The sequence below is a fragment of the Mustela erminea genome, chromosome 13, assembly GCF_009829155.1.
Source record: "Mustela erminea isolate mMusErm1 chromosome 13, mMusErm1.Pri, whole genome shotgun sequence".
NCBI lineage: Eukaryota > Metazoa > Chordata > Mammalia > Carnivora > Mustelidae > Mustela > Mustela erminea.
This window is the reverse complement of record NC_045626.1, coordinates 92,357,382-92,465,232: the sequence shown is the minus strand read 5'-3', so window position 1 is coordinate 92,465,232 and position 107,851 is coordinate 92,357,382. Positions and strand designations below refer to the sequence as shown.

The 107,851-nt window shown below is 54.9% G+C and overlaps 5 protein-coding genes across 14 annotated transcripts; 2 read left to right on the top strand and 3 right to left on the bottom strand.

Annotated features, from left to right (window-relative positions):
• Window positions 1–3,945: 3,945 nt before the first annotated feature.
• ANKLE2 (ankyrin repeat and LEM domain containing 2) lies at window positions 3,946–27,716 on the top strand. Of its 5 annotated transcripts, XM_032310125.1 has the most exons (14): window positions 3,946–4,170; window positions 7,965–8,129; window positions 11,162–11,635; window positions 13,103–13,309; window positions 14,477–14,670; window positions 14,751–14,939; window positions 18,123–18,245; window positions 20,081–20,147; window positions 20,871–21,043; window positions 22,609–22,715; window positions 23,551–23,741; window positions 24,168–24,813; window positions 25,490–25,621; window positions 26,036–27,716. In XM_032310125.1, exons 1-14 carry the CDS (start codon window positions 3,984–3,986, stop codon window positions 26,238–26,240), a joined length of 3,060 nt encoding a protein of 1,019 aa, XP_032166016.1. In that variant the 5' UTR covers window positions 3,946–3,983; the 3' UTR covers window positions 26,241–27,716. The 5 variants fall into 5 exon arrangements, with proteins under 5 accessions (XP_032166016.1, XP_032166017.1, XP_032166019.1 ...); XM_032310126.1 differs by lacking the exon at window positions 7,965–8,129; XM_032310128.1 differs by lacking the exons at window positions 3,946–4,170; window positions 7,965–8,129 and adding an exon at window positions 4,625–5,083.
• Window positions 27,717–30,110: 2,394 nt separating this feature from the next.
• On the bottom strand, window positions 30,111–38,312 carry PGAM5 (PGAM family member 5, mitochondrial serine/threonine protein phosphatase). Of its 2 annotated transcripts, none has more exons than XM_032310448.1 (6): window positions 38,047–38,312; window positions 34,859–35,037; window positions 33,376–33,501; window positions 33,179–33,267; window positions 32,924–33,057; window positions 30,111–31,078 (listed from the first exon to the last, which is right to left on the bottom strand). In XM_032310448.1, the coding sequence occupies exons 1-6, from the start codon at window positions 38,235–38,237 to the stop codon at window positions 30,928–30,930; spliced, it is 870 nt and encodes a 289-aa protein (XP_032166339.1). In that variant the 5' UTR covers window positions 38,238–38,312; the 3' UTR covers window positions 30,111–30,927. The 2 variants fall into 2 exon arrangements, with proteins under 2 accessions (XP_032166339.1, XP_032166338.1); XM_032310447.1 differs by having other exon boundaries at window positions 32,924–33,054; window positions 38,047–38,311.
• Window positions 38,313–41,589: 3,277 nt separating this feature from the next.
• On the bottom strand, window positions 41,590–51,289 carry PXMP2 (peroxisomal membrane protein 2). The gene is made up of 5 exons (XM_032310892.1): window positions 51,003–51,289; window positions 49,550–49,666; window positions 47,347–47,509; window positions 44,493–44,612; window positions 41,590–41,937 (listed from the first exon to the last, which is right to left on the bottom strand). The coding sequence occupies exons 1-5, from the start codon at window positions 51,122–51,124 to the stop codon at window positions 41,869–41,871; spliced, it is 591 nt and encodes a 196-aa protein (XP_032166783.1). The 5' UTR covers window positions 51,125–51,289; the 3' UTR covers window positions 41,590–41,868.
• Window positions 51,290–51,422: 133 nt separating this feature from the next.
• On the top strand, window positions 51,423–97,657 carry POLE (DNA polymerase epsilon, catalytic subunit). 3 transcript variants are annotated; one of them, XM_032310264.1, is made up of 49 exons: window positions 51,423–51,523; window positions 53,914–54,055; window positions 54,429–54,509; window positions 54,875–54,919; window positions 55,073–55,165; window positions 55,464–55,618; window positions 56,826–56,967; window positions 57,110–57,190; window positions 58,141–58,248; window positions 58,558–58,668; window positions 59,121–59,206; window positions 59,494–59,613; window positions 60,915–61,047; window positions 61,139–61,252; window positions 61,365–61,577; window positions 61,836–61,943; window positions 65,045–65,173; window positions 65,249–65,351; window positions 65,451–65,597; window positions 65,984–66,129; window positions 69,230–69,378; window positions 70,530–70,622; window positions 70,835–70,979; window positions 73,419–73,576; window positions 73,905–74,100; window positions 75,137–75,351; window positions 76,929–77,031; window positions 77,446–77,526; window positions 77,634–77,756; window positions 79,232–79,444; window positions 79,731–79,940; window positions 80,109–80,252; window positions 81,445–81,585; window positions 81,771–81,924; window positions 82,002–82,108; window positions 82,215–82,391; window positions 82,475–82,698; window positions 82,797–83,017; window positions 83,325–83,529; window positions 83,963–84,136; window positions 85,016–85,141; window positions 86,280–86,412; window positions 87,653–87,830; window positions 88,192–88,320; window positions 88,425–88,618; window positions 94,839–95,039; window positions 95,297–95,422; window positions 96,032–96,121; window positions 96,242–97,657. In XM_032310264.1, exons 1-49 carry the CDS (start codon window positions 51,462–51,464, stop codon window positions 96,353–96,355), a joined length of 6,843 nt encoding a protein of 2,280 aa, XP_032166155.1. In that variant the 5' UTR covers window positions 51,423–51,461; the 3' UTR covers window positions 96,356–97,657. The 3 variants fall into 3 exon arrangements, with proteins under 3 accessions (XP_032166155.1, XP_032166154.1, XP_032166156.1); XM_032310263.1 differs by having other exon boundaries at window positions 87,650–87,830; XM_032310265.1 differs by lacking the exons at window positions 94,839–95,039; window positions 95,297–95,422; window positions 96,032–96,121; window positions 96,242–97,657 and adding an exon at window positions 94,396–94,575 and having other exon boundaries at window positions 87,650–87,830.
• Window positions 97,658–99,135: 1,478 nt separating this feature from the next.
• On the bottom strand, window positions 99,136–102,371 carry P2RX2 (purinergic receptor P2X 2). Of its 3 annotated transcripts, XM_032310267.1 has the most exons (12): window positions 102,159–102,371; window positions 101,916–102,051; window positions 101,752–101,823; window positions 101,577–101,652; window positions 101,410–101,506; window positions 101,177–101,257; window positions 100,932–101,070; window positions 100,413–100,543; window positions 100,146–100,236; window positions 99,942–100,007; window positions 99,775–99,852; window positions 99,136–99,606 (listed from the first exon to the last, which is right to left on the bottom strand). In XM_032310267.1, the coding sequence occupies exons 1-12, from the start codon at window positions 102,332–102,334 to the stop codon at window positions 99,502–99,504; spliced, it is 1,248 nt and encodes a 415-aa protein (XP_032166158.1). In that variant the 5' UTR covers window positions 102,335–102,371; the 3' UTR covers window positions 99,136–99,501. The 3 variants fall into 3 exon arrangements, with proteins under 3 accessions (XP_032166158.1, XP_032166157.1, XP_032166159.1); XM_032310266.1 differs by having other exon boundaries at window positions 99,136–99,852; XM_032310268.1 differs by lacking the exons at window positions 101,577–101,652; window positions 101,752–101,823 and having other exon boundaries at window positions 99,136–99,852; window positions 102,227–102,371.
• Window positions 102,372–107,851: the final 5,480 nt, after the last annotated feature.

The window sequence follows — 107,851 nt, the reverse complement described above, 5'->3', positions numbered from 1 at the left end:
CGGGCTCCTTGCTCAGCGGGGAGCCTGCTTCTCCCTCTGCCTCTGCCTGTGCTCATTCTCTCTGACAAAAAAATAAATAAAATCTTTAAAAAAAAAAAAATAAAAGAAAAGAAATACCAGTTGGATTTTTTTCCTTGCTAATTTGGTATAGAAATGGTGGCAGGACACATCAAACAGTATATTTATGAACTAGGGATAAATGCCCTTTATTAAAGACCTCTGGAAATTCAGAAAGATTGCGACAGCCTTGTGTAGAATAACGTTTTTGCTAATCTGCATGTGGAACTGCCCTGCTCCCTTGCCAGCAAGGCTTCCTTTTGGGCTCCGCTGTGCCCTCTGCCAACGGTCCCAGCTGCTGCCCGCTGTGGCTGTCCCTTGTTACTCGCAGACTACCTGGCATGGGCTGCTTCCCTGGCTAGACCCCCACCACAAGTAACATCACATGTGGCTGGACGTGCACATGCTTTCCCTTCCCTTGATGAAGGATACTCACGACGTGAAAACGAGACTTTTTCACTCAGTCGTTGACGGGTGCCATCCCTGGCCCTCTCGTGATCTGGGATTGGAAACGGAGTTCGGGATTAGGATATTAGGATAGGCGTTAGACTACCAGTAGGAATTCGATCAAACCTGTTCCTCTCAGAAAAGACGATCAGTTCTTCCTGGTTTATTCACCGGAAACCCACGTCTGCCTGCACGGGTTTCATCTCAACTTCTCTCACTTCCAGCTCAGCGCCCAGTGGTGGTCAGTAGCAGGACTGGCTTCCTGACATCGGAATTACATCCCCATGACCGTCCCACTCTTACTTTAAGTGTAGTCCGAGTCAGATGGTGCTGAGGAGGATCCTGCCGTCGTAGGACTCCTCTTGTTTGCTGGAGTCCCAGAAGATCCTGGTATCAACATACTGGTTAGGCAGGTAAGATGCTGTAAGAGACTCCAAAGTTCAGTGGCTTAAACAAGGGAAGTTTCTCTTTCACACAACAGCCCAAGAGTAGAAATGGGACCCATGGTGGCAGTTTCGTGGTGCCGTCTAGCTCACATGATCTGTGACTTCCTCCTGTGGCCCAGGACAGCAGCTCCAGGCCCCAGCTTCCCGTCTTCCGGTCCCACGGGGACAGGAGAGCCCCTGGGAGGCATGTTCTGTTCCCTCATTTCAAGGGCGCGGCTCACCAATTCCGCAGACCATGGTCCGTTTTGCCTCCCCGTAGTCCCTGGGACGCAGGATGTGAGTTTTAGCTAGACAGCCATATGTAGTGACAGGGGCGAGTTTCTGTCATTAAAAAGCGGAGGATTCCTGCTGCTGCCCACAGCCTCTCCTCTCCAGACTACTGGGATTCGTGGTAACTATCGCAAAACCCCTATGATAGGGGAGGACCCTGCTACCTCGGGGAGGCATGGACGGATAACTTAGGCTTCGTGAACAATGGAAGCAGTAATAGCTAACAGTTACCAAGCCCTGACCATATATGGTGGCTCTAGCAAGGACTGGCGTGTGTTAATCCGCGCCCCTGAGACGGGTGATGCTCACCCTCCATTTTACCACTGAGGAGAATGAAGCACAGGGCAATTAAGTAACTCCCCCCAAGCTACCCAGCAGGTCGGGGGCAGACAGGGCAGCAGCCCAGGCCGTGTGGCCTGGAGCCGGGTGCTCTCGCCCATGCCATGGCGCACAGCTGTAAAAAGGTCACGGGGCCCTGGGTGACTGTTGGTTGAGCGTCGGGCTCTTGATTTCACCTCAGCTTATGATTTCAGGGTTGTGAGATCCAGCCCCGTGTGGAGTCTGCTTGGGATTCTCTCTCCCTCTTCCTCTGCCCTAGCCCCATCATGCCTGATCTCTTAAATAACATTTTTTTTTTTTTAAAGATTTTGTTTCACAGAGATCACAAGCAGGCAGAGAGGCAGGTGGAGAGGAAGGGAAGCAGGCTCCCCGCTGAGCAGAGAGCCCGAAGCGGGACTCGATCCCAGGACCCTGAGATCATAACTCCAGCCGAAAGTAGAGGCTTTAACCCACTGAGCCACCCAGACGCACTTTCCTTTTTAAGTACACACGAAATTTATACTAAAAGATTTTCAGTGTCTGGTTTGGTGAGTTCTGGTAACTATGCACCAGTGTGTACGGAAGCAAGACATGGAGCTTTCCTTCATGGTACCGGTTCTCTCATGCTAACCACCCCACTCCGAGGGGGCCCTTGCTCTGAATTTTTTTCTTTTTGGATCTTGCTCTGATTTCTGTCACCACAAGCTTTGGCTGTTCTTGAGACTCTTACAAATGGAACTGTACAGGGCACACTTTTGTGGGGGGGCGGTCCTTGAGCTTAGTATGGTTCTCTGATTAATCCGTGCTGCTACTGAATATAGTAGGCACCACAGGAATTTTTTTTTTTTAATTTTATTTATTGGAAAGAGACAGAGCACAAGAGGGGAGAAGGTCAGAGAGAGAAGCAGACTCCGCATGGAGCTGGGAGCCTGATGCAGAACTCCATCCTGGTCTCCAGGATCATGACCTGAGCCGAAGGCACTTGCCCAACCGAGCCACCCAAGCGCCCTAACATCATAATTTCAAGTGAGAGTTCCACAGTTTGGCGTTTATCCAAGCACCTGGGCAGTTCCTGTTTGGGACTGCCACAAACATGGTGTGGACGTCCACCTTCCCACCTAGGACTGCACTGCTGAGCCACAGAGCAGCGGAGGTCCAACTTTGGGAGAAACTGCCTCGCTGTTCTCCAAAGTGCTTCACTCCCCGACTCCTGCCGGCACTCTGTGAGAATGCCGCGATTACTCCACATTCTCACCAAAATTAACAATTCTGGTGGGTGAAAAGCAGTGTTTCGTTGTGGCTTTAGTTTGCATTCCACTCACCTTCAAATTTACTGACCCTTCCTTTGTGCCCAACACGCTGTCGGTACTACCCCATTAAATGTTTTTACCAAGGATGTCACATTTCTTCAGGGTTTTTCCCCCATTAAAAGAAATGTATGAGGGAGGTTCACCCATTTGATGCCCAGGAGTTCTGACAACCCTATAGAGCGCTTCCCTCGGCCCCTGCAGCGCCCCCGCTACTCTGTAGGACTGCGCCCGAGTGGGACGCATGGGATCCCGCAGCCTGGAGCCTGGCCAGACCCCTCCGGCACAGCCGCTCGCCCCCACTCCTTCCTGAACCCTCCGCGCCCGAGGACTGCGGCCGGGGGAGGCCAGTGGCACGGTTACCGTCTCCGAGCACAGGCCGCAGCTACCCAGCCTCCTGCTTACTTAGGCTGCGGAACCTGGTTCTAAAAGCGCGCGGTCCCGGGAGAACCCACGAAACCCCGACTCTCGCCTGCAGCCCCCGCGAGCAGCCCTTCCCCCTGGGGCCGGGCAGAGCTGGGGCGCTCTGGGCGGCACCGTCCGGCAGCCCGCAGAGCCCCCGGCCGCCCCGAGCCCCGCCCCCCAGCCTCCCGGACCCCGGACCCCGCCCCCGCCTCCGAACCCCGCCCCCCTCTCCCCGGCCGCGTCCTCCGGCCCCCGCCCCCGGATCTCCGCGAGACCCTCGTACCTCGCCTCCGAACCCTGCCCCGCCTCCCCGTCCGCTCCCCGGACTCCCGGCCCCCACCGTCCGACCCCAGCCCTCAAGACCCCCACCCGGCCTTCGAGCCCCGCCCTCCGGCCTCCCCTCCGGCCGGCGCGTTCCGGGAGCCCCAGTTCGCAGCGCGCCGCGGCCGCGGGACCGCCCGTCTCAAGACCCCGCGGCCCGAGCTGCCCGCGCCCCTGCCTGAAGGCGCCCTCGGCCGCCCCGCATCGTCAGGGACTGCGCCCCCGGCCGCGCTCCCTGGCCGGGCCACCGGGCACGGGGACGAGCGCCCCGGCCCGCGCGTTCGGTCTCGGCCCCGCAGCGGCCACCGCGGAGCGCGGCGCCGTCAGGCAGTGGCGCGGGCAGCTCGGGCCGCGGGGTCCTCGGGCGGGCGGCCTCGTCCACGGCGGCGGCGGCGGCGGCCGGGCGGTGGCGATGCTGTGGCCGCGGCTGGCGGCGGCGGAGTGGGCGCCGCTGGTCTGGGAGCTGCTGGGCGCGTCGGTGCTGCTGCTCGCGGTGCGCTGGCTGGTGCGGCGGCTGGAGAAGCGGCCGCGGGGCCCGGGGCGGAGCGGACCCCCAGCGCCGCCGCCCGGCGCGCCCACGGACTCGGCCTCAGACCCCGGTGAGGCCTGCGCGCCGCTGCGCCCGCGCCCTCCGGTCTCCGCCCCGGGCCCCCACCCTTCCCGGGGCCCTGCCCTCCCCTCCCCTCCCCGGGCCTCGGCCCCCTCCGGTCTCCGCCCCGGGCCCCCACCCTTCCCGGGGCCCTGCCCTCCCCTCCCCTCCCCGGGCCTCGGCCCCCTCCGGTCTCCGCCCCGGGTCCCCACCCTTCCCGGGGCCCTGCCCTCCCCTCCCCTCCCCGGGCCTCGGCCCCCTCCGGTCTCCGCCCCGGGTCCCCACCCTTCCCGGGGCCCTGCCCGCCCCTCCCCTCCCCGGGCCTCGGCCCCCTCCGGTCTCCGCCCCGGGTCCCCACCCGTCCCGGGGCCCTGCCCTCCCCTCCCCTCCCCGGGCCTCGGCCCCCTCCGGTCTCCGCCCCGGGTCCCCACCCTTCCCGGGGCCCTGCCCTCCCCTCCTCTCCCCGGGCCTCGGCCCCCTCCCTCGCCGGCCCGGATCGGGGGTTCCGGGACAAGACCTGGCCTGAAAGTCGGGCGTCCTGAGCGTTCGGACGGGGGGAACGCTGGGAGCTGCGGCGGCGTCGGTGCGCCTGGGCCGGGCGGGCCCTTCTGCGAGGTCCTGCGGCCGGTGCTCGGCTCCTGCGGCCGCGCTGTCCTGCGTGCGCCGCGGCCGCGGGCGCTCCGGATGCTGCGCGCGCTGCGGGCCTCCGGGACCCTGTCCCGCTGGGTTGGCTGCCCTGCGCCAAGGTCTGGGTTCCTTCCGACTCCGAGAGGAGGGGAGGTTCTCGGAGCAGACAGCGAGGCCGAAGCGCCCACCGTGGATGCCCGGGCGAACGCGGCCCGCAGGGGTGACTTCTGTCTCTCGTCCCGGTTTGCCGCTGAGGGGACCGGCCCAGGAAGGCCCGGCCTTGGCTGAGAACGCAGGTGGGGGCAGAGACAGCTGGGAAGGCGGGCCTGGGACCCCGGGTCCCGCGGACCCCCTCCCGTTGGCTGCTGCTGGCTTTGCCTTCTCTCATCCCCTTAAGACAGTTTTCGCGGGATTTTTTTATTTTGGAGATTTTATTTATTTACTTGTCAGACAGAGCGAGAGCACAAGCAGGGGGGCGGCAGGCAGGGGAGAAGCAGACTCCACGCTGAGCAGGGCGCCCGATTGGACTGGGCGTCCCGGGACCCTGAGATCCTGACCCGAGCCGAAGGCAGAGGCTGAGCGGACTGAGCCACCCAGGCGCGCCCGTAGCTGGCATCTTGAGTAAAGAGCCGATTGTCCGGCCGCAGTCAGCCCCGCACCACGGCCAGATTCCCCAGACGCTAGAGCTGAATGATGTGCGTCTACTAGGGCGTGGGACTCAGAGATGAGGGTTTGGGGTGTCTTTTTAAAAATTATTTTTATTAACATATAATGTATTATTTGCCCCAGGGGTACAGTCTGTGAATCATCAGGACTATCTTTTTTTTTTTTTTTTAAAGATTTATTTATTTGACAGAGGTCACAAGTAGGCAGAGAGACAGGCAGAGAGAGAGGAGGAAGCAGGTTCCCCGCTGAGCAGAGAGCCCGATGCGGGACTCGATCCCAGGACCCTGAGATCATGACCCAAGCCGAAGGCAGAGATTTAACCCACTGAGCCACCCAGGCACCTCTGGAGTATCTGTGTGTGTGTGTGTAAAACTTTCTTTTTAATTTTTAATTTTCTGTTTTGAAGTCATTTTAGATTTCTAAAAAATTGCAAAAAGAGTATGACAGAAATGCACATGTGAAAAGAAGCTCAACTTTTCCAGCTAATAGTGAAATACAAATTAAACCGGAAATGAGATATTACACCCGTTAAAATGGCTAAAATAAAAATACCACAAATGCTGGTGGAACTGCTGAGAAAACTGGGTGTCTCATTTACTGCTGGTAGAAATAATAAAGCTTCGGCCAGCCCAAAATCAGTCTGGCAGTTGCTCAAAAATGTTAACTGTGCACTGCTTTTATCTTAGAGAAATTTTATCTTAGAGGGCATTTATCTTAGAGAAATGAAAACTTATTTCTACGCAAAGACCCATATATGAGTACTTGTAATTATAGTTTCCAAACACTGGAAGCAGCCCAAATGTCTCCCGAGGGCTGGATGGCTAAAGGGACTGTGGCACATTCATACCTTGGAGCGCTACTCAGCGGTGAAGAGGAAGGCGGTGCTGGTTTCTAGGGCGTTATGCTGGTGAAAACAGCCAGTGTGAGATGTGTATTGTGTGATTCCATTTATAATGAACATTCTTGAAAATTTACAGCGATAGAGAATAAATGAGTGCTTGTCAAGGTTTGGGGACAGGGGCGGAGGTTGGTGTGACTGTAAGGGGCGGCAGGAGATCTTCAATATGGTGGAACCGTCGAGTCATTATCAATTTATTCATTTAGATTATTTTATTTTTTTTTAAAGATTTTATGTATTTATTTGACAGATCACAAGTAGGCAGAGAGGCAGGCGGGGGGGGGGGGAGCAGGCTCTCTGCTGAGCGGAGAGCCCGATGCGGGGCTTGATCCCAGGACCCTGAGATCATGACCTGAGCTGAAGGCAGAGGATTAACCCACTGAGCCACCCAGGTGCCCCCGATTATGAATTTAGACGGTCATGGGATTCCGCGCAAAGACAGCAGAGTGATGCAGGCCGTGGCAAAGCTTGGCCCCTGTCAGCTTCCTGATGCCCTGCTGTGTGTAAGTTGTCACCTGTGGGGCCGCCAGGAACCATCCATACTGGTCTTCAACTTGAGTTTATTGGTTTTTCCAGATAAAAAGTTAGATCCAGGGAAGTGTTCCCTCAGACCCGGACGTTAGTATCTTACATCAGCACTGTAAGCGGGACGGCCTGGAAGCGGCCCGTATTCACTGTGCGCACCCGACTGGGTTTTCACATTGTCATCTTTGTGCTCGGTCAGTCAGGGTTGGGCAGATACTTGGGATTCTAGACCACGGGGCAGCAAACCGCATCCTGGCAGCCAAACCCAGCCTCTCCTGTTTCTGTAGAGTCTTACTGGATCCACGGCTGTCGTGAGTGTTGGAGAGAGCTTCAGCCCCAGTCTGCAGCCCTTTACGGAGGTTTGCTGACCCTTGTTCTGGCCTCCGCCTCCCCTTGCTTGTAGCTGCCTTCTGCTGGCGAGGGAATCCCAGATCCAAATCCTGGCTTTTCCTCAGCCATTCTCCATCAGGCTGCCTGCTGGTTCCTAGAGTAGGCAGAGGGGGCTGCAGAGTGCGGCCTGTAGCATGCGTGGCCACATAGTGCTTTTCATCTACTAGGTCAGTTCTCTCCCACCTGTTCGTTTCTAACTTGCAGTGCAGCGGAGCTCACTTGTTCTGGTTTGTGTTCCACTGGGGGGCCTTCCCCCATCTTTTTTAAAGCGGTTTTTTAGTATGTGAAGCAAACATGTTCCTAAAAGTCAGAACAAATGAAGTCACAGTGTTGCCCTCTCCTGGGCTGGCCCTCAGGACAGTTCCTCTTGTCAGTTTCCACCCTCCACCCCCAACAGTTTCCCAAGCTCATTAGTTTCTGCTTTATTCTTCCTTTTGTACAGTTTTGTATATTGTATTCCTAATATTAATGACAGTGTGTTAAAACCGTGTCTTTGTTTTTACTCAGATTGACTTTGAGCGGATTCTCTGTTGTGCTAGATTAATAAGCCTGTGTTAGTTGATGACTTAGTAACCAGAACTGACTGTTAAGCGTAATTTGTCAGTGTCAAACACAGCAGCACAGGTTTGACGGGTATTATTTTACCTAATTTTCATTGCCGCCTAAGAAGTAGAGCTGTTATTGTGTCCGTTTTATAGGTGAGGAAACGGGCTTGGAGTTTGTGCAACGTGTCCAAGGTCACATGGTTACTGCTGTGACGTGCCCTACTCGTTCGGCCTGGTGCTGGCTTGGCTGCAAGGACAGAACCCCCTTCAGACTAGCCCAGGTTAGAAAGGTAGATGCGGTGCACAGACATGGGAACGGTATGAAAACTGCTCTCGGAGGAACGGATGCGGCCCCTGTTTATTCGGGGCATCCGCACCACTTGTCCTGACCCCTTGCGTGTGGCTTCTCCCTACCCTGTGCCTTTTACATCAGTTTCCTGTCCCTGAGCTACCTCCGTTGCTCCTGTGTCCAGGTGCTGCGGGAATCTGCTTAGGTGCGCTCCCTGGGTAGAGTCCTGGGCCAGTAGGCAACCCCCTTCAAGTTCTTTGGCAGCTTTTTGGGGCTGTGCAGCACATTCATTGTTTAAAAAGCTAATATCGGGGCGCCTGGGTGGCTCGGTGGGTTTAAAGCCTCTGCCTTCGGCTCAGGTCATGATCTCAGGGTCCTGGGATTGAGCCCCGCATCGGGCTCTCCTCAGTTGGGAGCCTGCTCCCCCCACCCCCCGCCTGCTTCTCTGCCTACTTGTGATCTCTGTCAAATAAATAAATAAAATCTTTAAAAAATAAAATAAAAATAAAAAGCTAATATCCCTTTTGCAAATAAGGAACAGCCATTTTTGAGACCTTGGACTTGGGTGGGGGAAGGTGGCATTAAAATCTGTGAAAAACAGTGTACGGGGCTCCTGGAAGGCTCGGTCGGTTGAGCTCTGGCTCTTGGTCTCAGGGTCTTGAGTTCAGGCCCTGTGTTGAATTCCATGCTGGGTGTGGAGCCTACTTAAAATAAATAATAAAGAAATAAATAATAAATCCATAGAAATAGAGTAATATAATGAATTCCTGGTTTGTAGTCATCATCTAGCTACAATAGATATTAATATTTTATGAATCTTATTTTATCTGTCATTTATCTGCCCTCCCTTTAGTTCTCCTGCTAGAGTAATTTATTTTAATTTTTTAAAAGATTTATTTATTAACTTTAGAGGGAGAGCAACTCAGGCAGACTCCCACTGACCACAGAGCCCCCACATGGGGCTCGATCTCACAACTCCAAGATCATAACCTGAGCCGAGGTCAAGAGCCAGACCATTAAAAATAAATAAATAAATACATACATACATAACTAAGTCAGACCATCAGGGCACCTGGGTGGCTCAGTGGGTTAAAGCCTCTGCCATCAGTTCAGGTTATGATCTCAGGGTCCTAGGGTCAAGTCCCGCATCGGGCTCTCTGCTCAGCGGGGAGCCTGCTTCCTCTCTCTCTCTCTTCCTGCTTCTCTGCTGACTTGTGATCTCCGTCTGTCAAATAAATAAATAAAAATATATATTATAAAAAAAGGTCAGACCATTAACCAACTGAGCCTCCCAGGCATCCCTAGAGTAATTTATTTATTTAAAAAATACTTTATTATTTTTATTTTTAAATCGGAAAGAAAGTGAGCACAAGCAGGGGCAGCGGCAGGCAGAGGGAGCAGCAGGCGGGGGAAGCAGGCTCCCCGCTGAGCAGGGAGGCTGATGTGGGACTCCATCCCTGAACCTTGAGATCACGACCAAAGTCAAAGGCAGCCACTTAACCAGCTGAGCCACCCAGGCATCCCACCCCTAGAGTAATTTAAAGTTAATCTTGAATGTTCCATCATTTCATCTGACAGTACCTCTTAGAACTGTATACTCCTTGTTTTCATTGATACATTGTGCAATTCTTTCTTCATCCCTTTTAGGAGTTTCTCTTTTTCTTTCCTGTGGTTTAATCCTTTGTATTTATTCCTTGTTATTCCTGGTGTATTATTGGTATTAGAATCACCGTCCACATGCTCATGGCTCGCAGGTGTTTTACCCACTCTGAACTTGTAAAGCTTGGACTTCAAAATTGAAATGCCCTGTTGGTGGCCGTAAGGTGTTTCTGACGCTATAATGCCTAAGTCTCCATCTGTCTATGTCTAGGATTCTCTGTCTCAGGAGTCACTCCTAGGCATCCGGACTGGAGATTTGGGTGTTATTCTAGACTGACTGCAGTTCCTCAAAACCCTCCCTGTGGCATCTGATACATCCACCCTTAAAAACCTCCAGTTTTTCTAATCTGAGCCCTTGTTTCCAGCCTGTTACGGTAGCACTAGTCTGTGCCCCCTGATTTCTTACCTTCTTCCCAGTTGTTGCTGACCATGCTTAAACCGTGCTTAAACCTGTAATCCCCAGGCTTAACTACTCTTTCTCCAAAGGTATGGATTAAAGCTCTTGCTGTAGCTCAAACCCACTTGCTGGCTAGCTGTGTAACTTGAATAAGTTACTTAGTGTCTCTGTGATCGAGGTTCTTCATCTGTAAAATGGGGGTGCATAGTAATTATAACCTGCCACACGGAAAAATCGTAGTGTCTTGGGGCGCCTGGGTGGCTCAGTGGGTTAAGCCGCTGCCTTCGGCTCAGGTCATGATCTCAGGGTCCTGGGATCGAGTCCCGCATCGGGCTCTCTGCTCAGCGGGGAGCCTGCTTCCTCCTCTCTCTCTCTCTGCCTGCCTCTCAGTATACTTGTAATTTCTCTCTGTCAAATAAATAAATAAAATCTTTAAAAAAAAAAAAATCGTAGTGTCTTTATACGAGAGCCAGGCTCTTGGAAAGACCCAAAACATAAAACATTAGCCACTTGTTATTAGTATTAGCAGAATGACTCCAAGAGTTATCTTTGTGGCTCCCCTGGCTAAATCTCTGGATAGATCCCCTTTATCTATGGAATAAAGTACAAAATATCTGCAGACTGTATTTCTGGAGTTGGCGTTTTAATGGGGTTTTTCGCTCACTGTGTTCCACATTATCCTTTAGCAACAAGTGAGCCTGCCTGTTTCCCCAGTATGCTTACTTTCCTAGAATATTAGTGTGATTGTATCATGGAATAGTACCAGTTCCAACGTCCTTATCCAGAAATTGCTTATTCTAATTTTGTTTAGATTATTATCAATTTGGAAACCAAAAACTTCAGAAAGTTCTCTTAGAGGGCGTATAGGCTAAAAAAATCTGGAGAAACACCGAATTGAAATGAAACTGAAGCCAGCTTTTTTGCTACTGCTGTGTTGTTTTGTTTTTTTAATAAGAAAAGATGTACTTATAGCCATCACCTTGATTTTTGTTGTCTTGGGCCCAGGCGAAATGACAATGGATGCCATCTTGGCGCGACTGAAACTCCTGAATCCTGATGACCTTAGAGAAGAAATTGTGAAAGCCGGATTGAAATGTGGACCCATTACCTCGACCACAAGGTTCATTTTTGAGAAAAAATTGGCTCAGGCTTTATTAGAGCGCGGAAGAACGCTGCCTTCACATCCTCCTGGCTGCGACACCTCAAGTGCCACTGCTCTGAGCCAAGATGCACAGAAGATGTCGAAGTCTGCTGTAGAGAGTCAGGCTGAGCAGGTCGGCTTGTCTGAAGACAGAGATTTTGGTTACAGCGTGGGCTTGAATCCTCCAGAGGAAGATGTCGTGACATCTAAGACCTGTTCCGTGCCCTTCAGTGCTGCCACTGGGGTCAGTGGCCACAAAGCTGTGACAAGGGCGTCTGCGGAGCCGCCTCTGTACTACGGGGTGTGCCCGGCGTATGAGGACACGCCAGCGAGAAATGGTAGCGTAACAGGCACCTGGTGTCTCTTCTGCAGGTGGTTTGTGGGTGGCAGGGGCCGGGGGTTGTGAAAATCTCAAACCCCAGAGAAGAAAAGAATTTAATCACCATAATCTCACCCACCCCAAGTGAACCATTGTTAGTGTTTTTAGGTAGAACTCTGCTGAATTACTTATAAATGTATATCTGAATTTTTAAAAATGAAGAAAAGTGGTTTCTGTAAGACATGCTTCACCTTACAAATGGTTTTGGCTAGCTATCATTTGATTAGTTCCCTCCTTTTTTTAAAAGATTTTATTTACTCATTTGACAGAGAATGAGAGAGGGAACACAAGCAGGGGGAGTGGGAAAGAGAGAAGCAGGCTCCCCGCTGAGCAGGGAGCCCGATGCAGGGCTTGATCCCAGGACCCTGAGATCAGGACCTGAGCCAAAGGCAGACACTTAATGACTGAGCCACCCAGGTGTCCCCTCCCTCTTTTATTTTTTTTATTCAACAGAATCTGAACACATTTTGTGTTAATATAAATGGCTTGTGCAGGTGTAAGTAGTTTTCAGCATCAAAGAATTGTAGTTTTTAAAACAAATTTTTTTTTTAAGATTTTATTTATTTATTTGACAGAAATCACAAGTAGACAGAGAGACAGGCAGGGGTCGGGGAGCAGGCTCCCCGCTGAGCAGAGAGCCCGATGTAGGGCTCGATCCCAGGACCCTGAGATCATGACCTGAGCTGAAGGCAAAGACTTAACCCACTGAGCCACCCAGGTGCCCCATAGTCATCATTTTTAACTTGCTTTTATTATTTTTTTTATTTAGAGCATTAATTCAGGAATTTTATTTTTCAGTATGAAATAGTATTCTTAGATATAAAGTTAAATGTGTACAAAATAACTTATTTTTATATACATGTCCACACATATGATCAAGTTTATTAATCATGTTTTTTCACTAGCTAAGGCACTTTTTCTTCAAGATTAAAAATCTGAAATATTGGGGCACCTGGTTATCTCAAGTCAGTGGAATGTACAACTCTTGATCTCGGGTTTGTGAGTTTGAGACCCATGTTGGGTGTAGAGCTTACTTAAAAATAAAATCTTTGGGTGCCTGGGTGGCTCAGTGGGTTAAAGCCTGTGCCTTCGGCTTAGGTCATGATCCCAAGGTTCTGGGATCGAGCCCTGCAGTGGGTTCTCTGCTCAGTGGGGAGTCTGCTTCTCCCTCTCTCTGCCTGCCTCTCCCTCTGCTTGTGATCTCTCTCTGTCAAATCAATAAAATCTTAAAAGAGAAAATAAAAGATTAAAAAAATGGAAAGGCAGATGTTTAGGCCACTGAGCCACCCAGGTGCCCCTAAGAAATAATTAATATGAGAGAAAAATCAGACAACTTTGTTTATTACAAAGCCCATGGTCTTCAGGCGTGAACTAAGTGACGGTGTCTCTGGTTACTCCTAATTTTCCTGTTACTTTTCCCATGCAGAAAGGATTCATGTTTATGAAGATAGAAAGGAAGCATTGCAAGCTGTCAAAATGATCAAAGGATCTCGATTTAAAGCTTTTTCGAGTAGAGAAGATGCCGAGAAGTTCGCTAGAGGAAGTTGTGATTATTTCCCTTCTCCAAGCAAAGCCTCTTCACCCCTTTCTCCTGTGAAAATAACCTCGGTCTTCAGCAGCGGTGCAGTGAAAGGTAAGTGATGTGGCGGCTCATTTCTGGGTGTTACTGTCCTTGGGGCCCAGGTGTTCTGTGCTGTCTTCCCCATGGACTATAACTGGTTTTCTCCTTTGAGAGAAGTCTGATTTGCACGGGAGTAGAGAGCCAAGGCCCAGGCCGTGGAGGATGGGTCAGTTGCCTGGTCTGAGAAGGACCCTGAGAAGGACCCTGCGGAGAGAGGCAGCGGGGCACCGAGCGGGCCAGGCGTCTGCTCCAGTGCCTAAAGCTGGCAAGGCCAAGGGAGAAGCATCAGAAGGATCACGGTTGGTCCTTTTGTTGGGCTCCTTTTGTTCCGTCTCTCCTTGCTGCCTGTGGGACTTGGGCTTTGCTAGATGCCGAGACAGCCATTTCCCCGCTGAAGCTCCACCTGCTTCCAGGGCTGGGCCGCCTGCTCTGACCCAGACCTGCTCTGACCCAGTCTGCAGAAGTCGAGCTCACCTGCACGACCTGTCTAGTCAGATCTGACCTTACCCACTCCGGCTGCAAACCAGGGTCTGTGAGAGGCCTTTTCCGTCAGCAGCCTCTGACTTGCGCCTAGTGTCCATCTTGTCCCCTGCGGGAGCTCACAGGTGTCCTGTTTCCCAGGCCGCCTGGGACTCCCGGGGAAGGCACCTTCTCCCTGTGGACGCGGCTCCCTCGAAGGCCCCGTCTGCTGCTTCCCCTCCTCCCAACTTGGCCCGACACAGGTGCCGCTCAGAGGGAACCGGGCTGACTTGGCACAGTTGGTGGTCTGTGCAGACACCCCTCCGGAGACTGTTTCAGACACTCCCAGGGGGTTGTAATCAAACAACAACAAAAATCACTTCGGCTCGCTCTGCCTCTGGGGGCGCGTTCTGTGTGCTCGGAAGTTCTTGCGTGGGTGCGGCCGCTGTGCCCTTATCCGTCCTCACGAAGCCTTGTGCAGCTAGAGTCCAGTCGGGTCCTTCCGAGCTTAGGCTCATGCTGTAGTGACGTTTGTGCCATGTTGCTGGCGGGGACGTGTGCCCTTCGGCTCTTCTTGCGAACTGGTTCGCTCTTGTTACCCCCAACTAGGTTTTAAGCTTCCGTGGGAGAGATTTTCGTGGCCCTCAGTGTAGCACACAGTGGGCGATGAGAAAATGTTTGTGAAATTCAACGTTCTTAAATTCTGTCTCTTAATGACAGATGCCGTGTACTCCTCAGAGTCAGAAACTATCAACAGAGAACGAGCAAACAGTTACAAAACCCCTCGTACTCAAGATCTCACTGCCAGACTCCGAAAAGCTGTGGAGATGGGAGAAGAAGACCTCTTTTTGGATCTGACCTGGAGTAACCCCCGGTACCTGATCGGCTCCGGCGACAATCCGACCATCGTGCAGGTAAGCCTGCTCCAAGGGCTCTCGAGTCGACCAGCCGCGGCTGACGGAAACGAGGCTCAGCACGCGCACTTTTCTTTCAGGAAGGGTGTAGGTACAACGTCCTGCATGTCGCTGCCAAAGAGAACCAGGCTTCTATCTGCCAGCTGACTCTGGAGACCCTGGAGAACCCCGAGTTTATGCGGCTCATGTACCCCGATGACGAGCCACACATGCTGCAGCAGCGCATCTGCTACATCGTGGACCTGTACCTGAACACGCCGGACAAAGCGGTGAGCGGGCCCCGCCGACGTCCTCGCCCGTCGCGGCTGTCCCCGTGAGCGTCCACTGCGTCCCGCGGCGTGTGGACGGGAGGTGCGCGGCGACGGAGCTCGGCCAGCTTAGGAAGGGGTGGGCGACAGCCAGTCACACGCGAGAGTCCTTCCCTCCCGCTCACCCCCCACCGGGCAGGGCAGCCGGAGTCCCAGCTTGTGCGAGGACAGGTCCCTCCTGGCCTTCCAGAGCGGCCTGAGCTGGGCTTTGATGGGAGGATGAGCCAGTGTTGGAACTTAAAGAAAGAGAATTGAAGGGGTTTTAGTACTTTTTATTCTAGGTATCTACATATTACCTTTTTTTTTTTTCACTTAATAATAGGAATATTTCCTATAGAAAGGGTTTTTAATGGTGCACACGCTTATGTAAAAATTTCTCAACAGAAGCATTTTACGTATTTAAGACATTTTATGTATTATAAGACAGAATCCAGTGATAGCTTAGAGCCAAGGATTATAAGCTCTGAGCAAGCCTAGGAGTTTGAAAAACTGGTTGGCAGGAGAGAGAGTAGCAGAAGCATGTTGGAGTGGGGCACCACTGTTTCATGACAACATGTTGAATGTGACACATTGAACTCCAGAATTGCAAAGCAAGACTAACTTATGTATTTATTTATCTGACAGAGACACAGCGAGAGAGGGAACACAAGCAGGGGGAGTGGGAGAGGGAGAAGCAGGCTTCCCGCTGAGCAGGGAGCGCAATGTGGGGTTCGATCCCAGGACCCCGGGATCATGACCTGAGCTGAAGGCAGACGCTTAAGGACTGAGCCACCTGGGCTCCCAACAAGGATAGCTGTTTAAAAAAATTTTTTAAGGATTTTATTTATTTATTTGACAGAGATCACAAGCAGGCAGAGAGGCAGGCAGAGAGAGAGGAGGAAGCAGGCTCCCCGCGGAGCAGAGAGCCCAATGCAGGGCTCGATCCCAGGACTCTGAGATCATGACCTGAGCCGAAGGCAGAGGTCTTAACCCACTGAGCCACCCCCTCCCAAGATAACTTTTAAATCAACAAGAGAGAAAAGGGGGAATAAAGATAAATTTGGCCAAGATAGCAGAATTATAGAAGGAAGTAAAAGAAAACAATGATTATATGAAAGCAACATAAGTGTAAAGACAAAGGAGCGAAATCAGAGTTACGTCCGTTAAAACGAAGGGTGAATGGACTCAGGAAAGGTTCCTGACTGGATCAGTACAATCAGGAAGTGTGATTTGGAAAATATGAGAGAGAAACACAGTTTTCCCTGACGTCTGTGCAGTATTCACAGAAAATGCGCAGATGCACGTGCATGGGGACCACTTAATACCTTCCTGGGCGTTACAAGCCGTCTTTGACCATAACTCACCAATAGTCGGAGTAAGTTCAGTTGTTGGCCACAAACGTGTCAGAAGTCACGGGCACCGCAGACCAGCACGGTGAGAAGCAGGGCTGTGCCAGCCGGCAGCATTGGAAGAACCCAGACCCGGCTGTGTGTGCGGGAGCAGCAGTTTCCGGCAGGGGTGAGGAGAGAGGTTGCGGTCAGGTGTGCACATTTGGAAGCAGGTTAGAGATGGGCGTTCTGTGGCGTGAAAAAGAGCCGTGGCTGGAAGGAGCAGTGGTGTCGAGGTCCCTTTGGATGCTCTGAATGAGTGAGAACACTGTCCCCGATCTGCAGTGACCATTGTCCTCCCGCTGCCACAGGCCTGGCAGGGGAGGTCAGGCTTCTAGAGCTTGGGCCACAGACCTGGAGTTGTCTCAGCTACACTGTGAGTCAAAGTCATAACTTGGAGAAGGCACCAGGGCAGGTCTAGCAAAGGACAGCCTGTTTTTGTAAATAAAGCTTTATTGGAACACAGCTATGCTCATTCTAAATGTTCGGTTTCTGGCCCTCAGTTGAGAAGATTTGCCAAGCTGGACAAGAGGGCGGGATGCAGTTAGAGCTGCTGTAGGCAGGCACCTAGCGGTGGGATGCAGTTAGAGAGGGCTGCTGTAGGCAGGCACCTAGACGTTTCCAGGTTCATGGGGGCAGTGGATGTGAATGATGAGATGGTCCTAGAGGCTGTGGAGCAGGGGATGGGTGCTGCCTTGAGGTTACTTGCTCATACAAGATCGGTCGGGTCACCTAGAAGGAGGACGGACAAGCTGGCAGTTTGAGTGCTTTTAAGTAAGGTCCATGAGGAGTCTTGGCAGCCTGGACGAGAAACTAAGGGGATGGCAGGCGTACGTAGCATGTGGAGGGCAGAGACACCTCCCAGGGACTTCAGAGCTGGGATCTGCCGTGCTTGGTAATCACAGGTGGACTGCATGGCCGTGTCCCCGCTCTGGTAGACGTGAATGGGTTCTGTTTTGGCTGTGCTGCATTTGAGCCTGTGGTCATTCAAGTGAGGGGACCCAGAAGTCATTTGCTCTATAGCTGTCGGTCACAGGATGCTGTTACACTAAGGCGCACGGATCTTAAGGCCTTAGTTGAAGGTATCTGGGGAGGGGTGCCACTAAGGGCAAGTGAGAGCATTGACAAGCATCCCGGGGTCAGGAGTGGAGAGTTTCGTTTACTAGATATTAGCCGCTAGAGAGAGTTTTTTGGGTACAGACTGCGTTCATGGGTGTTGCCTCTACTTGTTTATCTCACCTTTTTTCTTTTTTAAGATTATTTTTATTTATTTAGAAACAGCACAAGTGGGGGAAGGGCAGAGAGAGAGGGAGAGAGACACTCCAGCAGACTCTGTGCTGAGCGCCGAGTCTGACGTGGGCTTAGTCTGACAGCTCTGAGATCATGCTCCGAACGGAAATCACGAGTCACAGGTGCCCCTGCTCATTTCCTCTTTTGAGCATCAATTACATAACACTGTACTGGGCCTGAGTCGTTAAAGTGCTGTTTACTGAGCAGGTGTCTTGCCCTTGTTCATTTATAAACTCCCCCTGGGCCTGGGCCCCCCCCCCCACGCTGGCAACAGTAACTGGGGTGCCGGCCTGGCCTCCAGCCCTGGCTTAGAGAGGGCACGTGCTGATGCGCCGGTCAGTCCTCAGAGAGAGTAACAGCGTCTTTTTATGGTCTTCGGATTTTGAGGGTTTTTGTTTGTTCTGCTAAATACCTACTTTTATCATAAACAACCTTATGAAACAAACATTTTTAAATAAGAAATACTCTTTCTCTGCATCTTTCTCAGGGTTATGACACGCCGTTGCACTTTGCTTGTAAGTTTGGGAATGCAGATGTGGTCAACGTGCTTTCTTCACACCCTTTGATTGTAAAAAATCCAAGGAATAAGTATGATAAAACTCCTGAAGACGTAAGTATCTATTAAAATGCTGTTCCTCTAGTGTTAGGCATGAAAATATGTGAACTCGTAGTCTTGTTCATAGCTACTGTACAGTCCCAGTACTGACTGTGTGAACGTGTTTGCCTCGTGGGCGCACCTTAGAGCCAAGATTACTGAGTAAGACGCACCGTGAAGAAGAAGACGGTTCTGTAGAATCAGGAGGGAGTAAACTGCCCATGTTGGCTGATTTTATTTTCCTGAAACTGGTGGTCATTCGTTCTCAGCACCTCATGGGTTGTTTTTTTTTTTTAAGATTTTATTTATTTATTTGACAGACAGAGATCACAAGTAGGCAGAGAGTCAGGCAGAGAGAGAGGAGGAAGCAGGCTCCCCGCCGAGCAGAGAGCCCGATGCGGGGCTCGATCCCAGGACCCTGAGAACATGACCTGAGCTGAAGGCAGCGGCTTAACCCACTGAGCCACCCGGGTGCCCCAGCTCATGGGTTTTTTATCAGGTTCTCTCTGTGCATACCTCGGTTGACCAGGGAGTCAGGGAATGGAGGAGGAGGTGGTGGTGGTGCTGAAGGTAATGGAGGTGGTAGTGAGGATGGTCAGTGCGGTCGTGGTGCTGAAGGTGCTGCAGGTGGTGATGGTGGTGGTGGTGGGGGGGTGGAGCTGGTGAGGATGGTGGTCGTGATGAGGTTGGTGGTGCTGAAAGCGGCTGACGTGTGCTTAGCTCATTCCGTACCAGGTGCTGTCCTAAGCCCTCCCCGGTGTTCTCACCTGACCCACACAAGTCTTATGAGGATTGATACTGGCAGTTGAGCAAAATGTGCTCTAGAGAGGGCAGAGAGAGGTACATCTGTGCCGGGGAGGTGGGGGTTGGGGAGGTGGACCTGACAAGAGCTAGGTGGGCGATCTGGTTCCGTGCGCTGGAGCTATTGGCTTCCTGACCTGGACTAGGCACCCCTTTGAGATGGAATCTGTAAGGGCTCCAGGCTGGTAGTGAATGCCACCTTTGTAGTTGCTGTGGCTTCCTAAGTCGTGCTTATGTTCTATAGAACCTTCAGAGTACAGCAAAGAGAGAAGCAAAGAGAGAAAATTCACTCTTCAACAACTCAGAAATTACTGTTCTTTTTCATGTGTCTGACTCAACTTTTTGTGTGCATGAGTGTGTGTGTTTTTTCAATATATTTGTCACTTGTGTAAGGGGTATTCCTAAAGCATTTGCCATTTGTCACAATTGGTTACACATTTAAAAAAATAAGTTGCGCTGCTGACAGGACACAATAGAGTTGTTTTCTCTCACAGGCTGGCAGGAGATGGCAATTTTGTGGCTCCTTCAGTTTTTGAAGGGGACTGGTTTTTTATTCTAGCAAAAATGTTCTCGTTGCTACAGTTCTCTAAGGGGGAAAGTTGACTCCTGTAGTAGCAAGAAGAAAACACTGTGTGGCATGCTAAGTAGGAATTCTGCTATAATCAAGCCAGACAACAGCCACGGACAGGCCCAGGCCGGGGAGCTCTTGCTGCTAAACATTAGTGGCCTGTCGGCCTGTCTCCGCCCTGACCAGTCGTGCCTCTCCGGGCATAAAACTGGAGTGTGTAGTTGAGCACGAAGAAAGACAATTCAAGTTCACCCGTAGAGTTTGTTCTCGTCCTGACCACTTCAGCTTTCACAGAACATTCTGGAAGAAAGACCGTTTTGTTCAGCACATGTCTTCTGATTGTGGGCTTCATGAGGTTTTCAGCATTAGGACACAGTCCTTGCTTTGTTAGTTTTAAAAGTTGCTTTTATAAAATTATTTTGGGGGAAAATGTGAGAAATTAAGATACAGACTGTTCACATACTGTGTCTTTTTAAAACAGGTGATTTGTGAAAGAAGCAGAAATAAGTCTGTGGAGCTGAAGGAACGCATTAGAGAGTACTTACAGGGTAAGGTGGGGCCTGGCGCGGGGCGGTGAGGACCGCCAGTGGGAAGGCCCTGGACTGCGCGAGCCTGGCCTTACGCGGCGGAGCAAGCTCCGCTCTCAGGGTGGCTGCCCTTCCCAGGGTGATCTCCTGCTCCTGGACCCCCAGCTCTCACGCCACTTGTTGTCCTACAGTCCCTCCTTGGAAGCCTGGACCGTCTCTGGGAGACGGCAGGTTGTCGTCGTCAGACTGGTGCCCATGGCATCACCCCGTGATGTCCGCAGGGATCCCACATGGTGGTCCCGCTGGTCCCCGCCCCCTGAACGCAGCCTGCACATCGCCCGGTCGGAGGGTGGAAGGAGCCCTTCGGCCTGGCGTCGGCTCGGCTCGTCAGCAGCTCCGTCGGCCCTTCTGGGTGCCGCCTTCTGCGCCATGGCCTGTCTCTCCTTTCGTGGCTCTTGGGCCCCGCTTCTGCTAATCTTGTTGACACACACAGTATGTGGGACTAAAGAGGGGTGTCTGCCCTGCCTTCCTGTCCGTCCTCCAGGGGAGGAAGAACATGGGGCTAGTTCAGTGGGTCTGGCAGAAACTGGCCTCTCGCCCAGAAGCTCTGGCTCGGAGCTTCTGCACACTCTTCATCACTGATCGCTGGCGAAGCCCCTGGTGTTCCTCGGTGACGGTGATGCAGCCGCTGACGCGGGGCCACGCCCAAGCAGACGCCTTACCTGGGCTGTCTCCTCCTCCCAGGCCACTACTACGTGCCGCTCCTGAGAGCCGAGGACACATCGTCTCCTGTGATTGGGGAGTTGTGGTCTTCAGACCAGACGACCGAGACCTCGCATATCGGCCACGGGGGAGGCGGCCCCAGAGATCCTGTTCTGACCTTGAGAGCCTTTGCGGGGCCCTTGAGCCCGTCCAAGGTGAGCTACTGTAGGAGCTTCTGGGAGCCAGCTCCTGGCTCTCCTCACCAGGAGTGTTGGGTATTCCGGACCGGGGCTCGTGGAACCCCAGTGTCTGGTGACGGGGCTTGAAGGACATCTGCGGGAGGAACAGGAGTGCCTTGAGCTGTCCCTCGCTGGTGAGCCGGCATGAACGTGGTGGTGAGCCCACGCTTCAGAGAAGCCTAGTTTACCTGGGCAGCCGCCATCATCGCCTGGCCCTTCTGTCCGTGTCACGGCCCTTCCCGTGCCACGTGCCAGTCGAGCTGGGCTGTCCACTCCCGGATTTGGGGGCGTGTGTGGTCACTGGGAAGCCGCAGTGTGCCGACTGTGAAGTTCACCTTCAGGGCTGAGGTATTTCACAGGCTGTGTGTCCTCTTTCTCCTTAGAGATTTTAAAGGGGCGCCTGGGCGGTGTGGTTGGTGGAATGTGTGACTCGATCTCAGGGTTGTGAGCTTGAGCCCCACGGTGGGTGTGGAGATAACTCAAAAATAAAATCTTTTTTTTCTTTTTTTAAAGATTTTATTTATTTATTTGACAGACAGAGATGACAAGTAGGCAGAGAGAGGGGGAAGCAGGCTCCCTGCTGAGCAGAGAGCCCGATGCGGGGCTCGATCCCAGGACCCCGAGATCATGACCTGAGCTGAAGGCAGAGGCTTTAACCCACTGAGCCACCCAGGAGCCCCTCAAAAATAAAATCTTTAACACAAAAGAGGAGACCTATTGTATTAATATTTAAGAATAATTATTTTATTTTTAAAAATGTATTTATTTGAGGGCACCTGGGTGGCTCAGTGGGTTAAGCCGCTGCCTTCGGCTCAGGTCATGATCTCAGGGTCCTGGGATCGAGTCCCGCATCGGGCTCTCTGCTCGGCAGGGAGCCTGCTTCCTCCTCTCTCTCTGCCTGCCTCTCTGCCTGCTTGTTCTCTCTCTCTGTCAAATAAATAAATAAGTAATCTTAAAAAAAAAAATGTATTTATTTGAGAGCAAGAGAGCAGGGGTAGAGGGAGAATCCCAAGCAGACTCCCCACTGAACGCGAGGCCTGACACAGGCCTGGGTCCCAAACCTTGAGACCATGACCTGAGCTGAAACCAAGAGTCAGATGCTTCACCAGCTGTGCCAGCCACGCGCCAGTGTTGATAATTGTAAATAACTAGTTACTTGCAGTTACAGAAGTGTCTCCAGGAACAGGTGTTATCAGGTAGGTTCGATTCGGTTGCATAAAACAAAACTCTGAGTGACTTAAAAACGTAAACACTCATTTTCCTCTTGTGTGATGGGAAAGTGACTTGAGGCTCTCAGTGTGGCAGCTCTGACCCTCACAGCCCAGCCTGGGCCCCTAAGAGGGAGGCTGTGGAGCCTTGCCAGAGCCCCTCGGTGCTGCTGTCCTAATGTGGCCCTGCGGTCTGTCCAGCTGTCACCCAGGAGGGCATGTTGCCCAGGGTGTGAGGCCAAGGAGGCGTGCCGGGAGGCGCTCAGCGGGCTCTGGTGCTGGTGCTGCCCGCGACTTGGGGGCATAGCACAGCTCAGGACGTTTTCTCCTCAGGCGGAAGATTTTCGCAAGCTCTGGAAAACGCCACCTCGAGAGAAAGCAGGCTTCTTTCACAATGTCAGGAAGACGGATCCAGAAAGAGGCATGGAGAGGGTGGGAAGGTACTGGCTGGCTTTAGCACGGCGGGACCGGAGCTGAGTGGCAGTGTCGTTTTGTATGTTGCATGCTTCTGTGTTGGCTGAGGACAGAGAGCTGTTCCAGCTGCAAAAGAGTCATACCTGGGAAGTGCTCATGGGGTGGGGGTGGGGGGTGTAAAGCCTTTTCCCTGCGGTCTGACTCCTGCAGACGTTGCACACTAGTGGCAGAGATTCTGCTGGCGGTCCCTCTCCAGGCAGAGACTCATGGCAGCGTTTTGTATGATGGCCGTACAGGGGGTGTCGCTTGGCAAAACAGCAGGAAATAAAACACAGGAGGCGTTGTGGCCAGAAGCTGCTAGTAAAAAGTCCATGGAAAGTGTTTTCTCCATAGTCAGAAATCTAGATAACAGTGTTAAAGCTACATTGAATTGTTTTAAAACTTGTGTCTCAAAATACAGACTTAATTTTTGATTCCCAGCTTGAGCTTTTGTGCCTAAACAAAACCAGAATTCTCTCCAACTTCATACAGTTGTTTTAAGGAAACAGGATGGCTATTCTGTTGATAGGGATTCACGTCTGACCTGTCGCCTCTGTAGCGTGTGGTGCGCGTGGGGTGGCCACGGCCCCCTTCTCTCGCTATGACTTCAGTGCGCGCAGTGTGGCAGCCCGTGTCCGAAACCTGCTTATTAGTCTGGCCGTGCTTGAGAAAGCGCCGAGTACTGTTTTACGCCACATTTACGATACGGTCAGAGTCACAGCCGACACTCCAGGCACTGCTTGGCCCTTCTGACACAGTGTGGCTGTTTTCTGTGTGGTCTGTTCCGTGTTTTCCGACTGATGCGTTGTCTTACTCTTTCAGGGAGTTGGCTCGTGAGCTGGGGTACCCCTGGGTCGAATACTGGGACTTTCTGGGCTGTTTTGTTGATCTGTCTTCCCAGGAGGGTCTGCAAAAGCTAGAAGAATATCTCCGTCACCAGGAGGCAGGCAAAAAGGCCCCACAAGACTCGGGAGCAAATGAGGCCTGTCGTCAGGAGGACCCCTCTACCTTTGGTGAGGACACACAGCGGTCTGTGGGTTCTCGGGACCGGGCCCTGCCCTGTGGCCGCACCCCAGCAAGCACGTCCGTGTGGAGAGCCGGCGCCTGCTACTTCTGTCAGCCGCTCATGTTCTCGGCTCCTGGTGTCCTAGCAAGTCAGGCGGGAGGGACCAGCCCCTGTCCCACCCCACGCAGGCCTGCCCTTGACCTTGGTCTTTTTTTCCTGCCTTTGAAGGTGGGGGCTGGACGCTGCCATGTCCCTGTGCGGGGTCTTGCTTGGCTTTTCCCAAGGGGCAGCGCAGGCGCTCTCTGGGAGTCTGAGCAGGTGGATCTGAAGGGGAGGCCGTTGGCTGCTGGTCTTGGGGATTTGCGGCTGCACCGCGTGATCCCTCGCGGACTGTGTCACCCACCCCTCAGAGGAGCTGCTCTTTCCCTTGTAGGCCGTGCTCGGAAGAGCAGCAATTCCATCTCTGTGAGGGCGTTTCTGGATGAAGACGACGACCTGAGCTTGGAGGAGATTAAAAATCGACAGAACACGGCTCGAAACAACACCCAGCCCACAGTTAGCACTTTTGGGGACTCGAAGTGTGACATCCTTCCCTTGGAGCAGGAGACCAGCCTTATAGAAGCGTCCACCCTGACCAGTCCCCACGGCAGCAAGAATGGGTTCTGTGGCCCCCTGAGCGGCAGCAGGACCCCGGGCAGGAAGAGGCCGGAGGCCCCAGGCGCCGGAGAAGTGCTCATCTCGCCGGTCTCCGGCTTGACGGTTGAGTTCGATAAACTGCAATTGCAAGACCTAGGAAGTAATTTTCCCAAGACCCCAAATAAAAACGGAAAAACTAGGGACAGGAAGAGCTTCACATCAAGAACGGATGCCGCGAATGATTTGTTAGAGCCGCCTGCTGCTGACGCCCTTACAGAGAACCAAACCAGGACAGAGAGCGAAATGTCAGCCAAAATGGCTAAAATACGTCTGGGTCCTGACACTCCTGTGCCCGAGGTTCAGCAGAACTGTGGTTCCATGTCCTCAGAGCCCTCAGGGGTCCCCACGATGAAGGAGCCTGTGGAGAGGCTCTTCCTTTTTGGGTACGAGTGGGGGGTGTGCACAGGCGTGAGGCTGTGGGAGTGAATGTGGGAGCGCGCCTGCAGCTGTGGCAGGCCGTGGGGTGCACGTGAGCTCACGTGGCACTGTCCTAGTTTTCTTAAACCCTTTCTCTGCCCACGACCTGGTCGGACGTGCTTTTCTGGCTCCCAGCTCTTGCCCGAGTGTGTAGCTCCTGGTGCGGTGTTGCCGTCGTCCAGGTTGGTGGGGCGCGTGTTCTCCTTTCCAGCCCGGCCTCACGCCTCGCTCCGCTCCCGGGGACGTGGTTCTCCCCAGAACAACTGGAACTGTACCAAGAACTCGGTGGTTCTCGGTGGAAGAAAGCCCGTCCTGGGGTAATCTCAGCCTCCCTGGGGACAGGCCTTCTGGGTCAGGCTTCTGGTCGGTGACCCTGGAGGTGGAGATACTCAGTATTGAGGCCATCACGGCCCCGGTGGGACAGTGCCTTCTGTCTGCCAGTGTGGCCTCTGTCGCTGCACAGCCTACATCGTGGCCCTGACAGCTGGGTCCGCTGGTGGCAGGAACGGACCCGCAGCTCCTGGCCTCTGCTTGCTCTCTGCTTGCCCTCTGCTCCTGTCCTAGGCTCTTGAGTAGTGGCGTTGGAAGTCTTTTTAATCACGAGTGTTTCTGCTTTTTCTTTCCTGTTTTTCTGTCGTGTAGAGAGGAGCCGTCAAAACTGGACCGAGATGTTTTGGCCGCTCTGGAGTGTGCAGAAGTGGACCCTCAGCGGTACCCGGCCGTGCACAGATGGAGGAGTGCCGTCCTGCGCTACTCCCCCGCTGACAGACAGAGGTCCGTGGGCCTGCAGGGTGACCTGTGTTACACCGGGCTCGCTGGTAGCTGGCTTCTGGGCCGCCCGCTGCTGACTCAGTGTGTTCACGTAGTGCTTCGTTCGGAGCGCTGCTTGGCCAGGCTGACACACGGCACCGGACGAGGCCGCGGCTGGCAGACCCCGCGCAGACGGGTGTGCGGTTAGGTGGGAAGCGGAGGGTGCTGCTGACCCGGTGGGGGAGCAGGTTGGAAGCAGCCGGGAGCCGTGTTCGGGGCCACACGGGACTCGTGTGGAAAGTCATAGGTTCTGTGAATCTTCGGGGCTCATGGTCCTGAGGTTTGCAGCACCCGTTCTGGAAGCGGGTGGTCCCCCAGGGCTTGGGACAGAGCCCATACCACCCGTCGGTGCTGACAGCGCTTTCTTGGTTTCCTCAGTTGGCCGAGCCCTGCGCTGAAAGGGAAGCTGGAGTCTCAGCAGCTGGATGTCGCTGGTCCCCACAGCTGCAGCCCCGGGAGAAGCCCTGGGAAGCCCGGGCCCGTATCCCACTCCCCAGGCCTGGGCAGCCCTGGGCGCTACAGCCCCGCGCATGGGAGCCACCTCCGCAGGGTGGCGCGCCTGGCACAGCTCACGGCCTTGTAAGGCTGCTCCAAGCTGCTGGGCGGCTCGTTCTCTTCTTTGTTTTTAAAGGAAAAAGGGTAAAGTGTTTATTGCTAAAACTTACCAAAAAGAATATATTCTGATTAATTTATTAGTCCTCATTTTGAGAGTAAAAGGTTTTTAGAAAATGCAAATGTTTTCTATAAAATTTAGTTTTCTGGGGTTTGGGGAGAAGTTGATAGAAGCAAATCCAGTTACAAACTTTCTGAGCATCGTCAGCGTGTAACAGTGTGGACTTGAGCTCACCGTGGGCAAGCGGAAGACGCCGTTCCCATCGTGAGTGTGCCAGAGCCCGGGTGAGTGCCAGAGCCGGGGCTGCCAGTCCCCCGTTCTTACAGCAAAGATGAATTTCGTGCCATCTTCCTTTTCTGGGAAGGGTCTCTGACTTTTTCGTTCCCGATAGAAATCTTTTGTTCTGCCGCTTGGTCCCAGTGGCTTAGACCAATTGATAAGGTGCGTGTCTGGGGGCAAACAAACGTGGAGATGACTTAGACTTGCAAGTTTGACTCATCGCAAACATTTAAACTAGTGACCAGAAGGTAAAACCAGCTTTTCTCTGGGAATGAATTCTCTGGTCCGTGGGAGTCCTGGGAGTGGTCCCCGCGCTTGGCGAAGCAGCAGCTCTAAGGAACCTGCGCTGCCGGTCACTGGTCTCATTGCAGGGTTGTGCCAGACAAGTGACCTCTACGTTCCCCGGGTTTGAAATTTACTGCGTATGTCCAGATTCACTTCCACTGGATTTCCTTTATGGAAGAGTGTTGCACTGTAGTATAGAAACTAGAGATTTGAGTCCCGGTCAGTAATCTTGCTCCATTTATTTTAACTTCCCCGTGGCCATGACCTTCTGGGGGTCTGCCTGGAGCATGGGGGTCATCTTAGAACCACTGCCGTGATTGATACCCAAAACTCCACACCTGAGTTACTTCTCTCCGGTGTACACGACTCTCGCGCACTGGGGGTGCTCTGTGAATATTTCCAGTGTTTGATCCAAAATGGAAGACTCTACCAATTTTTGCTAAATCCAGTGCCTTTTGTAAATCATTTTTTATTCTCCTGAAACTTGCTTTATGCGAATATACAGGGATACTAAGTAGGCGTGAGATTTTGTTGTTGCTGTTTATAAGAATTCTGAATTGGAACTTGTGTTTTAAAAAAAAGAAAAAGCTTATTTCTTTCATCTGCTAACAAGAGACAGGTCAGGAATATTGGAATCAAGATTTGGATTTTAAAACTTAAAAGCTAGTTACACAGGGTGTTTTCACTTGTGTAACAATCTGGATGTAACACAGAAAAATACATTCTATTCTGAAAGTCAGTGGCATTTACAAACGGCATCTTTGTTCTCAAAAGAAATTAGAATACAGATAGTACATCACAGCAATGATCTGTTTTCTGTAAAATCCTGTTACGCATATGTTGTAAATATTAGGATGGAAATTAAAAGTGTTTCTGTCCAAATTTTGCAGACTGTGGTTCTTATTTTCTGAAGGTTTAGGTTATCTTTGCCTGTTTGTCCATTTGTTTATATAAGGTGGTCCTGGCCCCAGTTAATGCACTTTTTTTTTTAAACATTCCTTCTTTTTTTTTCTTTTTTTTTTTAAGATTTTATTTATTTATTTGACAGAGATCACAAGTAGGCAGAGAGAGGAGGAACCAGGCTCCCTACTAAGCAGAGAGCCTGATGTGGGACTCGATCCCAGGATCCCAAGATCATGGCCTGAGCCAAAGGCAGAGGCTTGAACCCACTGAGCCACCCAGGCGCCCTCCCCCCCAGTTAATGCATTTTTAAACTACTTAATGAAATAAATTATTATTAAAACCATGTGGTAATAATTCCAAGCTTTCAGAAAAACTGTTCTTGTGGGCAGCTAGGCAAAGTCCTGTTTTTAGTAAAATCTTAGGTAGTGTTATAATGAAACAATCCGTTAATCCGATAGTGGTGAATGCTGTTTTGCGGCCCCTTTTATACGTAACACGGTCTTGAAAGACTTGAACTTTGATTAAGCTAGCACAAATTTCATAATTGCCGTCGGAAATGAAAAACCTTTCCTGTGATGTTAACAACCGGCGTGTAACTTTAGTTCCAAAGAGGTGATGGGGACCCCTCTGCCACAGTGGGGTGGTGCTGCGGTTCCAGGCACAAGGGACGCAGGAAAGTCCCCTGGTCACTGACTGGGGATAGCCACCACCAAGTTGTTACAAAACGAGTTCCCACCTTATGGGGCACGTGTCAGTTTGCAGCCGTTTTGGAAGTCTCCCGGGTTGGAGCTGAACCTGGTCCCTGTGTTCAGAGGGCAGAAAGGGACTAAGGAAAGGGCCAGGCCACTCCAGCTTGGTAGGTGGCAGTCTAGTAAGCAGAAGACTTTACACGCGAGGATCGTCTTGGGTGGCCAGATGAATAGATGCCTGCGTCCACCCTCCTCCTAATCCGGAGAGTTTACGTGGAAGCCCTTCTTGGCTGAGCCCCACCTCCCCATCTCAAGGCCGTGTCCTGGCAGCAGCCTCTGGTATGGGACAGGGGAGGGGAGGGCGCGTCCAGGGATGGGAGGCCGTGACGAGCTCACCAGTCGGTCGGCAGTCACATCTTTCTGAAGACCTTCCTCCCGAACAGCAGGGACCACAGACAAATACTCTTGACTAATTTGGGATGTTTCCAGCAACTTTCACAGCTTTCAGAGGGAGCGGTGGTCTGGGATTACTGCCTTGACAGGCCGTGACTTCGGATGTCATCTCTCACTGCGCCATGGCCCTGAGTTGGGTCTCCTTGCTGGGCTCTTCAAGGCATGCACTTCTCTTGTCCGACACTGACGTTTTGCATTTGTGCACAAAACCTGTAAGGATTTTCTGTTTTGCAGACAGCACTGAGTTCCTTTCCTGTCTCAGAATAAGGTATTTTGGAATAAATAGCACAACCAAATAGGAACTGGCTGCTCTCTGTTCCCACTGTCGTCCGTTCCGGTTCCCTCATGTTACACAGGTTCCGGATTTGCAGGCTTCCTTTTGGCCAAACTTAGGATACTGTTTGCTGACACAAGTCTTCAGTCATCTGCCCCACCTCAGACGAGCTTCCGTCTTGGAATCGGGCCCCTGTGACCCAGGTCAGCGCCCACTCTTGCTCCTTGGCTGCATCCCCCCGTGTGGACTCGCTTTCGGTTTCCAGAATGCTGCCCTTCTTCTCAGGATGAAGTGAAATGCTGCTGTAAAGGCAGATCTGAAGTGGCTCAGTCGTTAAGCCTCTGCCTTCCGCTCAGTCATGATCCCAGGGTCCTGGGATCGAGTCCTGCCTCGGGCTCCCTGCTCAGCAGCGAGTCTGCTTCTCCCTTTGCCCGTCACCCCTTTCGTGTTTTCTCTCAAACGAAAAAAAAAGTAAAGAAAAAGGCAGATCTGAAGGTGGTAGAGTGAGACAACTGTGCAAACCCCTTGAGGGAAGGGAGTTGGGGACCTGCCACCTACACCTTCAGGCATTTGGGTCCAAGGGTCCAGGTCTCAGGCTCGGTGGGACATGTGGCCCTTGCTTTCCTGGGCCGCCTCCACTCCTGAGGTCAGAGGTGTAGTGCCTCTTACTTCTCTGCTTTGAGAAGCTGGCACAGCGCCCGGCCTGTCAAAACGGTTTCTAGAAAGTGAATAGCGGGAGCCTGTGGAAAACCATTTCTCTGGCTCACTGTCCTGGGTCCGGGCCTCAGCCGCTGGTGGGCAGACGCCCCGCGAAGCCGTCAACCCTGAGATCACAAAATACCGGGGCAAGGAGCTTTCTGCTGCGGCAGCTGCAACCATCCCAGCAGCTCTGGGGCTGCTGTCTGGTGCACAGCATGGCTTCCTGTTTCCTTGAAAATATTTACAATCACGACTTTGAAAAATCAGTAAAATAAAACTTTTATTTGCAGTTATCTCCAAAGTTACAGAGGAATGGATCAAATGTCCCAATTAGTTTCACTGACTGCATAAAATGTTCACAACCACTTCATAGAAATTGTAGTTTCTCCTAAGTTAACAGAGTATTTGGGATGGACACATCACATCTAAATGGTTTCATCCGTAAGCATGAAGCAGGAACGGCCAGAGGCGAAGTTGGAGCCGGCGAGTGTTTTACGGGAACAGGACACCCTGCCGTCTGTCCGATCGCCACCCAGCCACCTCCCTCGCCGTGGGGCGCTGGGAGAGGCCCGCCCCTGCCAGAGGTGCAGGAGTCCGGACTGAGAAACGGGTTATCAGAGCAAGAACCCAGATGAGGAGAATCTTTAGCTGACAAATATTTAAAGCGATAAAAGGGTCTCCAGAAAGAAGAATGTAGACAAGTCGTGAACGGAAGCGCTGGCAGCCCCTCCTCCTCGCAGCCTCGAGGGGCTCGCGTGGGTCACGAGCGAAGACGCCCGTGCGGACCAGCGGTGGCTCCCACAGACGCAGGAGTGAAGCCTCGTCCTGGCAGACAAGGCAGAAAACCCCCAGAGAGAGATCAGGCCGATCAGCTCATAACCACTCCCTTTCCACCCTGGGCTGGAAGGACAGACTAAAACACCACATTTTAGGTACTTTTTCACCGTCCTCCTGGAGAAGTGCAGTGAGACCGCCGAGCAGCCTGTGCGGGGAAGACGGGGAAGGAGCCGTGTCCTCGGCAGCACCCACGGGAGCCACGGGGGGGACTGAGGAGAGCAGGGCCTCCAGGCAGCCCTCAGGAGCGGGAGATCTTGTCCGGAGGCATGAACCCCGTGTCCCCAAGGGTCCTGAGCGCCACTCGGCCATCTGGCCGGACCACCAGGTGGGTGATGCTGCCGTTGTTGAGTGACAGGCGGAGCCAGCCTTCTGGAGGGAACTGCAGCGCCCTGGGAAGAGAAAGAACATGCTAGAACATGCTTTGCCACCAAAATGGGCTGGGGAAAGGAGCTGCTGGGCTGACGCCATCCCATCCAAATGAGGGGCGCGGTGACCGCCCAGCCCCTCTTTGGGTCAGGGGATCCACCCAGCTCAAGTGTGTGAGTCAGAAATCCCCAGCTTCTTACAAGGGCATGGGGTTGAACTTCCAGTGTCACCAAAAGGGGGCCAGGGCAGCCGGGCCGTGCGACAGAGCAGACCCGCTCCTGACCCACTCTCCCCTAGGAACGGGGCCCCAGAGCCTTTCCTTGCTCTCCGACGCACATTCTAGGTGCGGTATTTGCCAAAAAGCCCAGTACCATTACGGCTTCCCCGAGTCATCAGACGTCTTTGTGCCCTAAATGTCCACACGGACGAGGGGCATCCCCATGGCTCACGCTGCAGCCTCGGGAACTACCTTCGTGCTGCTTTTTCTCTCCCTCACCACTTCCAGAACGTCCTCACGTACAGTGACAGGGATGCTCTGGCTCCTTCTAGCCCTTTACGGCACACAGGTCACCTCTACTCCAAGTCCCCAAACACTTCTGGTGTTCTTGGCATTGAGGTCCCTTCTAGTGGCTGCTTAGGTCAGCCTGTCCCAGGGTGTGTTCTAACATGGTGTTTCCACACGCAAAATGCCCAGAGCAGCCAACCGGGACAGTGTGCGCCGAGCGCAGGAGCTCTGAGGTCAGCTTCCCGGGAGTGCTTATTTGGAGGGTGTGGCGCCCCGTCCCAGGCCCACGCCTCTTTCCCAGCAGCCACTCCACCTGGCCTGGAGCCCTGTGAGCACCTGAGAAGCCTGGCTCCTGGCATCCCGGGGCCCTGCCTCGGACATCCTGGGCTTCTCACCAGAGGCTGTGCACATGACCCTGGAGGGGAAGTGTGTGCCCCCCCCCCCCGCCCCGACGACAGGCCCAAGGGTCAAGCACAGTGAGCAGGGACCCTGAGTCTGGACTTGGGACAGTGCCACAGGCCAGCCAGCAGGCTGTGTCCTGTCCTGCCACGGACAGACATGTCACACAAGAAGGGGACATCCCTCAGCTGTTGAAATGCCCGACACATGCTTCCTAATGGACCCAGAGGGTGGCTGGGGTCTCAGTCCTTTCAAATTCTGTACTGAGCTTCGGTTAGATACGTAGCACCCAGCGGGCCTGGCTGCCCCAGCACGCAAGCCCACGTCTGCGACTCGGGGCAGGGGTCACTCATGGGGGCTCTGGAAGCTGCATTAGTGCCAGGAAGCGAGGCAGGTCCAGAGGACACAGCAGCCTCCTTCCGGGGCCCAGGAGCCAGAGCAGCGAAGTGACCAGCATGGTGATGGGTCACAGCCCACAGCGCCGAACACAGATCGGCCAGTCCGTGCTCCTGTAGGCGAATGGGCGGAGAGTAATAGTGAGCGCGCACAGAAGACTCTCAGTTAATGACCGAGGACAGGATGAGGCAAACGCAAAGCCATCATTAGCCAAGCACCCTCCGTCACGGCAGGACCCACCGACGGGCTAGATCCAGCTGCTACGAGCTGGAGGGAGAGAGGATCTGCACCGTCTCCCCAGACGCTGGCCAATCCCCGAGGGGGACACGCCACAGTGCGGTGGCCGAGGTCCAGCGCCTAGGGCCTTGACCAAGGGACCACGCGAGCGTCACCCGGACTGTGCCACTGGCTTCGGGCACCCCAGCCCGCGCTGGCACCGGCGGGCTGCGTCTGTGCTCTTCCGAACGGACGTTTCGCCAGAAGGCTGACGGGGGCCTCCTGGGCAGATGAGCGGGCGCACAGGCCGGCGGGAGGGAAGGTGGGGCAGGGAGCCCTCGGTCGCCCTCACCGGCACACGATGTAGCGGATGACGTTGGCGTGGCAGATGAAGATCTCGTAACTGTCCTCCTGCTGCTTAGCGTCCGCCCGGTGGATGTAGTTCCGGAAGGCGGCCTCGATGCGGGCTCCGTCTTCGTAATACTGCTGGGGGCAGCGGAAGGAACCTTAAGTACGGAGGCGGCGCGCAGGCCACGGCTGGAAGGGGATGGGGAAGCGGGCCGAGGGGGCGCGGTGAGGGATGCGCCCCGGGGGAGGGGGCTTTTACCACAGCCTCCGGCTTCCAGTGGGACACGGGAGGGTCCGGCTCGATGGGGGCACCCTCTCTCAGCAGGTCTGTGCTGACCCTGCAGACACCTGTGGGAGAAGCAGGGACTCAGCGCTGCCCCTTCAGGAGAAGCTACCCAGGGCCCTCTGCCGTACTCAGTCCTGCTGCCCAGGGACCCGGGGGTGCCCGGCACTCACCTGGCAGGTGTTTGCTGATGATGTCAGTGGTTTCTATCGCACGGGTCATGGACGAATGGACAATTTTATTAAACTTCAACCCCAGGCTTGCAAGTCGGAGCCCGGTTAGTTCGGCCTGTTCACGACCTTGAAGGGGAAAAACACCAGAGAATTACATGTTGCTGGAGTCCCTCTTTTGTTTACTTCACAAATACTCCAGTCCTTATCAAGTACCATTAGGATTAGGGTACAAGGGGCGCCTGGGTGGCTCAGTGGGTTAAGCCGCTGCCTTCGGTTCGGGTCATGATCTCAGGGTGCTGGGATCGAGTCCCGCATCGGGCTCTCTGCTCGGCAGGGAGTCTGCTTCCTCCTCTCTCTCTGCCTGCCTCTCTGCCTACTTGTGATCTCTGTCAAATCAATCAAGCAATAAAATCTTTAAAAAAAAAAAAAAGGATTGGGGTACAGGGGGGCAGACCCTCCTGGAGCTTGGGCCTTCCTGCAGGGGCAGGCATTCAACAGGTGAAATCAATGACGCAGTTCCGTTCAGCCCCATAGAGAAGAAATGTTAAAACAATGACCAATGCTGAAGACGACTGAAGTCTGGGGAAGGTCCTGTTACTATTTCTGGGTCCCTCGTGCCCCTTTTATGCAATTTTGTCCTAAGACTGGGTTGCAACGCACCACTGACCCACCAGCTGTGCCATTATCAGAGATGCCAACGGCCTCCGCCTCACTAAGTATGGACTCCTGCACACACCAATCCTTTTTCTCAACCACAGATCATACAATCTAGTTGACAACGCGCTCGGCCAATCAGTGCCGGCTGCATGCGGGAGCGCCGTGGACGCGGCTGCGCTGCTCACATGTGCACCGGCACCCAGGGCAGCTGGGGGCGCCCGGCAAGCTGCGCAACAGGCTGCCAAATGCTTCAGACCGTCTGGATTTCTTCAGTACGGACACAGATGGGTCAGATCCTGTCCGACACAGAAATCTTTACAAATTTAAACTCTATCTCAGCCCACCCTACGCTTCCTCTCCGGGGAAGATACGCCTGCCCGCGGGCACAGAGACTGCGGCCGACAGGCACGCCCAGCAGCGCCATGCGGTCGGCAAGACTTGGCGATGAGCAGTACTTCCCCCGGGAGCCGCCGGAGCCGCTGCTGCTCGGTCTCTTTGCCATTAGGAAGCCGACTTTAAGGAGATCGGCAAGTGCTGACCAGAAGGATCTTTGGCAAGTTAGGTCAAGCAAAATGGGGTGCACACGGCGTGCCACCAGCAGGGCGTGAGCAAGGAACGCCTCCGCTGGGCTTCGGATCTGATCGTGAGAGCCACCTTCTATTTTTGAAAGTTGAGGATGTTTCCAGTGCCTGTCTCATGTCAGTTAGGCTGATGACCTATTGTTAATGACAATTCTTGAATCTCGGCCAAGCCCCTGACCCAGGTCCAAAGGGGCCCAGCCACCACCAGGACGGGTGTCAGTTGGGGCTTGAGCCCCAGCACGTACCCAGGGGCGTCAGAGTGCGGTCCTTTTCCAGGGAGGCATCCACGTGGTACTGGGAGTGCCTGATTAGGAAGATGTGTCGTGTGGCCTTGGCTTTGCAGTGGTCCAGCCTGGACGCCAGTTCTTCTTCCCCAGAGTCCAGGTTCCTCTTCCGCAGGTTGACCAGGGACAGTGGTTCTCGCCTAATGTTGAAATGGGAGAGGCGTGTCCTTGTGATCCCTGCTCACAAGTCAGCCTTCAGTATTTCTGACAGGACAGTATTTCCATCTTGGGAAAGCGCAGGGACAAGACCTGCCCTTTGCACTCTGCTCCCTGCCGCTGGCCCCGGAGAGTCCATCCGCTCAGACCACATCTCGTTTACCACCCAGCTGAGTGCCAGGCCTGTTTGGGTGAGCAGACGCTGAATGAGACAGAGAAGCGAAGCCCTCGTGCAGCTTCTGTTCTAGTGAGGAGACTGATTAAAACAGCTAGGAGGTAAGTGATGCGCAGAAAACGAAACCCGGTGACAGGAAGGGGTGGCTGAGGGAGGACCCACGAGGCCAGTACGGCCTCGCTGATGCAGAGTCTGCAACTGTGCTGTCCAATGTCAGCCACTGGCCATGTGGCTACTTAAATTCAAAATAATGAAAATTAAAAATCTGACTCCATTTCCCTGGTCACACGCAGCACATCTGAAATGGTTCAGTAGCACATGGGATAGTGGAGACCACACTGGACAGCAGGAAGAGAACATTCCAGTTATCACGAAAAGTCTAGTAGGCGGCACTCCTGGAAGGCTGAAGAGCTGAGGGGACGGTGGGGGGTGAGGGCGAGGGGCACCAGCAGCCACGACGCTGAGAAACGGCCAAATCTTATGAAGAAGGCATGTCTGGTAGCTCCCAGAACTGAAATTAATAAAAGCTAACGGTCTGTGGGATGGGCAGAGCTAGGGAAAGCGTGTCCTCAAGGGAACAGTGGCAACTCAGGGTCCTGCTGGCAAGCCTGGGGTGTCCTAACACAGACTGAGATGCCACACTGGAGCCCAGGGCACTACGGGCACAGACACAGGGAGCCCAGACTGGATGAGGTTCTCCACGAAAAGGCTCTGGAACTTTCCAGCATGGACGGCCTCCCCCTTTGTAAACCTAGCCTTGGCGAGCAAATACAGTGTGTTGGCTTCAACCAATAAAGCTAGAGTCCAGTGCTACTTCAATTACGTCCTTTAATCTCAGAATGAATGTTTCCTTTAAAAAAAAAACAAAAAACAGGGCGCCTGGGTGGCTCATTCGGTTGGGTAGCTGCCTTCGGCTCAGGTCATGATCCAAGAGTACCAGGATCGAGTCCCGAAGCGGGTTCCTAGCTCCACAGGGAGTCTGCTTCTCCTCTCTCAAATAAATAAATAGAATATTAAAACAAAAACAAAAACACCAAAAACCGAGGAAATTTAGAAGACTGTACTGACGTTTGAAAAAGAGAGTATGACATCCTGGTCAAATCTTGAGAAAAACAGACAAATCCTAACTGAGGGGCATACTATAAAATTCCTGAGTGCCACTCCTCAACCTGTCAAGGTCATCAAAACAAGGAAAGTCTGAGAAACTGTCACACCCAAGAGAAGCCTGAGGACACATGACTAACTGTCATGCGGGAGCGTGGAAGACAACAAACAATAGCTGAAAATGGAAGAAATCTCAAAAAAGTGTGACTATCAGTCAATAATGACATACAGAGATCAGTTCGCCGACTGTGAAGAATACACTGTACCGGCATCATGAGGCGTTAGTAGAGTAAATCGGGGCAGAGTGTAAGAACTCATCTTTCCAGTTTTCCCGTAAATCTAAAACTATCATAAGATTTTTTTTAGAAGATTTTATTTATTTATTTGACAGAGATCACAAGCAGGCAGAGAGGCAGGCAGAGAGAGAGGAGGAAGCAGGCTCCCCGCTGAGCAGAGAGCCCGATGCGGGGCTCGATCCCAGGACCCTGAGATCATGACCTGAGCCGAAGGCAGAGGCTTTAATCCACTGAGCCATCCAGGCGCCCCAGGATTTTTTTTTTTTTAAGATTTTAAACAAAGAATACCAGGGGTCCCTGGGTGGCTCAGATGGTTACACGTCTGCCTTCTGTTCAGGTCCTGATCCCAGGGTCCTGGGATTGAGCCCCACATGGGGCTCCCTGCTCAGCGGGGAATCTGGTTCTCCCTCTCCCTCTACTGCTTCCCCTGCTTGTGCTCTCTTGCTCTGTCAAATAACTAATTAAAATCTTAAAAACAAAAACAAAGAATACCTACAAGCTCCCGATACAACTAGGCTGCGGTGAATACTAGTTCTGCGCCCCTCACTCCGACCCAGCAAACCAGCGCACAAGGGCCGCTGCCAGACTCCAGAGCAGCGCTGTCCAATAGAAACACACCAGCGACCTATGGACTTCAAAATTCCTAAGAAGCATATTTAAAAACTAGAAAGGCACAGGTGAAATTTCAAAAACTCACTTTATTTAACCCAACGTAACAATACTATCACTGCAACACATAAACAATATTAAAAAATCCGCACTGTTTTGTTTCTTACATTTAATTCCATTAGCATCAAACAACACGGAAGCAGCTTCCTGATCCCAGGTGCCCCTTCCCAGGCGCTCCATAAGCACCTGTGGCTTGCGGCCACGCGCTGAGCGAGACCCGCAGGTTCCCGTTCCTACCGCTGTCTAGCCGTGTCCTCGCACACCTTCCCTGCAAAGCGGTCCCTTTAAGGGCCGGGCCCTCACCTCCGGCGCACACCCCCGCACACCCCCGCACACCCCCGTCTCTCCGGTCCGGCGGGGCCGGGATCGGCGCGCCTTCCTCCAACCCCAGCGCTCCCGAAAGCGAGAGCAGGCTGACCGCCTACACGCAGGTCCGACCCTCGGTCCCCGCCTGACAGCGACCACCTCGCCCCGCCCCGCGCGCCAGGCACCGTCCCAGGCACCGGCGTCCTCCTTCCCGCGGACGACCCTCTGGGACAGGCGAGGCGGCCGCGGTTCCGAAGGGGGGTCGAGGGCGCCCCGATCACCGCCAGCCTCGCGGCCACACCCGCAAGAGAAATCCGCCCGGAGCCCGCCCCGCCCGCCCCCGCGCAGAACCGACCACATCGGACCGAACGGAACGGCAGGGGCGCGGGAGGGTCCCCGCCACCGACGATCGGCGCGCCCGACGCCCCCCGCGGCCCCCGCACCTGTCCCAGTTGGGGTCCCAGACGCCCGGCCCGGGGCGCGCGGACCCCGCCCACGCCGGCGCCTCGACCACGCGCGGCTCCGCGTCCCCGCCCGCGCGGGGCTTCCCCACCGCCACCGCCGAGAAGAGCACGGCGGCCGAGCCTCCGGCCAGGCCGCAGGCCGCCAGCTGCAGCGCCTGTCGGAACGCCATGCCCGCCTGTTCCGCGCCGGCCCTGCGCAGGCGCTCACGAGTGGACGGCGCGCCGCGAGGGACACGATTCCTCAGGTACCGCTTCCGGCCTGCGGAAGGCGCGGGGCCGGAAGTCCCGCCCCCGGAGCCCGGGGGACTGGGGACGCCCGTGCCGGTCGCAGAGAGTTTTCGGGAGCGAAGTGGGGGAGGCTTTGCGGGCGTCGGCTCCGAGGCCCTTTCCCGGGTCCTGTGCTGAGGGCCCCGGCGCACGTCAGGCCTGCCTTCGAGCAGCGAGCGTTGCCGCGGCGCCCCCCGTTTGCCCGGCGCTGCCCGCGTGGACCCACCTGCCGGGGCACAGCGGGAGCCTCGGAGCCGGCGGGGGGCGGGGCCGCGGGGCGCGCGCGCGCGTGTGTGAGAGCGACGGGACCTCAGTGTCTGTGAGAGAGACCTGCCGGGGACCTGTGTGCGTGTGTGTGAGAGAGCGACGGGGTGTGGGCCGTGTGCGTGTGTGTCACGGGGCGTGTGCGGGAGAGAGCCGCGGTCACGGCGCGCGTGTGAGAGAGCGACGGGACCTCAGTGTCTGTGAGAGAGACCTGCCGGGGACCTGTGTGCGTGTGTGTGAGAGAGCGACGGGGTGTGGGCCGCGTGCGTGTGTGTCACGGGGCGTGTGCGGGAGAGAGCCGCGGTCACGGCGCGCGCGTGTGAGAGAGCGAGCCGCGGGGAGTGCGTGTGACCACGCCCTGGGGCGGGAGTGCGCGTGCTTGGTGCGAGCCTGCCGCGGGGTGCGTGAGGTCCTGGGGGGTCGGGGCCGCCGTGCGGCGCGGGAGCCGGCGGGAGGGAGACGGCGCGGGCTGGAACGGACGGTGCTAGGTGACGGCACTGAGAAGCCGCCGCGCGGCCCTTTACCTGAGGTAAAACATCCGGCAAAACTTACGGTCTTAACTGCTTCGCTTTGCTTTAAAATTATTTAGTGAATTAACTTGTTTATTATTTATTTTCAAAGATTTTATTTATTTATGTACTTATTTGACAGACAGATCACAAGTAGGCAGAGCGGCGGGCAGAGAGAGAGAGGCAGGCTCCCCGCTGAGCAGACGGCCCGACGCGGGGCTCCATCGGAGAACCCTGGGATCCTGACCTGACCTGGAAGCAGACACCCCGGGCGCCCCGTCCTAACCAGCTTTAAGCACACAGTTCTGTGGCAGTAAGTACGTTCACACTGTTGTGTAACCACCACCACCACCATCTCTAGAACCTTCTCACCTTCCCACAGTGACTCTGTCCCTGTTAAACACGGACCCCTCAGGGCCTGCCCCAGCCTCTGGCATGGCCTCTGGCATCCACCATTCCCTTTTCTGTCTGTATGAATCTGACCATTCTGGGGACCTCATGTCAGCAGAATCACACAGTATTTGTCCTTTGGGGACTGGCTTATTTCACTTAGAGTGTCCTCAAAGTTCATCACGTAGTGTATGTCAGAATTTCATTTTTAAGGCGGAGTAATATTCCGTTTTATGGATACAACACATTTCGTTGATCGGTTCATCCGTCAGTGGACACTTGGGTTGCTTCCACCTTTGGCTGCTGGGAATAATGCTATGAACATAAGTGCGCAAATACCTCCTCAAGTCCCTTTCAGTTTTGGGGGGTATACACCCAGAAATGGAACTGCTGGGTCACCTCTGTAGGTTTTTCAGCTAGGAGTTGACATGATGTGACTTATTTTTTTTTTTTTTTTTTTTTTTAAGATTTTATTTATTTATTTGACAGACAGAGATCACAAGTAGATGGAGAGGCAGGCAGAGAGAGAGAGAGAGGGAAGCAGGCTCCCTGACGAGCAGAGAGCCCGATGCGGGACTCGATCCCAGGACCCTGAGATCATGACCTGAGCCGAAGGCAGCGGCTTAACCCACTGAGCCACCCAGGCGCCCCATGTGACTTATATTTTTAAAAATCTCTGGATTTTGGAGAACGAATCTGTTATACGGAAGTACTCTGATCTCTGTTTAAACATGGTGTCTTGAACCCATACATTTTTGCCGGCTTCCTCCAGAAGGTTGCTTACTAAAATGATAGTAAAAAGATTTTTTTTTTCAAGTAGGCTCCACACCTAGCATGGAGCCCAACACAGGGGCTTGAACTCACGACCCTAAGATGAAGACCTGAGGTGAAATCAAGAGTTAGACACTTAACCCACTGAGCCACACAGGTGCCCCATAAAAAGATTTTAAAAGAAAGGAAAAAAAAGGTAAGTCCATAAGGAGAAACAAAAAGATGAGTTGACAAATTTAGAAAGCTGGAAATCAGGTCATTTTAGATCTGAGAACATGGAATATCAGTTGCCAGCGTTGTAGGAAACCAAGAAGTAAGCTTAGTTAGTCCAGTGAGTTTGAAAAATCTGGGAGTTACACGCAGTAGCCCCACCTCTGAGGAAGGGTGTGGGGTTGAACAAAGAAGGACCCATTGAAAAACCTGTAAGAGGCTGTCCTCTAGACCCCTCCATCACCTGTGTCTTCAGGTGAATACCTCACCTCCGTCATGGAAGATGACTTGCATTCCAGAGGATTTAAACCAGAAGGACTCTGGACTTGGACACCGGACGGCTGAGACTGTGGTGCAGTAGTAGAGCTGAGATTACTCAGACGTGATGAAGTTCACGTGCTAACGGGACCGCTAACCCTTTCCTTCAGTTTAGCTGCAAGAACGCTGGCCACTAGACTTACACAGCCCTCCACTCTAACCACGACCCTTCCCCTGGGCAAGAAATTAAAGAATTCCTCTCTGGGGAATTCTAAGAGAAAAAGGCCTCAGTACTGAAAATGGGTGATCTCGGACAAAACCGGGTCCCTGCTCGGTCAGTCCACGGTGAGAGTACTGCCTGGTCACTCTGACTCTTAAAGGACGATGTATAATCAGCAGACTTTTGGGGAAATCCTGATTGGGAAAAAGAAAGCAAAACAAATGGAAAAAAACAAAACAAAACAAAAAACAACCATGAACCCTGAGGAAACAGAAACAGCATATGGGACATAAAAGAAATTTTAAAATAGAATATTAAGATCCAAGGCTATTGTGTCCATGAGAGAAGGACAGGATACGGAGTGTGAGAAAAGGTGAGGAGGAGGGTTAACGGAAGAGCAATAAGCAGAGAAAAGTCAGGGGAAAGGGTGGTATATGCTCCTCACAGCCTCCGAACGTCAGGGTGACGTCCTGCTCTAGAAGGGCCCCTTTCCAATGTCTCCATGTAGGCAAGCAATAGTATTAGAGGTTTTACCACAATTTTTTTTAAAGTGAAAAAGTCAGGGCAGCCCTCTGGCTCCCCATTTCTACCAAAGTGACACAATTGTTCTGAAAAGTTAAAATCACCACGGAAAAAGGTGCATTTTAGTTTATTGTCATCCTAATTCGATTCAAGGTGACAAGGGAAGTCAGCACTACTGTATTTTATGACTAAGGCAGCATCACCTGAAGATAGTTTCTGCCTTTTTAAAGCACAAGATTCTTACATGAAAAGATTTCTGCTTCTCCGTCTTCTGTCACTGATCGGGAGTCAGATCAAGTCCGGACTGGTTGTCTCTTCTGCTCCCTCGCGCTAGGCAGGTGGGTCCCTAGACGCACGTGGGCAGTGTGTCTGTGCTCGCTGGGGTCAGCTTCACTTCCCCAGAGAGGCCAGGTACATGTACCAGAACAGAGACACCAGGTTGGCAAAAAGCACTCGGAACTGCCAAGAGAACACAGGCCACAGTGAGGCCCTGACTGTATTTACCTCTATTTACTCTGTCCACCCCAGGACAAAGCTCATTTGTTGGTCCGTCCGTCCACCCACTGCCGCATCCACTAAGCCTTCACTTCACACAAAGCACGGTGCTAGAGGGGTGAGCAGGACAGTTGGTGCCTGGGGACATTATAGGCTGGCAGAGAAAGCAGACGGGACTGCCCCCTGTCCGCTGAGCACCAGCTCCTGGCTCAGCTGCTCACCCCAGGACTGGACATGTGGTGGCTTCCCTCAGCCCGTCGGTGACGCCCCGCCAGCCCAGGCCGTGACCCTGCTTCCATGTTCTGGCAGACATACTCCCGCCTGAATTACTTTAGTCAGTGAGCCTCCCTGATGTACAAGCTCCATGAAAGCTCCATGTTCTACCTTGTTAGTCACGGTATCCCCAGAGTTTAGAGCAGCAGGGCATACAGTAGGTGCTCGGTAAATGCTTAATAAACTCCCCTGGCCCTTAAGCACTCACCTGCAACCACCTAACCTGGAAACTAATCACAGCCTCCCAGCTTTCTGTCCCAGGGCTGCCCAGAAGGGCCCCATTTGCCAGGCTCTCCCACTCTCCCATCCAGAGATCCCTTCATGTCCTCAGCCATTCTGCCTTTCCATGTCTTTGCTTCCTTGTCTGTATACCTTAGAGTCCATGGCCCATAGCCTTTGTTGCCTTCCCCTGTGGCTCCTTAGTTGTACTCCCCGGAAAACCCACACCTCCCCGCTTTGCTGCGGCCCTGTGCCCGCGCACATGAGGATCTCCGGTCAGCTCCCTCTGTCATTCTCTACAAGTCTACCCTGTCTTTACTCCCCTCAAACCCTTCCTACCTCCTCTCCCCTCCGTCTGGCCCCGCCCTGCCCTCTGCCCCTCGCGGAGGAAAGCAGGTGTAGACGGGAGTCCCCAGTGAATAGGCCCCTCTCTCCTGTCTTCGTAAGGAAGGGCTTCCGTCTAAAGCACCTCTCTGCTTCTGCCCGAATCCCACGACCCCCCTTTAGGGTAGCGTCTGGCCTAGCTTCGAAGTCCTCGCCCATCACTTCTCCCCACCTCTTCACCGACGTCTTAGAGAATTTTGCAGACTTAGGGTTTCTGCTTCATCCACTTCTCGAATCACAGCCGTCTGGCTTTAGCCCTCAGGGAGCCACTGGAACTACTCTTGGGAAGGTCACTGATAAGATCACTGTTAAAACCAGTGAAACTGATTCTCATAGCGAGCGTGCCTGCGTGTGTGTGTGCGCGTGCGTGCGTGTGTGTGTGTGTGTGTGTGTGTCCGTCCTTCCATCCGTCCGTCCGTCCCCGACCACCCAGCCTGCACCTCCCTCCCTCTTCCCACCCTTCCGGTGGAGCTGCTGCTCAAGGGAATTCTGCCCAGGTCTCTCCTCTAGAGTAGGGGTGAAAACGAGTAGGTTACTTAAATGGTGGGCAAAAAAAGCTTAAGGTTGCAGTCATTGGAAAGGCCTGTTTGAGAGGCTTGCTCTTGCTTGGAGCCTGGGTACTTAGAGTTCCTGAAGGTTCCCCACCTTTCCCCAACTGCTAACAATGGCTCCTAGGCCTGGACTGCTTGCTAAAACAACATGGCTCACGGCGAGCACTTGCTCTCCTTGGGAGTCTGGAATTCTGATAAGCGCCAGGCAGAGGGTGCCTACGTGACCAGCCCTCCCCCAAACCCCTAGGTGCTGTGTCTTTTCAGGGCTTCCCAGGGGAAATGTGGCGTCCACATTGCCGCATTTTGGTGGTACCAAAGCTCTTTTGGCAAGAGCCTGCTGTGTGTGACCCTCATGGGAGGGCGGGAGCACACAAAGCCAGCATGGATTCCTAAGATCCAGTTGTATATTGTTTTGAAGCTGTAAAAAACCTAGGCCAGGAGTGTAGAGATGTGCTGAGTCCTTCTAGCATATCTCCAGCCCTGGGTCTCGTCCTGGGGCTGGACGCACAAGAGCTGTCTTTGCTGTGTAAAGGCAGTGCCCGAGGGCGGGATCCTTCAGCCTTGCCTTGGTGAGCTGTTCCTGCAGCTTAGAGCCCCTCCAGGCTCCCACATTGCTTAGTGCAGGAAGTGGGCAGGGGGGCATGGGGCAGTTTCAGCAGGCCACCTCAGAGTGCACCCCCCCAGCTGCCCAGAAGTGCTGAATCCCATCTGCGTGGCATCCCAAAGACTGCCCCACGGCAGGTCCCACTCTCTGCCTGCTGCTCGAGCATGTCTGCCGTCACCGCACGAGGCTGCCCTTGCCTCCCCTGCACATCCTGCTTGGCACCTGTGTGCACCTGCGACTGTGACCTGCAAGGCCAGGCCCTGGCAATACTGAACGCTTGGAAAACTCACGGTGTTCCCGGACTGGGGGGCTTTGCAGAAACATTTCTGGGTGCAATGGATGAGGTGTGGACACCTGCTTCATGTGCCCAAATCCAGAACTGCTACTGCTTCTGGGCAGAGAGAAAGCCCCTGGCCATTCCAAGCTAAAACAAAGCTGGTGGAAGGTGAGGCCCCCTCTGGTTCTGCATGCTGCCAGCTGGCCCTCACCTGCAAAGGGACGTAGTTGATGTTGACAAACTGCGCGGGGGTCCAGACTTGCCAGTTCATGCGCAGCGCTGGCCAGAAGCGTCTCCTTATCTGGACAGCGACCGCAGCTGCGTCTTTCCCCTGGAAAGGAGGGGAATGTGGATGGTGAGCAACTGCCACAGCGCTCAGAACTGAAGCTGGGGTGCCAAGGTCTGGAGGGCCCCAACCCTAACGCGATGGGTTTTAAAACTGGATTATGTTCCATTGCTATGCAGACAGCACACCTGTGGGCCTGCTTAGCGCTGCAGCTCTAAGGAGCCAACTCCGGCTGGGGAGTCAGCACCAGTGAGGCAGCCCACCTGCGTACCCTGCGTCCGCGGCCCTCGTGGGCCTTCCTCACCTGTACCAGTGACTGAACGCCGGGATTCGTGCTCTTGCCCGAGGGCACCAGAACTGCCATTCATGCCTGGGCTTTCAGTTCTTCCCAAAATGGATGCATTTTCAAGCAAAACTTGAAGCTTTTTGAAAAAATGAACCCCAATAAATTGATTCTAAATGTCATCTGAGAAGATAAATGCCCAAGAATAGCCATCTCAGAGAAGAATAGCAAGGAGAGGCCTAAAACACTGAAGATTTGAAAAAAAAAATACTATGAGATGATGGTAATTAGAAGCTAAAAAGGGAAAGACATACAATGGAAACTAATAGAATCTGGCAAAAGACCAGAGTGCAGAGGACGGCCTGCACGTTCGGGGATGAGAGCGCGATGAAGGGGAGGTGTCAGAGCACAGGGGACTGTTCCATAAACGGTGACAAGACAATTCGCTATTTAAGTGAAAAGAAACAAGACAAAAGTAGATCTTCCACACATAAACAAAAAAATAAGAATACTAGAGAAAGGTATAGAGTATTTCTATTATCTTTGTGTTTGTCAAAAGGTACATAAGGAAATCATAAAAGAAGAAAGTAAAGGAGAACATTCCCAGTATCTTCCTTGAAGGAAGCCCACAAAGGAAAAAAAAATGACAGATTTGGATACATAAACTTTTTAAACTCCTATATGGAGAAACACTTTATAAATATACTTTATCTATATATAAATATAAATAAACTTTATCTAACTTCAAATGTTTAACTTTGTCTTCAGTAAAATACAAAAACCTAAAAAATGGGAAAAACTTCTGCAGTCTGTATTTGACAAGCGATTAATTTCTTTAATATATACAAATATACAATCAGTGAGAAAAAAAGCAAACACTGATAGAAATTAAGCAGTTCATAGAAGAAATACTCTAAACATATAAAAAGATGTTCAACCTCATTAATAAATATGTATACATTATTTTTTATGTAGCAAATTGCAAGCTATTTAAAAGAAAAATACATTCATGGTCATCAAGAATGTGGGGAAACAAAGCCGCGAGGGTTGGGCACTTGGGGTCACAAAGCCTGGGTCTGACTGGACTCACGGGCTGGCAAATTATGGGATCTTAAGCCGTGGGCCTGAGCTTCTGCAAAATGGCCTCTACTTGCAGCTCAAATGGCACAAAGTACTCACTGCAGAGCTTGCAAGGAGCAGTCAGCGAACGTCAGCGGTTTGTATCTCCTGGAGCTTTGCAGGAGAACAAGCAAGGACAGCCTCTTTGGACAATGCTAGGATTGAACCAAACAGGAATCCTTACACGAAAGGGACAGGCATGTGGGGGAACGCCGTGCGGTCAACACGTGGGATCTATGATCAGAGAAAAGCTGGACGTTGGGACAGCGTAGGGAATAGAGCCCATGATACTGTCATTCGAGTCGTGTGGTGACTCGTGTGGTGACACAGTGGGCAGAGAAGCTGAGTCACCGCACCCTAGAGCTGAAACTAACATACCATTGTGCATCGACTATATTCAAATTTAAAAAAAAAATGGAGATGCAGAAGCATCTGTAGTCTGTGTGGTACGATGTGGTCCCACATGTCATTTATGTGCTGTGTACTTCACATACTTTGGTCCCATTTGACCTATGCATTCAGGGTTTTGGTCTTTTAATGAACATATATTCCTTTTATATTTGGAAGAATAAACACCTCTTTTTACTCTCAGGGACTCACTACTAAGCAGTTAAGCGGAAGCATCTTCCCTGCTTCCCCCAGCAACACTTTAGACCACAAGGGGTGTTTGCCTCAGGAACAAGAACTCAAGATGCTGCTTTACAATAAAACCTGCAGGAGAAGGTAAGGGGGGCGGGGCAGGGGGAGCTAGTGAACCAGGAAGGGACTGGGCTGGGCAGAACCACAGACCTGCCTGGTGACTCCGTGTGAGCACACCGCTCATGTGGTGGGCTGTGATGTTTTAAATCTATGCTGACATTTAACCTCCTCAGAGCACTTCCGATGTTGAGGCACTGAGTTTGCACAGGGTTCTGTAATACCGTCCGGGGTCTGGAACTTGTTTCATGAATTCCATAGACCCCCTTCTCAGAATCCCGTCTGTATGAAACAGAATGTATGGGATTACCAAGGCACCAACTACACGGAAATACACCTTTCAGAATACTCAGGAAGAGAACCTTAGGATAGAGGAGTAGATGTGCTTCCGTATCGACACATTCAGGGACAAGACCTGAAGGCAGGTAGGAGTGACGACACATAAAAGCTATTCCGTCTGGAACAAATGATGCGTGATATTGAGATATTTGTGACTTCTTACTGGGGACCAGCAGACGCTGCCAGTGCAGCCGGCATTTGTGTCTGACGTTCATAAAGGGAAGTGAGGGATTTCACTGGAGTCACTGGAGTGTACTGACAAGGTCACGGACCCTCCGATTTCCACCCCCGGACGCCAGGCAAAGGACCGCTGTGCCAAACAAAGCTACGGCAGAGACCAACCTCCAGGAAGCTCATGATGAGGAAGAACAACAAGAGGAAGGCCGGTGCAAAGAGGAGCCGGTCCAGGAGGAGCCTCTTGACCCCAGCCAAGGGGACCTCGGAAGGGATCCAGTGCTCCATGAAGAGGTAGAAGAAGTGACTCAGGGGCCCTGTGAAGAAGAACCTGAGGCCCCATGGTGGGGGTGAGCAGGACTGCCATTCTCTGGCTGTGCCCTTCTTGGGTCCAGCTTCACCCCCAAATCCCAGGTCCTAAACCCCGCCTCCCTGGAGTCGCCCATCACTGACCACACAGGTCTGGTCTGTGCGGTCCTTCTAAAAAACAGGGGATTTGACTCTGTTTCAAGCATTCCTTTTTTTTTTTTTTTTGTCTTTGATAGACCTGCCTTGGATCTCCCGTCAGTTTCCATGTGGCCACCTCCTTTCCAACACTGTCAGCTGGGAGACTTGGTCCATGATTGTTCGGGACAAGAACCCACCACCATCCCAGCCACTCTCCAGTCCAGGTCCTGTTTCATTGTCTTCAGAGTCTGTGTCACTACGTGTCATGATCTCTCTTGTTACATCAAATGGTGCCCTCTTGGGGCGCCTGGGTGGCTCAGTGGGTTAAAGCCTCTGCCTTTGGCATAGGTCATGATCCCAGGGTCCTGGGATAGGGCCCCACATCGGGCTCCCTGCTGAGCAGGGAGCCTGCTTCCTCCCTTCTCTCTCTCTGCCTGCCTTTCTGACTGCTTGTGATCTGTCAAATAAATAAATAAAATCTTTAAAAAAAAATGGTGCCCTCTCTGCCAGACAGAGATAAATGTTACAGGACAGGACCGTGCCTGTCTAATCACTGCACGTGGCCTGGCTCAGACAGGGTGCTCAGGGATAGTAAGAGGATGCATCCTTGGTGTCAGAGCTTCTCCTCCAACCCGCCTGGGCCGTCAGTAAGAGGGAGTCCTGGTGTTGTACGCGGGCTGGTTAGTACTGCTGCTTTGCATTCCCAAAGGGAGGGTACCTGGGACAGAACTGAACCCAGGCACTGCGGCTACTGGTACAACAGACCTGTAGCTCTGTAGGAATCAGCACTAAAAAGATGGGCAGGGACCTACGGGTCTGCCCAATTCTGACACTGGAAGTCCTTACACAAGTGGTTCTCAGTCATTGCTTCCCATCCTGCCATAGGTTACGTAGTGCAGAGCAGGGCTCCTTAGGAGAGGGAACAGACTCTTAATTTATTCTTTGTTCGGGGCTCTCTCCACTCGGGGTGGCGCTTGAACTCAGGACCCCGAGACCAAGAGACTGAGCTAGCCAGGGGCCTTAAGAGGGAACTGAAGTCTGGCAGATGGAAACTGTGAATGAGTAATGCCGCCCAGGGAGTTTGGACGCATTCCTTCCCTCCAGGGCGACTGGCTTTAACTGCATTATGGAAACGTTGTGATGACTGCAACCAATATGCTTATAAGCACAAAGTGATATTTGTGAAGTTTAAATTGACAAAATGACTCTTGATGCAAAAGACTTCAAAATAATCCATCTATATCAACACTACCATTGGCCAGAGAACTCGAGGAAGACTTGACTGGTAAAACTCCTGAATCTCTGTGCTCTTTGCAATTCCAAGTGGTTCAGAAACTGGACACTTTTCAGGATGCCTAAGTATTTATTTCCTGCATGCTTAAGACTACGAAAATAATGGAAGTAGCTGGCCATACTTGCATCTGTTTTCCTCTTTCCTGTCTCTGTGTCGAAAGCTAACTGAGTTTCAGGTGAGTTATCTGCCCTCAGATTCTCAGCCCAATGAAAACTGCCGCACACCCCCACCCCCCGAGCAATTCAGAACGAACACCCTAACACAAGTTCACATTATCCAGCGTTCTGATTTTTTCCCATGCTATTTCAATGCATTTTAAAAATTATATCTCCATGGGGCATCTGGGTGGCTCAGTGGGTTAAAGGCTCTGCCTTCAGCTCAGGTCATGATCCCAGAGTCCTGGGATCGAGCCCCACATCAGGCTCTCTGCTCGGCAGGAAGCCTGCTTCCTCCTCTCTCTCTGCCTGCCTCCCTGTCTACTTGTGATCTCTGTCTGTCAAATAAATGAATAAAATCTTTAAAAAAAAATTATGTCTCCAAATTAGATCATTTCAGAAACTTGGTCTTGGTACCCTTGCTTTGTTCCAATTAGTCTGCTACTGGGTAGACCAGCCCCGTGGTGGAACTCACCCATAAACGGCATATCTGAGAGGCCCACTGACATCTAGCTTTTGAGAGCAGTTTTCTTTTTCCCGCTTCTTCTCAATCATCTGGGCCAGGAAGTTCCCAAGTGCTGACAAAATGCCACTGTGGACAGAAATGTAATCAGAGAACAGGAGCAAGCAGCAGGAGGGTGGCCGTTCCTGCATGTAATCAGCACGGCTGAGCTGACAGCAGCGTGGGACCGGGGGGTGGGGGGGAATGGCTCCCTTCTAAAGCAGCCCCACTGTACAAGCCCTACATCAAAGAGTGGAGACGTAGAACTTCACTCTCTCTCTCACACACACATACACACACACACACACTCTGCACCCATGCCAGTGTCCTGGGTGTGATGCTGCACAGCAGTGTTACAAAATGTTACCAGTGGGGGAGACTGGGCAAAGTGTACAAGGGATCTCCCTGTATTATTCCTTACCAGGGCATGTAAACCTACAACCACCGCAACACAAATTTCAGTAGAAAGGTGGAGTTGAGCCCAGTTACTCCAATACCTTCTGATAAGCTCTGTGTGCTAAGAAATCCAAAACTCTTTGTATGTCTTTAAGGACCTTCATATGATCCTTGGCTACCTCCTCCTCATCTGGTCCCTTCCTCACTGTTCATTTTTTGCAGCAACAGAGACTTTCCACTGCTCCATTGTTAGCTTGTTCTTTCCTCAGGACCTTCGCACTGGGTACCTCCGGCCAGAGAGCTTTCCCTTCCCCTTCCTGCACGGCCCATTCCCTTCCTTCGGACCTCTGTACTTCCTGTCTATTTCTCACTAGAATAGAAAGCCCGGAGGGTAGAGGCCTTGCCTACCCACTTACTTGCTCGACACCCCGAAAGCATGCTGTCCATGTTTATGAAAGACTGCATTTAATAAGAGGGGACGAACTTATAAAATTAACTAATTAAAGCTAACGAAGGAGAGCGATGTCTCCCATAAAGTTTAAAATCCCAAATCAGAGGGTGCAACGAACCAGCAGACCCGGATGGGGGCGGCTATGGTCACCTTTCGCCCAAATGCAAAGCTGCAAGACAAGGAATGCGAACACCTGCCACCCCGCCCGGGCCGCCGGTGCCGCTGCAGGCGCGGACCTGACGCCTCTGACCTTGGAACGAGCGCAGGTGCCAAGGGCGCGGGCGGGCCGGACGTGGACCTGCGGCCCGCTCCCACGCACCTTTAGGAGAGGACCTCCAGGGCAGGGCCTGACCCCCTCGTTCGGTGCGTTCCTTTGGTCGGGCTCCCTGGCAATGACCTGTCAGAACCAAACGCACAAACCCGCCTACGCGGAGCTCTCCGGCCAGTGCGGGGCTTTGGGGGGCACGCGGGGTCTCGCCTTTCGCAGGCAGCGCGTCTCCGGGGCTGCGTCCCCGAGGCCGGCCGAGCTCCCGGCCGCCCCCCGCCCGAGGACCCCCTCCGCGGCCGCTCCGCGCAGACCTGGTGGCTGCCTTGGTGAGCACCGGGTAGAGGCGCAGGAGGCGCAGGTACTGGGCGAGCGCCCGCTGCGGCAGCGCCCCGAGCCCCTCCCGGGCCCGCAGCTTGGACGCAGCCGGCGCCATCGTCTCCCCGGCTCCGCGGCCGCCCTGGCCCCCGCCCGGGCCTCGGGTCCGCCCGGGCGCGGGGACGGCCTCCCATTTCCCGCCCCGCCGCGGCCCGCATCGCGGCCCGGGGCAGACCCCGCCGTGCGCCGCGCGCGCGTCCGCACACTTTTCCCCGAGTCCCTATCCGGCCACCTCCCCCCGGGCGCCCGCGGCGATAGGCGCTCGGCGGGGCGGGGCGGGGCGGGGCGGGGCGGGGCGCGGCGAGCCTCCGGATTGGGCGGCGGGCGCGTCGCTCTCTCGCGAGAGTTGGTGGGAGCGCGCCAAATTTCTCCGGGAGAGCGGCGGCGGCGGCGCGATGGTTCTGAGGAACAGCGGGCGGCGGCGCGCGGAGCCGGGCCCGGACGGCGAGGCCAGCCGGTGAGGGGCGGCGGGGGCGGCGGGGGCGCGGGGGCTCGGCGGGGGGCGGCGGGGGCGGCGGGGGGCGGCGGGGGCGGGCGGCCTGCCTTGTGCGGAGCTCCTGGCGCGCGGCCGCGGCGCGGTCCTCCGCAGGCCGCCTCCCCGCCGCCGTCCTCCTGCGCTCCCCGGCTGGCCGCGCTCCGAGGGCAGACGGCTCTGCGGAAGCCGGAGCTGACCGAGCCGGCCCTCGGTGCCTGCAGACCGGGGCGCGGGGGAGACCGGCCTCGCGGCTGCCACGGCGCGCGCTCGTCGCCTCCTCTCGCTCCCGGCTCGCGCGGGGTCGGGGTCGGGCCCGGGGCCGTGCGGGGACGGGCCGGTGTGCGCGGGGCAGCCCGCGGGGCCGTGCGGGGGCGGTGGGGGGAACGGGGCGGTGGGCTTGCGCCCGGACGACCCGCGCGGCCGACCCCGGGGGCTGCGCGGTGACTGGCAGGTGTGTGAGTGCGACCGACCCCGGTGCGGGGCGGGTGGGCTTGGAGCTGGGCGCCCGGCCGGGGCGGGGACAGGCGTCAGTGCGCGTCCTGGGCTCGCGCTCGGTGAACCGAGACAGGTCAGAGCGGTGGGTCAAGTCGTCTCTTTCGGATCGTGTGTGCGCTGCGGACGCGCCCCTCGTAGCGGCAGGAGCGGACATTTCCCGGTCGTGTCGGTCGTTAATCGGTCCCGCGGGCGCGGTTGGCGGCGTCCGCACCGCCTGCAGACGACCCCGTGTGCGCCTCCCGCGCGCGATTCCTCGCTGCGTGTTTTGCTGCAGAGCTAGCGTCCAGTCCAGACCGGTCAGCAACGTTCTCGCCCCCCACCCCCACCCCCCGCCAGCTTTGCGGTTTCGTTGTTGCCAGACGCGTGAACGTCTCGTGTGGGACGCGTCAGTTTCCTGGCCCGGAAACACCGATGATGCACTGGAGAACTGTCCCTTTAAAGTCAGTGAACACACACAGGAAGCTTTTTGTTTGCAGTTAGTTGTGGATTCTCCTGCAGTTGTAAGACATCACAGAGAGGACGTGCCGGTGGCGCAGTCCCTTAAGCATCTGCCTTGAGCTCAGGTCGTGATCGCAGGGTCTTGGGGCAGAGCCCAGGCTCCCTGCTCAGCGGGAGTCTGCTTCTCCCTCTCCCCTTGCTGCTCCCCCCGCTCCTGCTGTCAAATACATAAATAGTATCTTAAAAAAAGAAAAAAAAGGAAATTACTGAGAGATCCCATCCACGCGTCAGCCAGTTTCCCCCGGTGGTAATGTCTTGGGCACTAGAATACTAGGTCACAAGCAGGAAATGGCTGTTCCAGCGATGCATGGACACGCGGTTATGTATGCGAGTGTATTTAGTTCTGTGCACGTTGTGTGTCTGTGACCACCCCCGTCAAGACACGGGACCGTTCTGTCCCCAGGCTCCCTCATGCTACCCTTTCAGAGCCGCAGCCGCCTTCCTTCCTCCCTCTTCCTCATCCAGGGCAGCCGCTAGTCTAGCCTCCACCTCTGATTTTATTTCAAGAACTCTACGTAAGTCAGATTGTAAGTCAAATTATAAAAAGTCAGGTTGGCTTTTTCCACTCAGCATAATTTCCTTGAGATCCATCCAAGTTCCTGCATGAATCAATAAATTTCTTCTGTTTTGTTGACGGGTAGTCTCCCATGGGATGGATATACCCTAAGTTAATTATTATTTATCCGTAGGTAATGTTTCGGTTGTTTCCATGTTTTGGCTATAATGAGTGAAGTGGTATGAATGTTCACACATGAGGTTTTTTTTTTTTTTTTTTTAAGATTTTATTTATTTATTTGACAGAGATAACATGCAGGCAGAGAGAGGAAAGGAAACAGGCTTCCAGTGGAGCAGGGAGCCCGATGTGGGACTCGATCCCAGGACCCTGAGACCATGACCTGAGCCGAACACAGAGGCTTTAACCCACTGAGCCACCCAGGTGCCCCCACACATGAGTTTTTGTATGAAAGAGTTTTCTTTCCTCCGGGATAAATGCCTAGGAAGGGGACAGAGGGAGGGGGGAGAGAGACTCAGTTTTATGACCCTGAGATCATGACCTGAGCCAAGATCAAGTCAGGCACTGAGCTGACTGAGCCACCCAGGCGCCCCTATGTGTTTTTAATATCCCCTGAGGCAGCAGCATCTAGCCTTGGTGCTTGTTTTCTTAGTGTTCTGGTTACAGAGTTGAGCGGGTTTTGAGGTTCCTGCTCCAGTCATGTTTCCAGTGACTATTGTTACTTTGATGAGCCGCTTTTGTCAAATACGAGGTATTTCAGGGGTGCATCGACTGTTGCATCCAAAGTGCTTACGCCGGGTGCACTGAGGTTGCAGGAGTGAGTCATGATCCGTGAAGACAGGATTTCCCTCCTCCTTTCATTCAGGGACGATGGCCCCTCTTCCTCCGTCTCGGCACTTAAGCGCCTGGAGCGCAGCCAGTGGACGGATAAGATGGATTTGCGGTTTGGCTTTGAGAGACTCAAGGAGCCCGGCGAGAAGACAGGCTGGCTTATCAACATGCACCCTGTAAGCCCCTGGGCAGCGGCGCCCTCCTCGTGGCTTAGGCCTTGGAAGAGTGGGCGGCGCAGGTGGCGGTGGGATGGAGGGGAGCTCGCCTTCTTTCTTCTTCAGCATCACCGGCCTGTAAAGAGGCTACTGGGCAAACAAGGCTGAGGGGGTTCCCCGTTAACCCATAAACAGTTATCAAGAATGAGGGAGAGATTGCGAGAAATCCTCGCTTGGCAGGTGCTGCGATGCGGCTCTCGTGGACGGGGAGTGTTTATGTGGGGGCGGAGAAGGAGTTTGTTTCTGTGCTCAGGCTCCCGAAGAGCAGGAGCAAGAGGGTTCTTGTGCTGCCTCGAGGATGACTTTGTGCCCGTGTTCACTGATTCTCTCGTAGACTGAGATTTTAGATGAAGACAAGCGCTTAGTCAGTGCAGTGGATTACTACTTTATTCAAGATGACGGGAGCAGATTTAAGGTAAGGGCTTGAACCCCGAGAACCTAAGACCCACTCAGTGATGAGATGTAGCTGGGTCCAGAATGGCAGGTGTTCTAGGAGGAGAGGGGTTGAGAGGCTTCTGGTGTGCAGCTGCCCGAAGCCTCTGGAGACATGGGCCCCTTGGAGCCACATGGGTCCCCGTCTGAGATGTCATAAGAGAACCAGCTTGGAAGGACTGAAAGAGGGGTAGTTTTGTGTCTCAGACTCTGCCCTTGCCGTCCGTGCACCTGCTGATTCTGGACCGTGTCATCTTGTAAGAGACTTGTGGGTACAGCGGCAAACAGCCCGTCTCACTTTTCTTTCTTCTTTCTCATCGCCCCCACATGGGTTGGCGGCTCTCACAGGTGGCCTTGCCCTACAAGCCGTATTTCTACATTGCGACCAGGAAGGTAAGCCCCCTGCGTAGAATTAGGCCACACGGCCGGTGCTTCATTTTATGGGGGGGATTTCAGGCCTGAAAGTAGAGAGGGCTCTGGAGAAACGGGCGAGGAAGACAATAGATCTTACTGATAGGAAGTCCTTGCATTCTGATCTCGATTTAGGGTTGTGAACGAGAAGTTTCGTCTTTTCTCTCCAAGAAGTTTCAGGGAAAAATTGCTAAAATAGAGACTGTTCCCAAGGAGGACCTGGACTTGGTGAGTATCACCTGGACGCTTCAGGGTGAATGAGGCTGGTCTGTCCTGCCTCTGGGGTAGAGCTGGGAAGAGGTCAGGTTTAGCACCTGTGGGGTGGTATACGGATGATGGGGCTTGGTGACTGTCCGTATGTCCTTGGAGAATGGTAGTGGTTTAATTGTGCACATGCAGAATTGGGCAAGATGCTTTGGACTTGCCAACTTTTCTGCTCAGCCTTTGAGTTGTTGTCCCCTTATTTTCTTACCCCAATAAAGTCCTTTTCCTCTTGAACTCATGAGCACAATCTTACACTTTGTAGCCAAATCACTTGGTCGGTTTGAAGCGGAATTACGTTAAGCTGTCCTTCAACACCGTGGAGGATCTTGTCAGAGTGAGGAAGGACATCTCCCCTGCTGTGAAGAAGAACCGGGAGCAGGGCCACGCCGGTGACGCCTACACGGCCATGCTCTCCAGGTGGGCCTTCTCGCAAGCAGGGCAGCCAGGCGGCCCTCAGGACTGTTGCCCATTCCTGCTAAGTTGAGAGATGGATGGGAAGCAGGAAAACTAGCAACAAAGTTACATTGAGGATCCGCTCTGTTCATTGTAGAAACACTTGCAAGCAATTAGGTAGAATTTCTTTTTAAAAAATTTTTAGTTTATTTATATTTATTTATCTATTTTATTTTTTGGAGAATGAGCAAGAGAGTGTGCGGGGAGGGAAGGGACAGAGGGTGAAGAGGAGAGAGAATTCTAAGGAGACTCCACACCCAACACAGGGCCCAACCTGGGGATCAGTCTCACCATCTTGAGATCATCGCCTGAGCCAAAATCAAGAGGCAAACCCTCAGCCAAGCCACCCAGGTGTCCCAGCCTGGGTAGAATTTCTTACGTGGTGCATTTGTGTTCAATAAAAGTTGGTCTCCTGGGTTGTATTTTAGCTGTACCTCTTTTTTTACAGAGGGGTGGAGTTGTGGCTCCAACGTTGAGTTGCTATAATAGTAAAGACATTTTGGATTCCCAATGACACCCACTCCCTCCCCCCTTTTTTTTAAGATTTGTTTATTTGAGAGAGAGAGAGTGAGTTTGAGCAGGGGGAGGGGCAGGGGGAAAGAGAATCCAAAGCTGACTTACCACTGAGCAGGGAGGGTAGCCCAATGCGGGACTCAATCCCAGCACCCTGTGATTCTGACCTGAGCCAAAGGCAGACGCTTAATGACTGAGCTACCCAGGCGCCCCAGTTTTTTTTTTTTTTTTTAAGATTTTATTTATTTATTTGACGGACAGAGATCACAAGCAGGCAGAGAGGCAGGCAGAGAGAGATGAGGAAGTAGGCTCCCCGCTGAGCAGAGAGCCCGATGTGGGACTTGATACCAGGATACGGGGATCATGACCTGAGCCAAAGGCAGAGGCTTTAACCCACTGAGCCACCCAGGCACCCCAATTTTTAAAATCTTTATCTTATATCCTATAAAATACATGCCCTAAGTGTGCATGAAATTTCCTATCTGGTCTGCTGCTTATAGGAAGGTGTCATCCGAGGTCATTCTCTTAAGAAGAGCCTGTGGGCACGCTGCCGCCTCGATTTACCTTCTGTGTCTACTCCACACGGGCTGTGGTCTTCCCTCCTGTTCCAGCCCCAAGCAGAGTGTAGTTGAGTGAGCTGGCCTTCTCTGTTTTGCAGTGTCCTGCAAGGGAGCAGTGTGGTTATTGATGAAGAGGAAGCCTCCAAGAAGGTCACCGACCAGTGGGACAACATTGTAGACATGCGGGAGTATGACGTGCCCTACCACATCCGCCTCTCCATTGACCTGAAGATCCACGTGGTGAGTGGGCCGTGCCTTTTGGGCAGCCGGACAGTCGGGCAGTGACCCTGGAAGGATAAATCCATACAGATTTACTGTACATACAGGTACACCTCCCGGGACAGACGCAGAGCTTTTTCTTAACGTGCTCCCCATCCCGCAGGCTCACTGGTACAATGTCAGATACCGAGGAAGTGCCTTTCCCGTGGAAATCACCCGACGAGATGACCTTGTTGAACGACCTGTGAGTACTGCTGCATTTCCTCCGTCCTGGTTTTCCACTTGTTTCTGGAGAGATTTCATTCAGTGCTTAAGGATGAATTTGATGCAGAGATTTGTTTTCTTCTTTCCCTTAGATACTTTCTTAAAAATGTAGGAAAAAATTTTTTTTGGTCTTTTTCTTTTTTTCTTTTTTTTAAGATTTTATTTATTTATTTGACAGAGACACAGTGAGAGAGGGAACACAAGCAGGGGGAGAGGGAGAGGGAGAAGCAGGCTTCCCGTGGAACAGGAAGCCCGATGCGGGGCTCCGTCCCGGTTACCCTGGGATCAGGACCTGAGCCAAAGGCAGACGCTTAACGACTGAGCCCCACAGACACCTGTTTCTGACCAAGCATGATTTTCACCCTGTGCTTATGTATCCCCATGTGATGTCCGTGTTTGAGCTGGGCTGGATCTGAACATTTGAGGGAAAGTGCTGACTTCCATTTTGGGCTGCTGAGAGCAAAGTGGTGTGTTGAAAATGGATTCACGACCGGAAGGCCTTGGTTCAGGGATGGCTCTGTGTTCTTGGGCGATTCTGCATTGCTCTTTGCTCATATCCAAAACAGAGATGTCATCTCTACCACGAAGCCCTCTCTGGGTTGTCCCAAAGGTCAAAACAAGGTCATGCATTTTCACGCATGTCGAGACTCAGGTGTTCTATAATCCTAGGATTTTCCTCTCATGCTCTAACCACTTGTATGTGTTTAAGTTTTTGTACCAGCAGTGAATCGTGGCATTCTTGATACAGCTCAGTCAACCCCAGAATCCTGGTCTCACTTCTTCCTTCTTCTGGAACCTTTCCCTGGGGCAGCGGGACTCCTTTAGCAGCTGGAGGCGGGGGTGGAGGTGGCAGGTGTTGGGAAGACGTTTGGGATCTCTAGAGCTTGGCTTGCTTTCTGTCCAATTTAATGAGACATTGTGTCCCTGCAGGACCCTGTGGTTTTGGCATTTGACATTGAGACCACCAAACTGCCCCTCAAGTTTCCCGATGCTGAGACTGACCAGATTATGATGATTTCATATATGATTGATGGTCAGGTAAGTGGTACCTTTCGGGATGTACGTTTCACAGGAGCAGGAACCTTGTCTAGTCCCTAAATCAGAGCAGCATCCCCTGTGCTTCATATATTTTGGGTGAAAAATTAGTGAGTCGAGTCCTGGAAAGTGAACAAACAAGCCATGGTCCTTCCAACAGAAGCTTGAGACACTCAGGGCTCTTCTTGGGGGAGCCGGGGTGACTTCCCGTTGCTGCAGATTCCGGCAGCAGGAGCTTCTGGGCCAAGAGTGGAGAGGTGTGTTTTGGCTTTATGTGTCCTAACTCGTGCCGATGGCTCACGCACTTCCCAGGGCTACCTCATCACCAACAGGGAGATCGTTTCAGAAGATGTTGAAGATTTCGAGTTCACCCCCAAACCAGAGTATGAAGGACCTTTTTGTGTCTTCAATGAACCTGATGAGGTAAAGAGGTGCCCTTGGTGGGTCGCCTGGGGGGCTCAGTCGTTACGCGTCTGCCTTCGGCTCAGATCGTGATCCCAGGGTCTGGGGGTCGAGCCCTGCATCGGGCTCCCAGTGAGGTGGGAGCCTGCTTCTCCTCTGTCTCCCCCATTCGTGTTCTCTCTCTAGTTCTCAGTTTTATTTTGTGGGAAAATAACATCTTTAAAGGGAAAAAAGAGGTGTCCTTCGGGAAACTGCGGGTATCTGGGGTGAAACAGGAGGAGGCAGACTCGGTGCGCACGTAGCCTGCGTGGTGGCGCCCGCACAGGGTGTTTAGTGGGGTCCCCGTCCACACTGGAGGCAGGGGCGGCTGCGGGAATGACACGGTGACAGCTTCCTGACCTTCAGGAGGGGTGTTAGGTAACGGCTCGAAGAGAAGCAGCAATCCTCTGACAGCCGAGAATCATTGGATTTAGGTTCATCTACTCCAGAGATGGTTTGAACATGTCCAGGAGACCAAACCCACCATCATGGTCACCTACAACGGGGACTTTTTTGACTGGTAAGTGTGACGTCTTGCTTGTGGGTCACTAAAATGTGTTTGGGAGGGGGTGTTGCACGGCGGTGTAAATGTGCTCAGTTACAAGCAGTCGAGATGGGAAGAAAGTGGGAGAGGAGGGAGGGGTAAGAGGGCCTGCTTGGCGGCCCGAGAAGCACCGTGCACTGTTTGAGGAGAAGTGGGTGTGGGGGTTCCTGGGTCCGCTTGGGGTCTGCTGGGGGCAGTCTCCTGTCTCTGAGGGAACTAGAGGATGACTGCCCACGTGCCCGTCTGTCTGCCCTCATCCCTAGGCCGTTTGTGGAGGCCAGAGCAGCGGTCCACGGACTGAACATGTACCAGGAGATCGGGTTCCAGAAGGACAGCCAGGGGGAGTACAAGGCGTCCCAGTGCATCCACATGGACTGTCTCAGGTAGGCCCGGCAGCTCGCTGCGCTGCTGCAGGAGGGCTTTGTGGGACGGGGGTCCGGAGCTCCTTCTTGCACGTACTGGCCCTGTCCCCCTCCTTTTGACGGAGGAGGGCGGCTTCTGAGAAGTAGCTCCCACTGCCTTTGGGACGGTGGGTGCGGCTCTGGCTGGGTCTGGGGATGTGCTGTCTTTTACGTGGGCTCGTTATTCCTTCTACCAACAACCACGTTAGCGTCAGACGTGGTGGGGAAGCCAGAGCAGAAAGGCCAGGTGGGTGAGGCCTTGGTGCTGTGGGAGCCCTCCACAAAGGTGGGGGTGCTGCACCAGGGGTGTCCAGCCTGGAGAGAGGCGTTCAAGGGGCTCCCGAGTGCTGAGAGGGAAGGCAGGAGAGAAAGGCGGTCTTGTGGGCCTCCTGTACCCTGTGGGGAGGTGAGTTCTGGGGAGCCATTGACACACTTGGTCTGTTTTCTCTGCAGCCCTGGCGTCTTGGTGCGTGGGTTGCAGTGGGTAGGCTGAGTCGTAATGAGGGCAGGATTGGGGGATCCATGAATGGGGGGCAGGGGCACATGAGGCACAGGGTTTGGGGTGGGCCTCTGGGGGAGCAGGGCTCAGCTTCCAGGTAGCAGCAGGCCTGGGAACCCCTTCACATGGGGCAGGGCGACAGAGGTAAAAGGACAGGTGGCGGCTCTCAGAGGAGGTGGCAGTACTGCGAGGTGACGGGCATTTCTGGGGAGGAGGGTGGCAGGAGTGAGGAGTGCAGAGGCTGAGGGAGCTGAGGCTAGTTGCAGTCACGAGGGGCTGTGGCTGCCAGGGACACTGTTGGCCATGGGACTGCGTTGACGGGCGGACATGGAGACGGGCCCGGGGCGAGGGGCACAGGGGGCTTCTAGTTTCCACGTGGAAGGAGAGAATAGGAGCTCGGAAATAGGGTCTGAGGGAGGGGAGAGCAGCGCAAAGTAGAAGCAGCCACAGGACGAGCTGGAGGGCCGGAGGGAGGCCGCGGGTGCGGGTTCCCGCGGGTGCGGGTTCCCGCCCGCTCACCTTTTGTCTTTCTCCGTCAGGGAGGAGGGGAGGCCGTGGGGCTTGGCGGGCCGGCGCTCGCCTTTCCTCACCTTTGTGGGCTCGTCTGCGAGGTTGACCGGATCCGGGAGAAAGGCTTCGTGGGGGTGTGCTCCCTGTGGGGTCTCGGAGGAGATCTTTGGGGCGCCGTTAGGACTGTCTGGGGTGCGTCCAGCTTTGCCCCCCTCCCGGTTCTTGGGCTTCGTCTCCGAGCCCTCTCTGACTTGGCTCTCGTTCTGGTTCTCAGGTGGGTGAAGCGGGACAGTTACCTTCCTGTGGGCAGCCACAACCTCAAGGCGGCTGCCAAAGCCAAGCTGGGCTATGACCCCGTGGAGCTGGACCCCGAGGACATGTGCCGGATGGCCACCGAGCAGCCCCAGGCACGTGCGTCTCCTCACTGTGCCCCCTTGCGCTTGCCGCGGGGCCTCCGGGGCTCCTCGTGGCTCTTACTCTCTGATGTTCTCTCCTCAGACTCTGGCCACGTACTCCGTGTCAGACGCGGTGGCCACGTACTACCTGTACATGAAGTACGTCCATCCCTTTATATTCGCCCTCTGCACCATTATCCCCATGGAGCCCGACGAGGTCAGTGCCTCTCGTGGCCCCGTGAGCCGTTCTCCGCACGCTGCCCGAGGGCGCTGGCGCCCAGCCGCTGGTGTGGATGCGGCTGTGGTCTGAAGCCTGGTTCCCCCCGTAGGTGCTGCGGAAGGGCTCCGGGACGCTGTGTGAGGCCTTATTGATGGTGCAAGCCTTCCACGCCAACATCATCTTCCCCAACAAGCAGGAGCAGGAGTTCAACAAGCTGACGGATGACGGTCACGTGCTAGATGCCGAGACCTATGTGGGTGGCCACGTGGAGGCCCTCGAGTCAGGCGTGTTTCGCAGCGACATCCCCTGCCGGTTCAGGATGGTGAGCCCCTCCCTGGTCTTCCCGCCGAATGCTTGGTGGGGCCCAGAAGTGGCGAGGGCTGCAGCCAACCCTGACCGCTCTCCTCCTCGGTGGCCCTTCATCAGACCTCCTCTGTTTGGCCTGCCCTTGACAGAGGCGCTGCAGGGCAGGCGCTCAGCTCCTCTGGGGTGTTCCCTGTGGTGTCCTGTCCTGCCTGAGGTAGACTGGTTGGTGCGACGGCATGTCCCGTCTCACTCGTGTCCTCGGTCGTTGTGCTAGAATCCTGCTGCCTTTGACTTCCTGCTGCAGCGGGTGGAGAAGACCATGCGTCATGCCATCGAGGAAGAGGAAAAGGTGCCCATGGAGGAGGTCACCAACTTCCAAGAGGTAACGCTCCACGGGGCCGGGAGAAGCCGTCATCACGTGCCCTGCCTGGGAGACTGGCTTCTTTCTGTAGTGTGTTTGGTGCATCCCTGCTGGGTGCTGGTACTTGATCCCTGAGAGGGAGGACACAGGTGTGGGTCTGCTTGGGGGAGGGACAGGACAGTGTGGTGGTCGTGGGTGGTCTCCAACCCAGGGAGGTAGGAGAGTGTCACCAGGAGGCGGAGGGCTCGCGACCTGATTCTTGGAACATTGTGCTGGGCGGGTTTGGGCCAGGGGGCAGGGCTGGGGCGGGAGCCCAGATCGTTTGGACTTTACTTTGTAGGCAGCGGGGAGCCATTGGTTTTTATGTTTTGTTGTTGAAGACACTTTCAAAGTGCTGAGTCCGTTCCTACAGGGACAGAGTAGAACACAGCAAATGTAACTCCCCTCACGTAACGCCTAGAAAGCACCACCGACGGCGTGCCCCAGGCCTGCAGGTCCCGCCGGCGTGGCTGTTTGGCCCTGCTCAGCACTGTGACTTGTTGAGCGACTCGTGGTTTGGAGTTTCTACCAGTTTTAGGATTGATCTCAAGAAACATCTCGTACCAGACTCATTAGGCAAAATTCAAATGAGAATGTGTTTGCGCCGTCTCCCAGCTGGGAAGTGCCGTGTAGCTGTTGTCCGCTCCGGCTGCCGTATGCCTCGGGAGCTCTCAGAGGATGACCTGTGAGGCGCATCCAGGCCCGAATCCCGATGTCTGTTCCTCGGAAGGAACGGACACCACTTTGAAGTTGGAGAAGGGGCAACGTGAATGAAACCAGGGTGTGCTGAGCAGAGGCCTCCGGGCTCCGGGCTCCTGGAGGATGGGGAGTGTGGCTCACGCGCTGTCTCCAGAATGTTCTAAAGGGCAGCCCGGGGTCCTTAGGAGAAGGGTAACAGGCTTATCGCTTTGTTTCTAAGGGACCATCCTGTCCCCATGATGCGGACGGGAGGTTCCAGCTGGGGTCATGGTGGCGTGGGGCGTGTCCTCTGGGAACGCTGCCTCTTCCTTCTCCCTCACGGTTAGCATTTCAGAGTGGCAGATGGAGGGACTGTTCTCCTCATGATTCATTTGCCTAGAATTCAGTTAGGAACAGAAGGTATTAATGCTTCTAGTACGTCCTGTCCTGTACAATAGGTAATGCTCCTTTTAGTCATGGCTTCTTACAGTTTCTGGTGTGTTTTTTGTCTTGGCTTCTTTGGAGGGTTTTAGTTCTATTTTTGTATTTTTGTTATTATTTTTTTTAAAGATTTTATTTATTTATTTGAGAGAGAGCGAGCATGGGAGGGGAGAGGCCGGAGGGAGAAGCAGACTTTCTGCCAAGCAGGGAGTCCGATGCAGGACTCAATCCTGGGACTCCAGGTTCGTGCCCCAAGCAGGTGGCCTCGTCCACCAACTGCAGATAATGCCGTTGCTTAACCAACTGAGCCACCCAGGTGCCCCTTTGGAGGGCTTTAAAGAGCTTTTTAATACTAAGGGCAATTTTGCATTCAAGTGATTTTTCTCATATGACTATCAGATTTAACATATTTCATAAAAAAGGGGGCTACTCTCCTGGCTAGTCTTGTGTCTGTTTAGCTGTGTTTCGTTCACTCCTGACGGACTAAAGCAGCGGTGGGCAAACTGTGGCCCACGACACCCATGCAGCCAGCAGCCCAAGAACGGTTTTTATGGTTTTTAAGATGCTGTGTATACATACACACACGCACGCGTGCGCACACACGCACACACACACACACACACAGAAGAACATGTGACAGAATGTGTCGCCACAAAACCTAAAGTATTTGTTACCTGGTCCTTCACAGAGGTTTGCTGAGTTATTAGATTAACTTGTGGATATGCTCGTTCTCAAATTTGGGGGTTGTGTTCCTTGGTGTTGTGTATGTTTTGTGCGGAATGAACTAAGTTAAGTCCCTGTCTGTGCTCTGATTTAACTCAGTGTTACATTTTGGGGAGTGGATGAGAATTCGTGCCCATCAGGAGCCTGTTCGCGCTAGCCTTACATCATTGCAGTGACTTCTTTTTTTTTTTTTTAAAGATTTTATTATTTATTTGACAGAGAGAGATCACAATAGGCAGAGAGGCAGGCAGAGAGAGAGGAAGAGAAGCAGGCTCCCTGCTGTGCAGAGAGCCCGATGCAGGACTCGATCCCAGGACCCTGAGATCATGACCTGAGCCAAAGGCAGAGGCTTTAACCCACTGAGCTGTCCAGGCTCCCCTGCAGTGACTTCTTTTAGGACCATATTTCCATTTCTGAAGGCTCTGTTGGGGTTTTTTTTTCTGATGTGCTGCTTTTTTTTTTTAAACTGGTCTCTTTTGTTTTAGAGTTTTGGTCTCTAGTGTTTTTATTCATGCTCGTTTTCCCGCGTTTGCTCTAGGAGATGTGCTCTCTCTGTCTCTCAGGGCCTCCTCCTCCAGAGTCTGCTCTCGGTCATGGGGGTCATGGGGTGCTCCTTCCGCGCTCGGCAATTTGGAACGTGAACTTATGCTCAGTCGGGACTCTCAGGTGGCCTGTCAGTGCTGTCAGTACTTTGATGCGGTTTCTGACCTGGGGTCCCTTGTCATGTGGTTCCTTGGCCAGAGGGCTCCTGGACTACAGACTGGAGGGACCAGCCCGTGGAGTAATGCGGGAGACCGTCTAGCATGGGGGCTCAGAGCATAGCACTTGGGCTGTGGGGACCTCTGCTAGAGCCCCGCTAATCTCTTGAGCCTTGTCATCCGTCGGGTGAGGAGTTGCTGAGGCTGGGGTGCCCCATGCCCTCACCGTGCAGCTGCGGATGGCCCCCAGGAAGAGGGCTGTTGATACTCCAGCCCAGACCCTCATTCGCTGCACACGGCCCTGTCGTGCAAGGTCGCAGACGGTCTTCCACAGTGCTCCCAGCCCCAACAGGTCCCCCGGGGTAGCGGCTGCTGCGCCCCGAGATGCTGTCCTCCTCAGGGCTCTGTCTCACGAGGCTCCCGTACCTCCACGTGTTGGTGACCATCATCTGCCCTCCTTCTGGGATCCATGGTGCTCGTTTTGTGACCGTCCATACACTAGAGTTTTCATCTTGGCCATCACTATTTTGTCCTTTCTCCTAGGTATGTGATCAGATTAAGACCAAGCTCACCTCCCTGAAAGATGTTCCAAACAGAATAGAGTGTCCCCTTATCTATCACCTGGACGTGGGGGCCATGTACCCCAACATCATCCTGACAAACCGCCTGCAGGTGAGATCGATTCCCCCATCAGAGTCGAGCTCTTTCTGCACAGGCCCTAACTGACCCCCTCTTGTCCCGCCGCAGCCCTCTGCCGTGGTGGACGAGGCCACCTGCGCTGCCTGTGACTTCAACAAGCCGGGAGCAGACTGCCAGCGGAAGATGGCCTGGCAGTGGAGGGGCGAGTTCAGTGAGTGTGGCCCCAGAGCAGCGGCAGGGTGGCAGGGTGGCCGGGCGGCGAGCAGGCGCGCAGGTCCCAGGCACGGACTCCCCTCTGTCACCCTCCCAGTGCCAGCCAGCCGCAGCGAGTACCATCGGATCCAGCACCAGCTGGAGTCAGAGAAGTTCCCTCCCCTGACTGCAGACGGCCCAACGCGGGCCTTTCATGAGCTGTCCCGCGAGGAGCAGGCCAAATACGAGAAGCGGAGGCTCGCAGGTGAGCGGCTGCCGGACCCGACTCCTCCCCCGACGTGGGCCTTTATGGGGCCGTGCGGGGACGTCCCAGCCTGGGGTCCGTTAGACTGGATGTTGCACTAGGAGGGATCACTGTGAACCGCTTCTTCCTGCAGCCTTTCTTTATTTCTCCTTCAGAAGATGATCTCTCCTTCCTGTGCTCTTGGGGAGTTCAGCCCGGTCACCCTGGGGCTGTCCCATAATAGGATAAACCAGCACGCATCTTCTGGATGCCTCTGCTCCTTTGTGCCAGGCTAGAAAGCTGCGCTTGTTGGCGTCTGTTGCTTCCTGGCTTTCTCGGGCTCTGCCCAGGAGGGCTGGTACCCACTGTGCAGTCTCTCACGCTCCCCTGCGCTCGCCGGTGTTCAGATTACTGCCGGAAGGCGTACAAGAAGATCCACGTGACCCGGGTGGAGGAGCGCCTCACCACCATCTGCCAGCGGGAGAACTCCTTCTACGTGGACACGGTGCGCGCCTTCCGAGACAGGCGCTATGAGTTCAAGGGTCTCCACAAGGTGAGTCTGCCCTTTGCGAGGTCCGAGCGGAGTCTAGATTCTGAGATGAGAACCCTTGCTGCTGCTGTCTGGACAGTGGTGACCGCCCCGCCGAGGACGTGGGGCTCCCATCTTTGGGGTGCTCCCGCGTGTGAAAAGTAATGAGAACACATTTGTTCTCGCTTTGAAGGACTGAAGGCTGAGGCCTCGAAAATTTTCCCAATGATTGCTTTCAAAGGATTTATTTAGAGCAGAGGTCAGCACACTATGGCTGGACGGGCCTCTTATAAATAAAATTTTACTGGGACCGAGCTGCGTCCCCCTGCTGGGGGGTGGTGAGCAGCTGGGGCAGAAACCGGCTGCACGATATGGCATTTAGTTTCCCGCCTCTGACGGGAAGGCTGGGAGCCCGATTTCTAGGATTTCTAGATGGCTTAATCCGGGAGGCTCTGGGAGGCTCCACGGCCACGCCTCAGTGATCATAACAAACAGTAGTTTCACACTTGAGCGAATGGGGTTCTTTCTTCTGAAAGTCCTTTCACCCCCAGACTCAGTAAGGCCCCCTCTCGGATAGACTCTTGTTATCACATTTTACTGTTCCTACCTTTTTTGGTGGTTTCTTTCTTTTTAAAAAAATTTTTTTAAATTTTTTTTAAGATTTTTATTTATTTATCGGAGAGAGAGAGGGGGAGAGAGCGAGCACAGGCAGACAGAATGGCAGGCAGAGGCAGAGGGAGAAGCAGGCTCCCTGCTGAGCAAGGAGCCCGATGTGGGACTCGATCCCAGGACGCTGGGATCATGACCCGAGCCGAAGGCAGCTGCTTAACCCACTGAGCCACCCAGGCGTCCCTCTTTCTTTTTTTTAAAACGATTTTATTTATTTATTTGACACAGAGCACAAGTAGGCAGAGAGACAGGCAGAGAGAGAGGAGGAAGCAGGCTCCCCGCAGAGCAGAGAGCCCGATGCGGGGCTCGATCCCAGGACCCTGGGATCATGACCTGAGCCGAAGGCAGCGGCTCAACCCACTGAGCCACTGAGGTGCCCCTGGTGGGTTTTTTTTTTTTTTTTTTTTTTTTTTTTGTGGTAAGATAGACATAACCTAGACCCCAACCCCGTTCTGCTGCACTGGGGACATTCCCACAGTTGTGTGGCTTCCCCCGTCGCTCTCCAGAACTCTTCATCTGACAGGACTAACACTGCACCCATGGAACAGTAACCCCCCTGTCCTACTTTCTGTCTCGGGCTTTAACCTCTATAGCCCCCTGGGAGGTGGGATCACGCAGCGTCTGACGATGACCGGCTCATTGCCCTCAGCATCAAGTCCCGAAGCTCATCCATGCTGAGGCCGGGGTCCGAAGTCCCTTCCTTCTGAGGCTGAGCGGTAGCCCGCTGCGTGTGCGCCCCACATTCTGTTCATTCTTCGCCTGCCCACGGTGCTAGGCTGCGTCCACATTTTGGCTGCTGTGAATGTAGAGGTACAGATACCTTCTTAGGTCCCTGCTTTCAGGTCTTCAGAGTGTGTGCCCCGTGGCATTGCTGGGTCTTACGGGCATTACGTTTTCAGTGTTTGGAGGAGCTGCAGCAGTGTCTCATTTTGTTTCAGTTAAGTAACTGAAGTTTCATGGTTACGTGTCTCTCCTGGGACAGGGACTCAGAGTGCAGTGAGTGCGTCTGTCTCATTCTTTGTTCTTTGGAGGCTGACACAGTGGCTGCTGCATAGTAGGCATTCAGTGCATAGCTCAGTTGTTCTGCATGGCATGGGGAGTTGAGTGGAATACTTACAGCCTCCCCCGTGATTCTTTGTCCGTTGCTCTTACTAGGGGCCTCTTGAGTAGCTCCCGTTACCCTCAGTCCGGTTAACACAGACAGGCCTGGCCCCTCATCCTGGGGCATCTCGGCCTCGGCACAGCCAGTCCCATCACGGAAACCCACCCTGCAGTTCCTGCTGGTGAAGACGTGCTCCATCGCAGTGAAGCAGGGAGAGCAGATCTGCCCGTGTCATCTCACCCACGTCCTAACATGCTAGGGGATCCGATAAGCAGGTGTTGGTCCGTCAATAGGCTTATGAGTCATTTGTAACGCTGAGATGTTGTCTTTATTGGTGCACTTTCCTCTCTGCGTCAGCGGCTTCTGAGTTCTGTTGGAGAAGACCTGTAACTCAGCTTGTCCATGCGTTAAGTCAGGGTCGCACTGAGTAACAGGACGATAATGGGAGCCCCTGGGCTTCTTGGGTGGCGTGACGCCCTTTCGTCTGTTGCTGGTCTCGGACGTGGGGTTCGTTCATTTTTCTCGATCACTGCTGCGTTCCGGCTTTCGTCCCAGGAGGCTGACGTTGCCCCAAGTCTGAGTTGTCCAAGTGGGTTGCCGTCGTGTCTTCTTCTTGTTGATTTCACAAGAAATAAAAGCTCCTTTGTGTCCAGAATTCTTTTCAGGACATCTGCCTTGTACCAGGCAGTGCTGGGTTACCCGCTTGTCGGGACACGTGGGAGCCCAGGGTGTGGTTCTGGCCTGGCTGCTGGGTTGCGGGTTGTGCAGACCTGGGAGGGATGTGTGGGTCCCACACCCTTGTTAGGTTTCTCGGGGGCCGTAATAGCGCTGTGGTGTGTAAAATGTCTTTATCCCTAGGAATTGTGTGCTGGACTCTCCAGGGGGGCCGGGTCCTGATGTCTGTGCCTTTCTGCTGGCTGTGCCCATACAGAGAACGGAATAAGGAAACGTGGCCGAGGGGCGCCTGGGTGGCTCAGTGGGTTAAGCCTCTGGCTTCAGCTCAGGTCATGATCTCCGGATCCTGGGACTGAGCCCCGCATCAGGCTCTCTGCTCAGCAGGGAGCCTGCTTCCCCCAACTCTCTCTCTCTCTGCCTGCCTCTCTGCCTACACACTCTCTCTGTGTGTCAAATAAATAAATAAAAAATCTTAAAAAAAAAAAAAAGGGGAAAAGGGAAACGGGGCCAAGAGTCAGCAGTGGTTTCTCTGCTCGTGGCTATGGTCTTTCGTTGTATTGGATTTTGAGGTTTTCTATAGATTTGAAATTTTCAAACTCGTAAACCGTTGGGCCACTGACTGCGTGGAGCGTGAGCTGGAAGAGCCGAGGAGGTGACCGGTGTCTGTGTGGTCCCCAGGTGTGGAAAAAGAAGCTCTCCGCGGCCATAGAGCTGGGCGACGCGGCCGAGGTGAAGCGCTGCAGGAACATGGAGGTCCTGTACGACTCCCTGCAGCTGGCGCACAAGTGCATCCTCAACTCCTTCTACGGCTACGTCATGCGCAGAGGGTGCGCTCCCGCGGCGCGGCCGGGGAGGGGCTCGGGTGGGAGGGGAGGGGGCAGCCGCAGACACGTCGTCTCCCTGTCCCGGGCTGCGCACGGTGACTTGGCAGTTTCCAGTGGGTTTCTGGGATGGAGGCCATGGAGAGGGTCTGAGCAGCCACCGGGCCACACCGCGTGACTGATACAGGGTGTGAAGCTGTCTGAGCAGTCAGGAAGGCCAGTGTTGGTGGGGGGTCCTTAAAGCCAAGGTCCACTGTTTCTGATGCACATGGGACGAGGTGGGATCTGAATGGTGGGTGAGAGCCTCGGGGGGAGGGGGTCATATAGGCCCGGGCACTGTGGGGAGGGGTCCCTGTGGGAGGGTCAGCATGGCAGCTTGGGAGAAGGAGAAACATGGGGCACTGGGGATTAGGTTCGAGTGAAAGTCATTTTATTTATTGTTACTTTTTTTTTTTTTTAAGATTGATTTATTTATTCCAGAGAGCGAGTACATGTGCTCACGTGTGTGTGCAGTGGGGGTGGGGGAAGGGGCAGAGGGAGGGAGCGAGATTTCCAGGCCGGCTTCCCGCTGAGCGTGGAGCCCAGCGTGGGCCTCGGTCCCACAATCCTCAGATGACCTGAGCCCAAACCAAGCATCGGACATTTAACTGACTGAGCCACTCAGGGGCCCCTGTTGTGTGTTTTTTCATGGCAGAGAAGGAGGAGTGGGAAGCCGGGCTAGAGTGGAGTCCTAGGGGCAGGAGCGTCGGGCCTGGGTCGCCTGACGCCTTCCACTGAGACCTGTTTGGAGGCAATAAGGCAGATGCCTGGCAGGAAGCCGAGGCCGCCCGAGGGCTTGTGTTTTCCCTGAGGAGTTAGGATGAGCGTGGGGTCTGGGAGACGGCAAGGGCACAAGATGGCGCAGGGGACTGTGGAAGAGGCTCACGTGCGGCCACCTGGGCTGGTGATGAGGGAGCTGCTGCCCTGGCAGTCTGCTGCCTCTCCCAGCCCTGTGCCCAGAAGGAGGGCAGAGGACTGTCCCCAGTCCCGAGCTCAGTTCCTCAGTGGTTCTCCGGCCCTGCTTCGATGTCCCCTTCTTGGCTTCCTTCTCCTGACCTCCTCCAGTGACCCTTTCAGGGAGCCCCATGGGTTCCCCAGGCTATGACTGTCTTTCTTAGGGCTCGCTGGTACTCCATGGAGATGGCAGGCATCGTCTGTTTCACGGGAGCCAACATCATCACGCAGGCGCGGGAGCTGATCGAGCAGATCGGGTGAGTGCCGCACTCGGGTCAGCCGCCGCACTCGGGTCAACTGCCGGGAGCGGATAGCCTGGAGGGGAAGGCGGGCGGGCGGCTCGGGGAGTGAGCAGGTGGGCACTGTGTTTCCTGGGTCCACGGCCAGGAAGGACCTTCACACTGGGTTCTCCCTACGTGAAGGCCATGGTCCGGTCTCCATGTGGCCTTGTTTCTCTGTTTCTCCAAAGGAGGCCCTTGGAGCTGGACACCGATGGAATATGGTGCGTCCTGCCCAACAGCTTCCCTGAAAACTTTGTCATCAAGACGACCAGTGTAAAAAAGCCCAAGCTGACCATTTCCTACCCTGGGGCCATGTTAAATATCATGGTCAAGGTGAGCCTGGGTCTCCAGGGAGGGCCTGCTTCCCTGGGCCTGGATTCCTGGCACCACCCCCAACTCTGATGGGGATTGGGAGGGGGACTGCTTGGTTCTCAGGCTTGTGTGTTCCCTTCTGAACATGAGACCAGCCTGTTTGTGCCGTTCAAGCTTCCCTAGAGCCCGAGGGTCCGTACAGAGAGTGCCGTGCTCACGCTGGAGTGAGTCTTCCTCTAATGCTTGTAACTTTTTATTTTGAAGTAGTGTCGGACTTAAGAGGTTTGTGTACGCTGTGGCTCGCAGCTAAGGCGTCCACGCTCACAGCACACCGTGACCAAGCCGGAGTCTTTGTGTCTCCTGCATCTCCCGGGCCCGGGCCCTGTGCCGACGTGCGGGTCCTGTCTGCTCAGGTCCCTCCAGGTTGGCAGCTCCCTGTCTTCAAGGAGTCCTGGCCTGCCTCTCCTTCAGATTCGTGTCTTGTTTCTGTCGTTAGAATGAGGTGGTATGTGTTTCCTCCTGTTGCTGACCAGTGTCGGGATCTGCCCTGCTGGCCTCCCCTCCCCTGTCCCGCCCACTCCCCCACCACCTTCCTGCTGCTGCGGAAGCGTCTTGTGGGGTCATGCAGCCCACACCCCCGCGGTGGTGTCGCGCGGTCTGGCTGGTGCTCAAACTACCAGAGCCGCGCGTGCACGCTGGGGAGATCGCTGAGGGGACGCAGCTGTCCTGACTCTCCCTGATCTTCCCTGGTTTGAGTGTCTGTTGTTGGTTCTGTGTGGCTCTCCCCTCCCACATTCCTGGCGCGTGGATTACTTGGAATCCTTCTGTAGGGAAGCACCATCCCCCTTGACCACTTACCCCTGCTTAGTGACGCACTTGGTTGAGTCCTGCTGGGTTCTGAACTGCACTTCTTCCTCTGGCCGCTGGGGGCTCCTTCTCGTTGGCCCACGTATTCATTCTTTTTTTTAAAGATTTTATTTATTTATTTGACAGAGAGATCACAAGTAGGCAGAAAGGCAGGCAGAGAGAGAGAGAGAGGAGGAGGAAGCAGGCTCCCCGCGGAGCAGAGAGCCCGATGCGGGACTCCATCCCAGGACCCTGAGATCATGACCTGAGCCGAAGGCAGAGGCTTAACCCACCGAGCCACTCAGGCACCCCTTGTCCATGTATTCTTGACGCATGCCTCTGTTCTGTGGTTTGGGGCTTTTTTTTTTTCTTTAGCAAACACTTTCATACTTCCTGGTCCTGTAAGGTGCTGTAGCCTCATCTTGAGTTTCCCCAGTCCCAGTCCCGTTTTTCTAAGGAGCCAGGTTCCTTTTACTGGGGAGAGTGTTAGAAACCACGGTCAGGTACAGATGCTCCTTGCTGCTGGGTGTTAGTGCTTCTAGCTCTCGCGGTGGCTGAGCCAGGAGGGAGTGTATCCCTGACACCCTCCTTGCCCACACGTGCATCTGGATTGATTTCTCTACGTGTGCGCTTTAAAACCAAAAATGTGAGGGGCGCCTGGGTGGCTCAGTGGGTTAAAGCCTCTGCCTTCGGCTCAGGTCATGATCCCGGGGTCCTGGGATCGAGCCCCGCATCGGGCTGTCCGCTCCGCGGATAGCCTGCTTCTTCCTCTCTCTCTTTCTGCCTGCCTCTCTGCCTACTTGTGATCTGTCTGTCAAATAAATAAATAAATAAAATCTTAAAAAATAATAATAATAAAAAAAATAAAACCAAAAATGTGAGTCCACACTCACCTGTCCAGCCCCAGGCTAGTCCCCTTTCCTCGTTGGTAATGTCTTCCTGTGGTGAGAAGCCTGTCCCTCACTCTGGTGTGTTTATTTGTTGGGCCCTAGTGTGTGTGTGCACAGTGCCTTCGGGATTGTGCCATCACGTGCAGTGAACTTGCGGCTACAGCACAGCATGTGTGTAGTGTTTCTGTCTTCGGTCTGTACTACCCCGTCGGGACAGGGTTTGCCAGAGTGACGAGTCGGCCCGTCAGCGGGATTCTGCACAGAATGCAGCTGGGCTTGTGTCTTCCAGGCTGTGGTCCCTCTCGGGATTGCCCAGCATCCTGGCTGGAAATTCACTCTTCGTGGAGTGCAGTTCTGTGGGTTCTGACCCACACAGAGTCGTGTTTCCACTGCCACAGAGCAGCACAGAACAGTTCCCAAGAGCTGCTGCTTTATCGTCAGCCCCAGATTCTGGCCACCCAGTCTGTTCTCTCTGCAGTGATAATTCTGCCTTTTCCAGAATGTTCTGTGAATGGAAACAAGCTGTATAAGCTTCTAGACTTAGCAGAATGCGTTCTGGTTCATCCCCGCCTGACGGGTGTCAGAACTTAACCTCTTTCTCTGGCCGAGCGGTGTCTGTTATACAGAAGAGCCCCCGTTCACTGGTGCAGCCGGTCCGCAGAGGGCAGCTGTCATTTCCAGAATGGTGGGGAGTGAGGCAGCCTCTCTTGCCCTCGCTTTGCAGGAAGGCTTCACCAACGACCAGTACCAGGAGCTGACCGAGCCGTCCTCACTCAGCTATGTCACCCGCTCAGAGAACAGCATCTTTTTCGAGGTTGACGGACCCTACCTTGCCATGATCCTTCCAGCCTCCAAGGAAGAAGGCAAGAAACTGAAGAAGAGGTAGGAATCCTGTAGGAATTGTGTTTGGGAAGAGAATGAACGGACGAGACTTAACCCATCTTGGAAGTGGACCAGGAGGCGAATCGTAGTTTTTTAACCTTCTTGATTCAGTTTGGAAACATAATACTGCCCCCTCTGCTCCCCACCTGCTAGATTCTGGTTCCATAGGCTGCAGGCCCTTTGGTCATTCTGTCAGAAGCAGGAGCCTTGGGGTGGAGAGATGTTTGCTGCCCGACGGAGGCCAGAGGGGAGGGTCGGACGGAGGGCGAGTGGCACGCAGCCAGCCTCCCGGGCTCCCGTTCACTGCTGTGCTTGCCCGTGATTCCAGGTATGCGGTCTTCAATGAGGACGGCTCCTTGGCTGAGCTAAAGGGCTTCGAGATCAAACGCCGAGGGGAGCTGCAGCTAATTAAGATCTTCCAGTCCTCGGTGTTCGAGGCCTTCCTCAAGGGCAGCACACTAGAGGAAGTGTACAGCTCTGTCGCCAAGGTGGCCGATTACTGGCTGGATGTGCTGTACAGTAAGGTAGGGCCCCCCTCCTCTTCCCTGGGCTGCAGACGGCCCCCATGTCCCTGGCTCCGGTGCCTCCCGGAGTCCCTGTCAGTGGGACCCCTGTGTCCAGTGATGGAAGTCTTTGAAGAAAACAACAGCGCAGTAAAAGCAGCTGTAGGACAGTGTACTAGTGGTCATGTCAGCCTTGCTTCTCGCAATGCTCGTAGTCCCTGTAAGTGAGCGTGGGGTTTCCGTGGTTTAAACCCAGTGCCGGCTTCCCTTCAACAGCGCCTTCTCACGGACAGCATCGTTCTCTGGCTGTTGCCACTCGGCCTGTGTCTTGCTGTGTTTGCGCTGTGTAGCTCACGGGACTGTCTGCTGCTGTCGGGCATCAGTTAGGTGTGTGGTTTCCGCAGCTGTAATGTCTCCTCGAACACTTTTGTACGGGTGCTCGTCCCTCCTCTATTGTGGTATTTGCTAAGAGGGGGCTTTCTGAGTCTAAGGAATACTGGAATATTCTGGAACATTATTCTGCCTTCCTTGGCTCTGTGGGCTGTGGTAGCTTGGCGTGTTGTCTTATCCTGTAGTGTTGACCCACACGTGAGAGTAAGCACCAAGAGAGAAAAACACACAAGACAGGAGCCAGGCAAATCTTACAGGATGTCGGGGGCACGTGCGTGGGAGCCCTCAGGGCTGTTGGCTCCCTGCCTTCTCATTGCTGAGGAAGGCCCCAGCTCCGCACTCGGTCCGCGGCACAGCGCTGTCTCCCCTCGCTCCTCCTGTCCCCGATTTCCTCTTCCTTTCAGGAGAAAAGTCGCCGGTTCCGTCTTTTCCCTGTTTCTCCAGCTTTGGTACTAATGGCTCACACATCTCTTAATGTCCTCACGTAGTTTAATGACATGGCAGTTAGGGTTTTGCGTTTGGATTTGTCAGTGTTCCTGTCCGCCGGTGTGACGCAGCCCTGTCGCACGGCTGGAGAAAGTCCAGTGACTGGGCGGGCTGTTGCCGGTGAGCCCGGGGGAGCGCTGCGTGCCTTCTGCGCCACGGTGTGCCCGTTGCCTCTCTTCAGGCGGCTAACATGCCCGACTCTGAGCTGTTCGAGCTGATCTCGGAGAACCGCTCCATGTCTCGGAAGCTGGAAGATTATGGAGAGCAGAAGTCCACGTCCATCAGCACAGCCAAACGCCTGGCTGAGTTCCTGGGAGACCAGATGGTGAGGGACGCGGGCCTGAGCTGCCGCTACATCATCTCCCGGAAGCCCGAGGGCTCTCCCGTCACAGAGAGGTGAGGGTTCCCGAGCTTAAGGCCTCAGATGCTCGGCTCGGAGGCTCGAGTCTGTTGTGGAATGTCTGTCCCTTCGTAGTAAGCTGAGCTTCCTTGGAAAGGGCAGGACGGGGCGCCTGGGTGCTCAGTCAGTGAAGCGTCTGCCTTCGGCTCAGGTCATGACCCCAGGGTCCCAGGATCGAGCCCCACTATGGGCTCCCTGCTCACTGGGGAGCCTGCTTCTCCCTCTGTCTCTGCTCTTCCGCCTGCTTGTGCTCTCTCTCTCTGTGTCAAATAAATAAATGAAAACATCTTTTAAAAAAATGAAACAAATTACGTACAGAGTAAAGTAAAGAATTCTTCGATAGCAATAAGAGAAAGAGGACAGGAAAAGCAGGCAGCAGGTAAGAACGGGCGGCTTGCAGGTGAGGAGCATGACGGCCAGTGCACGGAAGGACGTCTAAACTCCCCGTAATCGGGAAGTGCGGGTTTTAGAGGCGTCGCTGGTCGGGAAGAAAGAGCGAGGATGGCAGTTGTCATCCTGTAGACAGGCACGCGGGTGACCGTCCCCTCACAGCAGGGCCCGAGCAGAGCGGTGCTGATTCCCCTCACGGGGGAGCACGTTTGGGGACGTGCCCTGCCTCCCTGCCCCCGCGTTCACCTTGGGTTTAAGAGCGGATGTCGGGAAGGCCCTCGTGTCCTTCAGTCAGAAGACGGGCACGTGTGTTTTATGCGGTGAAAGGCGGCGTAGGCGTCGGAGGGATAGGACGGCAGCGGCGTGCTGCCTGCGGGGTGCGGCTCCTGCACGGGGTGCGGCTCCTGCACGGGGTGCTGCTCCTGCACGGCGGGACGCTCCTGCACGGGGTGCTGCTCCTGCACGGCGGGACGCTCCCGCCTGTACCTCACTGACCAGCACGGGCGCCGCTCTTCTCGTCCCGGATACGTCTGGGCAGGAGGAGTAGAGACGCCTGCGTGGGCTCAGTAAACACCCAAACCGGGATCTCGTGCATCTACATGAGGACGGCCGGGGGAGCTGCACGGGACTTCCCCCTTCTGGTCTCTCACGGAAAACGGCAGGGCGTGAAGGCGGAGAGGACTAGGTGGTGTGTGCGCCGGTGTCGGTAGTGTTCTTCTGAGTGTCTTCCCGTTCACAAATACTTCCTCCAGTGAAAGCATGATGGTTGCCCTGCTGCTCGGTAGTGATGCGAAGCCGGCTCGTTCTTCCGGGAGAGCAGGAGTCTTCCTATATCTCACTCCATGAGTGACATCTTCGAAACGTCTCAGTGCGCGTACACACGTGAATATGTGATTTACGTAATCTGTAAACCATGGCCAAACAACACAGACCAAATGGTGCCTGGTGGGGGGAGCGTGCGTTTGCCCACGACGTTTTAATACAGCGATGCATCATGTAGCTCGTCTGAGGAACATTACGTATTAGCTGTACTTTATACGAAGGGACATCCTGAAGTAACAGCACGGTTACAGACGAGGTTCTAGGCCCTTATTTCCATGTGGAATGCGTGTACATTGGCGAGCACTGTGACGGGGTCGAGGAGATTCTGGTGTTGGTGACTTCTGTGCCTCTCTTCACCCAGGGCCATCCCGCTTGCCATCTTCCAGGCAGAGCCCACGGTGAGGAAGCACTTCCTCCGGAAGTGGCTCAAGAGCTCTTCCCTCCAAGACTTCGACATTCGGACGGTGAGTACTGACTTTGTTCCTCTGAGACGTTTAGAAGGACGCGTCGACAGCAGAGCGTCCCTGACTCGGGTCAGCATTTTGTCTGCGGTCTTCGGTCTTGTCGTCCCCCCTGATACGTAAGGGGCGAGGAGCTTGTTACACTTCAGGAAAGCTCAGTGCCGGGGAGGGCCTGGACCCAGGTGCAGCGTTCTTGGGCTGGCTCAGCCCTGCTAAGTCTGGGATCCTGGGAGTCATTTAAGTGCTCTGTGGAATGGGTTTCCCTCTCTGTGAAATGGGTACGTTTCGTCCCAGAATTTCGAGGTGGGTAAAGCGGTCGCAGGGAGCGTTCAGCTCAGTGCTCGGTGTAGAGTGAACACAGCGCTGCTGCTGCTCCTCTCTCTCACACCCTGTCGCCGTCCCCTTCCCGCCGCCCAGATCCTGGACTGGGACTACTACATCGAGCGTCTGGGGAGCGCCATCCAGAAGATCATCACCATCCCTGCGGCTCTGCAGCAGGTGAGGCCTGCCGGCACAGACAGGGCTCCAGGGGCTCCGTGGCCCCGGAACCCTGGGCCTGGCCTGTGCTAGCCAGTCGGATGGGTGATCCGTGCCCCTCTGTGTAGGTGAAGAACCCAGTACCACGCGTCAAGCACCCTGACTGGCTGCACAAGAAACTTCTGGAGAAGAGTGATGTCTGCAGGCAGAAGAAGATCAGTGAGCTCTTCGTCCTGGAGGGCCGGAGACAGGTAGTGCGCCCAGGACGGTGGGGGCCCTGCTGCCACCATTCACGGGTCTCGGATGTTTCTTTCCTTTGTAAAAAGGTGCGCCTGGCATTCGACTCTATTTTCCACTGGGAGGTCTTCTGGGATCGGATGCACTGAGCCGTCCATTAGGAAGACGGACTGTCTTCTGTGTGACGGTGGTAATTGGACTCAGGGACTCTGTGAATGACTGTGCCAGAGACTTTGGTTTTCTAAACCAGAAAATAAAAACCTGTAGAGACCGTAAAAATACTGAAGGGTGTAATGAAGGTCTTAGCTAAAATGAGAAGAGCCAAAAGAAAATTATTCAGTGCTGAAAATATTTTTAAAGAATTTATCTATTTATTTGTCAGAGAGACCGCAAGAGAGGGAGCACAAGTAGGGGATGGTGGGAGCCCGATGCGGGGCTCGATCCCAGGACCCTGAGATCATGACCCGAGCCAAAGGCAGCGGCTTAACCCACTGAGCCACCCAGGCATCCCGGGAATTAGAAATATTTAATGAGTACTGATCCTTGGGGTGTCTGGGTGGCTCAGTGGGTTAAAGCCTCTGCCTTCGGCTCAGGTCATGATCCCAGGGTCCTGGGATCAAGCCCCACATCAGGCTCTCTGCTGAAGCAGGGAGCCTGCTTCCCTTTCTCTCTCTCTGCCTGCCTCCCTGCCTACTTGTGATCTTTGTCTGTCAAATAAATAAAATCTTTAAAAAAAAAGAAAAGAAAAGAAAGTACTGATCCTATCAAAATTTGTGGTATGCAGCGAAAGAACACTTACATGCATGGTGTCTGTTTGCAAAGATGTTAGCAAAGAAAAACAAGTAGGAGATCGAATAAGCATTCAACTGAAGAGTCTTAGCAGCACACTGAGCTGCGGAGGGAGAAAGACAAGTTATGACGGCAAGAGCAGGAACAAGGGACATGAACAGTAAATCCCAAACCTTAGTCTTTGAAAAGACTTAGGAAATAGACAAATCTTTGTCAAGACTGATGAATCTTCTGGCTTTATTTTATTTTACTTTATTTTTATTTACTTTATTTTTGAGACTTTAATGCGTGGGAAGAGCAGGTTGCCGTGGGAGTCCAGCGCCGCAGCTTATGGGAGGGTGCACATTTGAGGGCATGCCGCGGAAGCACACAGTGTAGGGGAGTGACCGGCGCTGTGCTGGGAACTGGGGGCCGGAGGGAGACGGAAGGGACCTGTGCTTCACAATATTTTATTTCTTACAAAAAGGGGAGAGCCTTGGAGCAAGCGTGGAAAGATGAAAGTGTTCGCTTCGTAGTCTTGTTTGATGTTTTGTTCTGTCTTCACTCTTTGACATTGAAAGTAGATTGGTCGGTGCACACTGTGGTGTACAAGTGTTTTATCCCGTTCAGTTGACACTGTTCAGTTGACATACGGTATAATTCTCAAGGTGGAATTATCTGAGAGATCGTGGCATTTTAAGTCTCCTTTGGGTCTTTGCAGGTGGGCACTGCACAGGCTCCACAAGGCACGCAGAGCCTTGGTGCTCCCGACATGGAGGATTTTGGTCTGGTGAAGCCACCACACTCGGCAGTTCCTGTTGCCACTAAGAGGAAGCGTGTCCTCTGGGAGAGCCAGGAGGAGTCACAGGACCTGGAGCTGACAGTGCCCTGGCAGGAAATCTTGGGGCAGCCCCCGGCCCTCGGAACCACCCAGGTAGGAAGCTTCGGAGCCCGGAATAGCTGGTGGAGGAGAGGGCAAGGACAGCAGGTGGGCCCACGCTGTGCTCGCTGTGTCCCGTGGAGTCTGCTGAGCAGCTTGGGTACCCCAGGATGGGTCTTGATCTCTGAGGGGGTCAGGAGTTGTCCAGTCCCTAGAAGAGATACGCGGGCTTGGAAGCCACGTGACATAGTCACCGAGGAGGGCGGTTTCTGTTTTACCGCGGGCTCCTCCGTTGCGTTTCTTCTGTCCTCCTCCTGACCTGTCGCACCGTCTGTCCTAGGAAGAGTGGCTGGTCTGGCTCCGCTTCCACAAGAAGAAGTGGCAGCTGCAGGCCCGGCAGCGCCTGGCTCGCAGGAAGAGGCGGCGTCTGGAGGTGGCGGAGGGCGAACCTGTGCCCGGGGCCATCCGGGACAGGCCCGCCACTGGCTTGGGGAGCTTCTTGCGCAGGACCGCCCGCAGCATCTTGGACCTTCCGTGGCAGATCGTGCAGGTGTGGACCGCGATCGGTGGGAGTGGGATGCCTCCAAGGGCAGCAGCGCAGCCGTGGGAAGGTCCTGGGGCTCCTCCGATGGTCTGGCAGGGAGGGAAAGGATGGGCCTTTGCTGGTGAGCGCTTCCTGTGGCGAGGCGACGCGCGCTCTACGCCCCCTGCCTTTCAGATCAGTGAAACCAGCCAGGCGGGCCTGTTCAGGCTGTGGGCGGTCATCGGCAGCGATTTGTACTGCATCAGGCTGAACATCCCCCGCGTGTTCTACGTCAACCAGCGGGTGGCTAAAGCCGAGGAGGGGCCTTCCTATCGCAAGGTACGGGGCCGCAGGAGTTGGTGGTCTGCTGCCCGCTCGGCCGCTCACGTGGTCTCCACCCCGATGGAGGGGCCCCATTAGGAAGGGGCTCCGCAGCTATAAAGCCAGATGAGCTAGGTGACCATCAGCGAGGTGTGCTGGGGCCTCTGTCTCCCGAGCTCCTCTTGGGGTGCTGTAAGAATTGGAGCGGTGTCTGTGGACTGCTCCGTGAGCAGAGCTGCCGTACTGTCCTGGTGCGCCCTCCTCTTGTGTCTCACGTCCATGGCGCAGGGGAGGGACTAGGTGGACACTGATCTGGGGCTCTTCTGACAGAAACAGCTTTGCTGGGATAGACCTCACGTGCCGCATGAGTCACTCATTTAAAATGTACATTTCAGTGGCTTTCGTGTGTATCGGTCACGCAGCCTCTGCTACGGTCTGCCTTGAACGTCTTTTTGACCCTCGGAAGACTCCCAGACCTGTAGCCGCGTCTCCCCTCCCTCCGACCTCGGTAACCGCTGGTGGCCGTTCTGCCCCTGCGTCAGCCTGTTGCGGACGCTTCCTGTAAACGGCAGCCGCGTGACTTCATTCCACCCAGAGCTCCTTTACGGAGGCTCCGTGCTCATCGCTCGATTGGGTGCCCACAAGCTGATGTGTAGTTGAGGAGATGAGATGTGTGTGTTTGACTGGGAACTAGATTGCAGAGGCTTCCTGGAGGAGGTGAGGCTCGGCTCTGAGGAGGAGTCAGCAGGGTATGGACCCAGCGAGGGCAGCAGATAGCAGGTGATCCGGAATTCCTGTCGCTTCCTTTGATGCGGTGGGCATGGTAGCTTCGAAGGAGGACATCTTCCGGGGATCGTTTCCTGTTCGGTGCCGTCCCCTGCTCCCCTCTGCAGGGTTTCCGCACTCTGTGGCTTCCCCAGACCAGTGCTCTGACCAGGAGGAGGTGGTTCCTCTCAGATTAAACTCAGAAGACAGCAGGACGGTAAACCAGGCGCATCTGCCGCCCTTGCCGTCGGAGAGCTCCTCTGCTGCTCAGGAGCCCCAGGCTGCTGCTCCAAGTCACCGCCGAGCTTTCAGTTTCCCTCGCGAGGAGAGATGGGCTCTAGCGGGTTCACTCAGTGGTGGTGGCACTTTTCCAGTGATGCGTGTCGTGTTGGAACGGACATCACCACTTAGCTGCGCGGTGAGCTCATCGCCCTGTTGTCACCAGGTCAGCCGTGCTCTCCCGCGCTCCAATGTGGTCTACAACCTCTATGAGTACTCGGTGCCCGAGGACATGTACCAGGAGCACATCAACGAGATCAACACCGAGCTGTCGGCCCCAGACATTGAGGGCGTGTATGAGACTCAGGTGGCTGTCCTCCCGGCTCAGCTGAGCAAGGGTCCAGTGGGGTGGGGGGAGGGGGCAGATGCGTGTGGGATGCACAGGCTAGCAAGCACAACCGTGGGCCCCCTCCGAGACCGTGAACTGCAGCAGCGCGTCTGCCGAAGACACACGGCGGCCCTCACGCTGCCTGTCCCCGCCCCCCCTTCTAGGTCCCGTTACTGTTCCGGGCCCTGGTGCAGCTGGGCTGTGTGTGTGTGGTCAATAAACAGCTGGTGAGGCACCTGTCGGGCTGGGAGGCCGAAACCTTTGCTCTTGAGCACTTGGAGATGCGCTCTCTGGCCCAGTTCAGCTACCTGGAGCCAGGTATGACGCGTGCCGGCTGCCCCGGCCTGGCCCGGCCCCCAGCGCGCCTCGGGCTGACGGCCGCGTCCTCCCTGTAGGCAGCATCCGCCACCTCTACCTGTACCACCACGCGCAGGGCCACAAAGCCCTCTTCGGCTTGTTCGTGCCCTCCCAGCGCAGAGCGTCTGTGTTCGTGTTGGACACCGTAAGTTCCTGGCAAGGGGAGGTCAAGCCTTTGCCGCCCGTGCCTGTGGCAGAGGGGGCCCTGCCACCCACACCTGCTGAGAGGCCTCACGGCTCGGTCGGTCTAGGTGCGAAGCAACCAGATGCCCAGCCTCGGCGCTCTGTACTCAGCCGAGCACAGCCTCATGGTGGAGAAAGTGGGTCCCGAGCTCCTGCCTCCCCCCAAACACACTTTCGAAGTTCGGGCTGAAACCGACATGAAGACCATCTGCAGGGCCATCCAGCGCTTCCTGCTGGCCTACAAGGTGAGCGCGGTCGGGTCTGTGTGTGCGCGCCCCTCCCCCAGCCTGGGACCCTCCCCCCAGGCGCTTTCTTCCCCAATGTCCAGGAAGAGCGCCGTGGGCCCACACTCATCGCCGTTCAGTCCAACTGGGAGCTGAAGAGGCTGGCTGGTGAGGTTCCCGTCCTGGAGGAGTTCCCGCTGGTGCCTGTCCACGTGGCCGATAGGATCAGCTACGGCGTCCTGGACTGGCAGCGCCTTGGGGCCCGGCGCATGATCCGCCACTACCTCAACCTGGACACCTGTCTGTCGCAGGCCTTCGAGATGAGCAGGTGAGCGGAGCGCAGGCGCTTCCTCTGTGCTCCCGTGCTCTGGCCACTCCCCGTGTGCTTGTCCGCTTCCTGGGGCTGACCCCATGCCCCCCGTGCAGGTACTTCCACATCCCCATTGGTAATCTGCCCGAGGACATCTCCACCTTCGGCTCCGACCTCTTCTTTGCCCGCCACCTCCAGCGCCACAGCCACCTGCTCTGGCTGTCCCCTACGTCACGCCCTGACCTGGGTGGCAAGGAGGCCGACGACAATCGCCTCGTCATGGAGTTCGATGACCAGGCCAGCGTGGAGATCAACTGCCCAGGCTGCTACTCCACGGGTGGGTGCTTGAGGCCCACGGGGTCCCCGCCTGCTGGTGCTTCTGCCATTTCTTGCCATTCCGTGGTGGCGGGAACGCCGAGCGGTGGGTGCTTCACGCTTGGCTGTACCGGTGTGAGAACGGAGTCTGCGGGAGCTTCCGTGGCTGTGGGACGAGTGAGGGTGGGCTCCGCCATCTGCTCGGTGGCCGTCTTGCCGGCCGGCCCTGGCTGCCACGGGGAGCAGTGCGTTGTCGGAGCCTGCGCTTGCTGCGGCTGGGCTGCCGCTCCAGAGCGGGGGTGCACAGGGGGCGGTTTCTCTGCGTGCAGTGTGCGTGGAGTTGGACCTGCAGAACCTGGCCGTCAACACCATCCTGCAGTCCCACCACATCAACGACATGGAAGGGGCCGACAGCGTGGGCATCAGCTTCGACGTGCTGCAGCAGGCCTCCCTGGAGGACATGATCACCGGCAATCAGGCCGCCAGCGCCCTGGCCAGCTACGACGAGACCGCGCTCTGCTCCAGCACCTTCAGGTACCCGAGAGCCTGCGGCCCTGAGAGCCTCGCCTTGACCGTTTTTGTCCCGTCCTCTCCCTAAGCAGAAGAGCTGAGTCTGGAATCCAGAAGAAACATGAGAAGCTCTTGTATCCTCTGCCCTTGTTTTGGAAACCTAAGAGCTAACACACTGTCACTGGGGCTTTTTTCCGCCGTGGGCGGCAGAGCCAGAACCCCACGTGGATCCTGGCTCTCTCCTCCGTTTGCTGGGCTTTGCTGCCCTCGGGGCACTGTGCTCTGGCCTCCCTCCTGGGCCGGGAAGCTTGCCGTAGGTGCTGAGTGCAGAGGGAGGCCTGAGGGTGCAGAGGAGGGCCCGGCAGTGAGTTTGGACAGTGAGGAGGGAGGAGGCACAGGTGACAGAATGGGGCAAGCTGGTGCTGGCGACCGTGGGGACATTTGCGCCTTCTTCCAGGATCCTGAAGAGCATGGTGGTGGGCTGGGTGAAGGAGATCACGCAGTACCGCAACGTCTACGCTGACAACCAGGTGATGCACTTCTACCGCTGGCTGCGGGCCCCGTCCTCACTGCTCCACGACCCGGCTCTGCACCGCACGCTCCACAGCATGATGAAGAAGCTCTTTCTGCAGTGAGTGTTTCCGGGCCCGCTCCCGGCCAGGCCGAGCCCTTCGTCCCTCGAACCAGAGAGGCGCTCAGACAGCACGGCTGCCATCTGGAGCTCATTTCTGGGCTGATAGGCCGGGGTGGTAAAGGTCCTGGGGAGCTTAGTGCCGTCACCCTCTGTGCGGCGTCCTTCCAAGCTGTGCTGTGCGTCATGGTCTGTCTGTCTCCTGGCACAAGTCGTCATGCCTTGTGTGTGCTGTGCTGCACCTCTCGTTACCAGTGGACCTTGGAGACCCACGTGTGTGTGTGTCATCCTAATGGGCGCTCAGGCTCCGGCTGCTAGAGATCACCAGGAAGAACGGTTTTGTACCCAAGGTCATGCGAATGAATCTGCAGAATGACCTTCAGCAAGCAGAACTGATGCAAGGTCGATAGACAGTATATGACTAGCCAGGAAGATGCTGATCTGGTGGCCGGTGACAGTTGTACAGCTGACCGTACTCTGGCGGTGACGGGACGCGTGTCCCTAGCCCACTGACGCGGGAAGGTGCTATCGGGATATACTCATCGCCTGCAATCCTCCTTATAAATGGTTCTGGACTTTCTTTTCAGGTCCTTTTCCCATTTCTCTATAGTTCTGTTGACTTTTTCCTCATCTCTAGGAGTTCTTTCTACATAAAAGTTAGCCATTTTTGTGTGATCTAAGTTGTATGTTTTCTCCTGTCTTTGATTATCTGTGGTTTTGTTCGTGGTGGGTTTTGCCCTGCAGAAATCTTCATTCACTTTTGCTTCTGGATTTCAAGCGTATTTAGGATAGCTTTTTAGTTCGGGAATCAGCGTGTTGCTCGTGGGGTCTTGTGGTTTCTCTGCAGCTGTGACCGGTGGTTCTAACCTTCGTCTGCAGGCTCATCGCGGAGTTCAAGCGCTTGGGGTCCTCCGTCGTCTACGCCAACTTCAACCGCATCATCCTCTGCACGAAGAAGCGGCGGGTTGAAGACGCCCTGGCCTACGTGGAGTACGTCACCAACAGGTGTCGGCAGCGCCGGATTCTCCCTCCCGTTCTCTGAGACGTTTAGCTTCCGCTGAGGGACGTTCCTGTCGGGGCTCGTAGCACGGATCTGTTCGTAATGAATGCTTCCTACCGTTGCACAGCCTCAAGAAGCCTTTAGTTTACTTTCCTTTTTGAAAGATATTTGTGCTAGTATAGAATTACAGGTGCATCTGTTTTGAAAGTTTTTTAAATTCCTCTCTTTATTTCTTCCTGGGTAATTTCCTTCGTCGTGTCCTTAAACTCGCTAGTCATCTCCCGCAGGGTTTGGCCTGCCGCTGGTCCCATCCCGCGGCCTTCTCTCGGCGAAAGGCCCGGTGGGGTCCTATGCTTCCTAGGGCCTGTGCAGCACATTCTGTGTTTGTTCTAGTCTGTGACTACATTGAGCTCAGGTTTAATAACCTTTTATGTGGCCTGTTCTGCCCACGGTCACACTCGTGTCCGCTCTGATTTGTGTTCGCTGGGTAGGTTTTTCTCCCGATCCCATGTCGTGTTTCTCTGCTCCTTGGCAGAGCTGCTGACAGCGATTAGACGCCAGCCGCTGCGAATCTGTGCGGACGCCCTGTGTGTTGGGTGCTCTTGTGTTTTGTTCTTCTGTGAATACTCCAGAGCTTTGTTACTAGGAAACAAACCGAACCTTCCGGGCACTTCTGGAGATTTGGAGGCAGGGTCAGACCCGTGTTTAGTCGAGCGCTCGTTACTCCTCGTGGAGGCAGGACTGTTGCGAGCACAGCCCCGGGGCCTTGTGACTTGTGACTCTCGGACAGTGGTGCAGAACTCGGTCGTCCTCACCCCAGCTTCGTGTTGTCTTGCACACACGTGCTGCACGCTCTGCTCCACGTGTTTGGGGCACGCCCGGGGAGGCCCCGGCGTCTTCCGCAGCTCTTGTGTCTCTGCTCCCCTCGAGCACCAGTTCCTGCCACTCCCTCCTGGTTGGTGCAGAAGCCTCATCAGCGGCGTGTTTGTGCTGTTCCCTAGAAGGCGTGAGGAGTCATACGGTCTGAATCCACCTTAAGTTCGTCGTTAGGTGGAGGATAAGCGCGTATGAAAATAAAAAGGAAAGTGGAGAAAAAGAAACTATAGATTGCACTGAAGCAGTTTCTGTTTTGCTTCTTTTTAGCATCCATTCCAAAGAGCTCTTCCATTCCCTGACAATTTCTTTCTCCCGGTCCTGGGAATTTCTTCTCTGGATGGATCCCTCCAACTACGGTGGAATCAAAGGCAGCGTTCCGTCTCGTATTCACTGCGGACAGGTAAGACCCGACCATCTTGGAGCACTGAGGCTGGGGATCGGAAATGACTCGGGTCCGTATTTGTCCCTTTGCACACATTTGGTGATTGCGGGCGGAGGGCCTGGTGTGGTCCCAGACTGCATCTCGCAGCAGCACACAACAGAGCACGCTGTTTCTGCGGGGCCTGGGGGAGAAGGGAGGGGCAGGTGGGCAGGTGGAGAACACAGCCCAGCCGCGGGAAAGACTCAGATGAACACAAAGCAGGGTAAGGGCTGAGAGCAGCCGTGGGGCAGGGCCTGGTTCAGATGGGAAGGTTGTGGGGCTGTAAGGAGGGGACAGGCAAGCCGGGTTGGAAGAGCTAGGTCAGGGGCTAGTGTCAGGCGGCCGTGACACCAGGGCAGCTAGGACCAGGCCACTTGGGACCAAACACCGAGTTGGAGATTTGGCTTTTAGTGATAGAACGATTCTGAGCGGGGATGTGTCGGCCTGACTTCCACGAGGGCCCCATGTTGTGGGCAGCGCTGTAGAAGGGCAGGACGCAGTCAGCGAGACAGACTCGGGTGTGTTTGGAAGAGGGAGGGAATAGGCAAGTGGGATGGGCTTGGGCGGCACCCAGGCGTGTGAAGCCCGGTGTCTGTTGGCAGGTGGATGGGGAGGACAGCAAGTGAGGGGAGGGAGCCGTGCTTGGCCGGGTGTGTGGTGGGCACGAGGTCCGCCTGCCCTCAGGACTGAGCGTGGCTGGGGAAGCAGGGCCTGTGGCAGGAGGTGTGCGGAGACATCATACCTGGACTGACAGAAGGCAGCGGTGGTTGCTGCTCTAGGGATGCGGGGGCCGTCAGCCCGCACACGCTGGGGAGAAGGGCCCCCTCTAGAGGGGCACCCGGTCACGTGGGAGAGAGCTGCAGTAGCGCCGTGTGGACTGGGGTCTCCGGCCCAGGAGATCTGGGATTCACACAAGAGAACTAGCCACCCGAGGTCACCGCTTGTGATCTTCCTGCCCTGGGAAGGGGGAGTTGAAGAATCTTGAAGTGAATTATCTGGAGGAACAAAGTGAGAGTCCCCGTCACCCTGGGTGGCGTGCTTCTGCCCTAAGGGACCCCCTCCTCAGAGCCGTCCTGCGGGAATCCTGTCAGGCCCAGGGATTCGGGGGGACTGGGTGAGCCTCACGGGACAGAAGGGTCGGGAGAGCCAGGTGGGGAATGACCTGGCTTCCTGCTGCTGGGGCCAGGACACAGCTGGGGCTGGGGCTGCGTCACAGCAGGGGTCCCCAGAAGAGGACAGAGAGGAGGAGGAGGAGGAAGAGGAGGCCGAGGCGGAAGAGGAGGGGGACGGTGCGCCAGAGCCTGACGTGGAGGACAAGCTGGAAAACAACTGGAACATCGTGCAGTTCCTGCCGCAGGCAGCCTCGTGCCAGAGCTACTTCCTCATGATCGTGTCAGGTGAGCCGCCCGCCCGCCGCGGCCCCGGTGTGCGTGGGGACCTGTGCCCTGGCGGCGTGGATGGTCAGCCGCGCCCCGGCCGCAGGGCTCCCGAGAGAGGCCCTGTTTGCCCCGCGGCCTCGGCCTCGCCGCTGTGCGTCTGTGCGTGCCCTGAGGTCTTCCCTTCCCCTCTGGAGAAGACACAGCTGCTGGCGCCGTCCAGAAGGTGCACGCATGCAGGGGTCTGGCTCTGGGTGTGTGGCAGGCGGTTCTCCAGCCTCCCCAGCCGAGCGCAGGTCCGCCAGGGCAGCGGGAGTTCACCGGGGCAGTGAGGGTCCGCCGCGACAGCAGCCTGACCCTCAAGGCCGCGCTCTCCACGCAGCGTACATTGTGGCGGTGTACCACAGCATGAAGGAGGAGCTGCGGCGCAGCGCCCCGGGAAGCACGCCCCTCAGACGCCGGGGGCCCAGCCAACTGTCCCAGGACGCCCCGGCGGCCGGCGCCCTGCCTGGTGAGCACGCCCCGGCCGTGTCCTGGGGTCCTGGGGCCCCCCCACTCCTGCCCTCCACGCCCCATCGCAACACGGGGGACACAGCCGCCTCCCTGCCCTCGTAGGAATGATCACCTTCTCTCAAGACTACGTGGCCAACGAGCTCACACAGAGCTTCTTCAGCATCACTCAGAAGATTCAGAAGAAGGTCACGGGCTCGCGGAACTCCGCTGAGCTGTCCAGCATGTTCCCGCGGCTCCCGGGCTCCCACCTGCTGCTCAACAACCCCGCGCTCGAGTTCGTCAAGTATGTGTGCAAGGTGAGGCTGCGACCCACACCTGCGGGGCTGGGGCCCAAGGGGTCCATGGGGCGGGGCAGGAGGGCAGCTTCATGCATGGGGTGGTGGTGGGGAGGCAACCTCGTGCACAGGTGGCTCTGAGGGCACAGGGTCGTCATGGTGTGCAGGGCTGGGTGGGGAGGTGGCTGGGGCGGGAGAGCGGCCTCATGTGCGGGGTGGGGGGGGTCATCTGTGTGGGGACGGGTCGTCCATGTGCGCAGGGCGGGGGCGGGAGGGTGACTTCGTGGGTGGGTGGGGGGCGTGTGCTCGTGTGCAGGGGAGGCATAGTTGCCCAAAGGACATACTCAGGTGACTCCATCATCACTTGCTGCCCCGTCTGTGCAGCTGCTGTGGGAGGCATTGGGGGTGAGAAGGAGATAAGACAGGAGAGACCCCTATCCTCAAGGAGCCTGTGCGTCAGTGAGGGGTAGGTGGGCTCGGAGGAACGGGGCAGGGCCGGTGAGGAAGATGGGGACCATGGTGAGACCCCATTCACTTGCAGGGCCTGGCCAGGTGCACCCCAGGGAGAAGGTCCATGCAAAGGCCCTGGGGTAGTAGGATCTGGGGGTGCTGGTGAGAGGCACGTGTGGAGTGGTGAAATGGTTGTGCGTGATCTGGTGGCTGGTGGGAGCCAGAACACGCCGTGATGCGCGTGGCGGTGGGGGAGAGCTTACTGGCAGCTCCATGCCTCTCTGGGAAAGGCAGGCCGAGCCCGCCATGGGATTGTATTACCAGATGGCTCCCTCGCAGGCGTCACCTCTGCCGGAGAGAGGCTTTGCTGCAGGTCAGGTTACCTTCCCGCAAACTGCCTTTCGGGGCCGGGCTCAGGTGACTGCTGCTGCCGCCGAAGGAGTAGCTCAGTATGCCGCCTGGCCACTGTTGTGGACTGCACAATTTTCAACATCTGGATAACTTCCCTACAGTGAGATCTCACCGTTGTTCACGTGTGGTGTGTGAGTTTTGGCAAAGACCCACAGTGCCACGTCTCCAGCATAGTCAGGATGCAGAACGTTTTACCATCCTGCGAACAGGGCCCCCGTCTTGGCACGCACCGAACTGTCTGTTCCATCTGTCCCGTGTCCCTGTGCTTCCTGACAGGCGCGCGCAGGTCACTCTGTGGGGTGTGGCTGTGGGAGCTCACAGAGTGCTGAAGCCGCTGACGGCGGGGTTCAAACAGGCACCGCGGGGGTCAGCCACGCCTGCCCTGCCCTGACCTGGAGCCGCCCGTCTGGCCCTGCATGGTCATGTCCCTTTCCGTCTGGCTTCTTTGACTCGGCAGAAGGGGTCCGTGCTCCTCCCCCGCTGCTGCCCGTTCCGGTGCTCTCTGTCCCGCTCTGCGACTGAGAGGCGTCCCGTCGTGCGGAAGAGCCGGGGTTGGTCTTGCAGTGGCTGAGTACATCTGGGATTTTATTGTTGGATTTTTTAAGACTGGAGTTGCTATAAACATTCATTTCTTTGTTCTTGAAAGGTTTTATTTGAGAGAGAGCTAGCTAGAGAGAGCACGAGCAGGGAGGAGAGGGAGGAGCAGTTTCCTTGCGAGCGGGGAGCTCCGCGTGGGACTCGATCCCAGGACCGCAGCCTGAGCCAGAGGCGGACGCTTCACCCAGGCGCCCCTGCACTCTCATTCTCATACAGGTTTTTGTGTGAGCATACGTTTCATTTTATCGGAACTTAAATTTTATGGGGCAAAGATGGAGGAGGGGGATTGTCTGGGTCTTGTCCTAGTGCGCACTCCTAAAGCGGCCGGTCCGGTTTGCATTCCCGCCGGCGGCCTATGAGCAGAGGCCGGCTGCTCCACGTGCCTCCCCGCTCCCGGGCATTTTCAGAAGTTGAGCTTTGCGGATAGGTGGGTGGTGGTATCTCATTTTTAATTTGTATTTCCCCAGTACTAATGATGCTGAGTGTTTTTTCACATGGTGCTTTTTTGTCCATACATCTTTGGTGAAATGTCTAAATGTTTTGCCCATTATTAAAAAGGAGGTCTTTTTTTTTTTTTTTTTTTTTTTGGTCATGTTTCTTATTTTTGAGGGTTTTTGTAAACAAAAGATTATTTGAGAGTGGGGTGGGGTGGATAAGAGCAGGGGGTAGGGGGAGAGGGAGAAGCAGACTCCCCACTGAGCAGGGAGCCTGACGCAGGACTTGATCCCAGGACCTTGGGACCATGACCTGAGCCAAAGGAGACGTTTAACTGACAGAGCCACACAGGTGCCCCATTATTTTTTAGTTTTAAGAGTTCTTCATATATTTTTTTCCAAACGTTGGTTTACTTCTTCAGAATTCTCCTAACAGTATTTTTTTCGGTGAGTGGATCTTAACTTTAATTCATCAAAATTTTTTTTTTCTCGGGCTCCTGAGTAGCTCAGTGGGTTAAGCCTCTGCCTTCAGCTTAGGTCATGATCCCAGAGCCCTGGGATGGGTCCTGCATCAGCTTCCTGCTCAGCGGGAAGCCTGCTTCTCTGCCCCTCCCCTGGCTTGTGCGCTTGCTCTCTCTCCCTCTCGCTCCCTCTCTCTAAGTAAATAAATAAAATATTTGAAAAGAAATTTATTTTTCTTAGAGGGGTGGGGCAGAGGGAGGTGAAGAGAGAGAATCTTAAGCAGGGCCTGGAGCCGGACACGGGGCTGGACTTCACAACCCTGAGATCATGACCTGAGCCAAAATCAAGAGTCGGAAGGTTAACTGACTGAGCCACCACTAGACTTTTTTTAATAGGGTGAGCTCTTACTGTCCTATATAAGAGTGGGAGGAGGGGTAGAGGGAGGGTCTTCAAGCAGAGCACAGAGCCCGATTTGGGCGGGTGGGAGGGAGCAGCCGGATCCCCCGAACCATGAGATCACGACCTGGGCCAAAAGCAAGGGTCGGAGGCTTCACGGACTGAGCTACCTGGGCGCCCTTGAGTTAATTTTTATGTGGTGTGCATGTTTTAGACCGAGGTTGGTATTCCTGTGTCAGTGTGTCTAATGATCCCAGTACTACTGATCTGAAAAGACTGGCCTCTCTGCATCGGATAGTCTTGGTGTCTGTGTCAAAGCTTACGTGGCCGTGTACCGTACGGGTCTTCTGGGTCCCCATCCACCTCACTGTTTTCTAACCCACGGCGTCTTGAATTATGTGACTTTGTCAGTAAGTCTTGGAAACCGGACAGTGTGACTGCTTCAACTTTATTTTTGTTTTTCCAGATCGCTCTGGCTGGTCCATCTAGTTCCTTTGCTTTCCGTATAATGTTTGAATCAGTATATCGGTTCCCTACCCAGAGGAAAAAAATCCTTTTAGAATGTTGGTTGGAGTCATTTTAATCTAGGTAATTTTAGGGAGGATTAACATCTGAGTGCTTAGAGTCTTAGCTCGTGAACCCCTGTATCTTCCCGTTTCTCTGGGTCATGTTCCATTTCTCCAGCAGTGTGTGGGGTTTTTGGCATATAAATATCGCACACGTTCGCACCTAAGGTTTTCAGGTCGTTTGGTGCTATTGTGATGGTGCTGACTCTTTTAAACTTCAGCTTCCGTTTCTTCAGTGCTACTGTGTAGACACACACAATATTTGTATACGGACCTACCTCCTGTATCACATCTTTTTTATGCATTCACTTATCAGGGGACACTTGGGCTGCTGCCGTAATGGGCGACTCTAAATAATGCCACAGTAAATGTAGTGACAATGCGGTAGTAAATGTGATGATGCCATAGTAAATGTAGGGGTGCACAGATCTTTTTCAGTTAGTGTTTTCTTTTTCTTTTATCTTTTTTTAGTGTTTTCTTTTCTTTTCTTTTTTTAAAGCAAATACCCAGTAGCGGAAGTACTGAATCTTAGGGCAGCTCTATTTCTAACTCACTGAGGACCCTCCACACTGTTTCCACAGCGGCTGCACCAGCATGCATTCCCACCAGCAGTGCACGAGGGCTCCCTTTTCTCTGCCTCCTCCCCAATATCTGCTGTTTCTTGTGTTTCTTATTTTAGCCGTTCTGACAGGCGTGAGATGGCCCCTCATTGTGGTTTCACTTCGCGTTTCCCTGATCACGAGTGATGTTGCGTGTCTTCTTGTGTGTCTGTTGGCTGTCTAGATACGGCATTGATTTTTATTTTTATTTTTATTTTTTTTTAAGATTTTATTTATTTATTTGACACAGACAGAGATCACAAGCAGGTAGAGAGGCAGGCAGAGAGAGAGGGAGAAAGAAGCAGGCTCCCTGCCAAGCAGAGAGCCCCATGCAGGGCTTGATCCCAGGACCCTGAGATCACGACCCGAGCCGAAGGCAGTGTAGCTCAACCCACTGAGCCACCCAGGCGTCCCGACGCTAGTGTTTTTGAAGAGTGATGGCATGAGCAGCTGTAGGGTGTCCGTGCTTTGGGTGTGTGCTTATGGTCACTCCCGGGTCAGTCGTCCCCCTTCCTCTCAAGGGCACCGGCATCAAGACTACAGATAGGGGCGCCTGAGTGGCTCAGTGGGTTAAGCCTTTGCCTTCGGCTCAGGTCATGATCCCAGGGGCCTGGGATCGAGCCCCGCATCGGGTTCTCTGCTCAGCAGGGAGCCTGCTTCTCCTCATCTCTTTCTGTCTCTCTGTCTACTTGTGATCTCTCTCTCTGTCAAATAAATAAATAAAATCTTCATTTAAAAAAAACACTGCAGATAAATAAATGCAGACTCCCCATGGGACACAGGTGGGGGTGCCGCAGGAGGGCAGAGGGCCCGGCGAGCGAGCGGGGGGGAGCTCTCCCCGCACGGGGTTGGGGCCCCCATGGGTGTGTGGCGCTTGTCCTCAGCACCTCAGCTCCAGCCTCTGCAACAGAAAACTGAACGTATGGTTCAGAAGGACTCAGCGAGATCTCTTTCTAGCAAAGACGTATAAAATCTGGGTCATTAAAAAGTGCCTACGTAGATCAGCTATAGTTCAGTAATAAACAAATAATAATAATGCTGATAAAAAATAGCTTACTGAAGAAAAGGAAGCTATTTTTTTTAAGATTTTATTTGTTTATTTGACAGAGATCACAAGTAGGCAGAGAGGCAGGCAGAGAGAGAGGGGGAAGCAGGCTCCCCACTGAAAGCAGATGTGGGGCTCGATCCCAGGACCCTGAGACCATGACCTGAGCCGAAGTCAGAGGCTTTAACTCACTGAGCCACCCAGGTGCCCCGATGGCACTGATTTTTAAATATTGATCCAGCCTTGCGTTCCTGAGATCCGGAGTTACCGTAGAGAGCACGCCTGACCAGTAAGTCCCTCTTGGTCAGGATGAGCTCTCCTTTGTGTGGATCAGTGGGTTCGGTTTATTGGTGTTCTGTTGGAGATTCTGAGTGCACGTGAAGGCTGTTGGTCTGCTGTTTTCTTTACTGTCTTTGGTTTCAGGCTGCTCCCTCATAAAATGAGTTTAAATGTGTTTTCCCTTTTATGTCTCCCAGAAGATGCTAGTAGAATATTCTTGCCTAGATGTTTGGGGATTCACTAGTGAAATCTCTTTTCATTTTTTTTCTCTTTAATTCAATCCAGTTTTTTCATCAGAACTTTATAGCCTGTAGGTTTTTGAGCCTAACGGGTCACGGACCCTCACGGTGCGCACTTGCGGGTTTACCTCCTTGCCGTGGCCTACTCGTCTCGCCGGAGAGGGCGGCGGGCTTCAAGTTTGACTATAACTCGTTCTCTCAAAAATGTCTTCCAAGCGGTTTTTGGTTCTGTGGCGTGGGAGAGGTCTCCAGAGATGTCGGTCCTGCCCTTTCCTCTCCTATCGGGGTAGGGCTTTACACGCTTCCCCCGTGGTCTGCAGGCTTCCCGGCGTCAGCTGCACGGGCTCTAGTGGGAGACTGCAGAGGCTTCTCTAGGCGGGCGTGGGAGCCCCCCCAGCAGCGGGGCTGAAACCCCCACTCTGCGAGTGAGACCGTGGAGTCTCGTCGGTTTAGGACGACAGTCCGTGAGGAGGAAGGAGTCAGGCGGAGGACGGGAGGGCACGTCGGTGCGCCCCAGAGTCCCCTGCAGCTGACAGAAACCGTGAGCCTTGGGATTGGGGCAGGGCCTCTGCACGCAGGGCCCCACACTGAGGATCCAGTGGTGTGGCTGCCGCAACTCCCCTCCTCTGACGCTCCCCGCGGGAAAAGGAGGGCCAGGGGGGTGCCGAGAAACGGCAGCTCCAAGAGTCCCCCGCACGCTTTCCCAGTCCTGACAGCCGGGAGGCCCAGGGGGCCATCCCTGACTCGGGCTCCTTCTCTGAAGGTGCTGTCTCTGGACACGAACATCACAAACCAGGTGAACAAGCTGAACCGAGACCTGCTTCGTCTCGTGGACGTGGGCGAGTTCTCGGAGGAGGCCCAGTTCCGAGACCCCTGCCGCTCCTACGTGCTCCCCGAGGTCATCTGCCGCAGCTGTAACTTCTGCCGGGACCTGGACCTGTGCAAGGAGCCCTCCTTCTCACAGGTGCGCAGCGCCGCGTGCTTGCCGTCGGTCAGGACGGGAGATGCTCTGGCCTCCCCCCAAGCGCCCGTGTGAGTTCTGATGTAAAAGGCCCTCGCTGCCACGGACCAGAACAGTGTCCTTGTAAACACACCTGGCGGTGGCGGTGCTCTGGGCCCACAGCGCCCCTGCGTGTACCACACGATCCCTCCCCGGCCCTGGGGAAGGCTGAGCAGAAGGCTGCACAGAGAAGTGACCTGGCCCTCTCCTCCTCTGCCCAGGACGGGGCTGTACTGCCGCGGTGGCTCTGCTCCAACTGTCAGGTTGCCTACGACACCTCCGTCATCGAGATGGCTCTGGTGGAAGCTCTGCAGAAGAAGCTGATGGCCTTCACTCTGCAGGACCTGGTGAGCAGTGGGCCTGGCCCTAGGACAGCCCTTCTCCAGGCAGAGGCCTTCTGGATAAGCTGTTTGCACGCAGGAGAAGCTACGGCTGTGCACACTTCTCAAATCACAACCTGGTCCTCCGAGGTGACCACCCTGTGGTTCAGGCAGCGACCTTTTGACTTCTTATACGTCTCTGGGGTTCCTAGAGGGGCAGGGCTGGCCTCACGGACCTTTCGTTGTAGCAAGATGAGCGTGTGTAAGTCCCGGGGAGTGTAAGGAGAATGGACGGGAAGAGAAAGAAACAGGCGAGTTTTGAGTGTGGGACGGAGGGAGAGCCCCGCTGACCGGGGACGTCTGAGCAGCGATCTGGGGGGCGTCCTGGAATGCAGAGACCCGAGGCCGGAGCAGGGGTGAGGAGCCCCCAGGACGCAGAGTCAGGGGTGCAGTGCTCACACTGAGGGGGTTAGGAAGCAGCTGTCACATTTGGATAAATATCTCTCTCCCAAAGTCTCACATTTTATGCATGGTTGAGCTGAAGGCCAGGGCTGTGCAGGGCAGGGAATGTGCCGAACGGCTGGCGGTGACCGGCCCGGGCCGGGGACCTCCTCACCAGGGCTGCTCCTGTTGCAGATCTGCTTGAAGTGCCGGGGGGTGAAGGAGGCCGACATGCCTGTGTACTGCAGCTGCGCCGGGGCCTTCGCCCTCACCATCCGCACCAAGGTGGGGCTCCCACGGCCAGCCCACCCTGCTGCCTTTCCCATCTGCCCACGCCCGCTTCTCCGCCGACGCGCCCGGGCCTGCTCTGCGGCCAGGTCTCACTGTGACTGCTCGTTTCTGCAGGTCTTCATGGAGCAGATTGGAATCTTCCAGAACATTGCCCAGCACTATGGCATGTCATACCTCATGGAGACCCTGGAGTGGTTGCTACAGAAGAACCCTCAGCTGGGCCAGTAGCAACTCGAGCCGTGTCCCCATTCTGGCCCTGACCTCCCAAGCTTGTGACCACGTCCAGGACGGAGCACCAAGGAACGCCAGCCGCAGGGAGCTTCGGGGAGCAGGTCACGGGGCCCAGGGAGGCCTGAACCAGCCGGAGCAGGAAGCGTCACCACCTCTGGGTTCCTTGGGCCCCCGCTGTGGTCAGGGCGCCCCACTCTGGGCCTGAGCAGTGTTTGCAGGGTGGGGCCCTAGGACTGTGTCTTGCTGACTGAGCAGCCTCCCGGCTGTCCTGTCTTTCCTTTGCTGCCCAGGGTGGTCTCCTGTCTGGGCAGAGTCCCTGCGGGTCGCCTGGTGGGAGTTTGCGGCCCCAGATTTTGATCGCTTGTTACCACAGAGAACATGCCCGATAGCTCAACGCCAGCAGGTTTTGGGCCGTTTCCCGGGAATCCCGGTGCCGAACCCTGTGGGGACCTGGGCATCTTTCACATGAGTTCCTGGAGACTTCCTGGTCACAGTAGGGTCTACAGGGGCCAGGGCTCATGTGACAACAGACCCCTTGTGTGCAGCAGCGAGACTGGAATCTGGGCTGTGAGGAGTGTCCCACAGTGGCAGGGAGCCTGAGGGCCCAGGGGAGGGGCGGTGCACACCATCTATCAGACTTCCTCGCTTTAGGGCCCGGGTCTGGGGAAATCATTTTATCATGCGTAAGATTTTAGGTTTTTCCCTTCAGCTCTGAGGGGTCCACGTCTTGGGAGAGTTGGAGAAAGCAGCCGCAGCAGCGTTGTTGGGGTTGCGTGGTCCTGCTCTGCCGTCACCCTGGTGCCTACCTGACCTCCCCAGGCCAAGCGGGGCACGCCAGCCCTGGGCCTGCTGCCCTGACCTGCCTGCGGCAGAGCGGCTAGGTCAGGGCTGTGGCCTCCTCAATGCTGGACGCTCGCCGCCGGCGTGTTCGGAGCTGAGTGAGGCCGCAGATGTGGGCCCCGACGCGCGGCACTCTGTACGGGTGGGGCTGGGCAAGGGAGAGCCCCAGGACATGGGGCCTGCCTTCCAGTGACCTCGGGAAGACCGCTGGGCCGCTGCTTCCGCTCTTCTGTCGGTGGCCCCGGAGGACCGTCCCCACACTTGACTTCTGACTAAATGAGACTGGGAGCAGAAAAGGAACGGCCGAGTCAGGGAGGCGACAGGCAGGCTCGCTGGATCGTATGCGCAGACCCCAAATGGGCAGCCTCGGGGGAGCTCTGGGCCACTGCGGGCTCTGGAGCCCGGCTTAAATTCATCCTTTTTGCCAAACTTCTCAGTATTACACTGTGAACTTCATTTTATTCTTTGAGTTTTACATTTCTTGAAATTTTTATGGGTACACGTGCAAGGTGTCTCCATCTGTACGGGGATGGGAGGAGGAGCAGTGGACATCGGTCCAGCCGAGTGCGTTGGCCCGTGGGTACTGCGCTTTGGGTGTGTCTAGGCCCCGCGGCCACGAGAAACCCGACACTGGCTGGAAGGTGGACAGAGCCTGCATCAGCCCCCAGATGGAGATTAAATCAAATTAGGGCTGGGTGGGGGAGGAGGGGGCTAACTAGGCTTCCTGGAAGCAGAGCCAGAGGAGCCCCAGCGCGGGGTGGGGGTGGGGCGGAGGGCCTGCACACTGCCCCCCGTCTTGTCCCTGCAGCAGGGCGGCTCCCGCAGAGGCCAGCTTGAGGCCTGGGGCATTTGGGGCGGCTGAGGGCCCCAGGGTGACTCTCCTGCTTGAGAATGAGAAACCTGAACCCCTGGCCGTGGTCCTTGAGCTGCAGTCCAGCCCCAACTCGAAAAGCCAGTTTCTGCAAAACTAGAGCTGGATGTCAGTAAGCCAGACACAATGCTGCTGGCACTGGGGATTGGGCTCCTACCCTGAGGATTAGAAGGGTCCAGACAGGGGGCTAGGTGGGGGCTTCTCGGGTGTGTGTGACTGCTGGCCCAGGTGGGTGTGGGCAGGTGGGAGGGCTGGCTCTGGCCACCTGCCAGTGTCACTTGGACTTGGGGACTTGGGGGCCTGGGCGGGGTCTGAGCTCTCACTGGACCTTGGGAGCGATGGGATCCCAGCCGAGGTGATCTGTGGAAAGCGTGCCCGTGCTGCCGCAGACCTGTTTGCCGTCCCCGTTGCTAGGGAAACCGCTGTCCAGCCAAGTTCTGGCAGCCCCTCAAGGGGGGGCCTGGCCAGACAGGCACCAGGCAGAGTCTCTGAATGTAATGACCGCTGTGGCATCTCCGAGTGTGCTAACCAATTATCTGCAAGCCAGATCCGCTGCTGCCGGCCTGTGCGTCCCCTCAACCTGGCCCTGCCTTGTCCGTCCCCTCGAAGCATTCATTCCTGCCCTTCCCGCGGCCCTGTTGTAAGCAGGGCCCAGGGCGCTTGCATAGGTATTTGGAGCAAGAACCAGTGTTTTCCTTAGTGGGACTCTCATCACCTACTCCCGGACTCCCCTCCACCTCCAGAGTCCCCATCGTGTCCCATATTTTGAGGTCTGGGTCTGGGGTGACACGCCCACCCTCAGAAAGCTGGTAGGCAAGCTGACTGCCGAGTGGGTGCTGGGCGCAGTTGGGTTCCCTCTGCCCACGCCACCCTGCCACGGTCGGATGTCACCCTGACCTGGCTGGATGTGGGGGTAGACGCGCCCATGCACTCTGCACCCAGGCTGGTTAGAGGGGAGTCAGGACCAAGGGTGCCCACAGCTCCCACACGCAAGGACCCTCTCCTTAGTGTTTCTCTTCAGGGCCTCAAGATACTTTTCCTGAAAAACAAGGCCCAAGGGTCTGCTCACAGGTTTATTGGATTCTGGATGTGTGGTTTCTTGGCTACGAAGCAAGCATAGGGTCTGGGCGGGGAGGGCTGAGAAGCCTGGGAGGGAGGTCAGCTGGGGACAAAGAGGCAGTTTGACCCACTCCACCCCGGCCCTGGGGAAGTCGGGCGGCCAGGCACATGGTGTTGGCCCACTGCCTCACTGCACAGGGGTCTTGTGGTTCCCAGTCACAGTGTCGAGGTGTGAGGGCAGGGCCCCCAGGCACAGCGTGCAGGTCTCCGTGGGCTGCCGGGGGAGCAGGGCCTGGGTCTCTTGGGACCACAGGCTTCGGGGCCCCGCCAGGCAGAGCCTTCGACACAGCATCATGGAAGGTATGTGGTGGGCTCAGAGCTGGGCCAGACCTCGGGGGTCTGAGAGTGTGGAGTCCTGCTGGGAAGGTCCGGGGGTGCACAGCTCTGGTCCCGCCGTCTGCTGGGGAGGGTCTGCCATCTGCTTGGATGGGGCGGAGGTGGGGCAAAGCCATGGGGACGGGGCAGCCAGAGCTTGGCCGGCCTGGCCGGGGTCTGCAGAGCAGGGGTGGGGTGGGGGAGGGGCCTGGCCCAACACAAGCGCCAGAGTCACAGGCCAGCTACTAGGGAAGCGTCTCGGTGTGCACACCTTGTCGAATTTCTTATGGCTGTACACCTTGTTCTTGTTCATAAACGTCAGCAAGATCCAGTCACACAGGAAGGAGCCCTGGGCCGAGACCCACATGTGAGGGCCCAAGAGACACCCCCCTCCACCCTGCCCCCACGCCCCCACATACCCAGCATGCATTTCCTTACCACCCCGATGGAGGTCAGTGCTGTGGCCAGGTTAATGATGGTGGGAATCAGGCTGAACTTCCCTGCCTTGGGAGGGGAGGCTGCCTTAGATGATTGTGGGGTCTGGGGCAAGTGGGGCTCAAGGGTGGGTGGGGGAGATGGGGCTGTGCCAGCTCAGTCCTGGGGCCTGCCCGAGTCCATAGTAGGCAGGGCGGGCTGGTTCACCTGTCCATGCACGATGACGTCAATGCGGATCCCGTAGGCCTTGATGAGTGTGCGGGTGGCGCTGCCGTTTTCCTTGTAATATTTGGCGAACCTGGGAAAGCATGACCCTGAGGAGCACGGTGGTGGCTGCTCACCCATCGCCCAACACGGGACGCTCCAAGACTCCACCAGCCCCTGAGGCCCTGAACCTTCAAGCACCTGCCCTGACATCTCAGAGCCACCGCAGCCAGGGCAGACGAGGAACCAGGCATCCCAAGACCAAGGTACCTGAAGTTGTAGCCAGAAGAGGCTGGGACGTGCTTGGGGTCAAGCCTCCGGAAGGAGTACTTGGGGTTGCAATTTGACGCTGACAGGTCCAGGTCGCAGTCCCAGTTGATAATGACCCCAATGACGCCACCCTGCCCAGAAGTGGGCACAGAGATGGGTGTCAGGGAGGGTACACAGAGGACCCTCGAGGGCCATGGGGTCCTGCCCTGAGACTGCATATGGGGTGCTCATCTTGGGGCACCTGGGGCAGCTCAGGGTTGAGAGCTGGGGTGCTTGGGTGGGCCGCACTGCTGAAGCATGAGGGGACAGCAGTGGCCAGCTATGTGATCAGGAGTCAATAATTTAGCAGGAGCCATGCATGCCCAGATGGGTTGGCTGATCACGTTTCTCCTTCATCTGTCTGAACAGGGCCAGGGCTGGCCAAGACTGCAAAGGGAGTGGGCAGACCCTTCATCGGCAGTAGGGGTCCGCATCTGGAAGGAGAGCCGGCCCCCCACTGCGCCTCGGCTGCCCCCTCACCGTATGAGCCAGCTCCGTGAAGTTCTCCCCTGCCCGTTCCACAATGAAGCCCAGCTTGAAGATGGGACAGTAGAGATCAGAGACCTCATCGAACGTGCAGCGCTTCAGGTAGCCGTCCTTCCTGTGCTCTATGTTGCCCCTGCAGACGGCCCAGCAACGGGAGGCGCCCTGCACCCACAACCCCACGCTCCCGGGAGGCAGCGCCTGTCCTCAGCCCATTGTCACCATACCCTCGCGGCTCTTACTTGGAGAACTGGAATTTAGGGTAGTGGATGCTGTTCTTGATGAGGATGGTGAAATTTGGGGCCATCTTGCCGAGAAACTGGCTGAGGAGGCACAGACTGGATGCGTTTAGTCTCCCACCCCAGTCCCCCGCCCAGCACACCGCGGCTCTGCTCCGTGAGGAGAGAAAGGAGTGGAACAGAGTAGTGCTGGGCTGTCAGCTGGGGCTCGGGCAGGAGGGTCACCGGGTGCACACCTGACAGAGGCCCCGTCTTCCACCGGGCACCAGCCGGACACTTCGCAGGTCTTGGCTGAGCCTTGGTAGTAGGGTACGCAGCGCCCAGTCCGCAGGCCTGCGGGCAGATATGTGCTCAGGGTACAAGGGGCGCCAACCCATCCCACCCCCGTCCCGCATGCACTGACCGTTTCCCAGCATGTCCAGCTGCCCGGCCACGCAGTCCACGTCCGAGTCACAGGTGGCGTTGCTGATCCTCATACTCTAGGGAGGAGACAGCTTGGTGAGGATCCCCACAGCTTCTGGGGCAGGCAAGCCGGCTCCCCTCCGTCAGCCCCAGCTCTGCCCTCCACCTGGCCTCACCTCTGGGCAGGTTCCGAGGGTCTGGGAGGGTGTGACCTCAATCCTGGTGATGATGCTGAACACGCTGCCTCCCTGGGCTCAGAAAGAGGGGATGGTCAGCTGAGGCGGGCGACGCAGGCACCCCTCGATCCTTCCCGGGGGGCGCGCGGGGCGGGCAGACGCACCTCGGGGGGCTTCACGTACTCCTCCACGTCCCACACTTTGTGTTCGGAGAAGGTGATGCCCTTGACCTTGGTGATGACGGAGCTCTCGGGGCCCGTCTCGCTGTCCTGGTAGCTCTTCTGCACGATGAACACGTACCTGCGGGACGGGCACCGCCGCTCTGGAGGCGACCCGGGACCCTCCCCCGCCGCTCCCCGCGGCTTCGGGCCCCGGCGCCCCCGCGCCCCCGGCCCAGCCGCACCCACCACACGAAGTAGAGCAGGATGAGCAGCTGCACCGCGCGGTACACGACGCCCAGGCGCCGGTTCTTCACCACGATCACCTTGGGCGTCTCATAGTCCCAGAACGCCGACCAGCAGCCGCGGGCCAGGCGCCGGGCCGCGTCCGCCCCCGCGGGGGGCTTGGGCTCGGCGGCCTCCATGTCCCGCAGCTCCGCCAGGGGCGCGGCGCGGCGCGCACCCTGCGGGCTAGGGGCGCGGGCAGGGGAGCCCCGCGGCACCGCCCTGGGGCGTGGCCTGTGGCGCCCCGCCCTGCCCCGCCCCACCCCACCCCGCCCGGGCCCGGGCTCGGAGCGCCTGGGGGCACACCTGGCAGGTGCCGGCAGGTGGGCCCGGAGTAGGCAGAGCCGAGCCAGCAGCCTGCACCCCACCGCGCTCGGCGAGGGCCCGAGGACGCACCGGGGCCCGCACGTCCCTGGGGAGGACGCAGAGCCCTTGGGGGGACTCGGTGGAGATGCGGCGGAGGCGGCGGCTCGGCCCCGGCGTCTCCTCGAGTCTTCGGCCGCGTGTCACGGCGGCGCGCGCCCAACCTGAAGGGCCGTCCGTGTTTGATACAGTTTCCCAGCTTGGTCGAGATGCAGGTGACCGACACCGCGGTGTGCAGGGTGGGAGTTCAAGGTGTAGGAGGAGGTGATTTCCGAAGGCAGTCCTGGATTCCCGCCTCCCCCCACCGGGTCCCCGCTGCTCAGCAAGCGTTCACCTTCCCTGCCGGCAGGGTTGGGCCCTTGCTTTGCCGAACAGCCCCTTTGCAGGATCTAGGATGCGCTAGGAGCCGTTCAGCTCCAGCCCCTCCTCGGGTCCAGACCCCAGTCCTCACCTGTGCGCTTTGGCTGCCGGCCTGATTTTATCCACTTCCAATTCATTTCTGTTATCTTTGCAAACCAAAGTTGTCTTTTTTTGAAATGTTTTATACCTTCACCCCATTTCATAATTTGGGAGCAAATCCCAGACATCATAGTCACAAAATGATAAATTTTTTACACTTTATTTAAGTGAAGTTCACTTAGCATCTAATTAACCATTTTTTTAAAAGATTTTACTTATTTATTTGACAGACAGAGATCACAAGTAGGCAGAGAGGCAGGCAGAGAGAGGAGGAAGCAGGCTCCCTGCTGAGCACAGAGCCCCATGCAGGACTCGATCCCAGGACTCTGGGATCATGACCTGAGCCGAAGGCAAAGGCTTCAACCCACTGAGCCACCTAGGCCCCCCTAATTAACCATTTCAGTTAACTGTGCAACCACTGTTCCTACCGTGGAAACATTGTTACCATGCCCAACTAAACTCCCTGTTTTGCTCCTCCCTGTGGATTTGTCTCTTTAGGAGATTTTGTATAGTGGAATCATACAATATTGTCCACATTGTGTCTGCTTTCTTTCCCAGGGCACGTCTCCAAGGTCCATCCAGGTGGTAGCACGTACCAGTGCTTAACTCCTCTTTGTGGGAGAATAATATTCCAGCGAGGGATTGTCCCACAATTTATCTGCTCATCCTTTCACAGATGTTTGGGTGTTTCACTGTTTGGCCCTTGTAACTCGTGCTGTTATGAACATTTGTGTCCAAGTACGAGTTTGAACAGCTATTTTAAATTCTTTGGGTGTATAGGGTTTCCAGGTCACACGGTACTCCTGTGTTTTACTTTGTGAGGAATCCCTGTACTGTCTTCCGAGCAGCTGCACCACCTTTGTGGGAGTCAGCGTGTATGAGGGTTCTAGTCTCTGCACATCCTCCCTGACATTTGCTAGTTTCAGCTCATTTACTTGTCATTCTAGTGGGGAAATGGTATAACTAGTTCAGGTAAAAGTCTATTTAATTTTGTGCTGACTTTAGAATTAGTTTGCCTTTTTGTTGCTGGTTTGTAACAATTCTCTATATATTCTGAACACCAGGCCCTTGTCAGATACACAATTTGCAAGTTTTTCCCATTGCAGGTGATCTTTTCACTGTCTTGGTAATGTTCTTTGATGCACAGAAGTCTTTAATTTCAATGAAATCAGTTGGTCTATTTTTTTTTTTCTTTTGTTACTAAATCCAAATGTATCTACAGCTTCACCACAATCCCTACTGGAGTCCCAGATGCAGAAAAGGATGAGCTGAACCTACAATTCTTATGGCAGTGCAAGGGACCCAGAGCTGCTGAAATAATCTTGAAGAAGAAGAGCAGGGAGGTTGGGTGATGGGCACTGGGGAGAGAATGTGCTACAGTGAGTGCTGTGAAGGGTGTAAGCCTGGCAGTTCACAGACCTGTACCCCTGGGGCTAATAATACATTATATGTTAATAAAAAATAAAAAATTAAAATAAAATAAAAATAAAACAAGCATAAATAAAAAAGAAGAGCAGATTGGAAGATTCGTACACTCCAAGATCAAACCTTACCACAAAGCTATAGTGAAGACAAGTTCCTGTAGGACCCAGCAATGCCATTCTCCCTTATTGAGTTAAGGCTAGAAATGCAGATTTATGGAATTGAACCAAGAACCAGGAAGTAAAACATAAATATGTAAAATAGAACAAATAATTGATTTTTGACAAGTACCAAAATAATTTAATGGGAAGGAGTAGTCTTTCAATAACTGGTCCTGGGAAACTGGGCATCCACATGCAAAAGAATGAAGTTAGACCCTGTATCTCACATCATACATGGAAATTAACTCAAAATGCATCAAGGACCTATATGTAAAAAACAAAACCTTGGGACGTCTGGGTGGCTCAGTCTGTTAAGTGCCTGTCTTCAGCTCAGGTCATGATCCTGGGGTCCTGGGATCCTCCTTGCTCAGCCGGGAGCCTTCTCCCCTGCCTGCTCTGCCTGCCACTTCCCCTGCCTGTGCATGCCGCTTTCTCTCTCCCTGGCAAATAAATAAATGAAATCTTAAAAAAAACAAACAAACCCAAAATCTTAAAATTCTTAGAAGAAAACATGGGAATAAATATTTGTGGCCTTGGATTTGGCAATGGATTCATATAAATTACAACTAAGTTAAAAGCAAAAAAGGAAAAAGATAACTGGGCTTCACCAAAATTAAAAACTTCTGTGCTTCAAAGGATGCCATCGAGAAAGTGAAAAGATACCCACAGAATGGGAGAAAACATTTACAAATCACATATGTGATAAAGATTTGTATCTTAAAAATCACAATTTATAACAAGATGACAAATAACGATTTTTAAAATGAGCAAAGTATCCAAATAGAGATTTTTCCAAAGAAGAGACACAAACGGCCAGTAAGTACGTGGAGAAACTCAGTATGATCAGTCAGAGGGAAGCTATCACTTCACCCCACCAGGAAAGACAGGACAAATGTTGGCAAGAACGTGGGAAAATCCCATCTTTCTTACAGTTTGTGGGACTGTCAAAATGTAGCAGCCAATTTGGAAAACCACATGGGCTGTGCAGCAAAGGGTTTAAACTTAGACTTACCACAGGGTCCACAATTCCACCTCTGGATGGAATACCCGGAGGAAATGAAAACAGGTTTCCACACAGAAACACGTACACGATGTTCATAGCATGATACATAATGGCTAAGATTGGAAGCAGCCCAAACGTCTAGCAACTGATGAATGAATGAATAAAATGTGGTATTATCCATACAATGGAGTAGAATTCTACAAGAAACGGAAACAAGCACCTTCTGTGTTTCATACGTTACAGCTTTACAGCGTAGGTGAGCCTAGAAAACACTACGCTAAGGGAAAGGAGCTCATCCGTGAAGACAGCTGTTGGATGAGCCCATTTATACACAGTCTCCCAAACGGGACCGTCCACAGAGAGGAAAGCAGATGGGTGAGGCCGAGGGCTGGGTGCAGGGGGCGGGTCGTGGTGCTGCCTGGGTCCTGGGTGTGATGGACCACTGCTCCCTGTGGCCTGGGGATGACAGAGACCTTGCCCTGGGGTGTTGGCCTGTCCCTGGGCCCAAGCTGCTGGAGTTGGCAGAGAGGGTCTCCATGCCTTGGAGGGGAGGAGCTGGTCACTCTGTCCACCATGGGTTACAGGAGCATAGGGGACATGGCTTTACCGCTGGCCGGGGGGGGCTGGTCACTGCATGTGTCTGGTGCAGTGACCTGCCTGATCCCACCTAGCGGGAGCGGCACACGTCCTCACTCAACATCTGGCCCCACCACCAGCAGCTTCAGCCAGAGCAAAGCGGTGTGCTGAGAGGATTGCGGACTCTTCTCCATCCCATCGTGGTTCAGGCAGGTGAGCCGAAAGAGAACAGCTCGTCCCGGAGGCCAAGTGGAGGGAGCACCACCGACTCCCAGTGGAGCACCCAGGGGGGTGCTCCAGAGCAAGAGGACCGTCGGGAGCCTGGGGCACGGGGCTCCAGAAAGAAAGACACGAAGTGATGAGTAACTGAAGAAAATGATCTGATTTGAGCAAAGGCTTGTGTCTGCAGGGGGGTGTGGCTTGTGGGGTCCCAGGCACAATGACTTTAGGGGGAGGTGTCTGAACAGTTTGGGGGAGACCGCTGAATTCCAGTGATGAGGACAGACCGACAGAAAAAGCATTTCGGCTCTGCGGCTCGCCTCGCCGCTGGAGAAGCTCGGGCATTTTGTCTTCTGCATGTGGCAGGTCTTCCTTGTCTTTTCTCAGAAGAAAAAGGTGTTACACAATCTCGCATTGGTCCCAGGATGTATTGATTTCCGTTCTAGAGATGAGTCGCCTGCCCTGTGTCATTAGGGCTGCAGGGCAAGCCGAAAGGAGGGGCCAGGCCCCTGGGAAGATTCCGGTTACTAGAACGCATTCCGTGTGGAGTCTGTTTGACTGGGTCTGGGAGACTCCGAGGGCTTACCGGGACGTTTATGCGGGGTGTCTGGAAATCTGCTGGGAAGAAAATGAATAAATCAAACGGGAGCCGCTGGCATGCTTGGTTGGTAGAACACGTGACTTGATCGTGAGTTCAAGCCCCACGTTGAGAAAGAAGAAGAAGGAACGACAGAAAGAAAGAAAAAAACCTGTTTACTGAAAAAAATCAACAAAATGAAAACACTTAATGCAAACTCCCCAGGCTGGGAAAAAACCCTGGGGACCCTAGTCGTGGACCTTGTAGGGACAGCCACAGTGTCCATTAACATTTATTTTATTTTTTTTTAAAGATTTTATTTATTTATTTGACAGAGAGAAATCACAAGCAGGCAGAGAGGCAGGCAGAGAGAGAGGGAGGAAGCAGGCTCCCCGCTGAGCAGAGAGCCCGATGCGGGGCTCGATCCCAGGACCCTGAGATCATGACCTGAGCCGAAGGCAGCGGCTTAACCCACTGAGCCACCCAGGCGCCCCCCCATTAACATTTATAATTTGCATAATACTTTACATTTATTATTAATTATTTATTTGAGAGAGAGCATGCATGCGAGGTGGGGATAGCAGAGGGACAGGGAGAAGCAGGTTTTCTGCTGAGCAGGGAGCCCAGTGCGCGGCCCGTTCCCAGAACCCTGAGATCGTGACCTGAGCCAAAGGCAGACGCTTAAAGACTGAGCCACTCAGGCACCCACATAATATTTTTAAATAAGTTAAAGAAATTAGTCTCAGGAGGACTGAGTTTCCTAATAGTTGTTCAAGTGAAAAAGTTTACAAGTGAAATTTTACAAGTGAAAAAATTGTTATTCAATTGAATTCTAAAACCTTTGTTTAGCAGGAAATACTGCTCTAGGCAAGAATAG

Excerpts from the sequence above, each read along its gene's own strand:
- P2RX2 (XM_032310266.1), bottom strand. The coding sequence starts at position 102,334 with ATGGAGGCCGCCGAGCCCAAGCCCCCCGCGGGGGCGGACGCGGCCCGG. Across the intron at positions 102,052-102,158 it reads ATCCTGCTCTACTTCGTGTG|GTACGTGTTCATCGTGCAGA; the intron begins GTGGGTGCGGCT and ends CCCGTCCCGCAG. Across the intron at positions 101,071-101,176 it reads CCTAAATTCCAGTTCTCCAA|GGGCAACATAGAGCACAGGA; the intron begins GTAAGAGCCGCG and ends GGCCGTCTGCAG.
- POLE (XM_032310263.1), top strand. The coding sequence starts at position 51,462 with ATGGTTCTGAGGAACAGCGGGCGGCGGCGCGCGGAGCCGGGCCCGGAC. Across the intron at positions 55,166-55,463 it reads CCAAGGAGGACCTGGACTTG|CCAAATCACTTGGTCGGTTT; the intron begins GTGAGTATCACC and ends TACACTTTGTAG. Across the intron at positions 73,577-73,904 it reads GGCAAGAAACTGAAGAAGAG|GTATGCGGTCTTCAATGAGG; the intron begins GTAGGAATCCTG and ends CCGTGATTCCAG.
- PXMP2 (XM_032310892.1), bottom strand. The coding sequence starts at position 51,124 with ATGGCGCCGGCTGCGTCCAAGCTGCGGGCCCGGGAGGGGCTCGGGGCG. Across the intron at positions 47,510-49,549 it reads CTCAGATATGCCGTTTATGG|GTTCTTCTTCACAGGGCCCC; the intron begins GTGAGTTCCACC and ends ATGGGGCCTCAG. Across the intron at positions 41,938-44,492 it reads TCAACTACGTCCCTTTGCAG|TTCCGAGTGCTTTTTGCCAA; the intron begins GTGAGGGCCAGC and ends TTCTCTTGGCAG.
- ANKLE2 (XM_032310125.1), top strand. The coding sequence starts at position 3,984 with ATGCTGTGGCCGCGGCTGGCGGCGGCGGAGTGGGCGCCGCTGGTCTGG. Across the intron at positions 4,171-7,964 it reads GGACTCGGCCTCAGACCCCG|GTGAGGAAACGGGCTTGGAG; the intron begins GTGAGGCCTGCG and ends TCCGTTTTATAG. Across the intron at positions 25,622-26,035 it reads TCCCCCGCTGACAGACAGAG|TTGGCCGAGCCCTGCGCTGA; the intron begins GTCCGTGGGCCT and ends TGGTTTCCTCAG.
- PGAM5 (XM_032310448.1), bottom strand. The coding sequence starts at position 38,237 with ATGGCGTTCCGACAGGCGCTGCAGCTGGCGGCCTGCGGCCTGGCCGGA. Across the intron at positions 33,502-34,858 it reads CCGCACTCTGACGCCCCTGG|GTCGTGAACAGGCCGAACTA; the intron begins GTACGTGCTGGG and ends TTCCCCTTCAAG. Across the intron at positions 33,058-33,178 it reads ACTGGAAGCCGGAGGCTGTG|CAGTATTACGAAGACGGAGC; the intron begins GTAAAAGCCCCC and ends CGCTGCCCCCAG.